The sequence below is a fragment of the Oncorhynchus kisutch genome, linkage group LG27 (assembly GCF_002021735.2).
Source record: "Oncorhynchus kisutch isolate 150728-3 linkage group LG27, Okis_V2, whole genome shotgun sequence".
Lineage (NCBI taxonomy): Eukaryota > Metazoa > Chordata > Actinopteri > Salmoniformes > Salmonidae > Oncorhynchus > Oncorhynchus kisutch.
In genome coordinates this window covers 19,249,980-19,394,158 of record NC_034200.2, presented here as the reverse complement: position 1 = coordinate 19,394,158, position 144,179 = coordinate 19,249,980, and the positions used below count along the sequence as shown (strand labels likewise).

The window sequence follows — 144,179 nt, the reverse complement described above, 5'->3', positions numbered from 1 at the left end:
CGCTCCTCCATAGTGGGGAGAGGGGTGGTCGCTGCTCCTGCTGACTCCATTTCTTCGGTGCGGGCTTCTGTTATGATTAACTAGGAGTGGTGGGTGGAATCAGGCGCAGAGAGCAGGGTTCTGTCGGTGCAACAAAACGATCACGCCAACACACAGGGCGCATATAAGTTGCCAGTCCAAAACAACAGGACAAAATAGACCGGAGAATGAAGACACGAAAATAAATCACACCATCAAACACAGAGTAACAATTAACAAGCCCGCACAAATACCCAGCGGGCCTAGTGCCCTTAAATACCCTACAAACAAACCCTAATACAAAACAGGTGTACCCAATTAACCAATAACCAAAACAAACAGAAAGGGAATCGATGGCAGCTAATAGGCCGGCGACGACGACCGCCGAGCCCCGCCCGAACAGGAAGAGGCACCCTCTTCGGAGAGGTTCGTGACATTTACAGTATAATTTTTGTAACGTTTCTTTGTAGAATTTTCTACACAATTTTAAAGTACATAGTTCTGATGATTTATGTTGAGATTAGATTGATGTAACAACATGTTAGTCAGGTTAAGTCAATGTATTTAAATTGAAGTTGTAGCCTAATTTCAATGTTTACAATGATGGTTGAAATGAGATGAAAACAGTACTGATTGACTACTTTTTTCAATTCCACGTAACAATACGTTGACAAATTACATTGAAACAACATTGATTCAACCAGTGTGTGCCCAGTGGAAAGGCTGTTTGATTGGCTAGCTTCCATCTGTCATAAATCAACAGTATGCTCTGATATCACTAGCAACCTAATGCTGTGCTCATAGTCAGCCGGTTTCTGTCCCCATTGACACCCAATCTAATCAGAGAAAATGCAGCAAGATTTCTAAAGGTTTACAATGAATTCAATGGTATGTGCCCTCAGTAAGACATGTCGCCACAAGTCCATTTCAAACTCTCTCAAAGAAATTAACTTTCACTATTTGTGGAGTAATAAACTGAAGTGTTGTGCAAATTACACTGCACCCTCAGTCATTCAGGGACAAAGAAACTCTCTCAGTAGTCTGCAGCAGTATAGCATCGTGAAAACTGTCACTGTCATACAAAACAGTTTGGCCAATTGCGTTGCAGGTGAGTTAGAATGGCCTAGGAGGATCTAGCATCAGTCCAATCACACCACACTGCTCAACCAATCAGAAAGCTTCTAGCATGCAGAGTGCCGTGTGTGTGTGTGTTGTATGAAAGGGAAAGAGGGATACCTAGTCAGTTGTTGAACTGAATGCATTCAACTGAAATGTGTATTCCGCATTTAACCCATCCCCTCTGAATCAGAGATGTGCGGGGGTCTGCCTTAGTATGTTTAACAGTCTGATGGCCTTGAGGTAGAAGCTGTTTTTCAGTCTCTCTGTCACAGCTTTGATGCACCTGTACTGACCTCGCCTTCTGGATGATAGCGGGGTGAACAGGCAGTGGCTCGGGTGGTTGTTGTCCTTGATGATCTTTTTGGCCTTCCTGTGACATTGGGTGCTGTAGATGTGTTGTGCAGACCACACTACCCTCTGGAGAGCCTTGTGGTTAAGGGCGGTGCAGTTGCCATACCAGGCGGTGATACAGCCCGACAGGATGCTCTCGATTGTGCATCTGTAAAAGTTTGCGAATGATTTAGATAAATTTCTTCAGCCTCCTGAGATTGAAAAGGTGCTGTTCATCACACTGTCTGTGTGGGTGGACCATTTCAATTTGTCTGTGATGTGTATGCCGAGGAACTTAAAACTTTCCAACTTCTCCACTACTGTCGCATCGATGTGGATGGGGGGTGATCCCTCTGCTGTTTCCTGAAGTCCACAATCATCTCCTTTGTTTTGTTGACATTGAGTGAGAGGTTATTCTCCTGACACCACACTCCGAGGGCCCTCACCTCCTTCCTGTAGGCCGTCTCGTCGTTGTTGGTAATCAATCCTACCACTGTGGTGTCATCTGCAAACTTGATGATTAAGTTGGAAGCGTGCATGGCCACGCAGTCATGGGTGAACAGGGAGTATAGGAGAGGGCTGAGAACGCACCCTTGTGGGGCCCCAGTATTGAGGATCAGCGGAGTGTAGATGTTGTTTCCTACCCTCACCACCTGGGGGCGGCCCGTCAAAGTCCATGACCCAGTTGCACAGGACGGGGTCGAGACCCAGGGTCTCGAGCTTAACGACGTGTTTGGAGGGTACTATGGTGTTAAATGTTGAGCTGTAGTCAATGAACAACATTCTTACATAGGTATTCCTCTTGTCCAGATGAGATTGTGCAGTGTGAGGGCGATTGCATCGTCAATGGACCTATTGGAGTGGGTCTAGGTTATCAGGTAGGGTGGAGGTGATATGATCCTTGACTAGCTTCTCAAAGCACTTCATGATGACAGAGGTGAGTGCAACGGGGCGATAGTCATTTAGATCAGTTACCTTAGCTTTCTTGGGAACAGGAATAATGGTGGCCATCTTGAAGCATGTGGGGACAGTAGACTGGGATATGGATTGGTCGAATATGTCCGTAAACACACCAGCCAGCTGGTCTGTGCATGCTCTGAGGACGCGGCTAGATGCCATCTGGTCCGGCGGCCTTGTGAGGATTAAAACGTTTAAATAGGCTTGGTAGCGGGCTTTGGTAGCGGGCCGTGTCAGTGGCACTGTATTGTCCTCAAAGCGAGCAAAGAAGTTGTTTAATTTGTCTGGGAGCAAGACGTTGGTGTCCACGGTGGGGCTGTTTATCTTTTTGTAATCCGTGATTGACTGTAGACCCTGCCACATACGTCATGTGTTTGAGCCGTTGAATTGTGACTCTACTTTGACTGTATACTGATGCTTTGCTTGTTTGATTGCCTTGCGGAGGGAATAGCTTCACTGTTTGTTTGTTTCCAGTCGCCTTGCCATGTTTAAAAGAGGTGGTTTGCGCTTTCAGTTTAGCGTGAACGCTGCCATCAATCCACGGTTTCTGGTTAGGAAACGTTTTAATAGTCTCAGTGGGTACCACATCTCCGATACACTTGCTAATAAACTCGCTCACCGAGGCTATGCGAAACATATCCCAGTCCACGTGATCGAAGCAATCTTGTAGCGTGGAATCCGATTGGTCAGACCAGCATTGGATGGACCTGAGCACAGGCGTTTCCTGTTTAAGTTTTTGCCTGTAGCAGGGGAGCAATAAAATTAAGTCATTATCAGATTTGCCGAATGCAGGACAGGGGAGGGCTTTGGTTGCATCGCGGAAGTTAGAGTAGCAGTGATCCAGAGTGCTACTAAATTGTGTCGCACATTCGATATACTGATAGAATTTAGGAAGAATTGTTCTCAGATTAGCTTTGTTAAAATCCCCAGCTACAATAAATGCAGCCTCACGATGTATGGTTTCCAGTTTATATAGAGTCCAGTGAAGTTCTTTCAGGGCCATTGCAGTATCTGCTTGGGGGGGATATACACGGCTGTGACTATAATCGAAGATAATTCTCTAGAAAGATAATGTGGTCGGCATTTGATTGTAAGTAATTCTAGGTCAGGTGAACAAAAGGACTTGAGTTCCTGTATGTTGTTATGATTACACCACGAGTTGTTAATCATAAGGCATACACCCCCGCCCTTCTTCTTACCAGGGAGGTGTTTGTTTCTGTCGGCACGAAGCATGAAGAAACCAGGTGGCTGTACCGCCTCTGACAACATATCCGGAGTGTGCCTTGTTTCCATGATACAGATAATGTTACAATCTCTGATGTCTCTCTGGAAGGCAACTCGAGCCCTAATATCGTCCACCTTGTTGTCTAGAGATTGGACATTGGCTATTAATATGCTTGGAAGTGGTGGATGATGTGCTCGCCTTCTAAGTCTGACCAATAGGCCACTCCACCTGCCTCTCCTGCGTCAACGCGTTGTTTTGGGTCGGCCTCTGGGATAAGATCCCATGTCCAGGGTGGAGGTCTGAACAAAGGATCAGCTTCGGGAATGACGTATTCCAGGTCGTAATGTTGGTATGTTGACGTTGTTCTTATATCCAATAGTTATTCCCGGCTGTATGTAATAACACTTGAGATTTCCTGGGGTAACAATGTAAAAAATAATACATAAAAAAACGAAATTCTGCATAGTTTTCTAAGGACCTGAAGCAAAGCAACCATCTCTGTCAATGCCGTCTTACTCATCTTACCTACATGTTCATATGTGCATGAGTAATGTATACGAGTGTGTACAGGGTACCTGGTAAGCATCCATGGACACAATAGAGATACAATCTGTTCTCCTCTCACAGGGCAAGAAGCAGTAATTCAGCTCCTCCATGACACAGGCAAATGGACAGCTATGAGATAGTGTACAGTTATACATAGAGGTTCTGACAGACTGGGGAATGTGGCAAATCCCCCTCTATACTTCAAACACCCCTAAACTCACACTGTTTTATCTTTAATAGGATTATAGGCATTCTTTTCCAAGACAGCCCCTAGTCGGCACTTAGTCTACTTCTGCCACATGGTCCCTCTGCAGAATGAATTCCATCCATTCTCTCTTCTGTCTGTCTTTTGCAATTTTTATATCACACCACTCCATCTATATCTAACTTGGTTTGTCTGACTAGCTGTGCATTTGAGTGGAAACAGTGAAGCACTGGATTGAACTGGCATAATGTATGTTACACAACGGCTAGAGAGAGGAGTGTTTTTGCAATGCAATGCAGAGAAATGGGTGGCAGAGCTTCAACACAGCTGATCGATTGCAACGATATGCTGTGTGTCACACTAAATGGCCTAATAAGACTATATGCCATGTATTGTTCTCTTAAACATCATTAACACTATGGTGATAAAGGGCAAAGTCCAGCGGAAATCTGTATTGACAGAATTGATATGTAATTGCATGGTTGACTGACCAAAATCTTGGAACCGGGCTATGCTTGCGGGTATTGTACAAGGTCCCATTTGTAAGACCTAATTCTGTTTTTTCTCTCCATGTTACATAACCAGGATGTTTTTTTCTCTCACTCCTCTCCTCTTTTCCTATTCCCAGTCTATACAAGAACCATCTCCACCAAGCCTGTACATTCCGGTGGTCGTCATAGCAACAGAACAGCAGCGTTCCTCCCCATCCTTTGTCCAAGCGACTCCCTCTCTGCATGGCTCCAGCTTCTCAGGGAAGAGCCTACTGGCATTTTATATGCAAGCTGGGATCCCCTAATTGAGTTTCCAAGAAGGGAGTGTGGGGGGATGGACATTTGAATGGCGGTGACATGGCGGCTGTCCAAACAAAAGCTTGCTTGGTGACACTGTAAACAGAAAGTGTGTATGTAGATCCTATGTGGTTTAAATGCCTAATGCATCCTCCACCCCCTCCCCTGCCTACACACCCCCTTTCTGTAAGAGAGCATAACCAGTGAAAACTGGAAAACCCTTAGACACGCATGCATGAGTTAAGGTTGGAACGATGTGTTACAAGCAATAAAGGCACATTGTTCCTCCCACAATGCAATTTCACCAATAAATGTTGAATAGGAGTTCCACTAAGGAATGTTGATACAGATGTAGCCTTTACTGTATTGCATTGAATGCCTCTATACCTCGATAATGCCTTGATGCTTGCATCTACAGAAATTCACTTCTCATGCTTAGTGGTCCAGACCTAATAGTGGGGTGGCGGATAACTGTAATACTTGATACTTGCAATGTACATGCATGGTTGCCTAGGGGTTAAGAGCGTTTGACCGATCAGTAACCGTAAACGTTGCTGGTTTGAATCCCCAAACCGACTAGGTGAAAAATCTGTTGATGTGCCCTTGAGCAAGGCACTTAACCCTAATTGCAGCTCTTGATAAGAGCGTTTGCTAAGTAAAATGTTTTATTATTCCTCATTAATATACTTGACATAGTGATGCTGAATGTAAAAAAATGGCTCACATACCCCATACATTTTTTATGATATTTTAAAGATTCATAAAGTGAAGGAAGACTTCAAAACATTGCATTTCTAATGGTACTTATTACTTGACAGTCTACTAAAGGCAGCAGTAACACTTTGATTTAAAAACATAGAAGTACAAGACCTGTTTTGGTGCAGGGACTTATTTTTAGAATTTGGGGGAAAAAAATGGCAAGAAAAACATGACAGAGTACATGTCTAAGAAATTTGCCAGGCAACTTTTCTGTACATGTCTAAGAAATTTGCCAGGCATATTTTCTCCATAGTAAGGATATAACCTGCTTTCTACTTTATAATTGGCTGACTTGCTTCTCACTGAGCCAATCAGTAAGCATTGTAACTTTTCTGTTGTAGGAACAGATGGTATGTAGGTAAAAGGTCCTGCAACAAAACTTCCCAGCCCTCCCTTCCCCAGCAGATAGGCAGCAGAGGGAGGACAGGCTGAGTAAATAAATAAATAACATTTTGTTGGTCACATACACATGGTTAGCAGATGTTATTGTGAGTGTAGCGAAATGCTTGTGCTTCTAGTTCCGACAGTGCAGCAATATCCAACAAGTAATATCTAGAATACTATTCATTGACTACAGCTCAGCGTTCAACACCATAGTACCCTCAAAGCTCATCACTAAGCTAAGGATCCTGAGACTAAACACCTCCCTTTGCAACTGGATCCTGGACTTCCTAACGGGCTGCCCCCAGGTGGTGAGGGTAGTTAGCAACACATCTGTCACGCTGATTCTCAACACTGGAGCTCCCCAGGGGTGCGTGCTCAGTCCCCTCCTGTACTCCCTGTTCACCCACGACTGCATGGCCAGGCACGACTCCAACACCATCATTAAGTTTGCAGACAACACAACAGTGGTAGGCCTGATCAACGACAACGACGAGACGGCCTATAGGGAGGAGGTCAGAGACCTGGCCGGGTGGTGCCAGAATAACAACCTATCCCTCAATGTAACTAAGACTAAGGAGATGATTGTGGACTACAGGAAATGGAGAACCGAGCACGCCCCCATTCTCATCGATGGGGCTATAGTGGAGCAGGTTGAGAGCTTCAAGTTTCTTGGTGTCCACATCACCAACAAACTAACATGGTCCAAACACACCAAGACAGTAGTGAAGAGGGGGCGGCAGGGTAGCCTAGTGGTTAGGCTACCCTGCCGCCGGAAGGTTACAAGTTCAAACCCCCGAGCTGACATGATACAAATCTGTCATTCTGCCCCTGAACAGGCAGTTAACCCACTGTTCCTAGGCTGTCATTGAAAATAAGAATTTGTTCTTAACTGACTTGCCTGGTTAAATAACTGTTAAATAAAAAATTTAATAAAGAGGGCACGACAAAGCCTATTCCCCCTCAGGGGCAATTCCCCAGTCTGCATTGGTCCTGAGATCCCCAAAAGGTCCATCCAGGACCTCTACACCAGGTGGTGTCAGAGGAGGGTCCTAAAAATTGCCAAAGACCCCAGCCACCCCAGTCATAGACTGTTCTCTCTACTACCACTATTCGGTACTGGAGTGCCAAGTCTAGGACAAAAAGGCTTCTTAACAGTTTTTACCCCCAAGCCATAAGACTCCTGAACAGGTAATCAAATGGCTACCCGGACTATTTGCATTGTGTGCCCCCCCAACCCCTCTGCTGCTACTCTCTGTTTATCATACATGTATAGTCATTTTAACTACACATTCATGTACATACTACCTCAATTGGTCCGACCAACCAGTGCTCACGCACATTGGCTAACCGGGCTATCTGCATTGTGTCCCGCCTCCCGCCACCCACCACCCGCCAACCCCTCTTTTACGCTACTGCTGCTCTCTGTTCATCATATATGCATAGTCACTTTAACCATATCTACATGTACATACTACCTCAATCAGCCTGACTAACCGGTGTCTGTATGTAGCCTCGCTACTTTAATAGCCTCGACACTGTATATAGCCTCGCTACTTTTATAGCCTCGCTACTGTATATAGTCTGTCTTTTTACTGTTTTATTTCTTTACTCAACTACTGTTTACCTAATACCTTTGCACTATTGGTTAGAGCCTGTAAGTAAGCATTCTATGTAATGAATAGAATAGGAATATATAAGTATAAATATATGGATGAGCAATGTCAGAGCGGCATAGGCTAAGATGCAATAGATAGTATAGAATACAGTATATGAGATGAGTAATGCAAGATATGTAAACATTATTAAAGGGACATTATTAAAGTGACTACTGTTCCATTTATTTCAGTGGCCAATGAGTTCACGTCTGTATGTAGGCAGCAGCCTCTCTGTGCTAGTGATGGCTGTTTAACAGTCTGATGGCCTTGAGATAGAAGCGTTTTTTCAGTCTCTCAGTCCCAGCCTTCTGGATGGTAGCAGGGTGAACAGGCAGTGGCTCAGGTGGTTGTTGTCCTTGATTATCTTTTTGGCCTTCCTGTGACTTCAGGTGTTGTAGGTGTCCTGGAGGCAGGTAGTTTGCCTCCAGTGATGCGTTGTGCAAAACGCAACACCCTCTGGAGAGCCCTGCAGTTGTGCGCGGTGCAGTTGCCGCACCAGGCTGTGATACAGCCCGACAGGATGCTCTAAATTATGCATCTGTAAAAGTTTGTGAGGGTTTTAGGTGACAAGCCAAATTTCTTCAGCCTCCTCTGGTTGAAGAGGTGCTGTTATTTACGTATGTCCTGTGAAGTGTGGATGTTCCTGTACTTCCAGAGGGGTACACTACAAAGAACAATCAATGAATTAGCCAGCTAGCTTTGAACAAAGAACCAGAAATAACTATTGATTTTCTGATTTGTTAAGAAAGCTAAAAATGTAAGTATGTGTTTTGGGTTGTTGAGTCAAGTAGACCATACCCATTTCATGTTATTTCATAATATTTAGGCATGTAAGCTGGTCAACACATTGACCCTGATTTGTAGTATACCCCTTATGGGAAAAAATACCCCCTTGTTCCCTTACAGAGTAAAGAAATAACCTTTCTAACACCTGACGACTCTACATGTTAAATACTGTGACTGACATCTTCCCTGGCTAAAAGACTTGTAAATGTCCCATAAATATCAACATTTCTTGGTTTGGGTCCAGTTTAGCCAAGGGAGGGGACAGTGATGAATCGACAGAAACACAGGATAGACTTCAGGCTGCTGCTGCAAGCTCAGATCACTAGGATCATGTGGCATTTCCCTCAGCATCCATGTGAGAGTTGTGTGTAGCCCCAGAAGGTGCAATCCCGGATCCGGGAGCATAATCATAGCCTCAAGCTCATTACCATAACGTAACGTTAACTATTCATGAAAATCGCAAATGAAATTAAATAAATATATTGGCTCTCAAGCTTAGCTTTTTTTTTGTTAACAACACTGTCATCTCAGATTTTCTAAATATGCTTTTCAACCATAGCAAAACAAGCATTTGTGTTAGAGTATTGATAGATAGCATAGCATTAAGCCTAGCATTCAGCACGCAACATTTTCACAAAAACAAGAAAAGCATTCAAATAAAATAATTTACCTTTGAAGAACTTCGGATGTTTTCAATGAGGAGACTCTCAGTTAGATAGCAAATGTTCAGTTTTTCCAAAAATATTATTTGTGTAGGAGAAATCGCTCCGTTTTGTTCATCACGTTTGGCTAAGAAAAAAAAAACGAAAATTCAGTCATTATAACGCCAAACTTTTTTCCAAATTAACTCCATAATATGGACCGAAACCTGGCAAACGTTGTTTAGAATCAATCTTCAAGGTGTTTTTCACATATCGATTCGATGATATATCATTCGTGGAAGTTTGGTTTCTCCTCTGAACGACATGGAAAAATGCATGCAGCTGGAGATTACGCACCAATTTCGACGGAGGACACCAGGCGGACACCTGGTAAATGTAGTCTCTTATGGTCAATCTTCCAATGATATGCCTACAAATACGTCACAATGCTGCAGACACCTTGGGGAAACGACAGAAAGTGTAGACTCATTCCTGGCGCATTCACAGCCATATAAGGAGACATTGGAACACAGTGCCTTCAAAATCTGGGACATTTCCTGTTTGAAATTTCATCTTGGTTTCGCCTGTAGCATCAGTTCTGTGGCACTCACAGATAATATCTTTGCCGTTTTGGAAACGTCAGAGTGTTTTCTTTCCAAAGCTGTCAATTATATGCATAGTCGAGCCTCTTTTCGTGACAAAATATCTTGTTTAAAACGGGAATGTTTTTCATCCAAAAATGAAATACTGCCCCCAGAGTTTCAAGAGGTTAAATTGATTAACAAACTTTAAAGTGGATGACATGTTAAGAAAATCAGTGGCGCAGTCAAATAAAATAGAGTTGTCAGATCAAATCAAATGTGCATCAGTTACTGTGCGTGAGTTGAATATAGCCTTGCATGGCCTGGGCTTCAGAGGGGAAATTTAACATACTAAAGTTTAACCTCCAGGTCTGCTACCAACCATGACGGAGGACAAGGGTGGTTTACATGAGGACCTCTTAATACAATATATCTAGCCTTATTCTCCTCACATGACCCCAGGCATGCAGGAAATACCCTTACCGCCTCTCAGAGAACCAGTCTTGTGAGGACACCACGTACAACCTATTCCAGCCCTAGCACCAATTAAACACCTCTCAGAAATGATTTGCTGTGAATCCCAAGAATCGCGTACTCATTCAACAATGAAATGTGCCAAAGACATCAGTGCCAACGATGGTAGGCAGCTGCCTGTCACTTGGTGTTTAACTTGTCAGGCTATAAGTACCACACTTTGGGTGTTGAGCAGGAACACGTGTAGAAGGGTCAGAGGTTACATGGGATGTTTTCTAGTCTTGTTTCCAGCCATGGAACTACACTGCTCAAAAAAATAAAGGGAACACTTAAACAACACAATGTAACTCCAAGTCAATCACACTTATGTGAAATCAAACTGTCCACTTAGGAAGCAACACTGATTGACAATAAATTCCACATGCTGTTGTGCAAATGGAATAGACAACAGGTGGAAATTATAGGCAATTAGCAAGACACCCCCAATAAAGGATTGGTTCTGCAGATGGTGACCACAGACCACTTCTCAGTTCCTATGCTTCCTGGCTGATGTTTTGGTCTCTTTTGAATGCTGGCGGTGCTTTCACTCTAGTGGTAGCATGAGATGGAGTCTACAACCCACACAAGTGGCTCAGGTAGTGGAGCTCATCCAGGATGGAACATCAATGCGAGCTGTGGCAAGAAGGTTTGCTGTGTCTGTCAGCGTGGTGTCCAGAGCATGGAGGCGCTACCAGGAGACAGGCCAGTACATCAGGAGACGTGGAGGAGGCCGTAGGAGAGCAACAACCCAGCAGCAGGACCGCTACCTCTGCCTTTGTGCAAGGAGGAGCAGGAGGAGCACTGGCAGAGCCCAGCTAAATGACCTCCAGCAGGCCACAAATGTGCATGTGTCTGCTCAAACGGTCAGAAACAGACTCCATGAGGGTGGTATGAGGGCCCGACGTCCACAGGTGGGGGATGTGCTTACAGCCCAACACCGTGCAGGACGTTTGGCATTTGCCAGAGAACACCAAGATTGGCAAATTCGCCACTGGCGCCCTGTGCTCTTCACAGATGAAAGCAGGTTCACACTGAGCCCATGTGACAGACGTGACAGAGTCTGGAGACGCCGTGGAGAACGTTCTGCTGCCTGCAACATCCTCCAGCATGACCGGTTTGGCGGTGGGTCAGTCATGGTGTGGGGTGGCATTTCTTTGGGGGCCGCACAGCCCTCCATGTGCTCGCCAGAGGTAGCCTGACTGCCATTAGGTACCGAGATCCTCAGACCCCTTGTGAGACCATATGCTGGTGCGGTTGGCCCTGGGTTCCTCCTAATGCAAGACAATGCTACACCTCATGTGGCTGGAGTGTGTCAGCAGTTCCTGCAAGAGGAAGGCATTGATGCTATGGACTGGCCCGCCCGTTCCCCAGACCTGAATCCAATTGAGCACATCTGGGACATCATGTCTCGCTCCATCCACCAATGCCACATTGCACCACAGACTGTCCAGGATTTGGCAGATGCTTTAGTCCAGGTCTGGGAGGAGATCCCTCAGGATCCACCTCATCAGGAGCATGCCCAGGCGTTGTAGGGAGGTCATACAGGCACATGGAGGCCACACACACTACTGAGCCTCATTTTGACTTGTTTTAAGGACATTACATCAAAGTTGGATCAGCCTGTAGTGTGGTTTTCCACTTTAATTTTGAGTGTGACTCCAAATCCAGACCTCCATGGGTTGATAAATGTGATTTCCATTGATAATTTGTGTGATTTTGTTGTCAGCACATTCAACGATGTAAAGAAAAAAGTATTTATGACTCCTTGCTGTCCCCAGTCCATCTGACTGTGCTGCTGCTCCAGTTTCAACTGTTCTGCCTTATTATACGACCATGCTGGTCATTTATGAACATTTGAACATCTTGGCCATGTTCTGTTATAATCTCCACCCGACACAGCCAGAAGAGGACTGGCCACCCCACATAGCCTGGTTCCTCTCTAGGTTTCTTCCTAGGTTTTGGCCACCGTGCTTCTACACCTGCATTGCTTGCTGTTTGGGGTTTTAGGCTGGGTTTCTGTACAGCACTTTGAGATATCAGCTGATGTACGAAGGGCTATATAAATACATTTGATTTGATTTAAGAATATTTCATCCATTCAGATCTAGGATGTGTTATTTTAGTGTTCCCTTTATTTTTTTGAGCAGTGTATAAGCCCTGGTGGGAGAGGCTAAATGTTTTCAAACTCAGCAGTCCTTTCAGTTGTAAATATCTCCTCCTACAGTACATGTAGCTGGAAAACATTCCAACACCCTTGCATGAAAGAGCAACATGCCCAGCTGTATCCCAATACACAACACTATTCACACCATGTTAATTAAGGTTTATAAAAGGTACAGCCTGCATTTAGTTTACACTTATGATCACAGATTAATCTTGATTGAAAATGTATGTCTCCCTTGTGCATGTGCTGGTGAGAAATATTTTAAGTCTAGTCCAGATTCAATTACTGTGATCATGTTCCTAGGCATCAATGCCAGAGAACACCCTGCATTGCTTGTTTAAATGTGTGAATTGCAATACAATCCAGAGACCATCCACCACACAAACCCTTTGACCAGGGGACTTCCAGTTTTGCAGGTTGGCACTCAATGGGAATTATGTACAATGCGATGAATTTCCATCAGCTTGGTTTCATTTCAGGAATGCCTTGATTCTGCTATATCATTACGTTAGTTCTACATGCCAAATGGGCTGTGTTTAGACAGGCAGATTAAATGTGACGAGTCAAAATACAAAATTAGTTGGGGAAGATGTTTTCAGAATTTGACTGCCTGTTTAAATGCAGACATGTTGGCCTTTAGTAAACCGGTTGAGACAAGAAACAAAGTCAGTCGTGGTAAAAATGTACGTTTAAATAAAAACAAAGTTCAGCATATTCAGGTTTTACCAAATCATGTGCCAGAACAAGAAATTAGTTGAGAAAGGATAAAACTCCTTCATGAGTCTCACAGGAACTCCACAAATGGATAAGACAGGATTTGGAGCCACACGTCTGAAGAATGTACCATACAACATGATCCAGTAGTGTAAAATCTGAAAGTTGACATTTAAAAACACTCCCTACATAGTAACATTGAAATAAAGTGGTACAGAGTAAAAAAAAAAAATATCCAGGTCAACGTGCATAAAGTACACAAACTAGCCATAGGTTTTATTAAGACAATTACACATCCTGCCCAGCCATAGTCGTCAGCGTCCACATGTGCTTTAGTTTATTTCAGTTCAACAGACTGCAGGAAACGAGAGAGCAAATGGGGATTTAAAAACAGTTATACTCCCCACTAGAAGACTCAAAAGGGGAAGACAATGCCCTGTCAGCCACCAGCTTTCATTAAATGTTTGTTTTTATGTTAAACAGATTTAATTCCATGTTAAGTTGACCAGCCAACTTTAAGCCATTTAGAAGGTTAGAATAATTTCAGTGAAAAATTACAGCAAATACAGTACTAGTTCGACTTTTCAGCCATTTAGAAAATGGAGAAGGGTGGTGGCGAAGGGGATTCAGTCCAGAGGTGTGGCTCTAGTTAGATCTAGTAGTTCACAGGTTCATCTCCTTCCTCGCTAAGCAAACAGGTGCGGATTATAGCCTCAGTCACGGCGTACGGGTCACAGTTGGCAGATGGGCGGCGGTCCTCGAAGTAGCCTTTCTTCTCCTGGCCCACAGTGCGAGGGATGCGGATGCTGGCACCGCGGTTGGCCACACCGGCAGAGAACTCGTGGATGTTGGAGGTTTCATGGTGGCCGGTAAGGCGACGGGCATTGTCAAGTCCCCCTTTAGGGTCATAGGCACGGATGTGGTAGCTATGCCTCTTCCCCAGCCTTTCAATGGACTCCTCAATGGCCCTGGAGCAGTGAGAAGGCGAGATTAGTTCATCACAGAAAAGCTCACAGGTGGTCAACACCATCTGCTTTACCTTAAGAGCATTCTAATAAGTCTGGGTTTACTCCACATCCAAAAGCATACAGATGGGTGCAATTGAATAATTACGACTACTGATTAAACCTAGTATGAACGCATCTTCATATACTCACTTCAACCCACCCTCTTCCCTCATCTCTTTTGTGCTGAAATTGGTGTGGCATCCAGCGCCGTTCCAGTTTCCAGGGATGGGCTTGGGGTCAAATGAGGCCACCACACCAAAGTCCTCACACACCCGGTGGAGAATGAACCTAGCTGCCCAAAGGTGATCACCCATGCTGATGCCTTCACAAGGGCCAACCTGGAACTCCCACTAGAAAGACAAAAACAGTGTTCACGTACATAAGTCTCATTGCATAGGATCAGCCATTAGACGAGCAAAAAAATAAATGCATACACAAGTAAAATTGTGCTTACCTGTGCAGGCATGACTTCAGCATTGGTTCCACAGATCATGACCCCAGCATACAGGCAGGCTCTGTAGTGGGCTTCCACAATATCTCTACCGTAGGCCTTGTCAGATCCCACTCCACAGTAATAGGGACCTGTACACATAAGGACAGGGTTGGTTCAAGAATAGTTACCGTCACATTCAAAGTAACGCATCCGAGGAAGAAGTTTACATAGTCAGTCAAAGACCACTAAGAACAGTCTTTACCTTGTGGGCCAGGGAAGCCGTTGTTGGGCCAGCCAAATGGGTGTCCATCAGTGCCCAAAATGGTGTACTCTTGCTCCATGCCAAACCAAGGGACCTGGTTCTCAACCATGTCCATAACTTTATTACACGTCAAACGAAGGTTGGTTTCTGTGCAAAGAATTTACCTATATTATACACTGAAGTTAAAATAGATTTAAAAAGCTTAGCTAGACAGATGCACACCAAGATTTAGAAGTTACCTGCAGGTTTGCGGTTGTACTTCAGCACTTCACACAGGACCAGTTTGTTGGGGTCTTTGCGGAAAGGATCTCTGAACATTGCAGAAGGAATCAAATACATATCACTGTTTGAGCCCTCAGACTGGTAGGTGCTAGAGCCATCAAAGTTCCATTCAGGCAGTTCTACAGAATTAAGGCAAAGAAGGAGTTAGTTGTTGAGTGACTTGCATAAACTAGGCAGGCTAGGCTACAAAACACATAAATCCCCTGGAACTTTGTGTCAAATGTCAACCAACAACCATTGTTTACCTTCGATGCACTTGGGCTCCGAATCCAGCGTTCTGGTCTTACAGCGGAGTCCCTCTCCGGTTCCATCGATCCAGACATACATGATTTGGACTTTGTCTCCCTGAGGGAGGTCCATGTACTGCTGTTTGACAGCCTTACTCAGTTCTGCGCTGGAGGACGTAGCCATATTATTTGTTATAAAACACCTAGGGAGATACAAAAACGTCAACAGGTATGATGAGTTTACACTTCAAAGCCGCCACCTCGTTGACCACAATTGGAAGATGTGTTGCATAACAGCTAACTCAGAGACCGGATTGCTCATTGTTCCAGAACTAATCAAAGAATAAATGCGAAGACACATCTTAGGCATTTTCTTTCATTGAAATCCATGGCAAGAGTCAAAACAGATGGTTTTCACCACTTCAAGTAGAGCAAATCTGACAAAAAAAAAAAAAAAATCTGCCATATTGATCACAGTGTGTTAATCAGATGACCATTCCTGGATTGGTAGGCTACAGACCAACATAATCCATGTTACACTAACTAATAAACCCATTTCCCAACAACATTTGATCATCATCCTCCTTTACGACCATCAACGACCTACCTTTGCGTCATTCCCAGAATACCCCCCCCCCACACACACACACACACACACACACACACACACACACCACACACACACACACACACACACACACACACACACACAGGAGTCATGGCGACGCTATTGCATCAGACACTTCCTACATCAATTTACAGCACAATTAACCGAACACTACATTATAGAGAGGAAGTCAATAAATCAGCAAAGACACCACAAACTTCACTAAATCTGACTAAAGACAACCATTTCCAATGAAAGGACAAAGTGTCCCAATTGGAAACAAAACAAAAAGGTGCCTTCTACTTATCTGGAACGCGGAAATAACTAGGCTACAAAAGAATAGGTCAAATAAGGGTAGACAGTTTATCATAAGGAAAGAGGGAGTTAATTACCTGTAAAAACGAGAAAACAGATATAAAAACGAAAGGACTGGCAGGTCCAATGTAATGTTGAAAATTTTCCCGATAGTTGTTCTCTCATTCTCTCGGCTCTAACTCATGTTTCAGTTTAATTTATAACGTGAGAGCTGTAGCTCGGCGTCTATGATTGGTCAGAGAAAAAAACATGTGTGTAATCCAAGGTGATTGATGCACACGAGGCTCGATCATTGGACGGGGTTCGAGACGCAACGCCCTCTTGTATAGTTAAAAAGCATTGCGTGCCATTTTGTGAGACCGCTACAATTTATCAAGTACGGAACCCATTGTATCTAATACCCAATGTATCTAGAAGTAGACTGACTGCCCTTCCTACACCATTACAAAGACCAGAAAGCTTTAACTTTAGGTTACAGTAATAACTAAAATGTCTGTAAATATATGTATATTTAAAGGCAATCGAGATTTAATGGGTACAATTTAAAAAACATAGCACTAAATTCCATCTCAGGGAAAATAAAACGCAGTCAAAAAGCCTCTCATCAGAAAAGATGCGCTGGCTGGCGGTAGCTATATTCCAAACGCCGCCCCGTGTTAAAAAAATGTCTATTGTCTATTGATGTACTCATAAACTAGTCAAGGCCTATATTTTCATACAATTGAATACCAATTACATATTGTTGAACTAGTTATTCCTCTTAGAAAATAATACACTTGATGAAGAACCTTGGTATGTTATAGAAATCATTCACATTAATATTTGTAGGTACACATTTATCGTTCCTGGGAAATTGATCAAATCAGAGTTCCGCACAATGACATACCACAGGATGTTCATTTATGTACAGTATTGTTCGGGAGTAGCCCATATCAGATTCAGATTTAGATTGAGATAAGCTTTATTAGCATGAATGACAAAGCCACCGTTGCTAAAGTGACATGAGATAATGACAACAAATACAGTAAAAATGATTATAATTATTATAATAAATAATAATAATGATGGGGATTAGAGAAAAGGTACAATATATAATGGTATATATCACAGGAGGCTGGTGAAGGGAGAACAGCTCATAATAATGGCTGGAACAGAGCGAACGGAATGGCATCAAACACATGGAAACCAAGTGTTTGATTTTGTTAATATCCTTCCCTAATTAAGGTGCCACCCGCCTCCTGTGGTATACAGTATATCATATATGATATAACATATCCTGTTCACTCTAGAGTAGCAGGACAAGCTACATAATATTCTTTGGCATTGAGGTATTGGTTTTCCATGAGAAGAGAGAGAGTGGAAGGTGAGTACAAAGTGTGAGTTAGTGTCAAGACAAGACATTCCAATGTTACCCAACAATGATACATTTGGAACTTTTGACATCTATGACATCACTTCAAGAATGCAAGACTTTAAAAAAAATTGCCTGTTGTCATCTATATATAGACAACTACATCATTTTACCAGAACGCCATTGATCAGACAAAAGGGATGTCTTTTGGAAGTTTAAGATGCGAGGGTACACAACTCAAATGACACCAAGGACAGGTAGGGTGGCTATGACTGATGTATGGTTTTACTCTATGCATGCTCATTTGGATCAGAAACAACATTTTAATTTCAAATTCAAGTTCATAATTTATGAACATTTTATTAATTAAGAAAACAGACTTTTGTCTATGGTCTATTTCTAGGAGGACAATGTGATAAAGCGCTTGCAGACTTTTTCAAGGATGACGTTTTTGTGGATTTCTTCAATACATTTCTGAATTTGCCAGTATGTACGGATTTCTTGTTAATCATAACTTTTGTAGATCCTTTATATCTTGGATACACTAATTTCTGTAATATTTATCTTGGCGTAGGTGTTTGGTCAGACTCCGTTATGTGTTCTATCCGAAAACAAGTGGTACCTTTGTCCTGAAATTCCACGCATCCAGGTAAACAAGCCATATTAGAAAAGTGAATGAATTATTCACACTAATTTTGGTACACAAAACAATCAAATCTTCAACAAGATTACCACATTCAAGCTGATAAGTCAAATTGCTACTGACTAGCTTGTCATTCATTGCCATTGTAGGATGTGAGAAGAGGCGGATTCCTTGTATGGCTGAGCGTGCATCGGTTCGTTTACTTCAAACAGACAGAGCTGTATAACTACTATTCCTTGTGTACAGAGTTCCTGCAGTTTTCGTCATGCCAAGCTAAAGGTCAAGACTTAAATACATCAAACAGCAATTTCAGTGTTTGAAGTAGATCGGTTGAACGGATTGTTGTGCAAGAGTGTGCTTTTTTTTCTGGTTAAGAGAATGTTAGGCATAATCAATACAGGGATGATGGAGGTAAATACTCTTTAATATTCGTTTCCATCCAGAGAAAGACTATACAGCGGTCAATAAAGCATTAGACAATGGTACACCCCGTAATAGTAGGCCAGGCTGTATTAAGTATTAGCAAACCATTTGAAGCATTGAGATAATATATAGGCATAGACCAAAGGTATTGATGAGAGCATGTGTTGTGACCAGTGTGTATATGAGAGGGAGGGAGAAGGGAGGGCCAGGATGCTATGTAATTCTGTTCTATTCTAGTCTTCTCATCTGTCCATTGTGCTATTCCCTTCTCAGAGGTGCTGAAGTGGACATTTGCAGACCAGTGGCTGCTGAAGAGATGCCTGGGCAGTGTGAGAGGGATGAGGCGCTTCTGTTCTTTTGTCAAAGGCACTCGTGGTATGTCTTTTTATTGTCTCTGAGATTATTTAAGAAACTACTTAAATATATTTTATGGCTTTGAAAATTAGAATTTTAATTTCATAATACTCCGGAGATAGAAAGTTACTGAAATGTAAGTTATGTAATCAGTGGTCCTTGTTTGTTTCAACCACAAAGTGTGGCATTTGGTTTTGTGTGAGTTGTAGACTGCATTTTGCAGTAGCAAGTTGACTTTGAAAAGGTTAAAGAGGAAACTTGAGTTCCAGGATCTGGTAAAAGTAAACATTTTAATACAGAGCTTTCAGGGTACAGCTAAGACCAATAGTATGATGGTAAAGCATGGCTAAAAGGTAAATGGCGCAAATTAAAATTCTTCTTCTGAGTCTCAAGATTATATAGTCATTCTGAGTTATGTATATGCATCAGTACATATGTTGACTGATATGAAACTGTTACAACCAACTTTCAGTTGAACAATGAGAACAGTGAGACATTTGCTACTTTGGGTACAGAGCGAGAGATGTTCAGACAGTTTAAGATTGGATTGTCATGAGTTAACCCTCTCAGAATTCTGTTTCCTGTGTGATCTGAGGCACAGATAAAGCTGAAAAACAACCTGTATACTTTAGAGTGTACCATTTTAAGTGACCAATTAATCAGGTTATTCATATTATTGTAAGAAAATATGTGTGAGGATATGACATCTGGGTCGTCGTCGAGCTTGGTTATCTGGGTTGGCCCCAAAATCCCCCCTACAATCGATTAGTCTCCGACCTCAACGAATGTTACTCCTCCATCCTCAGTGTGTGTGTGTGTGTGTGCGCGTGCGTGCGTGCGTCTTGTACCTGAAGGAGAGGAGTTGGTGACGTTCTTTGTGAAAGTGGAGCGTCTCCTGCAGATACACTGGCAGCAGGATGGGAGCCAGAGGAACCGCTACCAGGCCCTGCTTACTGTCATCAAAGCTGTCCACCTCACTGAGGGCTCCAGCATCATGACCACCTGTCGCATCCCCTCTGGTAACACAGGAGAACCTTTGTTCAAAATATCACCCTATTCCCTTTACTGTATATGACTTTTGACCAGAGCCCTATGAGCACTTGCAAAAGTAGAACACAAAAGGGATTAGGGTGCCATTTGGGACACATAGGGGTTAGCCTACAGTTTATGTACAGTTAAAGTCAGAAGTTGATATGCACCTTAGCCAAATACATTTAAATGCAGTTTTTCACAATTCCAGACATTTAATCCTAGTAAAAATTCCCTGACTTAAGTCAGTTAGGATCAACACTTTATTTTAAGAATGTGAAATGTCAGAATAATATAATTATTTATTTCAGGTTTTATTTCTTTCATCACATTCCCAGTGGGTCAGAAGTTTACATGCACTCAATTAGTATTTGGTAGCATTGCCTTTAAACTGTTTCACTTGGGTCAAACGTTTTGGGTAGCCTTCCACAAGCTTCCACCAATAAGTTGGGTGAATTTTGGCCCATTCCTCCTGACAGAGCTGGTGTAACTGAGTAAGGTTTGTAGGCCTCCTTGCTCACACACAATTTTTTCAGTTCTGCCCACAAATGTTCTATAGGATTGAGGTCAGGGCTTTCTGATGGCCACTCCAATACCTTGACTTTGTTTTCCTTATGCCAATTTGCCAGAACTTTGGAAGTATGCTTGGGGTCATTGTCCATTTGGAAGACCCATTTGCGACCAAGCTTTAACTCACTCCACTGACTGAGGTCTTGAGATGTTGCTTCAATATATCCACAATTTTCCTACCTCATGATGCCATCTATTTTGTGAAGTCCACCAGTCCCTCCTGCAGCAAAGCACCCCCGCAACATGATTCTGCCATCCCCCGTGCTTCACGGTTGGGATGGTGTTCTTCAGCTTGCAAGCCTCCCCCTTTTTCCTCCAACATAAAGATGGTCATTATGGCCAAACAGTTTCATTTTTGTTTCATCGGGTCAGAGGACATTTCTCCAAAATGTACGATCTTTGTTCCCATGTGCAGTTGCAAACCGTAGTCTGGCTTTTTTATGACGGTTTTGGAGCAGTGGCTTCTTCCTTGCTGAGCGGCCTTTCAGGTTATGTCAATATAGGACTTGTTTAACTGTGGATATAGATACTTTTGTACCTGTTTCCTTCAGCATCTTCACAAGGTCCTTTGCTGTTGTTCTGGGATTGATTTGCACTTTTCACACTTTTCACACTTCATCTCTAGGAGACAGAACGAGTCTTCTTCCTGAGCGGTATGACAGCTGTGTGGTCCCCTGGTGTTTATACTATTGTTTGTACAGATAAATGTGGTACCTTCAGGCGTTTGGAAATTGCTCCCAAGAATGAACCAGACTTGTGGAGGTCTACATTCTTTTCTGATTGATTTCTTTTGATTTTCCCATGATGTCAAGCAAAGAAACACTGAGTTGGAAGGTAGGCCTTGAAATACAGTCACAGGTGCACATGCAATTCAAATGGACTCAAATGATGTCAATTAGCCTATCAGAAGCTTCTAAAGCCATGACATAATTTTCTGGAATTTTCCACGCTGTTTAAAGGCACAGTCAACTTTGTGTATGTAAACTTCTGACCCACTGGAATTGTGATACAGTGAATTAAGTGAAATAATCTGTCTGTAAACAATTGTTGGAAAATGACTTGTGTCATGCACAAAGTAGATGTCCTAACCGACTTGCCAAAACTATAGTTTGTTAACAAGAAATTTTTGGAGTGGTTGAATAAAGCGTTTTAATGACTCCAAACTAAGTGTATGTAAACTTCCGACTTCAGCTGTATATAGCACTTTGTGACATATTGTTGTTAAATGGACTGAATACATACAAATTGATTGATACAACACTGCTACATATGTATGCCGATATTATAGTAGGCTTATGGAATGTATACCAACAAAGTAAACATGGATACTATACTGTACATAGTTTATGTAAGCACCATTATGTCATGCCATGTCACCATGTGTACCACCATGACACACTGTTAACCACCATGTTACCTCTTTTGACACCATGGTTCTCCTCAGAGGGTTTGTTGAAGATCTTCTCAGGGAGTGAACCTGGTGGGATGGATCAGATTCTGTATGAGATGAGGTCCAAAGCCTTATGCCGTCTTCAGTCCTACTGGCTGCCCCAGTATCTCTGCTCCTGTAAGTTCTCCATCACCAAACTGAAAGAGTGTGCCTCCATCCTCAAAGAGTACGAGGACATTGCCTCTAACCTCACCCTGGTAGATATCCCGGCTCTGCTTGACCCACTGGGGTGGAGTCTGGGCTCGCCACCATCAGAGGGCCCTACAGTGACCCGGACCTACTGCTCCAAAGTCAGGAAGAGGCTGCTGTGGAGGGCCCATCAGAGGCCTGGGACAGGACTTAGGGTTGGGGCAGCAGGGATGCCCGATGGGCCGGCCATGCAGCAGTGGTTGCCCATGGCCGGGGACGGAGACCAGGGAGAGTGTACCAATATTGTGCACCTCATGAGCAGGCATGGGGAGGAGATTGTGGTCAGTGGGGACAAGACACATGGGGGCAATGGCAAAAGGGAGGGCAGAAGCAAGAGAGGAGGAAGTGGGAGCTCAAAGAGAAGTACCAGTACTCCACTCCTCAGAAAGGTGAGCTCTGCTAGTCTTGGGCCCAGAACTGGCCCCCTCCCTGTCGTGCCCATACTCCCCTCCAAGAGCCTGTCCAATCTGGACAGCAGCAGCACTGACCCCATGATCCCCCCTCATGCCTGTATGGAGACCCCCATCTGCCACCTTCCCTCCATCACCACCACCCCTGTCACCTCTACTCCCGATCCTCCTTCCAGACCGGTCTGGGGAACACCACACTACGATGAGCACCTCTCCCTGGCCCTGTCCGCTGATGCTCTTGCTGGGGGTCCCTATGAGAATTTCCTGAGGGTCAGTGGCCAGAGGGTCATGCTGCACCACCTGGGACTGTGGCAGGAGCTGGATGGCTTCCTCAACCTCCTGCTCAAGATGGAGGATGGCCCCTCCAAGGCTCTGAGACAGGTGCTGGCTAGAAAGATCATGGCTGTGTACTTGAGTGATGCGTGGCAGTGTGTTAGTCGCCCTGAGGGTGAGTGGTGCACCACCTACCTGACCAAATCCACCGTCTGCCACCTCATAAACCTCCTCCCCTCTGGCAATGTGATGCCCTGGATCTACACGGCCAAGCAGGAACTATGCCAGGTGGGTGTTAAACCTTTTTTGACTGCAGTATGTGGTGGACATCAAATTGAGAACATGGAAAGTCGATGTATTATTTATACTTCTTCTCACTCCTTGATTACAAAGTCATGTATTCAGTGTCAGTACAAAGTTTTCCCTCTTTCCATTCGAGCAGATTCTGGGTCCCACCTATAATGCATTTCTGGATGAAGAAGACAAAGTCATTCTCTTCTATCTGGTAACCAACTAATTTCTAATCTGATTATTAGGATAGTGGAACTGTAGTTTTACTCCTCGCTCCATCGTTTTCTCTCTCAGTTCACTCAGAATGAGGTCAAGGGGAAAGTGAGTCGTAGAGCTACAGCGCCCTCCAGTGCTCCCACTGCGCCAGAGCAGCAGGTGAGGAGGATGAGGGAGGCTCTGGCTCTCTGTCAGGCCTGCGCTGAGCCTCTCACTGAGGAGACCTGGGCCCTGCTGCCCCTAGAGGACGTCAGGACAGGAGGCTCTGTTCACCTGCACTACAGAAAGACCAGTAAGAACTAACTGGTTGTAGAACAAGTACTGAACTTTACGGACAAGAGTTGTCCTCCTCTCACCATTTGGTGTAAAATAGAGGCATGTCTTTTTCTCCTCACGTCTCAGATCTTTATGACCTTCCGTTTGAAACCCTGGCTGAGAAGTACCCCAAGGTGGCTGTGGAGGCAATCAGTAAAACTCACAGACTCTACTATGACTGGAAGCCAGTACAAGGTATGATACAAATTACATTCAAACTTTTCCTATCAGCTTCAATGATTAATAAGTCAATGAAACATAACAATAAAATGTGTCCTTCAGAGGAGACAAAGAAGCCAGTGGTGACATCCAGTCCTAAGAAGTCATTCCACCTGATGAAGGACAAGGACCACAGCTTTGCCGAAAAACCCTCCATGAGACCAAGGTTTTTAGAGGAGGTGATGAGAAGTCCCACCAACCTGGACTTCTTCAAGCGTTACCTGAGGGCCTATGATGCTCACGGAGCTCTGAACTTCTACCACGAGGTGGACAAACTGCGGCACGTCGACAGCCTCCTCCAGAAGACCAAGATCAACAGCATCGTGTCCCGCTTCCTCAGACGAGCAGACGCTAGTAACCACACTGAATAGATTATAATATAATAATTTGTCCTCTGAGAAGGAAACTATTTCCCTGCCTTATAGGTTCATGAATAATCACATTGACTTTGTTTCAGATTTGCAGTAGGCAATATTATGTCACTATAGGCATCACACTTGCGCTCAACTTAAATCAACGCCACACTCTCCTGTACAGTATGTGCGCTGGAGTTAGCCTAGTTATGATATGCGCATACCGCAGTAGTTAGCCTACTCGTTTTAAACATGTGTAGCCAGCTTGGTCTACTAGATTAGATGTAACAAAGTAAATGTAAATCCGTGACACACAAATTAGTATGTTATGTTATGTTTGGTATGGTTACATGGTATGGTTATGTTATGTTTGGTATGGTTACATGGTATGGTTATGTTATGTTTGGTATGGTTACATGGTATGGTTATGTTATGTTTGGTATGGTTACATGGTATGGTTATGTTATGTTTGGTATGGTTACATGGTATGGTTATGTTATGTTTGGTATGGTATGGTTACATGGTATGGTTATGTTATGTTTGGTATGGTTACATGGTATGGTTATGTTATGTTTGGTATGGTTACATGGTATGGTTATGTTATGTTATGTTTGGTATGGTTACATGGTATGGTTATGTTATGTTATGTTTGGTATGGTTACATGATATGGTTATGTTATGTTTGGTGTGGTTACATGGTATGGTTATGTTATGTTTGGTGTGGTTACATGGTATGGTTATGTTATGTTTGGTGTGGTTACATGGTATGGTTATGTTATGTTTGGTGTGGTTACATGATATGGTTATGTTATGTTTGGTATGGTTACATGGTATGGTTATGTTATGTTTGGAATGGTTAAATGGTATGGTTATGTTATGTTTGGTGTGGTTACATGGTATGGTTATGTTATGTTTGGTGTGGTTACATGGTATGGTTATGTTATGTTTGGTATGGTTACATGGTATGGTTATGTTATGTTTGGTATGGTTACATGGTATGGTTATGTTATGTTTGGTATGGTATGGTTACATGGTATGGTTATGTTTGGTATGGTTACATGGTATGGTTATGTTATGTTATGTTTGGTATGGTTACATGGTATGGTTATGTTATGTTATGTTTGGTATGGTTACATGGTATGGTTATGTTATGTTTGGTATGGTATGGTTACATGGTATGGTTATGTTATGTTTGGTGTGGTTACATGGTATGGTTATGTTATGTTTGGTGTGGTTACATGGTATGGTTATGTTATGTTTGGTGTGGTTACATGGTATGGTTATGTTATGTTTGGAATGGTTAAATGGTATGGTTATGTTATGTTTGGTGTGGTTACATGGTATGGTTATGTTATGTTTGGTGTGGTTACATGGTATGGTTATGTTATGTTTGGTGTGGTTACATGGTATGGTTATGTTATGTTTGGTATGGTTACATGGTATGGTTATGTTTGGTATGGTTACATGGTATGGTTATGTTTGGTATGGTTACATGGTATGGTTATGTTATGTTATGTTTGGTATGGTTACATGGTATGGTTATGTTATGTTATGTTTGGTATGGTTACATGATATGGTTATGTTATGTTTGGTATGGTTACATGGTATGGTTATGTTATGTTTGGTATGGTTATGTTATGTTTGGTATGGTTACATGGTATGGTTATGTTATGTTTGGTGTGGTTACATGGTATGGTTATGTTATGTTTGGTATGGTTACATGGTATGGTTATGTTTGGTATGGTTACATGGTATGGTTATGTTATGTTATGTTATGTTTGGTATGGTTACATGGTATGGTTATGTTATGTTTGGTATGGTTACATGGTATGGTTATGTTATGTTATGTTTGGTGTGGTTACATGATATGGTTATGTTATGTTTGGTATGGTTACATGATATGGTTATGTTATGTTTGGTGTGGTTACATGATATGGTTATGTTATGTTTGGTATGGTTACATGGTATGGTTATGTTATGTTTGGTATGGTTACATGGTATGGTTATGTTATGTTTGGTGTGGTTACATGGTATGGTTATGTTATGTTTGGTATGGTTACATGGTATGGTTATGTTATGTTTGGTATGGTTACATGGTATGGTTATGTTATGTTATGTTTGGTATGGTTACATGATATGGTTATGTTATGTTTGGTATGGTTACATGATATGGTTATGTTATGTTTGGTATGGTTACATGATATGGTTATGTTATGTTTGGTATGGTTACATGATATGGTTATGTTATGTTTGGTGTGGTTACATGATATGGTTATGTTATGTTTGGTATGGTTACATGGTATGGTTATGTTATGTTTGGTGTGGTTACATGATATGGTTATGTTATGTTTGGTATGGTTACATGGTATGGTTATGTTATGTTTGGTATGGTTACATGGTATGGTTATGTTATGTTTGGTGTGGTTACATGATATGGTTATGTTATGTTTGGTATGGTTACATGGTATGGTTATGTTATGTTTGGTGTGGTTACACGGTATGGTTATGTTATGTTTGGTGTGGTTACATGGTATGGTTATGTTATGTTTGGTATGGTTACATGGTATGGTTATGTTATGTTTGGTATGGTTACATAAGACAGAAGGTTACTTAATGCAAAAACCAAGGTTGCGTGTTCGAATCTCATCACAGACAATTTTACCATTTTAGGTCATTAGAAATTTTGCAACTACTTTTTAGCCACTTTGCAACAACTTAGCATGTTAGCTAACCCTTGCTTAACCATTTAACCTAACTCCTAACCTTAACCCTAGCTAGCGTAAGCCACTAGGAAATTGGAATTTGTGACGTATATACAAGTTTAGCAAATTCGTAACATATTGTACGAATTGCAATTAGTAAAATATACTAATTGGAGTGTCCAGCATTTATGTTTACTATGTTACGCCTTCCCCTAAGTCCAGGTTAGCATAGCCTACAACTGCTCAATACTCTTCATTGCCAACAACAGTTAACCTACTGTTTTTAAACAAGTGTAGCCAACAACAGCTAAATACTCTTCATTGCCAACCAGTTTTCCAGTTATCTTTGTAGCTCCAGTGAAATGATTTTCTTTCAGTTTGTGCATTTATTTTTGTGTTTGTCACGTGGTTGTTGCTGCTTCACTGAGCTCCACTCGTACACATCCTCTCTGCGTACACCCTCATTTGATTCAGAAGCATGCAACACCTTTTCCCAAGGGCTCTGTCATTTTGTCAATTTATTATTTGTTTAATGAGATCTCTCATATTAAAAATGTATACAGGTTAGATTGAAAAAGGCCTGTGAATATGATGTGGTGTTATGATAGTCTACTTCTGCACATTTGTGTCGTCTTCAGCTTGTAAATTAGGTTTCAACCAGTTAATTTGTTATGTGCAGCACCCCTGCTTGTTGATGTAATGGTTTTGCACAGGGATTGGGCTCAAGGTATTTCTACCGGGCTTTACCAGTGATCTGTATGCTCTGAAGGGGAGAATAGCTGCATGTGGTTAGGCTGCATTTTGTCTTGACAGTGCCCATAGCCTGTTTCCTACCAACCAAATCCTAATTTAGTAGGCCTATATTGATTTTGTAAGGGGAAAGCATATGACTGTCCACATTGTTTGTTTTTGTAGGCTAAGTGCTTGTGCATATTTCTGGGGACATTATTATGTAGATCTACCTCTGCTACCACTTCTACCATTTTGTTAATAAAACCCACACGTTTTGCACCTTATCCTTTGCCTCCTGTCTGCCTACTAGCTGATGGGACTAAAGTCAAACGTCTTTCATCTTTAGCCATGATAGCCGTTTATAACAGGCTGCTATTTAGCCATAGCCTAAGAAGCAGATTTTCGACTAACCCTTACTTGACAGTACTTTCGTAATTCTCGGCTTGGAAGTCCCCGGTGTCTTTCATGAACTCCTAGTCAAGAATGAAGAAAGTAAGCCCTACTGCCTATATATCACAAATCTGCTGCTCACGGCTAAATAGCAGCCTTTTATCAACTGCTATCACAGCTAATGAAGAAAGCCTTTTAATGCCATCAGCTGCCTGCCTACAGAGACCCAGTCCCAAGGTCAGCCAGAGGGCGCTATTATTTCTGCCGTCGTTTGACCTCTAATAGCACCCTCAGGTGGCCCTTGCGGCTGCTTGAGACCGTAAATCACGTCTGCCTTTCCACACACTAAACCCAGCATATTATTAACAAACATAATTTAAATCCCCCGTCTGTCTGTCATTGTAGAGGATTATCTTCAGTGCAGCGCCAACCTCATCTCTCAGATCCCCAAGATGAGATATGTTTCTCCAGACATCATTTTTGCAGCTCAGGATCTGGTTATCAAATCTCTGGAGGCAACCTGGTACTGAACCTTGATAAGTGATCCCAACTTATTTATTACAGCAGTTGATTATATTATATGATGAGTCCATTTTAAATACCTCTTCTTATTAATACTACTCAACACATGTATGTCTGGGAATGTTTGCTATCTTTAGACACTATCTGCAGTGTGCAGGACACCTGCCTTTTACAATGTGTAGTTGGATCATAACATGTCCATAAAACATGCATATTTTCCAACAGATGTTTTACTGCATGGCTTCAAAGCATTAAGGTTTAATGGACACAGATGTTATTTTGTTGGACAACATTGTGGTGTGCTCTTTTGTACAAAGTAAAAATGTTCTATAATTTATTATCTATGGTGCAGCAGCAGTGTAGCAAAACAGTAGGATGTTTTCTACAACAATGTTTTTCTAAACTATTACTCCAAATATGGATTAATCTAGAATGTACCACCAAAAAGATATAAATAATTTTTTTGTTCTTGTTGTATTTATTGTGGACCTTATACTTCTGCAGGTTCAAAAAGTACCAAGAGACCTTTCCTCCTTGTACCAATGTTACTGACACCAGCACAAGAACCATCGTCCTTACAGACAAACTAGTGAGTGGTCACCTCTTTACAATTGCCGAATACCGACAGAGAGTTAGATGAACCTGTGTCAGCTGGGACATATGTTCAAATTTAGAATCTACTACTGAATTCCTAATGTGGCACGTATCGTCTATATTTCTACGGTTAACTATTCTGTTATCACAAAATTCGTTCCTCCTTTTCTTATAGAAACATGTGTGGAGCGTCTTCTCCGGGTTCATCAAAAGCATCTGTAAATTCCGACATGCCATGAAGGACAATCTGACCAGAAGCAAGTTTGAGGGCTACCTCAGACACAACTGGCAAGACTTCTCTCTTCGTAAGTTCCCCTGTTTAGCTCTACCATTCCAGTACTTTACCTGTGATGTAGCTGATGTTATTTGGGCTAGACTCTGGGTGTCTTTCAACAGCATTTTATCATCCGTCGCCCACGTAACGTTAGTAACATGGTGATGGTGTTCTGACACTCTAACGACAAGGAGGGTCTCTCTCCCTCCTAACATTGGATCACAGTGGATAAACGAGTGCATCAGGGGCCATGCACAAACTCTACGCATTTCCTCCTGTAGGGCTTGTCGTTGGTTCTTTGGGGGGGGGGGGGGTTCTGTTGTCTCCGGGCATGTCATATTATTCTGTACGTAAATCAGAGACACTCCATTTAGTATATGTTTCGTATGGTATGTATTCATTTGTGGATGTCCATCACCCAATTCGTATTATATGTTACAAATTCTAGCTAGGTAGCTAATGTTAGCTTGCTCGCTAACTTCAGCTAGGCTAGGGGTGAGGGTTAAGTGTTAGTGGGAGGGTTACCTAAAAGGGTAAGGTTAGAGGAGGGTTAGCTAGCACGCAGAGTAGATACAAAGTAGGTGAAAAGTAGCACATCAGATCAAATTGTCCGTGATGAGATTCAAACTCGGAACCTTTGGGTTGTTAGACATTCGCGTTAACGTTAAATGCTCACCCCAACCAACCACCCTCGTTTCGTTTATTGCCTTAAGTAAATATCTATCTTAAGTAACAATACCAAATGTAACATAGCATACTAAGTGGAGTTCGGAAAAATAAAAAATTACGAAATAAATACCCTACCATTAACACTATACTCACTAATTTCAAAATGATATACAATACAATTAACCCTACTCCACTAATGAAATATATTTTTTCCTACCTCATGCCATCACCCTGAAAGGATGGGACATCACCACATCCAGTAACTCTTCTGCTGTCAAGTCTCGCACACCCAAATACCTCTGCAGCTGCCACCACAACCTCAATTTTCTGAGACTTCCGATCCATCCCTGCAGTACAATTGATAACCATTGCTATAAATGCTAAAAATCAAATTTTACTGAAACTGAATTCACTTTTTGGCCTATCCCTCTGTACCGGTAAATCTCTACTACTCTCACCACTCCTCCCCCTTAACCCACCATCCACTACTTTCTTCGCTGCCTCAGCATATGACAACTTCTGCACTACTCTAACCCTGGAAACCTCAACCTGCCTCTCTAGCACGGGACATTTCTGATCCCCAGCTCTATGGGCACACCTACAATTAACACATTCTACTACTTTCCCCAATACTACACTTTCTTTTGTCTCATGCCCTTCAGCACATTTCTCACACATTGGACCCTGCCTCCTACACAGTGCTGCCACATGCCCATAAGCTTGACACCTGTAACACCGTAATGTATTCGGTACATACACTGCTACGGGATAACTTATATATCCTATATCCTTCACTTTGTCAGGCAAACACTCAACTTCAAAACTCAAGAGAACAGACAATGACTCTTCTGTTTCCCCACTCTCGCCACCCTGTCTGCGTCGCTTCAAACGACGAGCATCACATACACCGGGAATCTTTGCCCTCAGCTGGTCAACGTTTATATCTACTGCTACCCCAGTTATCACTTCCTTCATTGGTGCCCTGTTCTGGAGAACAAAACAATTCACTTTTCTTGCCCCCATTCGTTTTACTTAGAGCGCATTCTTCCTCTGCCCAGACATGCTCCATGGAAGGATTGTGTGCATTTAAATGGTGTGCATTTTAACTCTATTCTATGGTTGTTCTATTGTGGGCATTTTTTATGTTTCCACGGGAACTTTTTTGTTCAGGGTAGTTCATTCTCCACTTTGAAAGTGTAGATTCTTCCCTGCTCATGGCTTTAGCTTCGGCTAAGCGCATTGCGTTTTCCCACGAATGATCCGTGACTCTTTACGTACTCAGCTAGCTATCCCCTTCTAGCTTCTCCCTTTTTCCCAAACTTATTTGGACCGCGACACCACCATGAAACAAAAATAAATAAATGATGTAATCAATGGCCATTGTTACAATTTTTTATTGGGGCTATGGCAGTCTATAACAGATCAGCCTGAGTACTTAAACTTTTTTTTTTTTCTCGTGCTACTCCGTTTTCAAATCAGGTGACCCCACATGGGTTCATGATGCCTAGTTAAATAAAGACTAAATAAAAAATAAAAACATTTTTAAAAAACACTGTGCTAGTGCAGTGGCGTCATGCCTATAAGGGGCACAGGGGCACGTGCCCCCTCAGATTTGTCCTGTTCATTTTTATGTATTTATTTCTGTAATACTACTAGCCACATTTTTATGAAGTTGGCTTTAGCTAGCCCAGATACAGTAGGTTCCCAATCTCCCAACCTCATAACTAGCTACCAAGAAGATATTTCAGGCTATCAATCAAGTTAGAGTAGATAGTTAGCTTGTCTATCTTAGCTGGCATGCCTGCTGGCAAGGTTGGTAGACTTTAGAAAAGCAAGCAATACCTAAATGTACTGAAAATGACTCGCATTCCTTTCATTTCTTTTACCCAGATTTTAGCAGATATGCGGAGAAGCATATTTAGTTTCTTAAAAAACAAACAGCGGTCAGGAGGTTACAGACAGTTCAAGAGATATGGTTAGATATACTTTTTATTTATTTTTTACATAGGATTAAGCATAATGATTATGGCTATAGATTGCAGGAAAAAGCTGTTTCAGGTGTTTAAAAAATTCTAACTTCTCCAACTTACTCGCCCCCCTCCGGACAACCTACTAGCCATCCTCACGCATTTTGTACTCCCTCAGATTATTGGGCTGCATGACGCTCCTGCGCTAGTGTGACCATTTTCTTTTGTCTGTCCAGTCCGTGGGAAAGCTTTTTTAGCAACATCTCTTCCACAGGAGGATGGAGGCTATCTCGCTGGCATATAGCAGCAAGAAGCAGGAGTTTTCTAGTGGTATACGGTGTAGTGGGCGTCATTTAAGGGATTGACTGTTAGTGATATCTGTGCGGAGGTGAGCTGGGCATTACCCCACACTTTGGTGAGATTTTCTAGCTTGGATGCCACTATTTACTCTGCAGTTGACAGTTAGCTCTCAAGAACCCAGTTTACAACTGCCCCCCATTGGGTTCTCAGACGATGGTACTGGTTCCTTCAGGATACAGTAGTTATTCATTCATAACTTTACGTTTCTCAGGGTACATGCCATCAATGGAGAGTCGGCAAATTGAATCCGTTGACCTGTCCTCGGAGGAGGTAGACTCGTCCCACTTGAAGAGGCGAGTCATCAACCACAAACTGATAACAGTGGAGTTCCTTGTTAACGATCTGTCGTTCTACCTGGAGACAGAGAGGTGACTTTTGATTAATCTATTATAACTTCCTAAACTGAATATTGAGAGCATTTGTGATTTAGTTACTGGATGGGATGTATTTCTGGTTTGCCTACTCGCCTGAAATGCATCATTAATAACGGACGAAGGAACTATATTTGTGTGTTTGCTGTGGTGCTGTATTAGTTTCAGGAACATGGCAGACTCTGGCACTATGATGGCGTCTGCGGGCATGTATGGGGAGAATGACAATGCTCTGCTACACCAGAAAGCAGAGATGATCATCAAGCTCTTTCTCAAGTCAGAGATATCTCCCAAACTGAGGGTATGGTTTCTAAGTAACTCATCCACTGACTGTATCTCACCCCGGACCTCCCACGGGAACAGTCTTAACATATTAGAGCTGAGTGATAACATGTGTGAGATATTAAGCTTGCTCTTTACATTACAATTCAAGGTGGCTGATATTAAATTCAAAACTCATGAGAACACAGACTCCAGTTGGATATTTTTATGATTTTGTCATTTTAAATACTTTATCTATCTCATGATTCTGATCTACTGGTATCTGATAGTGTGTCCTCATTGTCTTATTTTACAGGTTAACATAGCAGAAACTGCCAGGGATTCCATCCAGCAGGCCTTTGCCATGGGCAAGGTGGACCGAGGGCTCTTCCATGAAGCCATCATGGCTGTCTTCCCTAACCTCATCTTCTGCTGGAAAAAGTGAGTGCGTGGGCAACACCTCATCCCAAGTGTGCCCAGCACCTTCTAAAACTCTCCCAACCTTTTGCCCAGAGGACTGATAAATTATGACTAAAGCCAAAAGTCTTTCCTTACCAAGGGATCTTGTACTATCCGATGATGACCCTGCTTGCCTTGCAGATTCTGTAGCCAAAAGGTGAAAAAAGGTATAGTCGGAGATAATTCTAAGAAAGACGACTCCACCGAGCTTCATGACTACCTCCATCCCTTCAACTCTGACTGGTACCGGAAGGTACAAACTACCATGTCCATGATGGGTGAGTCCTGAGGGATGTTATTTCAACACGGTTCTTCATATAAAATGATGAACCCTTATAGAGCTAGGCTTATGTAAAGCAGTGGAAAATATGCAATAGAAAGTATGCAGTGGTGTGTGTTTTTTTTTTCAAAGTTCACTGAGATGTTCCTCTATCTCTGTCCACAGACGATTACACCACCCTTAGGTTTACTGTGCATGATGGTCTCAATCTGGTCCTCCCTCAAACCAGACTAGAATGTAAGAAACTTCGTCAGCCCATAATTGTGTAATACTGTGGGTTATTTTTTGCATTGTGATGGGCGGTTCTAGCCTTTTGAGGGTTTATTTCCTGCTATTCTATTCATTATGCCATGAGGCAGAGATACATTTCATCCGTTTTAAAACAAATTTCCTGCAATTCTACACATTTTTCCATGACTTATACCATGTTCACTATATCTGAGTGAGAGTGACTAACAAAAGCAATGGGGGCCCCCTGGAGGTCAGGGCCCCTGGGTACGTGCCCTGCGTGCCCTGTCGGTATTCGGCCATGGTTACTACAAGTTTAGATAACTGGCTAGACTAACTTACCAATCCAGTTTTTTTTAGCTGACATGGCTAATTGAGTGACTGTCAGTGGCTGACAAAATAAGAGAAAAACTGCTCATACACAACTAAATTTCAAACTTGCATATTCTACTATTCTAACTCTCAACATTAAGTTGAGACCCCTACTGAGTTCCAAAAAACTTTGTGTTTTTTTAAATGTATTTATACATTTTTGGGGTTGTGCGCTCCCTAGCGGCCGGGGGCGCTAAGCGACCGCTAATGCTTGGAGCCGGCCTTAAGTGTCATACAATACACTGACCTGTCTGTGATGTTTATTCTGTAGTGTGTGCCAGTGTTCTCAGCCCTGCCAAGAGCTCCATGGCTAGGCGGAGATCTGTCTCTACGCCTGCCTCCTCCGAGTAAGTTCTAAGTTCCCAACCAACTGTCATAAGGCAGTGTTGACCCATGCTGTTTACAGTTCAGTTGTCTCTCTGGGTTTTTATTGTCTGAAGTACTTACCTGTACTTACTGTGCACCTCTAATAAATTCTCTTAGATTTCCACAACTGGAGGTGTCCAACCAACGCAGAAGGTCTATTGGTCCCTTTCTCAGGTAAGCCTATTAATGCACCTCATAGACCTTAGTGGTACATATATATTACAGTATTGCAATAACTAAGAACTAACTTTTTTTAAATGTTTATGTCGTTGTAGTCCTCAAACGTCTCTGCCTCATTCTGACCTTACCCACTCATCTTCGGGATCCTTGCTCTCAAAAATCAAGGAGGACTAGTCTTATCTTTTGATAATACAAATAAAGACCATATATTTTCAATGTAAAAGTTGCATCAAGTGTATTTCCTTCAAATGGATAGTCAGGACAAGTCAGCACAAACAGCCACAGCCACAGATGTGAATGTGGAAAGCCTTTTTTAAACATGTCTGATCATTCACCAGAAGGGGGAACCACTGACCAATACGGAACACTGCTAGCAGCTCTATTATGGTGATGACATAGATTACTTGCCATATAGATTTGTAGCATGTTATGAAAAAGTCTCAAAATTGTTTTGGTAGTAATGCCTCCCATTCCATTTAGGAAGAAAATACATCAACTTTAGTCAAACGTTTTTGGCTGACTGTGTGTTGTCTCATCCATGACAATAATCGCCCTACGAGCTCAGTCCTCTTTGTCCCAGGAGATCCAGAGGTTTGTCTGAGGCTACGATGAGTAGGGACAAAGCATTAAGAGAGGTTCACTTTCCATACAGGTCTTTCATCCATGACACTCACCCTTCCCCCAACCTCACCAACTGCAAAGACTAGGTCCTCTCCTTCCTCTCAAAACACCTATCCCCTCTCTTCTATCAACCCTCCATCCCCCTCTCTCTACCTCTACCACCTCAACCCCCATTGTCCCGTGTCTCTCACATATCATTGTCTCGCAGTCCTCAGGACCTGTCTAACCCCAGGATAGGAGTCCACCTTAAAAACGTACAAGGCTTACAATGTGTCTCTTAGCTTTAAATGTCCTATGCATTATATCACTATGCCAATGACCCAAAGTCTTCTCCTGTGACATGTCACCACTAGAGCCGTAAAGCTAAAGGAGTCTTTTGGGATTCTGCTTCCTTAAACACTTTATTTGGATCATCAATAACCAAAGACTACATACATTAATTAATATGGCATCATTAAATACTATAAATTGTACTTCATTCAGTGCCGTAATTCAGATCACAAAGTAGAAGATTTTCAGCATAACATTTTGTTTTATATTGTGGTACACTCAATATAAAACATATCATTTGTATGGTACATACTCGGAACTGAGTTTTAAGATGTGAGTTTTGAATGAAGACACTGAGATTGATTTCCCATGATGCTTTGCCCTCCTCTTCTATGTCAATAATGGAGCCGCTGACGGAGAAAGAGACTCAGTGCTATAGGCATCATGGGTTTTTATTTAATCCAGCTTTGCTCTTCTTTGGGATAATAACTTTGTTGCTTCATTCCCGGGCCTTGCCTGTCAGCTTGACATAGCAATATCTCCCAACTGCACTGTTTCATAGTCAGTTTCATTTATTTCAAAACACCATTTCACACCCTGCTGGCTTTCGCTAGGTATTATACAGCGTTTGGGGAGAGGGCTGTAGATTGAATCGTGACAGAGACTGTGTCTCTTCCTGTGAAAAAATAAGTAAATGTTGTAAATGGCAGACTATATCAAATGTTTTTTTTTCCCCCCATAATGTTTGGGGTGTTTTCTGTTCTAGTCTCTTATATCCTTGTTGGTTGTCAAGACTTGATCAAATATTTCTTGTTCAAAAGGCATTGCCCCTCATTTTGTCTGCCGTTATTGTTGGATTTTAGCATACACTGTACATTTTGGTGATCTCCAAAGCAGTAGAAACCAATAAACACAATGTTTGTTTTTGAATCTCAAGCTTGTGATATTTGTTTATTTAAAAAAAAAAAAAAATGTAACCACTGAAGCTAAAATCAGAAGGGCTGATGTTTGTGGATTGGATTACTTTTTATTATTTATAATATTAGAAATGCACAGTTAACGAGACATTTATTTGATTAAGATTTTAAATCCAGTTTCTTAATCCTCTCTGGTGTGTCCATTTCCCTTTTAATGTTGTCTGATATTAGTCCTTCAATAAAAACCCAGCCACTGGCCAAAGTCAAATGATATACTGACATATTCTGCATCTCCCAGTGCCTTAGTGAGTAGCGAGACTAATGTCCTCTAAGCATGACTGTGATTAGGGAGTTTTGGAAAGGGACTGCTAGAGTTTTGGAGTTGCTTTGGCTAGGGACACAGCTGTTGTCCTCTTGGACACACAAACATGACATGGTTAAAGAGATGACATACTGTAATAAAAGTTAGCAATCAAACTTCTCAATGGAAGGTTTTGTAAATGTTTATTCTTTGTGAGTGTTTGTTCTGTTTCCACAAAGCACATCACCAAACCAAACCTCTTACAACCATACCAACCCTGAAATAAATATTCTCCACCAAACGCTTTGGCCCTAGTTCCAACATTAATAACATCCCCATCTCAGCAGAGATACCGACTGTAGCATACTGGAACTACCGCCTTAGCTTGGTTGCATTGAACAATTGCCAGGCAAAACCATTCTGACAACAGACAGGTATAGGTTTTATTGTCTGTGAAATATTGATTTATACTTCATATCCTGTCTGTTTATGTTTTGATCATCTTCTGGCGCGACCCTCCAGTTCCTCCAGGGGCCCCCTTATGGAACGAGCTGCCCAGGGCCGGGTGTGCCAGGCCAGCCGGTGGTCCTGCCTGTGGGTGGGTGGGTCTGCTGGGTCTGGTTCAGTCCCTCCTGCTGCTGCTGACATATCTGCTATGTTTATTAAGAGGATGACAAGTCTATCAGACCCCATAAGCAGGCTCTTATGCGCAGGAGTTCCTTTGTTACTTTGCGGGGAGGGTGTCATCAATCTTGCTGCCAACGCTACTCTCCTGAGCTGTTGATAGCAAACCAAGATTCCCTTCCTTTCTGCCTGGCCTCTTCCGCCTTTCCTTTCCTCGCCTCACAGGCTGGAGTCAGGCATAGAGAGCAGGATCAGAGAGATAGGAACGTCTTTCCCAGCATTGAGAGCGCCTCAATCTGATGGGGGGAGCGACGGAGCTCCATCCACCACAGGTGGATAGGCTAGGTCTTGGAGTATGGGAAAATGTAATGAAAATATGTTGACAGGTGGTGCTTTGGTTTGAAAAAGAGGGACAGCCAGAGCTGTGACTGAACACATACATCTCTCTGTGTGTTTCACACACACGCAAATGCACACACACATTCAAGTACGTATCCACACACAGACCCATGCAAACACACATTTCCAGGCGATGGGACACAAATGTGTTGTGTACCATGTATGCTTCACAATACCTTTTAAAAACCTGTATTCCAGTATTTACATTTGGTCTTAATATGTAATGACATCTCGTCGTCCCACACCCATCATGTAGCTAGTGGATCCTTAATTCCCCCTAACATTGCCACATGGGGTTGCTGTAGATTTATGTACTGTAACGGTAGTGTCTCCCATCCTCTACAGGACTCCCTGTACTGAGCCTGAGACAGACTCACTGTGTGTAACAGAGATGGACTATGATTTATGGACTCCCCACTCCAGGATTGGCTGAGGTCACTGACTCCATAAATGTATTTGATGAGTCTGTTATTTTAATCTTTCTTTAGTGAGGGGATGTTGGGCCACTGCCCAATCAATACTCAGGGCTATAGTACTGCCAAGATCTCTTATGATTACTTTTCATTGTTAAATATTTTAAAGTCAGGCTGAAATGGTAAAGAGAGATGAGAGAGTATAGGAGGAGAAAGAGAAGGTTAAACTGAAATTGTGGCTGTCTCTTCCTTGTTCGGCCCATAGAAATGGAAAAACTATTCTATAGAATTACTAATCTATTTCTACAGAACAGCCTCACAGACTAGATTTCCATTTTATTCTCAAATCGAGGCCAAGCTGTTTCATTCACAAGTCAACAATAGGCAATAACAGGGGAGGTGTGAGGCTGGGCTGCCTTTGTGTGCAAACTGTGCATACAACGCCAAGAATATCAAGTCAATCTCTCACATTAACGTTGGTAATTTGTTTGCTTACGGTTTCCCAGACACTGCATAATTGGCTAGGAGATATTGTTAGTTCAGGTGTTCCATGTAATTGAATTTTGTAATGACAATCCAGTGAATAAAATGGCTAAAGGATTATTAAAAGGAAGAATCGTGTATCTGAGGTTTCTTAGAAAGGGACCAATCAAACCTCTCCAGATTTGTGGATTCATTTCTATCTTCAATCAATGTGTAATTTAGATGCAATTATAGTCGCCTAATTGTCTGGCTAATGTATTTTACATAATCATGTGGAATATAATTATTTTTTTGTAAAGTCCATAGTGGAATTGGTCTATTTGTGGGAGTCCACTTTAATTGATGGTAGTTCGTATTCCCCATGGGTTTTCATTTTGATTATCACCGTGCTTAGTTGATGTTAGAGGAGCATAGTTTATTAAAAGCAAAAAAAATTAATCGCCTGTCATATTTCAAATGTTAGAGGTGGTGTTCAATTATAATTTTGTCCCTGTGCAAATGATTTCACTTGCTAGAATTGTCAGGGTTATACAACTGGCATTGTACTTCAACTAATACAGATTTGTACCCTTTCATTTTCAAATGAGCCGTTGATTGCCTAGGTTTATTGTTCATTTTCCACGACTACTAATATGGCCTCCATATGTGAGAGTGTACTTCTGTGACTGTGTATGTCCCTCTTCATGTGCACATGTGTAAATAATAAGTGTACTGCATCCAGCTGGACAGAAGTGTTGACAGAGCCAGATTATATGTCTGATAGTAGTTGGGGGGAAAATCCTTGACTTGAGTTTGATTCAGCTGCCCAGTGCTGACCTGCTGCCTGGGCCCAATCAGTCACCTTGTCCTCCCTTTGACTTCTCACCCCCTGATCCTTCTCTCCGGCCCCAGAGGACCAAGAGAAAACAACCAGAGAGCAGCTCGCCTATCAACATCTCTAGCCTTCTCCTAATCACCTTCCAACTACTAAAACGCTTTAGTCACTTCCAAACTCCCCGTCTCCTCTCTGCTAGGAATTCAATTGGATGTGGAGAGGATTTGATATCTCAAGGCCGTAGGTCAGTGAACAATCGATGGGGGGACAAAAACAAATCACATGCTGTGAGGTAATGCTTTATATGCTTTCTTTATGCTGGATTTAGGACCTCCTATGCATCATGTCTTCAACATCCGTCTTTTCAAATTGTATGATTGTGTATTTGCCTACAGCTGAACTCTTTGGGATAAGCCCTATCTGTTTTTCTTGACATTTTTTAGACAGTGTGAGTAGCGCCTAACAACAATCACAGACAGAGATGTTCCAATGAAGTGACAGAGAGGCAGAGTTCTATTTGCCACAACTGACATCTTCATCCTATCACTTTCCTTGTTTCTGCACCTTTGTGAATGCTGGCATCTGTGGTGTTTCCATGTGGATACGCTGCAGTGGACTGGGAATTCGCAGCATTCAGACAAGGCCACAGCAGCTTGGGTAGGTGGAGAGGAGTGCTGTGCAGGCAGGAGAGAGTGAGAGGGAGAAAGAGAGGGGAAAGAGGGAGAGGGAGAGAGGAGATGAAGAGGGAGAGGGAAAGAGGGGGAGAGAGAGAGATGTCTCTCCAAGACTGAACAAAACCAATACCTCCTTTGTGTTTTCGGTATTGCATGAATAAAGAGTGAAAAAGAGACAGCTAGTGAATAAAAGAACAACACGAGTCTGGAAAGACTATTGTAGCACTACAGTATACCCACTGAATAACAAAAACACAAATAGGAAAGGGAGAGAAAAAATAAATTAAAAGGCCATGCAGCTACCAACCCATCAAACACATACCCTCGATAAATTCCAAAATATTTCTGCTCTCTCAGCTAGCTTACTCAATTTAATTAATTCCCCACAGTTTCAATTACATTTGAATATGATTTATACCAGCAAGTATACAAAGAATAGGCGAAAAAAAACAGCCTTGATAAATTCTAATTCCAAGTCAAGTCTTGCCATGCATTTTTCCCTTGTACATTTTGTGATTGCTAAAAATGCAATACATAAAGTGTTCTCTCCTAGTATTAAGATAATTAGAGAATTTGTGAAATGTGATATTCTGAACCCCTGTAACTCTCTGCTGAATTAATTAGGCCATGTGACAAGCCATATTAATTTAATAGGATCCTGACATTGATATAACGCTTAGTATCATGTACAATGAATTACCTTATGCTTTGCTCTCATCCGATACACAATGTACTGTATGCGCCTTATCTGTATGTTAGTTATGATCAGTGCACATTGCATGCTTCTTTTTCTTGTCCTCAAAGGGTCATATCCCCCGCTCTGTTGGACATTTTGTAGTAGAGAAGAACTTGAGGTCCTGGTACACCCGCTAGCCTATCAGTTCACAGCGTGTTAGCTTTCTCTGAGGGGGAGAAACGGCTGGTTCAAGACGACGACACCAGAGATTCTCCTTCTTCACGTCACACATCCATATGGATCAGTATCTAATTATCAACGTCCCCGCTTGCTATTTCTGCTCTAATTAGACAGTTAGACAAATGTGAAATAGATACATTTGTAGATACACTATAATTATCTTGGATTTTTACGATTTGCAAGACGTGAACTTCACATAATGGTTTTGATCTAACCTCTTGGTCATTGCTAACTCAAATACATCCACTGGATCATTTAAAGGCCAGGTGCAGTCGAAAACGTGATTTCCTGTGTTTGATATATACACTACCGGTCAAATGTTTTTGAACACCTACTCATTCATGGGTTTTTCTTTATTTTTACTATTTTCTACATTGTAGAATAATAGTGAAGACATCAAAACTATAACACATACGGAATCATGTAGTAACCAAAAAAGTGTTAAACAAACATATTGGAGATTCTTCAAAGTATCCACCCTTAGCCTTCACAGCTTTGCACACTCTTGGCATTCTCAGCAAAGCTGTCATCAAGGGAAAGGATGGCCACATAGAAGAATCTCAAATATAAAATATAATTGGATTTGTTTAACAGTTTTTTGGTTACTACGTGATTCCATGTGTCATTTCATAGTTTTGATTTCTTCACTATTATTCTACATGGTAGAAAATAGTAAAAAAATAAAGAAAAACCCTTGAATGAGTAGGTGTTCTAAAGGTTTCGACCGGTAGTGTACGTTTAAAAAAAGAAGTTGTGAACATTTTGATAACGCCCTTTTAGTGTAAGAGTTGTTTGAAAAGACTGCTTGACATTTCAGGCTGTTTTGGTGGGATGGAATTTTGGACCCCCTGGTGACATCATCAGGCAGTAAATTGGTTAATAGACCCATTTGAAAGACAGTTCCAAACTTCTCTGCCAATAACAGCTCATTTTCAGTTTTCCCTCCCCACTCAGACCACTCCCAGACAGTCCAAGCAAAATTCTTGCTTGAAAAATTTCTCTTTAATAAGAAACTATTTTTGTTCATTTTTAAACATTTTAATTGAAAACAATAACAGTAACGGTATTATATGTTACCCAGAAATGATTTGATATTGAGATAAAAACAATGTTTATTTAAAAAATAAAAAACATTTGTAGTTACTATCTTATCTCATCGCTACAACTCCCGTACGGGCTCGGGAGAGACGAAGGTCATGCGTCCTCCGAAACACAACCCAACCAAGCCGCACTGCTTCTTAACACAGCGCGCATCCAACCCGGAAGCCAGCTGCACCAATGTGTCGGAGGAAACACTGTGCACCTGGCGACCTGGTTAGCGTGCACTGTGCCCGGCCCGCCACAGGAGTCGCTGGTGTGCGACGAGACAAGGATATCCCTACCGGCCAAACCCTCCCTAACCCGGACGACGCTAAACCAAATGTGCGTCGCCCCACGGACCTCCCGGTCGCGGCCGGCTGCGACAGAGCCTGGGCGTGAAACCAGAGTCTCTGGTGGCACAGTGCCCTAGACCACTGCGCCACCCGGGAGGCCCCAATGTTTATTTTCTATGAGATAAGATCCCGGTATGCATTATTCCGTCTGTATCCAGCATGTGTTGTACTGTAAGGGATGGTACTGTAAAGACTCAGTTGAGACATCAATTCAGTCAGTGTTATACCTAGAATTACATATAGAACAATGAACAGCGATTTATAGGATCTCTGTTGTGCCAAACAATTAGGCAACAGAGCACCGCTTCTTAAAGGGTTCTTCAGTGCAGGTTTGTAAATCAAACACATCAGTATCAAGCATCAAATAGCCTTTTTGTGTATTACATCTCAACATCCTAAATGATGACATGGTTATCTTGTTGGTAATTGAAGGACAGTGGTTATGTCCTTGAGGGAATAACTTTAGGTGTCATTTGCTCCCTACGAATTCCAATGTCTTCAGTTATTTTCATTTGTATAGACAGAGTATGTTTGTACTGGGCTCAGATGGTAAACTCAGGCTGGTTTACAGAGCCTGTTGTGTTGCCAGCAACCCACAGTTTCTGACCCTGTCCTCTTTTGTCCTTACTGGTGCTGTGCTCAGTTTTTCTCCATCTCCAAGGCAACCACCAGTGCATGCCATTGTGTTGGTGTTAGTTTGTCCACTGCTAAGGTGTTGCCTTCGTGTTTGATCACCCCCAGCGCAGCTTTGTCTTTGAGGCCCCATCTTAGCCTCTAAAGCCTTTTAATTACACTGTTTGCCATTAATTCATAGGGCTCTGGTTAAAAGTAAGGCACTATATAGGGTGGGTGGGGGTCAGATGGGGAGAGAGCAGTGCCTGCCTACGGTGCTTGTTTGCTTTGTGACTCTGTTCGATGTATTCCTGTCCGTGGGACAGCCAATTGGGAACATTTTGGAGACGTATGGTCAAACAGAAGCCACAGCAACAGAAAAGCTTTGGGAACCTCTCTGCATCTGCATTGCCCATTTCCCACAGTCTACCAGCATGCCATACAGTACGTTCTGTGCCCAAGCTAAAGTACTGCCCTCCCAACCGTTACCCACATACTGTATCAAAGGGTCCTTTCACTCAGCAGGCAGTGGGCACAGTGACATTTTGCCTAGTGCTGAATAGAAAGCATTTGGAATACATTTTGTAGGTGATTACACTGCATGACAACAGTGTGAAAACATACACTATATACATAAGTATGTGGACACCCCTTCAACTTAGTGGATTCAGCTTTTTCAGCCACACCCGTTGCTGAAAGGTGTATAAAATCGAGCATACAGCCATGCAATCTCCAAAGACAAATATTGGCAGTAGAATGGCCTGACAGAAGAGCTCAGTGACTTTCGAAATGGCACCGTCATAGGATGCCACCTTTCCAAATAGACAGTTCGTCAGATTTCTGCCCTGCTAGAGCTGCCCCGGTCAACTGTAAGTGCTGTTTATTGTGAACTGGAGATGTCTAGGAGCAACAGCGGCTCAGTTGCGAAGTGGTAGGCCACACAAGCTCCCAGAACGGGACCACTGAGTGCTGAAGCACGTAGCGACACTCACTACCAAGTTCCAAACTGCCACGGGAAGCAACTTCAGCACAAGGACGAATCTGGGTTTGGCAGATGCCAGGAGAACGCTACCTGCCCCAATGCATAGTGTCAACTGTAAAGTTTGGTGGAGGAGGAATACGTTTCTGGTGCTGTTTTTCATGGTTTAGGCTTGGTCCCTTAGTTCCAGTGAAGGGGAATCTTAACGCTGCAGCATACATTGACATTCTAGACGATTCTGTGATTCCAACTTTGTGGCAACAGTTTGGGGAAGGCCTTTTACTGTTTCAGCATGACAATGCCCCCGTGCACAAAGTAAGGTCTATATGGAAATAGTTTGCAGAGATCAGTGTGGAAGAACTTGTTTGGCTTGCACAGAGCCCTGACCACAACCGCATCGAACACCTTTGGGATAAATTGGAACGCCTACCAGGCCTAATTGCCCAACATCAGTGCCCGACTTCACTAATGCTCTTGTGGCTGAATGGAAGCAAGTCCCCGCATTAATGTTCCAACATCTAGTTGAACGCTTTATCAGAAGAGTGGAGGCTGTTATAGCAGCAAAGGGGGGACCAACTCCATATTAACGCCTATGATTTTGGAATGAGATGTTCAAAGAGCAAGTGTCCACAAAATCTGTACAACTGAATTAAGTTATTCATTGAATAAAAAGAAAACCATTAAAAATAAGTATTTCATATTATCGGATTATTTGTGACACTTTCCTTCAAATGACAACAAAATGTCAACATTTTAATTAAGCAATTTACTTCCCATAAGAAATAGCTATTTGTTTTTATCTGTGTCAGTGGTAAACACTATAGGCCTGTATTGTGAATGTAGATAAATGTAATTGTAATGATTTAAGATTATTTTCAATTGTTTGATTGACAGTGCCAGATCAAAGTATTCCTGTCATGTAGCTCTACACGTTTTCCGTCAGAAATAATGGATAATGCTTCTCCTCCATTATATGCTTTTACCATTTTCCTGCAAAGAAATGCGAATCTAATTCTTGCTGAGAAAAGCCATGTATTGTAGTTTAGGGGGACGATGGTGCATGGATTTAACAATCAATAATACTGAAAGCCCTTTAAAATAGCAAGAAATCATATCTGAGGCTAATGTGCCACAAATTCTCATCTAAGACCCGGTGTTCTAACCTTCTTAGCGCAGCCCCTTGAGGAAATGGGAGATATGATTAGGAATTCGTTAGCAGGCTTCTATTTTTATGCTGATGACACACTTTCTCCTCCCGGGCTCCCGATGTTGCTGGCTCTTGACTTTCTCACCGTCTTTCTAAAACTAGATCAGCTCTTTACCACCATGTTGAAACGTGACATGAAGTTCACTGACTCACAAGTACACAGAGGTGCAGAGTGATACCAGTAGAACTGAGGAAATGGAGAAGGGAGAAGAAAAAAAAGGCACTTTCTTTCATCTAGTCTGGTCACACATGTTGACTTCATAAGAAACAGCTACAAACCACATACAGATATAATTTAGATTTGACTCTTTATAGTCCTGTGTGTGGCTTGATTAGCCCTTTTGATTTGACTCTTTATAGTCCTGTGTGTGGCTTGATTAGCCCTATTGATTTGACTCTTTATAGTCCTGTGTGTGGCTTGATTAGCCCTATTGATTTGACTCCTTGTAGTCCTGTGTGAGGCTTGATTATCTCTATTGATTTGACTCCTTGTAGTCCTGTGTGTGGCTTGATTATCTCTATTGATTTGACTCTTTATAGTCCTGTGTGTGGCTTGATTAGCCCTATTGATTTGACTCTTTATAGTCCTGTGTGTGGCTTGATTAGCTCTATTGATAAATGACACGAAGGATACACAAAACCAAAAAACACAGAGCAGAATCGAAGTCACGGCCTACCCAATCAGGCTGGTTTAAAATATATAAAAAATTGAAATAAATTATTTGTTTTATTGTCTCCTGGCTAATTAGACATTTAGAAAATGCAGTAGGAAGATCATGGGATCTAATTGGCTATATCTCAATCATATGGCCAATCGCAAGCGGATAGCCTACAGTTGGGAAAGCCGCAATATTTCTAAATCCAATTGCAGTATAATTATTTAAGCGTGAAGTGTAGTGCAGCTGATTTTTTTTTTTCTAGGCCTAGTCTACACAAGGACTAATCTCTTGGCACTATCGGAGAGTGTCGGCCATATCCTCTGTGAGTGCACATATTCAATGTCTTTATTATTGGGTGAGTCGGTGCCACTGGAAAGTTTAGGACAGTAATTTCCTCCTCCAGTCAAGATGGACGTCATAAGGTACAACGCGCCTCCCCTTTGTGCAGGCCTAGATTAGATGGTTACATTCAAAACGAGGTCGTTTTTATTGATCTCAGTTTGTCAGTGTCAGTGAAGTAGCCTAAGCCCACACTGTCATTTTTGTAGTAGCCTATCAAAGAGTCTGATAATGTCTCCGACACATTTCTACGACACTTTACATAATGTGTTCATAAAAAATATAGATTCTAGATGAAGCTGAGCTAATCCCTCAAACATGAACCTCACACGCCGCCTATGAAGTTGTGTATTTCATTGTTTGTTTACTGTCGGACTCGGACAGACGGCCTGTTTTGTCAGCGGTGTTGTTGTAAGCGGTTGTAACTTGTGTAGTTGCGCTGCCTATTTAGCACCTAATAAGGCCTAATAACGGGCTTGTTTTCCAAGGGGAATTTGTGTTGTTTTTTGGTCACATTTATCATGTGTTATATGTTACATGATCCAATGTGATTGAAACAAATTTTCACTTAAATATGTTGAGGTATTTCTGCTGTGTTTCTGCTGAAAGATGTTGGCCCAGTCACTTTTATTTAGGTCCAGCCACACGGCAATATCTGCCTGCACCACTGACACAGAGCTAAACAGTTTTGTTGATATTCAGCATGTTTGTATTGTGTGTATGTCCCATCATGTTTGGAGCAGATTACAGTGTATCTGTCCACAGCCCCTCCTCCCCTGGCTCTGTCTTCTCTGTGGTTCAGGTATTGTGTCCTGGCCAGGCAGGCAAACATACCCTTTTCACACTATCAGACCAAACTGTACTGTGCTGGCTTGGTTATTTTCCTTTCACAGCACAGTTCCATTCCAGCACAGTTCCAGCAACTATGGTGGTTGCGTAACCAGGCCGGCACAATACAGTTAGACTCTGCTTGGTTCGGCTGAGTAGTGTGAAAAAGGTAACTGGCTTGCCTTGCAGCCCATAGGCCCTGGGTGCTGAGGGAACAGACAGATAGTCACTAGCTGGCCGCAGCATTTGTTTCCCATTGAAAAGGATTACAGATCCTGACGGCCATGATTAATCACCCAGCGGCAGACATCTGAATACGAACCGGGAAAGGTTCAACTTTTTAATTCATCCCACACGCAATCTATTGAAACCAGCTGTTGGCGGCTCTCCTCTCTCCCTCTCCTAATTTACCTCTCTCTTTTCTTCTCAGTGACCACCACCTTCCACCATCTTTCTCTCCTCATCCATGCCTCACATAATTATCTAGGGAAGACTGCTTGTTGCAATTGTGTTGGTTTTGGACATCATTTGGGGCTCTTTTTTTGTTCGAGATGGGTTTCTTTCTTCCTTTGTGAGAATAGATAATTGACTTTTTTGTTGAGGCGTTTTGGGATCACTGTTCTGTCAGCAATGAATGACCTTTATGGAGCTCTGTGCATCATATTGTTTTGTGTGTGTGTGTGTGTGTGTGTGTGTGTGTGTGTGTGTGTGTGTGTGTGTGTGTGTGTGTGTGTGTGTGTGTGTGTGTGTGTGTGTGTGTGTGTGTGTGTGCGTGTGCGTGTGTGCGCGTGCGTGTGCGTGCACAATCCTACCTAGGAAAATACAGTCCTCCTCAGTACCAGGTGTGAAGACATTAGAGTCAAATAACCTTTGAAAAACCCATTTTCTTGTGAAACAATTATTCATATTTAGGGGTCATTATCCTGTAGGTACCTTTATGTTAGAGGCAGAGGTGCCACCATACTTATAACCAGCAGCCATATAATCAGGGGAGTCATATTAAGAGTCAGCAGGTTATATGGTACAGCCTGAAATCCCAGGAGCCAAATGAACAGGGACAGCTACACTGCTTAATGCAACGTAGCCTAGCAACAGATACCGTGATGGCTGTTGGAAACATACTCTCATATTTATGTTTACATGAGAGAATGATTTGTCTGTCAGCCTGATGGTTCCTAATGTTCTTCTCCCAGGAGCATTCTCTCTGCAGCGAACGCTGGCTGACACTCACCCTTAAGGACAGCCTGTCCCTTCCTCCCTTCCCAAAAGTCATGAATAGTTAATGTTTTAATACTGCAAGTATGCAAATAATGGAAATGGCATTTGATGTGGAGCAGGGTGGTTTGAAATGCACTGAAAACAAGTGCATTGAGAATGTATGTGAAACCGTAAGAAATTGAGAACTTACTGTGTCCAAGACAAGGCCTGTTGACTGGATCAATAAGTAAGCTCTATAAATATAATATGTAGGAGCAAGGAGAGAAGGGCGTTCTACAAAGAGCCCTATTCTTCATACCTGGGAATTTGGTGTCATCATGTCATGCCCATATTGGCATTATATTATTGTCTTAACACAAGCCGTGAACTATCTCTACTTTTATTAATAACGTTTTATTCTGGTTCGGTCACGTGCTGAGGAAAAACTCCTGGTCCTGTACTGTATCGATAACATCGTGGGCCTGTTTCCCGGTTTTGCATTGAACATGCTTTTTACGTAGTCTATAGGCTTAAACGTGTCCAGAAAAGTGACCCATACAGTAGCCTATATGTACTGTATATGACTTAACTGATCTCCTCCCTCTCTTCACTGTATGCAGAGGTCCTCTAGGGACACACAAAGCCTACATCAACTCAATTAACTGGGCACAGCCTGAGTATTACCATCAGAGATTAGATTTCAGTGTGCGTTGTTTACCGGAGAAGAGTGGTTCGTAGAATAATATCTTTACAATTTGTGTTAGCAAGTGATGATGTTATCGTAGCGCAGAACAATAAAGATAGACCTACTCCTGCTTTAAAATAAAACATTTTATTATTATCTTCTTTTATTTCTTCTTTGTTTGTACAAGTTTGCTCAGTCTGTGTATTGAAGGAAATGTTATTTCTGTATGTGAAGTATGCCTGTCTGATTTTTGTCAAATGCCACAAACAATAAGACTTGCGCCTGCGTCTGGCTAAGTGATAATGTCTGTAGAGGCTTGAAGAAGTAGAAAGTCAACCTTTTGTCGTAGTAGGGTTTATACCTACATTCCTCTACTGTACACTGGGGAAAGTTGTGATCTTGTCTCCATGGTTACATAAGTGCTTTTGAACTGGTGGGAACCAGATCATGTGGCTGATGGACTTTTCAAATCAAACTTTTTTTTATATAGCACATTTGTTACACTGAAAGGATTTCAAAGTGCTTAACAAATAAAATAACAAAAGGAGAGAAAGATAAGAACAATACGTTTTCTAAATTTGATTAATTTAAATCATAAAACAATAATAAAAACAACTGTGGACATGAGAGACTAATAAATAAAACATTATACAGTACCAGTCAAAGGTTTGAACACACCTACTCATTCAAGGGTTTTTCTTTATTTTTACTATTTTCAACGTTGTAGAATAGTCGTGAAGACATAAAAACTATGAAGTAACACATATGGAATCATGTAGTAACCAAAAAAGTGTCAAACAAATCAACATGTATTTTATATTTAAGATTGCCTTGATGACTGCTTTGCACACTCTTGGCATTCTCTCAACCAGCTTCCCCTGGAATGCTTTTCCAACAATCTTGAAGGAGTTCCCACATATGGTGAGCACTTGTTGGCTGCTTTTCCTTCATTCTGCCGTGCAACTCATCCCAAACCATGTCAATTGGGTTGAGGTCTGGTGATTGTGGAGGCCAGGTCGTCTGATGCAGCACTCCATCACTCTCCTTCTTGGTCAAATAGCCCTTACAAGGCCTGGAGGTGTGTTGGGTCATTGTCCTGTTGAAAATCAAATGATAATCCCACTAAGCACCATCACACCTCTTCCTTCATGCTTCACAGTGGGAACCACACGGATATCATCTGTTCACCTACTCTGCGTCTCTCACAAAGACACAGCGGTTGGAGCCAAAATTCTCAAATTTGGACTCATCCGACCAAAGGACAGATTTCCACCGCTCTAATGTCCATTGCTCGTGTTTATTGCCCCAATCAAGTCTATTCTTCTTATTGGTGTCCTTTAGTAGTGGTTTCTTTGCAGCAATTCGACCATGAAGGCCTGATTCACGCGGTCTCCTCTGAACAGTTGATGTTGAGATGTGTCTGTTACTTGAACTCTGAGCATTTATTTGGGCTGCAATTTAAGGTGCAGTTAACGCTAATGAATTTATCCTCTGCAGCAGGGGAAACTCTGGGTCTTCCTTTCCTGTGGCGGTCCTCATTAGAGCCAGTTTCATCATAGCGCTTGATGGTTTTTGCGACTTCAATTGAAGAAACTTTCAAAGTTCTTGAAATGTTCCATATTGATCTTCATGTCTTAAAGTAATGATGGGCTGTCATTTCTCTTTGCTTATTTGAGCTGTTCTTGCATAATATGGACTTGATATTTTACCAAATAGGGCTATCTTCTGTATACCAACCCTACCTTGCCACAACACAACTGATTGGCTCAAACATATTAAGAAGGAAAGAAATTCCACAAATTAACTTTTAACAAGGCACACCTGTTACTTGAAATGTATTCCAGGTGACTACCCCATGAAACCTGCTGTGGGATTTCCAAGAGTGGGAAAAGCTGTCATCAAGGCAAAGGGTGGCTACTTTGAAGAATCTCAAATATAAAATGTATTTTGATTTGTTTTAGACTTTTTTGGTTACTATGAGATTCCATATGTGTTATTTCATAGTTTTGATTTCTTCACTATTATTCTACAATGTAGAAAATAGTAAAAATAAAGAAAAACCCCTGAATGAGGAGGTGTGTCCAAACTTTGACTGGTACTGTATATAGAATGGAATAAAAATAATCAAATAGATAGTATGATTAAAAAAAGCACCCTAAGTAAAAGCACGGCTAAAAAGTTGTGTCTTAAGATTTTTCTTAAAAATGGCTACAGTTTCTGAGGCCCTCAGATCCTCCTGCAGGCTGTTCCAATGGCCAGCACCATTGTGGCTGAAAGCAGCCTCAGCAAACATTTTGGTTCTGACCTTTAGAACAACCAAAATACCAGTGCCAGAGCATCTGAGGAACAGCTGAGAGCACATATATTCAAAGCATATCAGACATGTATTTGGGAGCAAGGCCATGTGGTGCTTTAAAGATCAATAAAGTGATTTTAAAATCAATTCTGAAACTAACAGGTAAACAATGCAGGAACTTTAAAATAGGTGTTATGTGAGCGTTACATGGACTTCTACATGTCACTTCCTCTTTTTATTTTCCTGACCACTGCTGCTCCTGACCACTGTTGATGTGTGGATGATTTTCTGGTGCTTTACAGCAGCTGAAGCATCACCCAGGTGGGTGCTACACTGTCGGTAATGGAGGATCCGCTACCTACGGAGGTGTGGATACTATGGAGGATCTGTGAACGTCAGTCAAGGCGATGGGCCCTGATGAAGAGCTTCTGGCTTGTCTGGCAGGCTGTCTTTCTCCCTCGCTGTACTGTATCATTGATGCGCCCTCCGCTAACACCATACTGACTTTTCCAAAGTGCCTCAACACCATTAGTTTTCCATCTTTCATTTCTTGTTCATTGAAGAATGATGTATTTTGTTAACAAGAGGACCATAATTTAAATACATTTCTAAACTTTTTTTACGTTTTCCTAAATGGTTTTTAAACATATTGTATCCACATGTGTAGTTGTATTGTGTTTTTAAACTAATTCAAATACATCATTTCATAAAGAAGCATACTGCACTTGACTTGTTGTTGAATTTAGGATTGGCAGAATGACAAGGTGTCATCTCATCCAATGAAAGTCATACAAAACTGTCAGTCTGTCGTTACGAAACAACAGAGTGCATGAATGCAGCTTTGACTACATGCTAATGGCTTCCCCTAACGGTCGATCATTGCTGTGTTGTTAGCCACATGCTAATGTGTTTATATTATATGAGAGCTCCTCAATGGCATGCTGTTAGCTTTATGCTAATGAAGTTAAAAAAGCGTTAATCACTGCTGCGCTGTTTGCCACATGCTCGTCTATTGCTACATCATCACGGCGATGTGTTCCAGAGGTTAGCAAAACACTGGCGTAACACATGATCGCTCTTTATGAGTCTGGGGCCAGGAAGAGAGAGAGGGCCCTCAGACGACGCTAAAAAGACGCTAATGACAAGCCATTCAACGCAATCCAATTATGCAAAAGGAGCCTAAACAATTCCATCATCCCCTAAATTAGATTGTCCTAATGAGATGAAGGCACCAATTAATCCTGAATTAATTTCTACAGCTCATTTTCCCCCAGAAAATACTCTAAAATGCAAATACAAACCAGAGAAGAGACGGATAGGTGTCCTTCTGCATGGGGTTTTGGAGCAGTTTCAGATCATTTGTTGTGTTTTGGGTTTAATTGAGCTTAGCACAGAGGTGCATCAAAAAGGAAGAAAGATAACATAAGGAAGGGTGATGGACATTTAAATTGATTTCAGTGGGTTCAGTTTGAGGAAAGGGTTACGGGTGTCTGGGAAAATATCCTCAACATACTAACTGATTCTGACCAACTCAGGAGAGTGAGAAGAGCATCAGAAGAGTCCACAAAGGTATGTCTGGCTGTGCCCTAGTCAGAATTAAAAAACAAAGCAATTAAGAATTTTGTTCATTATCATCCTCACATTCAAAATTGTTTGCCTGCCAGCTGTCTAGAGTTGTGATAATTGAGTGATTTGACACATTTTTACAACAGCTTTCTCGAAACAGACTCCCCATCACCAGTGAGCTCTTATTTACAGAAAGGCACAATTTAGAAAGCTGTGATTCACATAGTTGGTTTTTAAGACATTTACTCAAATCTGCCATTCACTGTTTCAGTTTGAGTCTAGCTGGTGGAGGGAGAGACTTTTTGCACTTTCATGTATTGTAACATAACTTTTTTAATTGCCTACTGTTTGAATCTTTCTTTTTAATTTAACAGTCTAACAGTGATGTCAGAAATAGAAGGACTCTCCGTAACCAGGCCCTGCTCACAACAGAACCGCTGGTGCACATAAGCTAATTATACAAGAAATCAAGTATTGAAAGGTGACCGCATGCATATTGATTGCAGAGCCAAGCACTGCCAGGTTCTAAATCACCAAACACTAATGAATCATTTTCCTGTTGGGATAACTACATTTTATTTTATTTTGTTTGACACCATACCTGGCTGTACATACACCGATGATGTTTCATAGTGACAACTAAGCATCTAAACAGCTGAACTTAGTCCTGATGTTCCTGTTTGTGTTTGTTTGGACTGTTCTTGGAATCCAGAACCAAATCTCGCGCCAGACTAGTTTTGACGTACCATATGTATATTTTGTGACAATGTCATTTTCATTACATGTATGGTTTGTATACACTATAATGGTTGCTTACAGTAGTGTTCTCTCCACAGGTTTTGTAGTCTAGATGCCTTCTTGTTCACTTTCAGCCTCTGGAATAAGAGAGAAAAGACTAAACCAATGGATTGTGACACAGAGAAAAGATATCTGAAATAAGAGCCACTCTCCTCCACCTCCTACCTACCTCAACCCCCTCTTCTCCCCCTCTTCCCCTCTCTCTCCCACCCTCCCTGTCTTCCACTCTCTCTCTGTGTGCGTTGTGCAGTAGTTATTTTTCGTCTCGGCGAGGCTGGGCAGTAAATACCATGCTCCTCAGACCACGGACCTGATGTGACCCTGCAACCTCCGTGTCTCCAACGCCTCTCACAAGGTTCCTGGTTCCAAGGCCTTTCTGATGCACCGATGCTATGGCTGCAGCGCGGCCCAGGCCTGTAATTCACCCTGCTGCTAAATCGCCTGCCAGCAGCTATTGATTTTTGTTTCCCCAACCTCCAGTAGAGAGGGAAAGAAAAGATTAAAAACACTTTGTCAGTTTGGTGGGGAATAAAAATTCTGTGCAAGGGGATACCTAGGAGGCCAAGAGGTCAGGGCTGAGGCACTGTATGTCTTTATGGCTTTAACTGTTTCCTCACCAAATACATCTAAAATCTCTCTCTCTCTCTCTCTCTCTCTCTCTCTCTCTCTCTCTCTCTCTCTCTCTCTCTCTCTCTCTGTTCTGTCTCTGTGATTCCCTGCTTAGTGCAGAGAAAATACTGCAGTGGTGGAGAAGGGATGAAGGTATGGGGCTCGTTACGTAACACCACCCCTGTTCTTGGTAATCTAGCTTCTGCTTTATGAGGGAGCCTTATGGTTAGGAGTCAGCAGCACCCAACACTTCTGTCTTATCCCTGCCAGTTAGGAAGGACTAGTTACTAACTTTTAGCTGCTAAAGCTAGGTTATTTATCATCCAATCTGATTACATAGTAGCTTGACTTCAAACTGAGAAGAATAGCTAGTCTGGGTATGCTAATTAAGGCTATATAAGCTGCACTTTCCCCCATCCTACACAATTACAACAAAAACTCTATTCAGAGTATGAAGTAGCAGCCTACCTGTTGGCTCTTGGCCCGTCATTTTAATTCCATCCTCCATTGAGCTCCTAACTTGCTTGCCATTGCACCCATAGAGCCAGAACCTATCGCTGCTTTGATGATTGGCCAACAACAACAACAAGCTACACAGACGTACCTATCTCGTGAAAAGCCTGAGCATAAAGGAGACAATTTTCTATCTTTCTCGGGGCCAAACAGTTATAATAACACATACCGGAGACCCGTGACAATCAAATCAGATCTGAGCCGGATCTGAAGGTACACTACAGAATTTTGGACCCAACCCACCCACTCGGATCCTAGGTCGGCACTGGATAATCAGGTTCGGCTGGACCCATGAAGACCTCTATGTCTGAGTATTTTCAATCTAAGTGCACAAAGCAACACCTTATATAAACAGCCTCAGTAACAAAATACTGTCTGTGGGCTGGGTAAAGTGTACATGGTCAAGTTAGAATATCCTTCTAAAGAGAACTTCAAGGAACTGCTCATGACTGACGTCCATCCTATTGCATCGTACTGCATGTCTGTCTGTACCATGATTAGAACAGACTTTTTGGCCAAACACTTTTTTACAGATTAATATTCCTTTACCATTACTGTATCTCATCAGCCTATAGAAATCAGCCTGCTTGTGTCGTGTTGCTTGCTTAACTGCCAACAGATAGAATGCTTGGAGGGAAAGTAATCCTAAAAGAACTGGTTGCCTGTTCCAAGGCAGATCACTGCATATTCACTTATTAACATAAGCCTCTGAGCTTGCAGATTAGTCATGTCTCCAAAGTGGACTCTCTTACCGTGTCCCGCTGGTTTTTGTTTGCGTGTGTGCTTTTGTGTGCACCCTTTTGTACAATGAATGTGTGTGTGTGTGTGTGTGTGTGTGTGTGTGTGTGTGTGTGTGTGTGTGTGTGTGTGTGTGTGTGTGTGTGTGTGTGTGTGTGTGTGTGTGTGTGTGTGTGTGTGTGTGTGTGCAGCTAGGTGGTACGTGCTCATCCATGCCTAGACACATGGCTTTGTCTTGTCCTGGCACCATGCTCGGCTCACCAGATGTTCCCCTGTTTTATCATGGTCCTCCAGCGCTACATGTTTCAGGGGACAGTTGTGCTGTGTTAAGAGCATCCCGCTGGCTGCTCATATACAACCTGCGCTTTTTCTTTTCATTGTAGTCTTGCTTTGTAGAAAAAGAAATTGCTATCGCCAACAATTCATAAGAGACTTCATTTTTTTGTCATTTTATAATGTGGACCCATAGAGCAGTTTACATGTGTTTATTAAAAAATATATTTTATGGAATAATAGTAATTGACAATGTCATGATAAAAATAGGTTAAATAAATATATCTGACTATTCCTGTTTTAATCAGCCTACCTGTCATGTGAGGCCTGCCTACAGTATCTCGTCCTATAGTATTCTTTATTTGATGTGATCTTTCTGGGTGCAACGACAGGGTACAACGGGTTACCTACCACATTATTGTGGTAGCATTTTTTACTGTGCTTTGGTCCTCACTGGTTAAACGATCACAGGTGGACCTTGTATAGATTAGTATTGGCATGATAAAGGGGAAGGATACACACACAGACAGACACACACATGCTAAGCAGCTGAGATACACCCAGGTGGAATTGGAACAAGCTGTCCCCCCTTGTCCACCCTGCTAGTCACCCACCCATCACACACACCCACTCACAAAAACATGAAGTAAATCTGTCAAATAAGGCACCACTTGTTATGAAGGGGAAGATTCAGATGTATTCATTCAAAAATGAAGCATGCCCATTGACAGAGGGACAGCTCTTCTCCATCTGTCATTGTTGAAGCCACACACGTCTGAATCCGGCGTTCATTTGTCTTGTCGTCCCTGACAGTCAGATTTTCCCAGCGCACTCCCACCCAGGGATTTTTTTGGAGGGAGGCAGACATGAAAAAAAGGAAAACAATCTCGTGACAAGGAGAGGAGTTGTCTTTTTATGAATGCAAATTCATTTGTGAAAATTCAAGGAGCAGCTAGTGGGCTCATCAGTCTCCCTCTCCCCAGCAGGCAAAATGAAAGCACAGAGCTCTATGAGGTTGGGGTGCTTACAGCCTTACAGCTAAAGAGCCTATAGCTAATGTAAACAGGCATGGAAGTCTGGTGGCTGGTTGGCTGACAATTACTGTGTATATATCACTGGTGTCTGCTTCTCTGGACTGTTTCACAAAATGATAATAATCCCTTTCTACTTTTAACATGGGAAGTAAAGGGCCATGACTGGCTTTGTATATGGCATTAGCAGCCATATAACATTGCCATATCCGGTATTCTGTATTTTGCTTCTCTTGTACCGGAGGAGAGGGTCAATGCAGTTTAGACCCTATGCAAGGCTGAGTCAACTCCTGCCCTCTAATCTTCTAATCTATCTGAGGCTTGATTCAAATGTCATTCCTGCCCATCGTGACCTATTATCAATGACCGTGTGTGTTTAGTCTTTATCAAAAACAATACAACAAAAACAGGAAAAAGCAACAACAGACACAATGAAATGAAAGAATAAATAAAAGCGAACAGAAGTTGCCATTCAATAGGTACACACTAATACATAGAGTGGGGATTATGTTTTGTTAACAAGATATTAGGTAATCAAGTCTTTCTGGTTTGTGAATGATATCCATTTCTTCCAGTTACGTTCAAATTCAGGTTTTTGGAGTCTTTAGGCATATGTCAAGCTTTCCATATTAAAATTGTATTGGATTATACTTTTTCTTTCTTCCTATTTTGGAACATCTACTTTATAGCAGTTCCTGGTAATGGCTTTTCTTCTTGCAGCAAGGAGAGCGTTTATCAGGAATCTGCCACTGCCCCTCACATTCTCTGGAACATTACCAAGGCACATTACAGGGCCATTTCTTGGGATTTCATATCCTAGGACATCTTTTAACAACCGAACATACGTTATCCCAAAACAGTGACATCTTCTGACGTTTCAAAAAAACATGGGTGTGTTTGACATCTACATGGCCACACAGCCGCCAGGATCTGCTGTTGTACGCCTAGCTTTTGACTTTTCATTCTAGGAGTCATAAAAAGAAAAAATGGTCATATTTTTCCAACAAAACTCTCTCCATGTTCTTGAGTTTGTAGAAGTATGTTGAGTACTGCATATACATTGTCACAGTCTTCCTCCATATTCAGTTTCTTTTCCCCATTATAATATAAAGAGTTAAGTCTTGTCTAGAGGCTATCAGGCTATGACAGAGTGAAGAGATTGTCGTGGACATTTTCTCTTAATATGCATTTCGTTTCACATGGGTAGTCATTGGTATTGAAGAAGGTTCTGTAATTTTGAACTATTTTTCAAAATAGTCCCTTAGCTCTAAGTATCTTAAGAAATCTTGTTTTTTCATACCATATTTATCCTTTAAATTCTGAAAACTTAAGACTGCTACTTCCTCTACAATGGTACAAAATGCTGTCATGCCTCTCTTAGCCCATTCCCTACATGCTTTATCATAGATATCTGGTTAAAATGTTGGATCAAACACAAACCATTTCAACATTCCTATTTCTTCTTCCTTCTGGTGTTGTTTCACCATCTGAAACCAGAGGTCTAATGTAAATAATGATATAGGGTTAAGTATTCCTGTTAATGTGGCTTTATCCCCAGCTACAGTACAGACTGGATTGGGTGACCTTGAACTGCAGCCTCAATATCTTTCCATGTAGCACTGGATTGTGAGTCCCACCAACACTCTAGTGGCCTAAATTGTGCAGCTAAGTAATATTCCCTAAGATTTTTTATTAACTAGGCAAGTCGGTTAAGAACAAATTGTTATTTACAATGACTGCCTACCCCGGACGAAGCTGGGCCAATTGTTCACCACCCTATGGGACTCCCAGTCACGACCGGATGTGATACAGCCTGGATTCAAACCAGGATCTGTAGTGACGCCTCTTGCACTGAGATGCAGTGCCTTAGACCACTGCGCCACTCCGATGGATGGTAGTGCCATCCCCCGTTTGTCTTTAGGTAACTGTAGAGTTGAATATCTAATCCTTGGTTTCCTGCCATTCCAAATTAACCATGATATTGACTTGTCCAACAGATTGAATTGTTTCAGGGGGACCTCAACTGGTAGAGAATAGTGGAACTGGAATAGGTAAAGCAATCTGGGGAGGATATTAATTTGAACACTCTCTGTTTTAGAGCTGAAATCTAAAGGGAGAATGGACCATCTCTGTATATCTTTATGAATATGTAGAATAATTGGTTTATGTATATATAGCTTTGAAATATCCTGTGTTAGGTTTACCCCTAGATACACTATATATACAAAAGTATGTGAACACCCTTTCAAATTCGTGGTTTTAGCTACTTCAACCACACCGATTGCTGACAGGTGTATAAAATCGAGCACATAGCAATGCAATCTCCATAGACATTGGCAGTAAAATTGCTTTACTGAAAAGCTCTTTGACTTTCAACGTGGCACCATCATAGCCACCTTTCCAACAAGTCAGTTCATCAAATTTCTGCCATGCTAGAGCTGCCCCGGTCAACTGTAACTGCTGTTATTGTGAAGTGGAAACATCTAGGAGCAACAAAGGCTCCTAGATGGTAGGCCACACAAGCTCACAGAACGGGACCCCGAGTGCTGAAGCGCATCTTTCTTTGGTTGCAACACTCATTACTGAGTTCCAAACTGCCTCTGGAAGCAACATCACCACAATAACTGTTCGTCGGGAGCTTCATGAAATGGGTTTCCATGGCCAAGCAGCCACATACAAGCCTAAGATCACCATGCGCAATGCCAAGCGTCGGCTGGAGTGGTGTAAAGCTCGCCGCCATTGGACTCTGGAGCAGTGGAAACGCATTCTCTGGTGTGATGAATCACGCTTCACCATCTGGCAGTCTGACGGACTAATCTGGGTTTGGCGTATGCCAGGAGAACTCTACCTGCCCCAATGCATAGTGCCAACTGTACAGTTTGGTGGAGGATAAATAATGGTCTGTGGTTGTTTTTCATGGTTCGGGCTAGGCCCCTTAGTTCCAGTGAAGGGAAATCTTAATGCTACAAAAATATTGTCATTCTAAACAATTCTGTGCTTTCAACTTTGTGGCAATAGTTTGGGGAAGGCCCTTTACTGTTTCACCATGACAGTGCCCCCATGCACAAAGTAAGGTCAATACAGAAATGGTTTGTCGGTGTGGAAGAACTTGACTGGCCTGCAAGAAACCCTGACCTCAACTCCATCAAACGCCTTAGGGATGATTTGGAATGCCGACTGCGAGCGAAGCTTAATCGGCCAACATCAGTGCCCAACCTCACTACTGCTCTTGTGGCTGAATGGAAGCAAGTCCCTGCAGCAATGTTCCAACATCTAGTGGAAAGCCTTCGCAGAAGAGTGGAGGATGTTTTAGCAGCAAAGGGGGGAACAACTCCATATTAATGGACATGATTTTGAAATGAGATGTTCGATGAGAATACTTTTGGTCATGTAGTATATTTAACCTTTTTGTAATTCCATTTGAAAACTTAGAATTAAAGCTTAGAATTTGTGTCTTGTGTACATTAAGGTGTGGCTGTGTTCTTCATTGCTGGGTCGGTGGGTAGTTTCAAACTGAGCCCAGGTCTCTCTCTTTCTCTCTCCCTCTATGGGCCCCACTTTATTCATGCCTGAGGAATGCTGGAAGCTGCAAACAACATATTTTTTCATCAATGTTACTTCCTGAAGAGATGTATTGTTATGTACTTTACAGTCATGGCTTTCTACATAATCCTGCTTATAACTTGTCTAGTACTGTCCTGACCTGCAGTTCTGTGCAATGAGTTGTTTGACCGTGGTAATGTTAGGTGGGTATATGTAGAGTAAGCATCCATTTGGTTGTGTAGCTCAAAATCATAGGGATTTTGTTCAGGATGATTCAATACCAACCAACTATCAGAATCTTTATGGTCTTTTTTCCCGAACATAATCACATTATTTGGCTGGAGATGATTTTGTATACTAATAGTACATTAAACTAGATCCTATTACTGTTGGGAATATAGAACTGCTTGAATATGAAGAAAAGAAAGTTGTATTACAAAAACAACTCTCCCCAGTTATGTAGGAAGGAAATATCTAATATTTATAAGAATGTTATTTTCAGTGAGCTTCATTTGCAATTCTAATCAAATCCGGCTGAATATTTTTGGCGAGCTTATGAACGCTGCAGCAGCACATTAGGTTTTAATAGCGGGGAATGCGCAATGTCAGTAAAAAAATAATTACGGCTCCACTGCTGTTTTCCTGAATTTGTAAGTAGGGTAGTGCCACAAACAAGGTCTTGTTTATTCAGTTCCTGTTTTAAGATCATTGTTACAGTATACTGTATGTGGATAAGATGCTTTTCAGAGAGATATGTATTGTAGCTAACTAACTCTACAACTGGCCTATAGCTCCAGTCATTCTGTCTGATTTATTCTGAAAACATTGAAGTTATTATCTTTAGAAAATGTATCCTACTGACTTACTTAAAACATACATTTTTAACCTTTGTTTATCCAGGAAGTGCCATTGATGTCAGGAGACCTCTTTTACGAAGGAGACCCGGAAATGATACACATAACTGAAAGGCATTATTTTCTGTTGTACATTAGTAAATACTGAGAATAGACCCTTCAATAAGCACTACCCCTCTAAATTACTGTTGCAACCTCAGACAACATTTTCCCAGGAAGCCCAATTCCCCCTTCTAACCACTGCCAAAATCCCCTCACATTGATCTCAAATGGTGTTTTTAATACACAATGAAATGAAACACAGAAAACCCTTTCCTAATCAGGAAACCATCAGGTATACTGTGGTGGACTCATTACAATTGCTTCATGGTACCTGGTAAAACTATGTTTGTAGTGTGGCTAACCACGGAATGGCTCTGAATTCACTGTCAGCATGCAGTCAAAGCTACAACCACTTTTGGAGCAAACTAGTGCCCTCAAATCCTACCCTGATGTTGACAGCAGATGGGAGTTGTATTAATAACATGAATAACTTTGCTAGCTAATATACATTTTGAGAAAACAAGTTATATTAAGATGCTAGCTAGATAGCTAGCATTGGCAACGTTTGGTGGTCAATAAGACTAGGAGCTAGCTAACCAGCTGAGCTATCAAATAATATAACAAAAGTATAATTTCGGATTTGAAAAATACTCCAACAGGCTCTGTATTTCAATAATCACAGTAGCAATCACAGTAGCAAGTACCCCTGGTGCACTGTTCAATTATTTAGCCATTTAAACAATGTATTTTCTGAAGAAAACTCTGTTTTTCCCATGGTCTCACTGACTTTCATGTGTTTCAAACTGAGCTTGACAGAGGTGTTGGCCTCAATGACATCTGCTATCAATTGGAGGCTTTGAATGTTTGCATCAATAGTCTGGGTCAATTGAGAATTCCGATTAAGTGATAATGCCCTCAATGCCCTTTGGAGGATATATTGGCACAGGTTTGTAGAGGGCCGGCAAACCGTGCCAATATATCCTCCAAACACCGACTTTGAGGGGATTATCACTTACCAACATATTTAAATAATGATTGACATATTTTCATTAAAAACATTATTTTGATTATTTTGAGTTTATTCATACTATTTAATCCTTTAATTTAATCCACAATATATAGTCCTGAAACAAATCTAGGGTTGCTACCCAAGCCGGCTGGTAGTTTGTTCTATTGGTTCAGTTGCCAGAGACGTGACCTAGTCGTTCAGTCTTTTTGTTCTGTATCTACGTGATGCGACCCAGTTGTTTATTCTAAATGTTCCATTGCCATACTGGCTGGCAACATTCTTATCCCTTGCTTGCTAGCTTGCCAACTACAGCTAACTTAGTCACATCAAACAGCACAGACAGGATAACAACAGTAGATGCATTTGTTTAAGTTGTTTTCTAGTGACATTTATTTGGATACATCCATAACAATGAGCTAATGAGGCACAATTTCACCTGGCATAGAAAATGTGCTCACTCCTCAGGACACTGTTGTTCAGAGGAGCTAGCCAACAACACAGCGAACACAATAACTTCAAACTCAAGCTGGAAAGACTGCAAACTAGCTTTTTGTCAATTGACATTTCTTTGTGGATATCCATAAAAATGATGCCAGCTGATTCATAATTTTGACTGCTATTGTAGCTATTATTATTTTACTGCTTCTCTTCATGACTTTGTTACTTTTATTCTTATTCATATTTTTTTTAACGGCATTGTTGGTTAGGAGCTTGTAGGTAAGCATTTCACTGTAAGGAACCTGTTGTATTCAGCGCATGTGTCACGTTCGTTATAAAGATCGGACCAAGGCGCAGCATGAGTAAAGTTCCACATGTTTTTAATAAAACCGAAACTCAGCAAAACAAAACAAACAAGCACAAATGAAACGTGAAGCTATATGAATAGTGCAGACAGGCAACTAAACATAGAACAAGATCCCACAAACACCAAAGGGAAATGGCTACATTAATATGATCCCCAATCAGAGACAACGATAAACAGCTGTCTCTGATTGGGAACCATATCAGGCCAACATAGAATTACAAAACTCCTAGACCTACAAAACCCTAGTCAATACAAAAACCCTTGACAATACAAAACTAGCGTACCCACCCTAGTCACACCCTGACCTAACCAAAAAAGAAAACAGAGATATCTCAGGTCAGGGCGTGACAGTACTCCCCCCCTCCCCTAAAGGTGAGGACTCCCGGCTGCAAACCTGAACCTATATGGGAGGGTCCGGGTGGGGGACCGTCGCTGGAGGTTCCGGACTGTGGACCGTCGTTGAAGGTTCCGGACTGTGGACCCTCGTTGGAAATTCCGGACTATGGCCCGTCGTTGGAGGTTCCGGACTGTGGCCCGTCGTTGGAGGTTCCGGACTGTGGACCCTCGTTGGAAGTTCCGGACTATGTCCCGTCGTTGGAGGTTCCGGACTGTGGCACGTCGTTGGAGGTTCCGGACTGTGGACTGTCGGTGGAGGTTCCGGACTGTGGCACGTCGTTGGTGGTTCCAGACTGTGGACTGTCGGTGGAGGTTCCGGACTGTGGACTGTCGGTGGAGGTTCCGGACTGTGGCATGTCGTTGGAGGTTCCAGACTGTGGCACGTCGTTGGAGGTTCCGGACTGTGGACTGTCGGTGGAGGTTCCGGACTGTGGCACGTCGTTGGAGGTTCCGGACTGTGGCCCGTCGTTGGAGGTTCCGGACTGTGGCACGTCGTTGGAGGTTCCGGACTGTGGACTGTCGGTGGAGGTTCCGGACTGTGGGCCGTCGTTGGAGGTGCCGGACTGTGGACCATCGTTGGAGGTTCCGGACTGTGGACGCTCATTGGAGGTTCCGGACTATGACCCGTCGTTGGAGGTTCCGGACTGTGGCCCATCGTTGGAGGTTCCGGACTGTGGCCCATCATTGGAGTTTCCGGACTGTGGCCCGTTGCCGGAAGCTCTGGACTGGGAACTGTCGCCAGAAACTCTGGACTGGGAACTGTCGCCGGAAACTCTGGACTGGGAACTGTCACCGGAAACTCTAGACTGGGAACTGTCGCCGGAAACTCTGGACTGGGAACTGTCGCCGGAAACTCTGGACTGGGAACTGTCGCCGGAAGCTCTGGACTGGGAACTGTCGCCGGAAGCTCTGGACTGGGAACTGTCGTCGGAAGCTCTGGACTGGGAACTGTCGCCGGAAGCTCTGGACTGTGGCGGTGCACTGGAGACCTGATGCTTGGTGCCGGCGCTGGTGGTACGGGACGCACTGGGCTTTGCAGACGCACTGGAGACACAGTACACAGAGCCGGCGCAGGATATCCTGGTCCAAGGATGTGTACTGGAGACCAGGAGCGCTGAGACGGCACCATCCGTCCTGGCTGGATGCCCATTCTAGCCCGGCAAATGCGAGGAGCTGGAATAGAGTGCACCGGGCTATGAATGCGAACTGGAGACACCGTGCGCATCACTGCGTAACAAGGTGTCTGACCAGTCACACGCTCCCCACGGTAAGCATGGGGAGTTGGCTCAGGTCTAACCCCTGACTCTGCCAATCTCCCCATGTGCCACCCCCCAAAAAGGAGCTGCGTCTTCCGTGCTAGCCGTGTCCCCTCGTATCATCGCCGTTCCTCCTGCGCTATCTCCACCTGCTTCCATGGCAGGGACTTGTCCCCTGCCATTACCTCCTCCCAGGTCCAGGATGTCCTCCACTCATCTTTCTCCCGAGCCCAGGATGTCCACTCCTCCTGAACACGCTGCTTGGTCTTTTTGTGGTGGGATCTTCTGTCACGTTCGTTATAAAGATCGGACCAAGGTGCAGCGTGAGTAGAGTTCCACATGTTTTTAATAAAACCGAAACTCAGCAAGACAAAACAAAAAAAACGAAACGTGAAGCTATACGAATAGTGCAGACAGGCAATGAAACATAGAACAAGATCCCACAAACACCAAAAGGGAAATGGCTACCTAAATATGATCCCCAATCAGAGACAACGATAAACAGCTGTCTCTGATTGGGAACCATATCAGGCAACATAGAATTACAAAAACCCGTAGACCTACAAAACCCTAGACATACAAAAACCCTAGACAATACAAAAACCCTAGATAATACAAAACTAGCATACCCACCCTGGTCACACCCTGACCTAACAAAAATATAAAGAAAACAGAGATATCTCAGGTCAGGGTGTGACAGCATGTGACTAATAACATTTGATTTGATTTGATTTGATTTTGACTAGCTGAGACATTCTGCCTGCCTCTCTGTCGTCCTGACTCTATTACTATTGGACAGTTGGAGATCGAATTTGAATATTGAAACAATCTTGCAAATGTCGGAGAGACAGACGGCAATACAAATCTCTGCTGTTGAAAACTAAATGTTAGTATAAAAGAAATGTGAGATAATGTCAAGATGCTTTTTGTAGTGAAGATCAAGTTTATAACTTCTCTGCCTCTGCTGATGAGACAGTGGATTCTGCAATCAGATGGAAAAGAGTAAAAAGGCATTTTAACATCATAGATTTAGCCGGTGGTAATTTGTGGAATAGACACCGGCTGGAATGCGCTTTTAACCAATCAGCATTCAGGTTTAGAACCACCCGTTGTATAAATTTGAGTGGAACCTGTGAGTGACTGAGTGACATACGTGGTTCACCATTATGGGATCAAATTCCATTTAAATTGAAAGGCTATTATGCACAATATTACACAATAGATTTATACAACACTATTACTCCACCTCAAGGCTCTTTAGGAAGAGATTACAAAGGTGCGTTATGTTCATATGGCTGAAATCCATCACAGTTTTGTTCACATAAAGGGGCATATGTGTAAAGAGAGGGCAAACTCCTGAGTGTAGTGTCAGGGTGCAAGGTTAGAGCATGAGTCTAAACTGGGTGTGTGGTCCTGCAGTATAGAGACCAGACCCACACACACACGCACACACACACACACACACACACACACATATATATATATATATATACACACACACACACACCACTTCCCCCTGCCCCCTGGGACAATTACTGCCTCACCTTCTATTCAGGACTTAATGAGAAAACGGACTGATCGATTTAACTCCAGCCATAACACGAGAGGAGGCCAGTACGGTGATAGCATGGATCAATTGTGCTGCTGTGAGGTATCCAAGACATCTAAAACACCAGCAACCTGTGTTAAAACAAATACTGTTTCCAAGATTATAACCATGTTCTTTCAGTAGTCTTTATAACATGGTAATAACATCATAACAGCTCAGTCTATATCTGTATAGACTTAAATAAATAGTTTTGTAGCGAATATCTGTAGACAACTCATCAACGTTAAAGCCAAATCTACGTTAAAGACAAAGGTCTCTCAATGCAATATTTTACAGACTACTACCTAAAACAGCTAGACCGTGATTGACCAATACACATTCAAGTGGGTGTGGTCTGGCACATACATTCATATAAATCAGTCAAAGATGTTTCTATCGTAACATGGTACACATGTTGCAAATACTGTCAAGACTTAACATATACAAGAACATTCATATTAACCTAACAGTGGCGCTATAATGGGAACATGTTCATATCTCTCGATCTGTTTGACTCAGAGTGATGACATTTGGTACACATGCTCATGGATAAGAGTCTAGCTAACCCACGCGATATCTCAGACTCCACTTGCCCGAATTTGACAAAACTTGGGTGAATGATATGTGGTGCCATAGAGATCTGTTGTTTACAAAATTGCACTGTTTGGCCCATGGGGGGCGCTGTATAATTTGTGGGGGGAGACATATTTACAGTTGCCTTGTTTTAATAAGCAATAGCCAGGTGAATCTGTACTGAAAGAAGACAATTCATTTATTTCAGATGGGGTGCCTGTTCCTTGTGACGTCAGGTACAGAGCTTTGGTGCCAAGCCCAATTATTTATTACATATTCAGTCTCTATCCATCATTGTATTGCCACCACGTCCAGACCACTGAGCTGTTAAAGAAGGTCCAGACCCAGTGTTAACATTCACATTTTATGTTTATTGCCGCGTCCCGAAAAATATGATTGACTTTTCTTGAGGAGACGGAGGTGGGACTTATGCCCCCTTCTTCTCCAATCGTGGCTCAGGGGGCGGAGGCTTTTATTGCATACTCTGGTTGTGTGTCAGTTGCTACAGACATACGCGAAACAATAACAATTGGTGTTACTTTCACTAACCCTCTGAGAGAGTGACTGTTACATGTTCCGTCCATCAAGCTTTTAAGGAAATTGGGAAAGGCATATAACGTGCTCTGTGCACGTCAGGTTTGACACGATTTGAAACCCTTTAAAGTTGAATCTACTTTTTTTTCTACAGTAGCTGTGCAGGAGTGGCAAGAGCCTAAAGCAGCTATTCATATCAGATTTCAACCAAACCAGCTGGGAGAGAGAGAGCGGAGAGAGCGAGTGTCTGTCATTATCTTTCCCTTTCCGATCCAGGAAAGCTTAGGGAGAGAGAAAATAGAGGGAGAGAGAGAGGGTGAGAGAGGAGGAGAGAGAGGGATCCAAAGGAATTTCTAAGGATATTTCTTCTGTTGCCGTGAAAAAAAAGTGTTGGTCAGTTGGGGGCGAGGCGAAGAGCGCGGTCAAGGATGGACGAGCAGCCTCGGTTGATGCACTCCCACGGCGTGGGAATGGCCCGACACCCCGGCATGGCGCAAAATATGCAGGATGGCACAGGAGGGACGGACGGAGATGGAAGAAAGCAGGACATTGGAGACATATTACAGCAAATAATGACAATCACAGACCAAAGCCTGGACGAAGCGCAGGCCAGGTACGGTGGCATAGAAAATTATATTATTTTCAAAGTAATACCAAAATAGCATATTTATGAATTAAGAAATAACTACGGTAGGCCTACGTTGTAATAATGTGATTTGCATTCATGCTATCCAACGAAAACAATTACGCCCACCCGAACGCAACAACTGCTCGTAGGGGATAAAGTGTGTAACGTTAATCTACCTTCAACCGACCAGTTTTTATTTTGTGAAAGTTAACTTTTAAATTAACAGTGTCATCAAAATGTTAAATAAAATAAAAAATGTATGACGATATTAAACTACTGCAACTACAACTGAGCGGGGTGCATCCTCTTCCCAATTTCCAATCGCCTTGTATCTTGTTACATATGAGATTACACAGTAATTCTCTGCTGTGTTACATGTTGGGGATGCATTCCTTTTGGTTACTTTGTTTCTTTTTAGCCAACGGCAATAAAGGTTATCACAGCACCGGTGCTGCGCCTCGAAATTGAGACAACGATCACATCTATTCGTGTTCCTGTGCAAGAATAGATTATATAGGATAGATTGGATCATATTCATTATTGACATTCCATCGTGATGTAACATTGAAATGACCCGTGCTATTCATGTTAATTCATTTTAGCGGTTATAGATTAAGTGTAGTGGGACGACAAGTGTTCCAAGTGTGGTTTGTTGAGACAATGGGGAAACTATAAAAGTACATTTTTACACCAAAGGGTTTTCTCTATTAAAGAATAAGACTATGCTGTTCTTTAGTTTAGATCACTGTGATTGAAGGGTTGTTCAAGACTACATTCAGAATAATATGCATTGTTAATATCAACAGCAAGGATGAGCTTTATTCTTCCTTATCAAATTGACAGTGATCAAACAAGTCTCCTCATTTTAGATATGATACAATTCCATGCAGAACGCTTTTGCAACTAATGCTATTTCCTCGTCTTATTGAATTTGGTTGTAAAGTTGTGTGTGTTTCCCCTTTTTTCTTCCTCTAGGAAACATGCACTGAACTGTCACAGGATGAAACCGGCTCTCTTCAACGTCTTGTGTGATATAAAAGAGAAAACAGGTAAGGTGAAATTCTACCACATTGAAAGAATGACTTGTAATCAATCTTTTTTTCCTCAAACCTTTTTTCTTATGTGGCATTTTTATGAAGTTATTATGGGCCAAAACGACTTATAGCCCACATTATTATTTATAACAACCATATTTTGAACATTATAATATTTATATTATATTTCTAAACATACTGTATGTGTTCAGGGAGTTAACCCATATTCGTAACAATATGGTTCTACAATGCAACATGGTGCTTTGTGGCATCCTACTGTATCTACGTGTATTACCACACATCCAAACATTACCACACAACCAAACAACCTTATGTGTGTCAGTCAGTGAGCCAAAAGCAGACACACACATTCGGATCAGACACCAGAGAAGAAAGGTCTTTACTGTACGACCAAGGGGGTGTCACTGAGACATGTATTAGGGCTGTGCTAATTCACTTCGTTCTGTGTCATCATATTTTTCCTTGCCAAGTGTGATGCTGTTTGTTTGTGACACGCTGTGAGTGTTTCTACATGCTGATGCTGGCCAGAGAGATTTTCTCAGTTTGGGTTTGAAGCGAGGGTCAAAGTCATGTATAAGAATCTGTGAAATATAGGCACTTAACACCATATTAAAAAGAAGAAGCACTTGTCTCTGTTTATAGAAGAAAGTATGTGACTATTCTTGGAAAAAGTCCAAGTTCTAGCCTACTAAAGAGATATGTAGAAAATGGAAGTCAAACCGCAATCTAATACATACCTCAGAAGACATATCTCTGAAGACATATCTCAGAAGACATATCTCAGAAGACATATCTCTGAAGACATATCTCTGAAGACATATCTCAGAACATGACTTTTAACGGAATACTCTTTTGAAATTGTTAGAGGATGTTATCACTCACTCTGACTTTAAAGTGGAAAAATGTTTCCAGCGACTATCATGACTGTCTGTAGCCGGCCAAAGAAATAAGAAAACGAATCGATTCAGTAAAGGAGGCCATGTTATCGTCTTCCTAATTTGCCTCTAAAGGTTCATTTACGAACATTTCATTACTGTGAGTCACTCTGGTACAGTGCTTCAAAAAAAGACGGGTTCTTAGCAGCGAACCCTGTGTGGTTTTCATTTTAGAAAAAAGGAGGGAGAAGAAATTAAGTCCCGTTTGTGAGAAGCCAGTGAGGTTTGGCCCCGGCCCCCTTCCTTCTCAGAGGAGTATGCTTAGAGTAGGGAGAGAGTTATGCCTGCTTTTTTTCAAACTGCCTGGCGTCGTTCTGGGTTCAACCAGAGTTCGTTTCCAAAATGAAGAAGAACAAAGTAACTTGGACCTTTTCATGCCCCCCCCCTGCTTTTCTTCTCTTCCCACCGTTCCTGGCAGGAACATAGGGGATTCTGACTATAATGGCTCTCTTTGCCTGCTTACTCTCTCCGTCTTAATTTAGAGGTAACAAATGCTGTTGAAGGTAACGTTTCAACATAGATTTGCCATGTTGTTTTTGTAGGTTTCTACTCCTATCTCTTGAGTGGATTTAGTTCTGCTAATGTTTTGGCCTCTATCCAGTATTAGCTTCCTTTGACAGGGTTTCAGTTGGGTGGGCTGAATTCAATGTACTTGGCCCCTCAAGATAAAAGCACCATGGGGGAATCCCTTTTGAAGAGTTTACTGGTTCGCACACGCAAACTCACCCATGCACGCAAGCACACAATGTCCATTGAGGTGTTGTTGTTACTCAAGCGCTGCATGCCTTGTGTTGCTGGGGGAAGCCATACTAAATTCTCAGTATTCTGTTGTTACATTTTATCCGGATGCTTTGTCACGTTATAGTCATCAAGTCCAAGCTATGAGCTGTGCTTCACTCTATAAATGTAGATGTGTTATCAGCGTCAACATAAGCATGTGGCAAATGTATTTTAGTGCAAAAAATAAAATGTTATTGGTCGAGAACCCAGTTTAGCAGATGTTATAGCGGGTGAAGCGGACTGCTTGTATTACAAGCTCCTAACAGTGCAGTAAAATGTCAAACATGTACGCGAATAATAAATCATCAAAAAACTAAAAACGAGAAATCAAGAATGTCAGGATGAATCCAACGCTGTGTTAGTAATCCGAATGCAATCTTTGCATGTACACCAAAAAGATATACTGAGAATGATGTGTACAGCCGTAGATATTTTACAGAGAGCTGTGTCAAGAGTCCTGTATATAAATATGCAGTGTGTATAAACAGTGTAAAAAAAGAGGTATATTCGAATGAGCTTTTTGAGAATACAGTGTATCAATGCACAGTGTCAAAAACAGTATAAAAGAAACAGGAAGTGTCCAGGGTTTAATGTCTCTTATATACAGGGCCTTCAGAAAGTTTTCATACCCCTTGACTTCTTACACATTTCATTGTGTTACAGTCAGAAATCCAAAGTCATTCTTTTCTCATCCATCTACACACAATACTCCATAATGATAAAGTGAAAATCTGTATTTAGAATTTTTTGCAAATGTGTTGAAAATTAAATACAGACATATCTCATTTACATAAGTATCCACACCTCTGATTCAATACATGTTAGAATCCCCTTTGGCAGCGATTACAGCTGTGAGTCTTTCGGGGTAAGTCTCTAAGAGCTTTGCACACCTGGATTGTACAATATTTCCACACTATTCAAGCTCTGTCAAGTTGGTTGTTGATCATTGCTAGACAGCCATTTTCAAGTCTTGCCATAGATTTTAAAGCCGATTTAAGTCAATACTGTAACTAGGCCACTCAGGAAAATTCAATGTCACCTGGAAAGCAACTCCAGTGTATATTTGGCCATGTGTTTTAGGTTATTGTCCCGCTGAAAGGTGAGTTTGTCTCCCAGATTGAACCAGGTTTTCCTCTAGGATTTTGCCTGTGCTTAGCTCTATTCTGTTTCTTTTTACCCCCAAAAAACTCCCTACTCATTGCAGATGACAAGCATACTCATAACATGATGCAGCCCCCACCGTGCTTGAAAATATGAAGATTAGTACTCAGTGATGTTTTGTGTTGGATTTGCCCCAACATAACGCTTTGTATTAAGGACATAAAGTTAATTTCTTTGCAAAATCTTTTGCATTTTTACTATTGTGCCTTATTTTATTTTTTATTCTGTATAGGCTTCCTTCTTTTCACTCTGTCAATTAGGTTATTCTGGATTAACTACAGTACCACAGCCATTAAACTCTGTAACTGTTTAAAGTCACCATTGGCCTCATGAAATCCCAGAGCGGTTTCGGCAACTGAGTTAGGAAGGACATATCTTTGTAGTGACTGGGTGTATTGATACACCATCCGAAGTGTAATTATTAACTTTACCATGCTCAAAGGGATTTTCAATGTCTGCTTTTTTATTTTTACCCATTTACCAACATGGTTGGGTCGGCTACTTTTTAAATGTAATCTGTTACAGTTACTGGTTACCTGTCCAAAATTGTAATCACTAACGTAACTTTTTGATTACCCAGTATTTCCTTCCCCTTAAGAGACATGAGGGGAAAGAAAATGTTACCAATTTAATATCTATTGCAGGATAAATCAATGTTAAAGTTTACATAGCTGGCCATATATGGATGTTACATTTTACTCTATGGGCTGGTTGTGTGGGCTTTTTCAAATCCACCGCTTTCTACTACATATAATAATACAATTTAAATTATATCTTTACATTAAAATCTAATTCTATCATAATTCCAGTCATTCCAATAAATGTTATACCCCTTAATCTTCAAGAATAGGACTTGGAAATATGGAAGTATAGATTAGTCAAATTGTTTTACCTGAGCATAACCCCAAAACTAAGGACTTATTGGCCAGCCCTACTCTGTTGTTTATGATTTTATTGTCATGGAGGACTGATTGGGCTCATTGATTCGAGTTGAAAAATAAATGTCACGCTCATGGAACTGCATGCTTTGAGCACTACTGAAAAGTGCTATTTACATGTGGAAAATGAATTCAATATGCTGCATTTACTATAGGCCTATTGTTTACCTTTTAGTTGGTGACACTTTGATATCTTGATAATATGCAGATGTTTAATGGGAAAATCCACAGATGAAACAATAACAACACGGTCGCCTCACCTCTGTTTTGGTAAAAAGCTGAGGTATGGGCCTGGAGAAATGTAACCACTCAGATTAATAATATTCAGGGCTATGGATGCATGGACTGTCCATCCATGATATGAATTTGTTTTAACCATGTTATGAGGCTATACAGTGCTTGTTTACAATTTCAATGTGTACAAACATAGGAGAAAACAAGCTTATATTTTGGGTTCTCATGGAGTGTAACAGTTGAACTACGCCCATGAGGCATTTATAAGTTATATTCTTCAAGAATCAATGGATATGTATACAGTTGAAGTCAGAAGTTTACATACACCTTCGCCAAATACATTCCTGACATTTAATCTTAGTAAAAATGCCCTGTCTTAGGTCAGTTACGATCACCACTTTATTTAATGAATGTGAAATGTCAGAATAATAGTAGAGATAATGATATATTTCAGCTTTTATTTATTTCATCACATTCCCAGTGGGTCAGAAGTTTACATACACTCAATTAGTATTTAGTAGCATTGCCTTTAAATTGTTTAACTTGGGTCAAACGTTTCGGGTAACCTTCCACAAGCTTCCCACAATAAGTTGGGTGAATTTTGTCCCATTCCTCCTAACAGAGCTAAGGAACTGAGTCGGGTATGTAGTAGGCCTCCTTGCTCGCACATGCTTTTTCAGTTCTGCCCACACATTTTCTATTGCATTGAGGTCAGGGCTTTGTGATGGCCACTCCAATGCCTTGACTTTGTTGTCCTTAAGCCATTTTGCCATTTTGCTTGGGGTCATTGTCCATTTGGAAGACACATTTGCGACCAAGCTTTAACTTCCTGACTGATGTCTTGAGATGTGGCTTCAATATATCCACATAATTTTCATCCTTCATGATGCCATCTATTTTGTGAAGTGCACCAGTCCCTCCTGCAGAAAAGCACCCCCACAACATGATGCTGCCACCCCCCGTTCTTCACGGTTGGGATGGTGTTCTTCGGCTTGCAAGCCTCCCCATTTTTCCTCTCAACATAATGGTGGTCATTATGGCCAAAAACAGTTCTATTTTGTTTTCATCAGACCAGAGGACATTTCTCCAAAAAGTATGATCTTTGTCCCCATGTGCAGTTGCAAATCGTAGTCTGGCTTTTTTTATGGCGGTTTTGGAGCAGTGGCTTCTTCCTCGCTGAGCGGCCTTTCAGGTTATGTCGATATAGGACTCTTTTTACTGTTGCTATAGATACTTTTGTACTGGTGTCCTCCTTCACAAGGTCCTTTGCTGTTGTTCTGGGATTGATTCGCACCAAGGTACGTTCATCTCTAGGAGACAGAATGTGTCTCCTTCTTGAGCGGTATGACGGCTAAGTGGTCCCATGGTGGTTATACTTGTGTATTATTGTTTGTACAGATGAATGTGGTACCTTCTTGCAGTTGAACCAGACTTGTGGAGGTCTACAATTTTTTTCTGGAGTCCTTGCCGATTTCTTTTGATTTTCCCATGATGTCAAGCAAAGAGGCACTGAGTTTGAAGGTAGGCCTTGAAAGACATCCACAGGTACACCTCCAATTGACTCAAATGATGTAATTTAGCCTATCAGAAGCTTCTAAAGCCATGACATCATTTGCTGGAATTTTCCAAGCTGTTTAAAGACACAGTCAACTTAGTGTATGTAAACTTCTGACCCACTGGAATTGTGATACAGTGAATTATAAATGAAATAATCTCTGTAAACAATTGTTGGAAAATGACTTGTGTCATGCATAAAGTAGATGTCCTAACCGACTTGCCAAAACTATAGTCTGTTAACAAGAAATGTGTGGAATTGTTGAAAACGAGTTTTAATGACTCCAACCTAAGTGTATGTAAACTTCCGACTTCAACTGTATGTATAATTTAGATGTTCAAAAATGGATGTAGCATCTACAGATTGCCCCTTTAAGTTTATCTAAAGTGTGCGAGTTTGAGACTGTGTCCTTTAGGCCTATGGATAAAAAAAATTATCAGCATGAATGAGATTGAGCAATAATAGCCCCACTTTTATTCTGTAGGCTGGGATCCACACTATGCAGCTGTTGCAAGTATGCATTTGTCACTGCATTTTTCACACAAAAACAATGATTGATAGGCAGCTTAAAACTTCTTGAATTCAACCATTATTGGGTTTAAATACACGTTTAGATTTGTGAACAGCCATTCACAACAACCACAATCCGTAAGGCGCAAATAGCTAAATGAGAGAGCAGCAGTGTGACTCACATCAATGCGCTATGTTGATATCAAGAATAAGTGGTATCCTTATTGCCGTGGACTACACCACCGCTGTCATCCTTACCTCCAAGCGTTTATTTAAGTTGGATCATCTTTGGATGCCGACAGCAGTCGCACCATTGGAAGACATAGCTTGAACTGTAGACTACAAAATCCTCTTCCTGCTCTTTTCCCGCAATAGTGGTCTCTGACTTGTGGTCAGACTCGCTCTGGTGGAACAAACTTAAACTTGAACCTTTTTTCAATGCTGATTTGAATGTTATTGAGAAAACAGAGAAGTGTCAATAATGTTTTTTCCGCAAACATCCTTTCTGAATTTAAAAGTAATCCTCGAAGTAATCATCTAGTTTTTCAAAAGTATCTGTAATCTGATTACAATATTTTTTGCTGGTAACGTAACAGATTACAGTTACCGGTTTAATACGTTACTCCCCAGCCCTGTTTACCAATAGGTGCCAATCTTTGCGAGGCATTGGAAATCTTCCCTGGTCTTTGTGGTTGAATCTGTGTTTGAAATTCAATGCTAGACTGAAGGACCTACAAGGACCCCTATTGTATGGGTGGGGTACATAGATAAGGTAGTCATTCAAAAATCATGTTAATCACTATGATTGCACACAGATTGAGTCCATGCCATTTATTATGTGACTTGTTAAGCACATTTTTACTCCTGAACTTATTTAGACTTGCCATAACAACGGGGTTGATTTAATTTGTTAAACTTTCTAAAAACATAATTCTACTTTGACATTATGGGTTATTGTATGTAGGCCAGTGACACAAAATCAGAATTTAATCCATTTTCAATTCTGGCTGTAACACAACAAAATGTGGAAAAAGTTAAGGGGTGTGAATACTTTCTGAATGCACTCAACATGGGACAGCATCGTTGGCTGTGTGTGCGTGCGTGCGGGTGGGCGTGTGTGCGTGCGTGCGGGTGGGCGTGTGTGCGTGTGAGTGAGTATGGACGTATGCGTGTCTGAGTGTATATGTGAGTACAGAAGTGTGTGTGTGAGCTTGTGTGAGTGAGTATTTTTGTCTCTTACTACAAGAGATGGTGCGATGGCTGTTCAACAGTATGATAGCCTGGAGATAGAAACTGTTTTTCAATCTTTCGGTCCTGGCTTTGATGCACCTGTACCGTCTCTGTCTGCTAGATGATAGCAGAGTGAACAGAGCGTGGCTTGGGTGGCTGAGGTCCTTGATGATGTTCTTGGCCTTCCTTTGACATTGTGTGCTGTAAATGTGCTGGAGGGCAGGCAGCGTGCCCCCTGTGATGCGTTGGGTTGACCGCACAACTGCCTGGAGGGCCATTTGGTTGAGGGCGGTGTAATTGCTTTCCAAGGCGGGGATGCAGCCCGACAAAAGGCTCTCAATGGTGCATCTGTAAAAGTTTGTGAGGATCTTAGGGGCCATGCCAAATTTCTTCAGCTACATGAGGTTGTTGAGACGCTGTTGTGCACCTTGTCTCCTGTAGTCCACAATTAGCTCCTTTGTTTTTATACATTGAGGGAGAGGTTATTTTCCTGGCATCAATCCGCCAGGGTCCTCACCTCCTCCCTGTAGGCTTACTAGTTGTTGTTGGTAATCAGGCCTATTACTATCGTGTCGTCAGGAAACTTGGTGATTGAGTTGGAGTCGTGCATAACTACGCAGTTATGGGTGAACAGGGGATGCAGGAGGGGGCTGAGCACACACCTACTGGTTGAGGAGCAGTGTGGCGGAGGTGCTGTTGCCTACCCTCACCACCTTGGGTTGGCCCATCAGGAAGTCCAGGACCCAGTTGCACAAGGAGGGGTTCAGACCCAGGGCCCTGAGCTTAGTGATGGGCTTAGAGGACACTATGGTGTTGAAAGCAGAGCTGTATTTGGTGAACAGCTTTCTTAAATAGCTATTCCTCTTGCCCAGGTGGGATAGGGCAGTGTGCAGTGCAACAGTGTTTGCGTTGGTCGTGGATCTGTTTGGGCGGTATACAAATTGTAGTTTGGATGAGATTTATAGAATACAAAGACCTAAAATCACATGGTATCATACCATTCCTTCTTTCTATGTATCTTGTTGCTGTTCATCTTGTGGGCATAGATCATTTTCCCCCTGTGAAGAGCAGACAGAAGCCCAGAAATCCACTGCAGCAACAGCAAAAAATGACTCAAACCTTCACCATGACATTTACAGCCAAATGTGCTGAGAGCAGAGTGTGCAAAAAGAGAACAAGCCCGTAATTTGTCAGGTCTTTTTATATTATTTTATAAAGACTCAGCCTCTCATCAGTTTTACATTGTTGCAGCCAGAGTCTCTGGAGGATTGCAAAGGAGAGACTATTAAATCGGCAGGCAGCCTGGTTTATGCGACTGTTGTGTCCCCTTCTGTGACAGCACTAAGAGGTTCATAGATATGGCAATGTAGGTTGGCTTTCCTTTTATAGATCTGATTTAATGTTTAAAGGAAAAGTTATGTTTTTAAAGGTAAAATCACCTGGGCATACTGTATCATGTGCCTATTGGTGTGTGTGTGTGTGTGTGTGTGTGTGTGTGTGTGTGTGTGTGTGTGTGTGTGTGCGTTCACACACATACTTGTAAAACAGTAAGATAGACGTGCTGGAGGCATAAAATGAGAGCGCACACAAATGTGCACACAGACGAACACACGCACACACACACACACACACACACACACACACACACACACACACACGTGTGTGTGTGTGTCTGTGTGCACATTTGTGTGCGCTCTCATTTTTTGCCTCCAACACGTCTATCTTACTGTTTTACAGAGGATTACCATAGATGAACTACAACTTTTCTCATTAGAAATACTTTGTGGTATAGAGTACATATAATTGTCCAGTATTTTTTGTCTGGTTTCCCTCAGTGTCTCCAGCAATTTCAGGAAAGCGTGTCTTTAGTTGTAAAATTAATGTAAGTGCTTAGCACTGTGTTTCATTTGCCATACATCCTGTGTATGTGTGTGTGTGTGTGTGTGTGTGTGTGTGTGTGTGTGTGTGTGTGTGTGTGTGTGTGTGTGTGTGTGCGTGTGCGTGTGCGTGTGCGTGTGTGTTTGTGTGTGTGTGTGTGTGTGTGAGTGTGTGTGTTTTTTTTTGCATGTGAAAGAGTGAGAGTGTGTGTCTGTGTGGAACCATTACGGATAGTGGAGCTGGCACGTACAGGTTGACAGAGCAAGAAAAGCCAGACACCAAGTCAACGTTTCTAGGTGTCAGATTACAGGCCAGAGCTCTCTCTCTCTCTCTCTCTCTGTCTCTCTCTCTCTCTCTCTCTTACAAAAACACTTTCAATCTCTCTCTCTCTCTTTCTCTCACTGTTCACCAGGCCAGTGTATGTCGACAGCCACTCATTACTCCAGACTCAGGTCAAATGGATAGCTCCTGCATGTCAAATATGATCAGATGTAGACTATATTATACCACTGGTAGTTGTCAGACCTAAGGACCTGGTGAACTCAGTGACCCATGTCATCAAGCTACTAATTTTCACATACTAGATAATAGAAATGCTGTGATGTTGAGCATATTGCAGCATTGCAGATCGTACCTGTGATCGAAGTTGAAGTCTGGTGTGGTTCTTATATACTGTAGCACACATCTGGAGAACACTGGTATCCTTTCATTAGAATAGAGCAAACCTGCACATATTTTCTTTGACAAATTTGCTTTGATGGCTATGTTTTTGCTAGTTAATGATTTAGTGGTGGACTTGGAGTACATTTAGTGATAATGGAATGTCAGATAACTATTCAGTTGGTTTTATAGCCCAGTAAGCGAGTAAACACATCACTTACATCAGTATTGTGAATGATGGTCTGCTTATTTTAGCCATGGAGAGAGACTGGACTGGACACTAGTGTTGTGTTGTTGCTGCTGCTGTTTTTCAGTATTTAATTGACATGGTTGTCCATGATGAGTTCAGAGGTTAGTTTTCAGTCTTTTTTGATAGATTGAGTCATTTGTCTCCGATGTGCCATGTTCTGTCCTGAAACTAATGGCTATGTCCTTGGTTTCCCCACCGTGTAAGCAGGCAGACAGTATATCTAGCCTGGCCGGTTGGAAGTGCAGAAGCAGCATTTTATTCTAGCCAGGATTTTAGTTCCCATAGAAATACGAGTGACCGCGACTATCTCTGTTCTTTCATAAATAACAACGTTTCCCAAACGTCTCTGAAGTTTCTCAATTGATTAGTAGTTTTAACAAACCTCATGACACTGCTTCCTAGAAATGTAAATGGTCGATAATTGGCCGCGCTGATTCTCCTGACAACTTTCATAAAATGTTCTACAGAAATAGCCTAGACCCCTTTACAGGTGGGAAAATGAGTACAATGTCTTTCCCATCTGGGTCCTTCCTGAAGAATATTCTCTTCCTATCTACATTGTAGCACTGTGCAAACAGACAGACACACTTCAGAATCACTTCAGTTGTTCATAAACCGACAAGACATGCCCAGTGTTTCTCCTGTTCCCTATTTTCCCATCATATGAACCCACACTTGCAATTAGGACAGCTTCTAAATTATGCAAATGGTGAGTGTGGTAATTGAGACATGCTAATCATGTTTAAAGAGGCTAATTACACCCTGTATATCTGAGGTGGGAGTTGTTAATTTGCTATGATAACAGGTCTGGCTGTTGGAATGGTCATATGGTGGAATAGTGTGCGTGTTCGCGTGCTCGTTCATGTGTGTTTGTGTGTGTGTGTGTGTGCATGCGTGCATTGGTTCCCCAAATGTCCCCACAAGCATAGTAAAACAAGGAAAAGTCTCCCTCTTGGGGACATTTCACACATCCCCATGAGAGAAATGTCCATATGAAAGTTTTAGGTTTAGGATTAGGATTAGATTTTGATTTAGGAGTTAGGAGTTAGGAGTTAGGGTTAGGCTTTGAGTTAGAGTTAGGGGTTAGGGAACATATACTTTTGAATGGAAATTATACTGAACAAAAATACAAACGCAACATGAAAGTTATGGTCCCATATTTCGTGAGCTGAAATAAAAGATCACAGACATTTTTTCATTAGCACAAAAGCTTATTTCTCTTAAATTTTGTGAACAAATTTGTTTACAACCCTATTAGTGAGCTTTTCTCTTTGCCAAGATAATCCATCCACCTGACAGGTGTGACATATCAAGAAACTGATTAAACAGCATGATCATTACACAGGTCCACCATGTGCTGGGGATAAGGCCACTCTAAAATGTGCAGTTTTGTCAAACAACACAATGCCACAGATGTCTCAAGTTTTGAGGGAGCGAGCAATTGGCATGCTGACTGTAGGAATGTCCACCAGAGCTGTTGCCAGAGAAGTTCATGTTAATTTCTCTACCATAAGCCGCCTCCAATGTTGTTTAAGACATTTACGTCCAACCAGCCTCACAACCGCAGACCACGTGTAACCATGCCAGCCCAGGACCTCCACATCTGGCTTCTTCACCTGCGGGATTGTCTGAGACCAGCCACCCAGAAACTGAGGAGTATTTCTGTCTGTAATAAAGCCCTTTTGTGGGGCAAAAACATATTCTGATTGGGTGGGCCTATGCCCTCCCAGGCCCACCCGTGGCTGTGTCTGTGCCCAGTCATGTGAAATCCATAGATTAGGGCCTAATTTATTTATTTCAATTGACTGATTTCCTTATATGATCTGTAACTCTGTAAAATTGTGGAAATTGTTGCATGTTGGGTTTATATTTTTGTTCTGTATAATTTTAGTTCCCCACAAGGATAGAAGAACATTAAGGGTTGTTGTGTGTGTGTGCGTGTGCGTGTGCGTGTGCGTGTGCGTGTGCGTGTGCGTGTGCGTGTGTGTGTGTGTGTGTGTGTGTGTGTGTGTGTGTGATCGTGTGTGGGAGGTAGTGTGTACTGTACCTCCGCTGGGTCATCAACCAGTACGAGTAATTTCCCTTTGGGAGGAATATTTTTCAGTATCGATTCCTCAGGTGAATGTAAGTGTGCATAAATCACCTAGATATTGGGAGTATTTCATAAAGCTAAAGGTGAAGTGGTTCCAATTGATCTTGCCTCTTGAAATACTCCATTATCTCTGCATCTACATGTAGCCTACTGTTCAGAATAATTGTTTTTGCCCGTGCTAGAGACACATATATTGGTCCAATAGTACATTACTAATAAAGGTCCAGTCCACTAATAAAATAAATAAATGTATTATATACGTGTGTATATATATATATATATATATATATATATTTTTTTTTTATTATTTTTTTTTTTTTATGAATTCAGATTTTTCAGAGGGTGCTGCAGCACCCTCAGCTCCCCTACTTCCTGCGGCAATTGGGAGAGAGCGTGAGAGACCGAGATTTCATTGCACTTATTCAACAAAAAGTATGAATGTATTGTATTTCTATTTACAGTCTATGTTTACTGCACTCCTCTCAATTTGGTTATCTGATACAGCAGTATCGTATCGGCCATTCTGCAAACGCGGCTTTTATAAAAGGCTTTGTTCTTACTTGTCTGACATATATCATATTCAGATCCATTACGGTAAGAATGCCTTCCCACTTATCTGACACTAAATTGCTTTATAGAGGAAATTTGTTCCACAGCACAGTGGAGTTTTCTGTTTTATCTGATGTTTGTTTCGAGTGCAGTTTTCAGTCCTAGAAAACAAATAACGACATAATTGCAGTGGAGAGCCTCCTCGACTATTGTTCTTTTTTTGGGAGCAATGTGTAGTGGTTTTCTTACGGTAGATGTAATGTTCCTTCAAGCTTGTCTGAACATCCCATCCGCTTTATTTCTCGATGAAAAGAGGTTCAAATCACACTCAGTTTCTGCGATAACGTGGAGTTAATATGTGGAATGAAAATGTCATCGGTAGTAGGTGTAGTGTCACTACACAGTAACTAATAGTCGTGAGCGATTAGTGCTTTTTGAGGTCAGTTCGATTTCGGTTTGATTATTAAAAAATAATAAAGTTTTCGATTTGGTTTTCGATTATTTTTGGGGGACATTAAATGCATTATATGGGTTGAATGCTGTAACAACAAGAATAAAACAATTAATTAAAGTCCCATGATGGTAGTAATTGCCCATTACTGCTTATATCTTATTAACAATCATTTATTCACATTTCTTTACTTTAATAAAATATTTCAGTTGATGTTTATATTACACTTACAACTTTATTATTCTCATCTCTATAGAGTTGCTGTCTGACAAAACCACTATTTTAGTAGTTCTTCAAAGTAAATAAGGCATACCTTTATGACTGCTGAATACTAGCTATCACTCAATTAGATCATGTATTTTCAGGTAGAGATACCTCACGAAGCAGCTGCTCTCTATCCCTCTCGATTGGTGCATCATTCTGTCCATTCTCTCTGTCTCTGTGTCTGCACCGATGAGACAAGTAGGCGCACAGTGAATTATGGTCTTTGTAGTTAATTACCACATTTTCTGCTCTAAACTATGTAGAATATTGGCCTGTTGGAAACTACAATTCCCTACTACATTGCACAGTTCGGGCTTGATCTGATTTAACTCTAGAGAAACTGCACATTGCGCTCACAGAAAAAAACAGAACGAAATAAAATTCAAATAATTGGTCAGTAAATTAGTTGTTGAGGGTGAATGAGGGTTCTTATTCACAGCTGTGGAACAAGTCCGTTTTTATGATTTGTTTCTGTAGTTTGTAGGCTACTAAAATGTAGTAATGTAGGCCTCTGTACTGTACCACCATGCATTTCAACCTGAAATGTTACTTATCATTCAGATTTTTCTTCAATATCTTGGTTGGTTGCCATTTAAACACCCTGGGACTTGATATCGTTTAATTCAAGGGTCTTGGATCATGGTTCTCTCGCGCCCCGCTGCTCACATTTGACGAGTGCGTCAGCCAGCAGCATGCTGTATAAAGAAACCCCCTTGGCTGCGGTGAACAGTCAAACATGAAATGGCGAGAGGCCCTTCCCTGCCCAACTTAGTAAAAATGACACAAATTAATACACGCTACTTAAACCAGACCAAGATTAATGGTTGCCTTTCGCTGCGATTTAGGAGCACTGTCAGTCGCTGCTCACTGCCCAGACGGAATCAACACCAATCGATGTTGCTGCTCCCTCTCCGGCTCTACTCTCACTGGAGCTGGTTAGGATGGTAACATGACTGCAGTAAATGTGCGTGCACACACAAATGCACACACAGACATACATATATATATATACACACACACACACACACACACACACACACACACACACACACACACACACACACACACACACACACACACACACACACACACACACACACACACACACACACACACACTGTATTATCTCACACACACACAAATCCCAGTGCACAGAACATGAAATAGCTATACTATGAAGAAGGATGTAAAAGTGTTAAATCAATGTTTGTGTCTGCGTATGCATCATATTTTTCTTATGTACTGTAGTGCGGTGTTCACCACAGATGAAAGCTAGGCAGTGTATTCTATATTATTAACCGGTTGCTACATATCAGATGGAGAAGAGCAGTGATTGGATGTTTCAGTTACTCATAGTAATGCCTTGGTGTAGTGACTCATGCAGTGCAGATAGCACCATTTATTTTAATCAGGACAGGGTGTTAGATGAGTGTTGATATGTCTCCCTCATCGCAGAGTAGTTTTCCATTTAAATGCTGTCAGGTGTTCACACATACAGGTGCGCGTGCCATGCACACACACACATCAAATCCCCAAATCAAATCAAATGTTATTTGCCACATGAACCGAATTCAACAGACCTTACAGTGAAATGCTTACTTACAAGACCTTAACCCGTTTTAAGAAAGTATTTACTAAGTAAACTGAAGTCAACAATAAATATATACAAATGCAAATGAAAAAAATAAGGAAGAAAATAAGGAAATAGCAAAAAATGAATAATTAAAGAGCAACAATAAAATAATAGTAGTGAGGGGGGTACAGGTACAGAGTCGGGGGCACAGGTTATGTGCGGAGGCACAGGTTAGTCGAGGTAATTGAGGTAATATGTACATGTAGGTAGAGGTAAAGTGACTAGATTATAAACAGAGAGTAGCAGCAGTGTAAAGGAGGGGTCTGGGGATCCCTTTGATTAGCTGTTCAGAAGTCTAATGGCTTGGGGGTAGAAGCTGTTGAGAAGCCTTTTGGACCTCGACTTGGCGCTCCGGTACCGCTTGCCGTGTGGTAGTAGAAGGAACAGTCTATGACTAGGGTGGCTGGAGTCTTTGGCAATTTTTAGGGCCTCTACACATACGAACACGCACACACATACACACAAATACAAACTTACACACAGAGATACATGCGCACACACTGGTGGAGACTCCGAGGAGGAGGAAGGGGAGGACCATCCTACTCAGGGAATTTTCTGTTTTTCTATATAAACAACTATACTAAATATATTACAGTTTTTTTCGATTGCTAAACGACAGTGGGCACAACTGGAGTCACATGTGCAAAACTCTAACTACAGTCTGCACTACCAACAGTCACCGGAGCTAAACAGTTCACATCACCTGCAAAACTCATTCCAAGCAACACAACTCTTAACACATGGCTCAAAACACGCTCAGTGCAGCCAAACACTATGCACAACCCTCACTGAGATAACACACACTGTCACTCAGAACACACTGAGAGTAAAAACACTATGCACAACCCTCACTGAGATAACACACACTGTCACTCAGAACACACTGAGAGTAAAAACACTATGCACAACCCTCACTGAGATAACACACACTGTCACTCAGAACACACTGAGAGTAAAAACACTATGCACAACCCTCACTGAGATAACACACACTGTCACTCAGAACACACTGAGAGTAAAAACACTATGCACAACCCTCACTGAGATAACACACACTGTCACTCAGAACACACTGAGAGTAAAAACACTATGCACAACCCTCACTGAGATAACACACACTGTCACTCAGAACACACTGAGAGTAAAAACACTAGCATCAAACACCAATACAGAAAATACTAACTTTTCATCTTTACAGTTTGAACAAAGTAATATTTTCTTCAAAGAAAAGAGTGACATTCTTTCACATGATTTATTAAATTTTTTAGAACATAACAATTCTTTAAGGTAAATGAAAATTATCAGTTTGCTTCAATAGTCTGTAGTAATTTACGGAATTACAGTAATGAGAAAAAAAAGGTAGAAACTAAAAGTACATACTGTAATTCAAACAAATAATTGAGGGGCTAATCCTGCCTCTCTCTAGCATCAGGCGACAGGTTTTCTTCAACATCACATCTAATGTTTTCTCTTGCCATGCACCTGGGGAAGAACCTTCTGGAGTACCTTATCCATCCCTGGCAGTCCTCTGGACTCGTGTCCTCTCATCCGGCACGCATGGCTTCCAAAAGAGACATTTGGTCATGTGGGTGGTGACCAAACACTTTCCACCTCCAGGCAGAGAAAAACTCCTCTATTGGGTTGAGGAAGGGTGAATATGCAGGCAGGTACAAAACCATAAATCTGTGATGTGCTGCAAACCAATCTGTGACAGCTGCAGAGTGGTGAAAAGCAACGTTATCGCAAACTATGACAAAAACTTCGGGGTTTCTTACTGGCTCCCCCTGTTCTGCTGGCACTAGCTGAGCATAGAGCTGTTCTAGGAAAGCTATAAGCCTTTCTGTGTTGTATGGGCCAATGAGTGGTGTGTTGAGAAGCAAACCATCATTGGCCATTGCAGCACACATGGTGATATTTCCCCCCCTTTGGCCTGGAACCTCCACAGTGGCCCTTTGACCTATAACATTCCTTCCTCTGCGCCGTGTTTTGGCAAGGTTAAATCCAGCTTCATCGATAAATACAAATGAATGTGGTCTTTCCAGTGCTTCCACCTCCATTACTCTCTGAAAAACAGTAAGTGCACAGTTTTACTGTAGAAATGCTAGTGTTTTTTTTTTACTGTAAATATTTTGTATAGCTGTGTACGTAACCTCAGACGTCTTACCTGGACATATTGGTATCTTTGCTCTTTTACCCGTTCACTGTTTCTCTCGAACGGTACAGTGTATAACTGTTTCATTGTAACTTGGTGTTTCTTTAGGACTCGAGCAATAGTTGTTGTGCTGACGGAATTAACATTTTCAAATATATCATTATCAGCCAGCACTCTATCTTGAATCTCCCACAGTTTTATTGCATTGTTGACAACAACCATGTCAACAATAGCATTTTCCTGCGCATCTGAAAATATTTTTCCTCTTCCCCCTGTTGGGGGCAGCCTTTGGGTCCTGTTGTAAAAATATATTTTACAGTCAAACTTACTGTAATATACATCTGTGTAAATATTCTATAATTGCAATACAAAATAGATTCCTGTAATGTTTTCATTTAATGTAAGGATGTAACTCTCACCTGTTTGCATGATGGAAAATTCGCATTACAGATGCCACTGTGGATCTTTGCAGATTGGGTTGCACCCTCAACCCTGCCTCTCTCAATGAGAGACCATGGTTCACGACATGGTCTATAAGTGTAGCCCTTATTTCATCTGAAATAACAGCTCTTTGTCTTCTTTGTCTTCCTCCACGCATCCGCCCTCTCCCTGCCACCCTTCTCCCTCCACGAACCCATCTTCCTTGTTCCATTTCCAAAATGAGTCTTTCTGAGCTCTACCTATATATACTGTAATATGTGTGTGTGTTCACTAACAAGTCTAAAACAAGACACCTGCTTAGCCTTTCAGCTGAAATTGCAATCAGCAGTGTTTGAAAGGCACAAGGCTGAAATCTATTCCGTTTTGAATGTGTGGTTCACAGTTTTGACAGCAGTGTGTTAGCATTTGAACAAAGTGCTGTAAATCCACAGTGTTGTGCAGGTTGTGGTTAAAGTCATGGGATAAGTGTGTAGAGTTTTGAAAACTGTGTTCAAGCAATGAAAAACGAACTAGAGTTTGGTCCACATGAACTGCTGCTGTGCAGACTGTAGTTAGAGTTTTGCACATGTGACTCCAGTTGTGTCCACTGTCGTTTAGCAATCGAAAAAAACTGTAATGTCGCAAAATAACTGACTAAAACATTACTGTTTTGTAATGATGGTCTACAGTAGTTTTAACAGCACTCTCTCGGTTACCATCATGGTGCAGTGATATAAAGTACTTAAGTAAAAACACTTTAAAGTACTATTTAAGTACTTTTTACTTTTACTCCACTACATACCTAAAGAATATTATGTACGTTATACTCCAAACATTTTTCCCTGACACTCAAAAGTACTCGTTATGCTTAGCAGGACAGGAAAATGGTCCAATTCACGCACTTATCAAGACAACATCCCTGGTCGTCTACTGCCTCTGATCTGGAGGACTCACTAAACACATGCTTCATTTGTAAATTATGTCTGAGTGTTGGAGTGTGCCCCTGGCTATCTGAAAAAAAGAAAAGAAATGGTACCGTCTGGTTTGCTTAATATAAGGAATTTGAAATTATTTATACTTATACTTTTGATACTTAAGTATATTTAAAACTACTTTTAGACTTTTACTCAAATAGTATTTTACTGGGTGACTTTCACTTTTACTTGAGTCACTTTCTATTAATGTATCTTTACTTTTACTCAAGTATGACAATTGGGCACTTTTCCCACCACTGCCATGGTGTAGCCGGAGGACAGCTAATTTACATCCTCCTCTGGTTACATTGACTTCAATACAAAACCTAGGAGGCTCATGGTTTTCACCCCCTTCCATAGACTTACACAGTAATTATGGTGACTTCCGGAGGATATCCTCCAACCTATCAAAGCTCGTGCAGCATGAACTGACATATTGTCCACTCAATCAAAGGATCACTGAAAGCATAAACTGTAGCTAGCTCGCACTGCAGTGCATAAAATGTTGTGAGTAGTTGATTCAAAAAGAGAGCAAGACAATAGTTGAACAGTTTTGAACAAATGTATTTCTTAAAAATTAAGGAGAAGCAGCAGAGAGAGGTGGAGCGAGAGAGAGCTATCTATATATCGTTGCATTTTTTTTCACTTACTTAGCTAGCTAATCCAGCTAGCTAATTTAGCCCACTCAAACACCTGGCTAAAACAGAGAGGAATGCTATTTATGTTAGCTAGCTGGCTAAGACGATCCAACACTGGAACTCTTCCAAGTCAAGGTAAGCTTTCGGTTTTATTAATTTATTGGCAATGCAGCCCGCCGGTGTAACTGTTAAACTGATTGCTGTACACTGTACTGCGAGATTTAAGCGGGTTTACTAATGTGTTTGTTCTTCTGTGTTAGCTAATATGTAGGCTGTGTAGCGGATAGCGGTTAAGGTATGAATGTTTTGTTTGGAAAGGTTTTTTTCGCCTAGTTACCGACAGCTGTTGTGTTGTGCACTGAAGTCCACAAGCGAAGGGAAAAGGTGAGTCCAACTGTTTGGACTAATGATTACACCCTAGATCAGCTAGATGCAGGCAAGAGTGTGTAAGGTGGTGTTGAACGTGTCACGATCTGTCACCTTGATTATTCCAATTTGTCTCTCGACCTGTGCGCACCTACGTTATAATCTTTCATTGGTAGACTAGGTTATAGCAACATCATGATGGGTACAGGGAAAATTCAAGTATCATGTAGTAGACTAAACCTATTGATGTTATATTGAGCTGTGTGAATGGAATATGAATGACAGTCATCCAATATGGTCTAATAGAAATAAGGCCATGTTCATTAAAAAAAAAGTCCTTCCTAATCTTAAACAGCACCGACCGCAACTAGCACACACATGCACACACATACAGGCACGCATGCACACACACACACACACACACACACACACTCACACACATGTTCAGGTGGATTGAGAGTGGGGGAGAGGTTGCCGTGGGTAACGCATAACGACGAGGGAGTCTCTGTGAGCTATTCTAATTCATGTTAATAAACCTCGCCGTTGCTGTGAGAGACAAAAGGCCCACAGATGAGTCTCTGTCACCCCACCACCTTCAGCAGGAGGATAGGAACATACAAAGAATAATGTAGTGAGAGAGAGAAAGAAAGAGAGAGAGAGTCTGGAAGGTAGGTGAAAAGAGAGAGAGATGATATATTTAGTATCCATTCTGAATCATTTGGGGTCTGCAGAATCAAACCGCCTCACATCCACAATCCCCGGTGTGTGTGTGTGTCTCTGTACTCATGTTTATGTGTGTGTGTGTGTGTGTGTATAGCTGTTGAATTGAAATAAGCTCAGCTCCCAGTCTCTTGTGATAGCTAGCTAGCTGGTGAGTCTGTGGGGGCGTGGGTGAGGTGGGGGAGGAAGTAGAGCTGTGGTTTTGGATCACTTCCCAGGGCGGACAAGAGTGACATCCCAGGTTGTGTTTAGCACTGCGGGGTGAGAGCAGCAGTGTTAGCACAGGTCAGCACTTGGCTTGGCTCCTTGACTACAGATCATAGTAAAGGCCATCTCTGGGAGCCAGATAGTAGGGGTCCTCAGAAGTCCCCTTAAAATACCCAGGGAGGGTTCTTCAAAGTGGAATGGAAACCCAATGACCTGAATTTGAAGAGTGTCCTGTGACGTAGACTTTATAGTAAGAAAACCGTTTCAGATGGTGGATCAGGAGGACAAATTATATTTGGTGTAGTTTAAGTGTGTTGTGTGTTATACCAATTTCCAGAGTTCCGTTGTTAGAATGAATGATATGAATGTATAATCTGATATGTTTCGGGAGGGCAGGTAGCCTAGTGGTTAGAGCGTTGGACTAGTAACTGAAAGGTTGCACAATCGAATCCCCGAGCTGACAAGGTTAAAACTGTCATTCTGCCCCTGAACAAGGCAGTTAACCCACTGTTCCTAGGCTGTCGTTGAAAATAAGAATTTGTTCTTAAACTGACTTGCCAAGTTAAATAAAGGTACAATTTAAAAAATGGTGGTGTATGTGATATGCACCAAGCCATACCTGTTGACCATGACAACGACCTATAGGATGAAAGGGATAAAATACACTTTGGATCATGCAGCTTATTCTCACTATGATTCTCCCCAGCTGTACTCCATATACTGTGCTGTTGGCTTCCCCGTCCCTGCTGTCTACCAGCTTGCCTTTGGCAGTGTTAGTTCTGGACAGTTAACTCCCACTGATATGATGTTAATTGCTGTCATTTTCCTTTTTTAGCTTGAGCATAATCAGCAAATTATAGACTTCTCGAACAGTATTATTAAACCACTTCCCCATCACATGTACCCCTTACCCTTGGAGCACAGTTGGGAAAGGCACAGGTGGCAGGTTTATGTGTGTGTATGTCATGTACTATTTGAGGAGGGGGCAAGATCCTGCATTGCATAACAAAATGGAAAGTGAGTCGAGAGGCATGTGTTGCGAATTTAACGAGACTTCACATGACTATGTCCCCGTCAAGTGTTAAGCTGACATTTTGCAGGTCCTGTTTCTCTAGCTGACTCTCCGTATACGTTTCAATGTCGATGATTGATCATCCCGTGTTGTTCTTCATTTGCCCGCGTGTCATTTCTCCTTGGTTTCCTTTCCTCTCTCGTCGTCACTGCGCTGCTCCGTGGTAAACACGGCTGTTTTATGACACAGGGACGTAAATAGATGCTGTGATCATATTGACGGCTTGCTAACTCCTGCACACACACCACGGTGACTAGGAAGTAAATTTAGACATTAAGGGAATGTCCATTAATTTAAACCATATGAAAGTGAGCACCATCCATTAAAAGAGATTCCATTTTATTTTGATGGGTGTAGCCAACACTCATCAAAAGACATTTGGGAGGCTCGAATGTAGCCATAAAGATTTTGACATACAAGTAGAGTTGTCCTGTAGCACAAAATGATAATGCATTTTCCAGACCTCTAGCTTTTCAAATGTCAACACTAATTTCGAAAGTTATTGTGGACAATAATGTGTCACTGTTGATCTGAAGATAACTCTTCTATTGTGATATTTGACTTTTGCCCTTTTCAGACGCGCTCCTAACCCCTAGTATTATAGGAGATGGCCTTGGACAACATGTCTAGCAGTCTCCTCCCACAAATACATAAAGACCCTTTATGTCTCCGTGACTTCCTTTTATAGAGCGTTTCCCTTCTCTCCTTCCTTCTCTCCACCAATTCCATCCTATTGATATTGGGAGAGCCTCTGCGGGATAAAGGAAGGGGCCTAAGAGCTCTGTGGATAGTTTAACCTTGATAAAACAGTTGTTTCAGTGAGCCTGATTTTCTTCCATCCGTCTTCATCCGACAAGGCCCTGCTGAAGTATGCAAATGAAGCCAGCAGAGGGGAGCGCCGTGTGCGGTTAAATGGGGCGTTGCGAATGTGCGGTGTACCGCGCCGCTGGGGTGATACTACTTACTGTCCAAATTTACTATGTCTTCTGTGAACGAACTGAACCCCCCCCCCCCCCCCCCTTTCTATTCCTTGACGGCTCCACATCCAGAATATACAGCCCCTGGGTAGATATAGGGCCTCTCATAAAACATTACTACCATGTAAAGAATTTTACACTTCCCACGTACTTGTTCATGTTATAGCTTTTTAATGTTTTGTGCGCTGACATTTGTGTTTATGTGTGTGAGAGAATACAGAATATGTGTGTGTGTGCATACGTGTGTGTGTGTGTGTGTGTGCGCGTGTGTGCGCGCGTGTGTGTGTGTGCGCATGTGTGTGCGTGCGTTTGTGCGCGCGCGCGCGTGTGTGCGTGTGTGTGTTTGTGTGTGTGTGCATACGTGTGTGTGTGTGTGTGCGCGTGTGTGCGCGCGTGTGTGTGTGTGCGCATGTGTGTGCGTGCGTTTGTGCGCGCGCGTGTGTGTGTTTGTGTGTGTGTGTGTGTGCGCACGCGCGCGCGTGTGTGTGCGTGTTCAGTTTGGTCTGTTTTATTGAGCCATTTCAGGAATATGTCTATTTATACAGTTAATTGGGGAGTATGGGAGTGTAATAATAATGTTTATGATAATAACTGTTGATGTTTTAAAACTAAATGCAGTACAATGAGCTTCTGGACACCATTAAAAACACATAAAACATACTAAATATGACCAATCAATCATGTTTAATGATTTATGGTTGTTTGATATATATTTGCTTGTACTGTTAGGTTTTACAACCACTGGAAGTGAGGAAATATTCGGTTGACGTTGAATTCATTCGGAGCATCATTAGAGCGTTTCCCTTCTCTCCTTCCTTCTCTCCACCAATTCCATCCTATTGATATTGGGAGAGCCTCTGCGGGATAAAGGAAGGGGCCTAAGAGCTCTGTGGATAGTTTAACCTTGATAAAACAGTTGTTTCAGTGAGCAAGCAATAGACAGACATGGGTTTTCTCTTTTTTTTCCTGGTCTTCTGAAAATGCTACATAGTTATATATATATTTTTCATTGAACCTTTATTTAAAGGTTCAATGAAAGAACAAATTCTTATTTACAATGACGGCCTACTGATTGTGCGCTGCCCTATAGGACTCCCAATCACAGCCGGATGTGATACAGCCTGGATTTGAACCAGGGACTGTAGTGACTGAGATGCAGTGCCTTGGACCACTGCGCCACTCGCCAGCTTTTAATATGTTTCATTTATTTGTTTTAGTGTCATCTGCCTAATAAGTTTTGTAAGTGTTTTGTTTGTGTGTTTGATATCACTCATGTATGCTCACATGGCAGCATTGTGATTGATTTCCTCTCTCACTCTTGATCTTGATTTGATTTGATTTTGTTCTCCGCTTTACAACTCATTTCAGAAAGTAGGCCAGCGGAGAGTTCTGGAACACAAACCACACATCTAGTCTTGCCTCCATCACTCCAGCCACCACACATATAAAGCTGTCAATCAACCACACTACCGCCTGGCCCTGTTATGGCTTGCTGGTTGTGTGGGTGGGTCCTCAGGGTGATGGATGGCTCCCAGAGCCTATCAGGTGGCACAGAGCATCCATCTCTGTCTGGAGCCTGTTAAACAAGCTTGGGAAAGCAGCCATGTAGTTCTAACCACCATTGGCCTCCACTAAAAAAAACCATTAACATTAATGAAGGATGGCTTTAAAAGTTCACTAGTAATAGGCTGGAATTACATTTATGAGTCAGACGGATGGCTGGAGAGACGTTGTGATTAATGGTTGTGGTGGATGGATGGGAAAGAGGCATTTAACCCCCTGAAACATCGATTTGAAGGGAACACCTGCTCTTTCCATGACATAGACTGACCAGCTGAATCCAGGTGAAAACTATGATTGCTTATTGATGTTACTTGGTAAATCCACTTCAATCAATGTAGATGAATGGGAGGAGATGGGTTAAAGAAGGATTTTTAAGCCTTGAGACAATTGAGACATGGATTGTGTATGTGTGCCATTCAGAGGGTGAATGGGCAAGACGAAAGAGTGCACCGGTTTGAGTGTGTCAAAAACTACAAGGCTGCTGTGTTTTTCCACGCTCAACAGTCCACCACACAAAGGACATCCAGCCACATGACACAACTGTGCGAAGTATTGGAGTCAACATGGACCAGCATCCCTGTGAAACGCTTTCGACACCTTGTAGTCCAGGACTACACGAATTGAGGCTGTTCTGAGGGCAAAGCGGGGTACAACTCGAATAGTTCCTAATGTTTTGTACACTCAGTGTAGATTGAACACGCTTTCTCATCATTATGCCTCTTTCAGTCCTTTTCCTTCTGTCATCAAGCTGTAAAATATTTCCACCATCTCCTCAGTGGCTCAATGGGGAAACAAGAAAGTGTATGATGTTTTAGATAACCCTGTTATTTTAATAGTCATATTCACTTTTTCTTAGTTGCTGCGGCAGGTAACTGCTCAGGCCCTGGTGGTGAAAATACCAAGGCTATTTCAATACACTCCAGCTGCCACTTTACCTGGCTGACAGGTCCTTTTTAGATAGGTGACGTGAGGCTGCCGTTGACACGCGACTCCTCTCAGTGGTCTTGGAGGCCGTAGATTACTGGAGCCGCGTAGGGTAATTAAACACTCAAAAGGTCTGATTGCACAAGCAACACAAGCAACACAAGCAACGCAAGCAACACAAGCAACTTGATTCTGCGTTTCAGCAGTGCAGTTCACCATCGTATAGCCTACTGCAGGAAAGTGCTCGGGTTGTCATAGTGCATTACGACTGGCAAAGGCAGAGTGGTCTTCTTTCACACTGCAACCTACTCAGAATTAGCATTTTAAAGGGACATTCAGAAATATATTTGTACTGAGCAAACGGTGGTCTGTTATATCACGTAGTCGTAAAGAATAGTATCAAGACCATGAACCCTGTCTCGTTCTATCTCTCTTCCCTCTCTTTCTCTTACTATCTCTCTCTCTCTCTTCCCTCTCTTTCTCTTACTATCTCTCTCTCTCTCTTCCCTCTCTTTCTCTTACTAACTCTCTCTCCTCCCTCTCTCTCTCTGCTCGCCTCCTCTCTGCTAACCTCTGATGCCATTAGCATTGGATGAGGGGAGAGGCTTCTAGTCTTAATGAATTCTGATGTGTCCTCCCATTCCCCCACCTAGATAACCCGACCCTCTCCGATGCTCAGGGTGTCAAATTAGAACAGCCGGGGAAGGAGAGAGCAAGGAGATGGGGATGGAGCGTCTCCTCTCTAATCCAGGCCTCTGAATCACCTTCAAATCACCTAATGGAACATGAAATTCATAAAGAATACCTACAGAGCTACAGTAAAACTGATTTCATTACCATTCACGCGGCCAAGTCATAATGTTCCTTCCATTTTAGGGGGGGGGGTCACTGAGCAAATTTTCGGACTGCTGAGCGGAGACTTCAACTTTGTGAACATTCTGTGCAGCTTCCGGTGCGAGTTTACTGTGAACACTGAGGCTGTACCTGCTTTAAGTTCCAGTTATAACAGTGGCCAAGTAGGCTACTGTGGCTATTTGATCATCATAATGTAGGACTATCAGAGTGGACTTCCATCATAACATCTTCACATGGAAATAGGTATTGAAATAGCCATTCTATGATACAGCCTACAGTAGCAGTCAATGTGTGGTGTTCAATGTAGGCCTACATGTAGGGCTTGAAATGCCACTTGACCTTCAGGCAAGTAGGTGACTGAAATTGTTGTTGTTTTGTGTTGTAGGAAGTAAGAAACCACATTATACAATTTTAATTACATATTATTCCCATACCATTATTGTTACAGAAAATACGACACAAATCGATGGTACCCTCTACCTACTTAGTGGCTGCTTACTGTAAAACTTAATGAGTAGCCCAGGCATTTATTAACTTAATGAGTAGCCCAGGCATTTAAAACTTAATGAGTAGCCCAGGCATTTATTTCCTCAAATCTCTGAACACAATAGGCGCTCATTAGAGACAGGCTTCTATTTGAGCCAGGCATCTATTTCCTTAATACACACCGATTTTGCTAATTTGCATAGTTTATTGTTTAAACCCAGCATACACTTCCAGCATTTTAATACATTTCTTCATTTTTGGCACTAATGTGTTATCATTTACACACTGTGTCACATTTCTTTTGCCTTAAAAATGTGTGTTTTTTCGGCAGTTACTTTCACCACTAGAAGGTGATCAGCCGATTTCTAAATCAAATCAAATCCAATTGTATTGGTCACATACACGTGTTTAGCAGATGTTATTGCGGGTGTAGCGAAATGCTTGTGCTTCTAGCTCCGACAGTACAATACTATCTAACAAGTAATATCTAGCAGATTCACAACATTTCCTGGCACCACACTCCCAGAGCCATCACCTACTCCCTGTAGGCTGTTTCATCACTGTTGGTAATCAAACCTACTACTGTTGTGTCATCTGAAAACTTGATGATTGAGTTGGAGGCGTGCTTGGCCACGCAGTCATGGGTGAACAGGGAGTACAGGAGGGGGCTGAGCACATACCCTTGTTGGGGCCCCAGTGTTGAGGATCAGCGAATCGGAGGTGTTGTTTTCCGACTTTCACCACCTGGGGGCGACCCGTCAGGGAGCCCAGGACCCAGTTGCACATGGCGGGGTTCAGACCCAGGGCCTCGAGCTTGATGATGAGCTTGGAGGGTACTATGGTGTTGAATGCTGAGCTATAGTCAATGAACATCCTTCTTACATAGGTATGCCTCTTGTCCAGATGGGACAGGGCAGTGTGCAGTGTTATGGCGATTGCGTCGTCTGTGGATCTATTGGGGCGGTAAGCAAATTGAAGTGGGTCTAGGTTGGTAGGTAAGGTGGAGGTGATATGATCCTTGACTAGTCTCTCAAAACACGATGACAGAGGTGAGTGATAGTCATTTAGTTAATTTACCTTTGCTTTCGTAGGTACAGGGACAATGGTGGCCATCTTGAAGCATGTGGGGACAACAGACTAGGATAGGGAGAGATTGAATATATCTGTAAACACACCAGCCAGCTGGTCTGCGCATGCTCCGAGGATGGCGCTAGGGATACCATCTGGGCCGGCAGCCTTGCGAGTGTTAACACGCTTAAATGTCCTACTTACTTCGGCCACGGAGAAGGAGAGCCCTTGCTCCTTGATAGCGGGCTGCGTCGGTGGCACTGTATTATCTTCAAAGCGAGTGAAGAAGAGGTTCAGCCTGTGCGGAAGCAAGAGGTCGGTATCCGCGATGTAGCTGGTTTTCCTTTTATGATCCGTGATTGTCTGTAGACCCTGTCGCATACGTCTCGTGTCTGAGCCGTTGAACTGGAACTTAACTTTGTCCCTATACCAACATTTAGCCTGCTTGATTGCTTTGCAGAGGGAATAACTACACTGTTTACATTCTTCCATATTCCCAGGCTTCTTGCCCTGGTTAAATACGGTGGTTTGTGCTTTCCGTTATGTGCGAATTCTCACATCTATCCATGGTTTCTGGTGGTGGAAGGTTTTAATAGGCACAGTGGGTACAACATCTCATATGAACTTCCTGATAAACTCATTCACCGTATCAGTATATGTGTCGATATTATTTTCTGAAGCTACTCTGAACATGTTCCAGTCCGCGTGATTAAAACAATCTTGAAGTGTGGATTCCAATTGGTCAGACCAGCGTTGAATAGTCCTCACCACGTGTGCTTCCTGTTTGAGTTTCTGCCTATAGGAGGGGAGGAGCAAGATGGATTCGTGGTCCGATTTGGAGGGCGGGGACGGCCTTATATGCATTCTGGAAGGTAGTATAACAATGGTTGAGAGTTTTAGCAGTGCGAGTACAACAATCAATATGTTGATAGAATTTTCCTCAAATTTGCTTTGTTAAAATCCCCAGCTATAGTAAATGCAGCCTCAGGATATGTGGTTTCCAGTTTGCATAAAGTCTAGTGAAGTTCTTTGAGGGCTGTCGTGGTATCCGCATTGGGGGGATACCACGACAGTGGCTATTATTGATGAAAATTCTCTCGGTCGGCATTTGATTGTGAGATATTCTAGGTCAGGTGAACAGAAGGACTTGCGTTGCTGTATGTTATCACAGTTACACCATAAGTTGTTAATCATAAAACATATACCTCCACCCTACTGCTACCCAGAGAGATGTTTGTTCTTGTCAGCATGCTGTACTGAGAACCCAACTGGCTTTACAGAGTCAGACAGTATATCGAGAGAGAGCCATGTTTCGGTGAAGCTGAGTATGTTACAATCCCCGGTGTCTCTCTGAAAAGCAAATCTCGCCTTGAGCTCATCTATTTTATTATCCAGAGTTTGGACGTTAGCGAGTAAAACACTCGGGAGTGGGTGGTGTGCACGCTTCCTATTTTGGACCAGAAGACAGCCTCGAGTACCTTTCCTCCACCGGCATTGTTCTGGGTCAGCCTCTGGAATAAGTTGCTCTGGGGAGAGCAAACAAAGGATCCGCTCCAGGGAGGTCGTAATCCTGGTCGTAATGCTGGAAATTCTGGTGAGTAACCGCCGCTATAATATCCAATAGTTCTTCCCGGCTGTATGTAATGACACAAAACAATTCCTGAGCTAATAACGTAAAAAATAGTACATAAACAACAAAATACTGCAGAGTTCCTTAAGAGCTAGTCGCAATGCTGCCATCTCCGTTGGCCATCAGACGTTAGCCGTCTGTAATCCTAAAGCTGTTGACTGTTTTTATGCTTGCCAGTTAGCTAGCAGTTCTCAGCTGTTAACAGCCAATGGCTAGCAGTTCTCATCTGTTAGCAGCCAATGGCTAGCAGTTCTCAGCTGTTAGCAGGCAATGGCTAGCAGTTCCTACTGTCGAAATACTGATGATTACCATAATTAGAGTCATTACAGAATTATTTAATGTAACAAATCAAACATTAAACCCTGCAATCAATTCATGGTAATTCATTTCGACCCGGCGTTTATTTGAAACAGGTGTTTATTTGCTGAAATCTGCACCATTGCCAGGCTATTTAAAGGGACAGGCAGCTATTTGAGACTTGGCGTTTAATTGGAGTTTTACGTTATTCAGGTCTGTCTCAAAATACAACACTGCCCCTTTACGACATTAAAAAAGTTATTTACCTGACTCGCTTTACAAAGATGGCTAGAAATCTACATACTTTTTGCTGTTGTAGGAAGAAATCAATCCCCCATTGTTGACCAGAAATGATCTATAACTGGGCTAATAACTCACTAACTAACAAAGAATATTAACAAATGTGCACATGCGGCTACACGCGAGTTAAGATCTGAAAGCAAACGCAACTACTCGTTAGCGCTCATTCCTGTCAATGCAATAAAATCCAACTCCGATTCGCTCTGCTTAATCAAAATCACAGACTAAGTCTTGCATAGTTAGATTTGTTTTGGTTGAAATGGGCTAATATTAAGTTGATTCGATTACCATTTCCACCTTAGAGGGAAGTTGATAGTGTAAACTAACAGGTGTTTTTCTGCGTGGCAGTCCTGGGGGAGCTGCACAGCTTAGTATACCTACTACTGTACAAGTACAGTCAAAGGCCAAAAGTTTTGAGATTGACACAAATATTACATTTCACAAAGTTTGCTGCTTCAGTGTCTTTAACTTCTTGCGTCGAGCCATCCCGGATCCGGGATCGTGAATACAGCCTCAAGCTCATTACCATAACGCAACGTTAACTATTCATGAAAATCGCAAATGAAATGAAATTAATATGCTAGCTCTCAAGCTTAGCCTTTTGTTAACAACACTGTCATCTTAGATTTTCAAAATATGCTTCTCAACCATAGCAAAGCAAGCATTTGTGTAACAGCTAGCGCACCTAGCGTAGCATTTAGCGTTAGCATTAGCAGGCAACATTTTCACAAAAACCAGAAAATCATTCAAATAAAATCATTACCTTTGAAGAACTTCAGATGTTTTCAATGAGGAGACTCTCAGTTAGATAGCAAATGCTCAGTTTTTCCTGAAAGATTATTTGTTTAGGAGAAATCGCTCCGTTTGGTGCGTCACGTTTAGCTACGAAAAAAACCTGTATCCAGGAGTGTAATCATCCCCGCAGCTCATTAGCATAACACAACATTAACTATTCATGAAACTCGCAAATGGAATGAAATTAATATGCTAGCTCTCAAGCTTAGCCTTTTGTTAACAACACTGTCATCTCAGATTTTCAAAATATGCTTCTCAACCATTGCAAAATAAGCATTTGTGTAACAGCTAGCGGGGCTAGCGTAGCATTTAGCGTTAGCATCAGCAGACAACATTTTCACAAAAACCAGAAAATCATTCAAATAAAATCATTACCTTTGAAGAACTTCAGATGTTTTCAATGAGGAGACTCTCAGTTAGATAGCAAATGCTCCGTTTTTCCTGAAAGATGATTTGTTTAGGAGAAATTGCTCCGTTTGGTGCGTCACGTTTGGCTACAAAAAAAACGAAAATTCAGTCTTCAAAACGCCAAACTTTTTTCCAAATTAACTCCATAATATCGACTGAAACATGGTAAACGTTGTTTAGAATCAATCCTCAAGGTGTTTTTCATATATCTCTTCATGATATATCGTTCGTTGAAAGCCTTCTCTCTCCTCTCAATCACTGGATGACTGCGTGCAGCTTGTAGATTACGCACCAATTTAGACAAAGGACACCGGGCGGACCCCTGGAAAATGTAGTTTCTTATGGCCAATCTTCCAATGATATGCCTACAAATACGTCACAATGCTGCAGACATCTTGGAGAAACGATAGGAAGGGCAGGCTCATTCCCGGCGCATTCACAGCCATATAAGGAGACAATAGAAAACAGAGCTCCTGGTTGAAGTATCATCTTGGTTTCGCCTGTAGCATGAGTTCTGTGGCACTCACAGATAATATCTTTGCAGTTTTGGAAACCTTAGAGTGTTTTCTTTCCAAAGCTGCCAATTATATGCATAGTCGAGCATCTTTTCGTGACAAAATATTGCGCTTAAAACGGGCACGTTTTTTTATCCATAAATTAAAAGAGCGCCCCCTATATCCAAGAAATTAAATATTTTTGTCAGATGTTACTATGGAATACTGAAGTATAATTACAAGCATTTCATAAGTGTCAAAGCTTTAATTGACAATTACATGAAGTTGATGCAAAGAATCAATATTTGCAGTGTTAACCCTTCTTTTTCAAGACCTCTGCAATCCGCCATGGCATGCTGTTAGATTCTGGGCCACATCCTGACTGATGGCAGCCCATTCTTGCGTATTCAATGCTTGGAGTTTGTCAGAATTTGTGGGGTTTTGTTTGTCCACCCGCCTCTTGAGGATTGACCACAAGTTCTCAATGGGATTAAGGTCTGGGGAGTTTCCTGACCATGGACCCAAAATATCGATGTTTTTTTCCCCGAGCCACTTAGTTATCACTTTTGCTTTATGGCAAGGTGCTCCATCATGCTGGAAAAGGCATTGTTCGTCACCAAACTGTTCCTGGATGGTTGGGAGAAGTTGCTCTCGGAGGATGTGTTGGTATCATTCTTTATTCATGGCTGTGTTCTTAGGCAAAATTGTAAGTGAGCCCACTCCCTTGGCTGAGAAGCAACCCCACACATGAATGGTCTCAGGATGCTTTACTGTTGGCATGACACAAGACTGATGGTAGCGCTCACCTTCTCTTCTCCGGACAAGCTTTTTTCCGGATGCCCCAAACAATCGGAAAGGGGATTCATCAGAGAAAATTACTTTACCCCAGTCCTCACCAGTCCAATCCCTGTACCTTTTGCAGAATATCAGTCTGTCTCTGATGTTTTTCCTGGAGAGAAGTGGATTCTTTGCTGCCCTTCGTGACACCAGGCCATCCTCCAAAAGTCTTCGTCTCACTGTGTGTTCAGATGCACTCACACCTGCCTGCTGCCATTCCTGAGCAAGCTCTGTACTGGTGGTGCCCTGATCCCGCAGCTGAATCAACTTTAGGAGACGGTCCTGGCACTTGCTGGACTTTCTTGGGCGCTCTGAAGCCTTCTTCACAACAATTTAACTGCTCTCCTTGAAGTTCTTGATGATCCGATAAATGGTTGATTGAGGTGCAATCTTACTGGCAGCAATATCCTTGCCTGTGAAGCCCTTTTTGTGCAAAGCAATGATGACGGCACGTGTTTCCTTGCAGGTAACCATGGTTGACAGAGGAAGAACAATGATTCCAAGCACCACCCTTCTTTTGAAGCTTCCAGTCTGTTATTCGAACTCAATCAGCATGACAGAGTGATCTCCAGCCTTGTCCTCGTCAACACTTGCACCTGTGTTAACGAGAGAATCACTGACATGATGTCAGCTGGTCCTTTTGTGGCAGGGCGGAAATGCAGTGAAAATGTTTTTCGGGGCTTCAGTTCATTTTCATGGCAAAGGGGGACTTTGCAATTAATCTGATCACTTTTCATAACATTCTGGAGGATATGCAAATTGCCATCATACAAACTGAGGCAGCAAACTTTTTGAAAAGTAAATTTTATAGTCATGGTATCACTATTATCTCCTGAAACTAGAAAGCTAGCATACTTGACTAGCCTAACCAACACTGATCACAGTATTATATTTTATTTTACCAGGCAAGTCAGTTAAGAACAAATTCTTATTTTCAGTGATAGCCTAGGAACAGTGGGTTAACTGCCTGTTCAGGGGCAGAACAACAGATTTGTACTTTGTCAGGTTGGGGGTTTGAACTTGCAACCTTCTCGTTGCTAGTCCACCGCTCTAACCACTAGGCTACCCTGCCGCCCCATATATGGGTTACCTGATGTTGTTATTTAGTTCATTCCTGATTCAAACAGAGGTGTGTGATCCAGCGTACCGTCCGATGCTTACACACTCTTCCTGAGCACTGTGTTTAGTTTTCCTTGGCAGGCTCAGGCCACAGCTCATTAGACTAAGAGAATCCGCCGCCTTAATTAATGATATGTAAATATCCTTTTGAATTGGCTGCATTTGCATATTAACAGAGATTTCTGGAATCAGTGGCGTAATATATTTTAATTAGGGATTCATTAAATAGAATGGGAATTTCATTTCGCCTGGCAGGTTATGTTAGGTGTGAAGCGCACGTCTCGCCCAGTGTCTGACTGTTGAACCAAGCTATACCAAAACATGAAGGAAGCACCTCTCTCTTTTGCTCACTCTCTCCCTCTCTCGCTGCACACATACACACACACACGTACACACACACACACACACACACTCCTGGAGCCGCCAAGGCCTTCCCAGGGGGTCTCCACATAACAGCATGCTAGCTTTGGGGGGGGGGGGGGTCTAGTGTGTAGTGTGTGTTGTTGGGGGTGTCCCTGATTGGCTTAATTTCATCTCCTCTGTTCCTTTTTTCTAGAGTAAAGGGAATGACTCTCAGACACGGAACACTAGTTGTGTTGGCAATTATGTTAATGGCTTGCCATTAGGCCATGATTCTGTATGAGCAATTGGGGAGAGAGGGCACGTTTTCACAGACCAAGTCAATGCCAGTGCTGCGGCTGCTTGATACCTTTCCAGTAGACTCATTTCCATAAACCTACAGCCCTAGTGTACCTGGCCAAGCGTGGGGATCTTTGGTCTTTTCTTTGTTGTGAATAAAATCAGTCTTGTCATAAACACAAACTCATTTGTCATGAAATTGTGCAAAACTCTTATTTATATTCATAGCCAATGTTCATATCTTTTTAGGGTTGCATTACGAGAGCTTTTACGACATAGATAGCTAGATGAAGAAATTAGCCAACTGCGGGTTTATTGTTTCAAATAGGAGTTGTGGAATAGACATGGAGTAATAAGTCCTATGTTAGTGCTGGCTAGAATCAAAGCAGGAGCAGAAACACAAGGGAAAGAGAGATCCTTTGGCATTTCTGATGTGTAGTCAGCAGCGTGCTGACGTTATTGATCCAGGACCTCTGGATTCATTATGAGAGCTGCTGGTGGAACTGCCCCCACCCCACCCACCCACCCTCCACCTCACCACATCTTTATTTATGATGCTTCCTCCTCTCCTCTCTGTGTGGCTCAGCCTCTCCTCTTGTATTCTCCATGCATTATTCTTTTATAAAACTAAATTACAGCCACCTTATCAGGTGTTTTTTGTGCGTGGATAAGACCTGTCCTTTTTGGCCCTGCCGAGGGATGGGGGAGTTATTTTAGGTCTGGAGGGGGTGGAGGAGAAAGGGAGGGGTGGAGCGGGTGGAAGGGAGAGAGTATAAAGTGCCCCTGTCAACCCTGCCGCACTGTCTGTGAGATGGACTCTCTCTCATCCCCCTCCCTCTCTCTCTCTCTCTCTCTCTCTCTCTCTCTCTCATCCTTAATGAGAATCCCTCTCTAATTGTGTGAGCGGGTGGATGTGTGGTGTGCGGGCAGCGGTGCGGTGTGCGGACGGGGGTGAGGGAGGCCGGGGGGGTTAGATTGTGATACTGGCTACGTGACCGCTATGCTGATAAAGGCAGGGGATCAATAATTTAGGCCCTGACCTTAATGGTAGTGTTAAAAAGCTCATCTGTCTGGAGTCTGGAGACTCAGGCCCTTAAAGGTGCGGCGCAGAATAAATTGAGGCTGGGGAGCTAGCTGGGGCCATAGGTAGGTGGAGGAGTGGGGGATGGTGGGAGCACAGAGGATAGACAACAGAGGAGGAGAGCGGTATGAGCGTCTTTCAACAGTGGCTCAGTCTATGAAAGGGGGGATCATAGATTTAGAATGATCTACTACATCCACATACATTGTTCCAAACATTCATCTTCTTAGTGTTTTAAATGAATGCTGTCATAGGCTTTTTGTCTGGTGGTGTTGGAGGTAATCTGTTCCATGAAAAATCCTTCCCTTCATTTTATACAGTGATGCTTTAGAATACTTCACCCAGTCAGAGATACCGGTACTGAACAAAGAGAGAGAGCTGTAACGAGTGGCTTTAATCTGGTTCTGGAGCTTGTTTTCTTCTCTGAGCCTTAAGGCCATACACATTGAGAATTCGGACATGCATCGATTTGATTCGGGGACATTAATGTCAAGGCCCCATGCGTCTCTCTCTCTCTCTCTCTCTCTCTCTCTCTCTCTCTCTCTCTCTCTCTCTCTCTCTGTGTCTCTCTCTCTCTCTCTCCCTCTCTCTCTCTCTCTCTCTCTCTCTCTCTCTCTCTCTCTCTCTCTCTCTCTGTCTCTCTCTCTCTCTCTCTCTCTCTCTCTCTCTCTCTCTGTCTCTCTCCCTCTCTCTCTCTATCTGTCTCTCTCCCTCTCTGTCTCTCTCTCTCACTCTGTCTCTCTCTCTCTCTCTGTCTCTCTCTCTCTCTGGATCCTCAAGCCCAGGCGGACAAGGCTTTCATTCCCCTGATGGCAGGATGGAACCATCTCAACCCCCCCCCCCACCTCCTCCCCTCCCTCTCCCTTTCTCTACTCCCCCTTAGGGGATGATATATTAGATATAACCAATTCAATTTTATGCAGCCAGGACAGATGCCCTGGGGACATAAACACACACATTTTTAATACACTCCTCACCAGGAAGCCCAATGCAGAGGGAGCCTGGCGGAGCCTGCTGCCCGCTCGCGGCTGCTCAGGGTCTCCTCTCACACACTCAATTATTAATGTAACGGCCGTAGCGACTTAAATAATAAAGACAACCTCCCTCCCTGCAAAGGAATGGGACAAGGACAAGTCACGGAAGGAGGTAGCTTTGCCAAAATCATATGCGGTAATATGAGGCAGAAAATAAACAGGGGGACTTCAGTGTTGGTGAATACTGTATCCACCCAAAACTAATATGATAAAAGGATGATCAAGTATTAGAATGGATGTAAAAATACTGGTGTCATTCTGGCTGATGCAATATGATTAAATGTAACATTTATGTGAATGCGAAACCCCTTTTCGCCTTTTGAAATTGCCAAAGTTCACTCGGGATTTACTCGTCAACCAATTACCATGCAAGTCAGGCCCGAATCCGGTGTAGGCGTAGTTGAAATACTGCCTGCTATTTTGAAAAGGCTGATATACCCAGTGTTCGGGATTTCTGTCACTTCCAGGGTCACTCAGAGGAAGTTCAGTACTCTGGTTTTGACGTGATGAATTGTGACATTATCTTTTACTTGGTTTCATTAGATTCACTGGAGATTGAACACTCTGGCTCTCCTTACCTACTAAGCCTGGCTGGTCTGGGGCCTGCTCTGCCCTGCGCTGCTCGGCTAGGATGAGAAATCAACTGGCCCCGGGGCAAATATATTTCCTGCTCCCATCCCGAGCTCGTTTCTTGGTTTCATGTCTGTTTTAACGTGTAATTAATTATTCAAATTCATTTTGAAACACAAGTCAAATTTGGAGTGGCTCATTCAAAGGCACATGCAATTTTTTCTGTTAATGGCAAGTAAGCTCCGCTATTAGATTGAAAAATAGGCTCATTGTGTCTGTTGACTTCGTGGCGGGCTGCAATGAAGGATGGCGACAAACTGAAGTGCTTAAATTGGCGAATTGAAATGAATGCCCCCTCAAAGCCAATACTGCTGACGATACATTTAAGCTAATACTCCGGGAACGAAAAACGAATGGAAAGATTGTATTTCACCAAAATCCATTTTGCCTCAGAACACAAATCACAGAGGGGGAAAAAACAAAATGTCGTACAACATCGTGTTCCTTTTCTAACTTGTGGAATGTCATGGTGTAGATCATTCTTCATCTTTACAATCTTTTTCATTCTTTACAATCTGTTTTCAGTTGTTTCTGTCTCCTGTCCTAGCCGTTCATTGCATTTATGGTCATTTCATACTTTAATGCTACATATTTAATGTTCACATGTCCCTTTCCACCTCTGGTGCTACTGGCATGTTAAGACATGTGCAGAGGCCATGCATCAAGGCACATCATTTATTTACACCATTTATTTGTATTTTATTCATGTTAGTTTTGAATTGAATAATTGAATGTGGTGAAATGTTTCTTTCTTCACCTGTAAGTGCCCTCCAGTGTGTGACACATTGTAACACTTAAAAGTGTCCTGTCACAAGCCTCGCGATGGATGCTGTTGTTGTTGTCAGTGAAGGTTGATAAATATATTGATTTGAATTACCCTGCATTTGCGCTAAAGGCCAGGACAGAGACAGACAGAGCCATTGTAAGAGGCTATAAGAGTATCTTTTTGTTCCTTTTCCCTTACAATTTACTGCCAACGGCTGAGAGTGGTATTTCTTTTCCTCAGTCTCTGCTCTGGTATCCCAGAGTTGGCAGAGTGATTTTGTAGAATAGAAACATTATAGACTGTTACTGTCAAAGTGTTAAATGTGATGTATATAGCTGGGGGTTCAGAGGGAGGAGGAGCAGGTGGAGGGGATGAGGAGGAGGGGGAGGTAAGGAGGTGAGCAATGGCACCGCCAGGCAGCCGTGACTGCAGCAGCAAGGTGCTCCTGAGAAAGCAAAGCGAGAGAGAGATGGAGAAAGGAAGAGAGATGATGTAGAGAAGAGAGAGAGCATAGAGAGACGAGGTAGAGAAGAGAAATGGAGGGAGGGAGGGAGGGAGGGAGGGAGGGAGGGAGGGAGGGAGGGAGGGAGGGAGGGAGGGAGGGAGGGAGGGAGGGAGGGAGGGAGGGAGGGAGGGAGGGAGGGAGGGAGGGGAAACAGAGACAAGGTAGAGAAGAGAAATAACAAAGAGAGAGGTAGAGGGAGAGGGGGATGTGAGGGATGGCAGGGTAATGTGGCGAGAGGTAATGGTTTCTCTCAGCCCACTGGAACAGAGGGGAGATCATTAGCCACCGTCACCATCCCTGTGCTGTGCCTTGACGCCATTTACCCCCCTCACCTCACCATAGGCCCCCATCAGGGTGGGGAGACAGGGAGATAGACACACAGTGTTTGTGTGGAGGGACAGGGAGTGGGAGACACAGTGCTTGTGTGGTGAAACAGGGAGAGGGGGAGACAAACGATGTCAGTGTGTTTCTGTGGTGCTAGCCCACCGTAGCAGAAGCAAATTGGCAGAGTGCCGCTCCAAGGAGGCGATAGTGATCTGATGAGTAGCTCATCGTAGTATGCTCCCTCATAAGGATGGATAGCCCACATACTTTGTTTCAGTACACTCTTAGATAAAAAGGGTTCCAATAAGGTTATTCGGCTGTCCCCATAGGAGAACCCTTTTTGGTATAAAAGGTTCTTCATGGTACACAAAAGGGTTCTTCAAAGGGTTCTCCTATGGGGACAGCCGAAGAACCCTTTTAGGTGTTAGGTGTTTCTAAGCGTGTAGGACTCCCACATAGACAGGCAGACACAAATACCTATTGACTTCACCGCACTCTCTTTTGTAGGATTCAACAGTTAATTTGGCTCCTCCCCCAAAAATGTTAACCAGGTATTAGTGAGGATAATTCTCTGTTCCCTATCGACGTATTACTGGCAATACACACGGTGCAACGTGATGCTGTTGAATTTACATTGAGTCCCAGGAAAAAGGCAGACTATAAAAGCTTGTAGACGTATTTTCATTATTAATAGCCTATTGGAGGAGAGATGCACTCTTGCTCTTGCTCGCTGAATGCAAAATAAGCTACAGCATCGGTATGTGAGTAATCGAATACTCGAACGGACGTCAAAGCCCAATCTTGAACCAGAGATCACATTTTTTTCAAATACTGTAAAACTATTTGGTGGGATGTGCTTTGTGGCTGCCCGAATGGGCAAGTGAAATTTGTGTTGTGTGACAAAACTGCACATTTTAGAGTGGCCTGTTATTGTCCCCTGCACACTGTGCACCTGTGTAATAATCATGCTGTTTAATCAGTTTCTTCATATGCCACACCTGTCAGGTGGATGGATTATTTTCTCAAAGGAGAAATGCTCACTAACAGGGACGTAAACACATTTGTGCCCAACATTTGAGAGAGAAAATGTTTTTCTGCTTATGGAACATTTCTGGGATCTTTTATTTCAGCTCATGAAACATGGACCGTAACATTTACATGTTGCATATATATTTCTGTTCAGTGTAAATCAAATGTCTGTATATTGAAAAGAGGACCGATTTTGTTTGTAACACTTTAAAAAAATGTTAACTCGCCAAATTGAGGCCCATTTCAAATGTTCCCTCTTGTAGAATAACGGTTCCAGGCACAAGATGCTCGTCACTTCGCACTGGCAACTTTTTTATTTTGGACAAAATCTTCTGTTCTGTTTTATTATATAACATAATGTTGTTGTTTTTTACTATAAAATAGATCTTGACTGCGATAAAGGCTCTGGAAAAAGAGCGTCTTATCTGCTAAATTAAAAAACGAGGCTATGCCATTGCACAGCCATAGGCTTCGACAAGCAAGCGCCACTGCTGAGGTTACTCTTTGAAGATTGTGTTCCACAACATAATGTAACCAGTTGCTATTATGGTTTCAATAAATTCATCTTAAATGTCACTTCCTTTTTTATTAACCGAATGTACAAATATTAGGAACATCTGCTCATCATGACATACAAACAAAATAGACTGACCAGGTGAATCCAGGTGAAAGCTATGATCCCTTATTGATGTAACCTGTTAGATCCACTTCAATCAGTGTAGATGAAGGGGAGGAGACAGGTTATAAAGAAGGATTTTTAAGCCTTGAGACAATTGAGGAATGGATTGTGTGTGTGCCATTCAGAGGTTGAATGGGTAGGATAGAATATTTTAGTGCCTTTGAAGTGCACTGGTTTGAGTGTGTCAAAAACTGCAAGGCTGCTGGGTTTTTCATTCTCAACTGTTTTCTTTGTGTATCAAGAATGGTCCACCACCCAAAGGACATCCAGCCAACTTGACACAACTGTGGGAAGAATTGGAGTCAACATGGGACAGCATCCCTGTGGAACGCTTTCGACACCTCGTAGTCCATGCCCCGTCGAATTGAGGGTGTTGTGAGCCCAAAGAGGGGTGCAACTCAATATTAGGAAGGTGTTACTAATGCCTTGTACACTCAGTGTATATGGGGCAATTTAGCAATTAGGATTTGTTATCTGTAATGGTTATGATAAATTAGCCATTGTTGCATTCTGTTGGCATATAAATAAATGTGGACATATTTTTTTCCCAGTGCGGGCGTTGTGTTTTAAATGTACATTTTTATTAAAGTGCTCGAGTACTCAAAAAAAAAAATCAAGCGAGTACTCGGACAATCCAAAATGGTCAAATGCCCATCCCTACTACAGCATGCGGGGAAATGAGAAGACCGTACTTTCCTGTAGTAAGCCTATCTTTAACACTGATAGGCTACATCCTGACAAAATACACCATATGACTGGCCTGCTAATGTACCTTTCTGGACCTTCTAAACTGTCAAGAATACAGTTGAAGTCGGAAGTTTACATACACCTTAGCCAAATACATTTAAACTCAGTTTTTCACAATTCCTGACATTTAGTTGTTTTTTTAAAGTAAAAATTCCCTGTTTTAGGTCAGTTAAGATCACCACATTATTTTAAGAATGTGGAATGTCAGAATAATAGCAGAGAGAATGATTTATTTCAGCTTTTATTACTTTCATCACATTCCCAGTGGGTCAGAAGTTTACATACACAGTATTTGGTAGCATTGCCTTTAAATTGTTTAACTTGGGTCAAACGTTTCTGGTTTTTGGCCCATTCCTCCCGACAGAGCTGGTGTAACTGAGTCAGGTTCGTAGGCCTCCTTGCTCGCACACGCCTTTTCAATTCTGCCCACAAATTTTCTATAGGACTGAGGTCAGGGCTTTGTGACGGCCAAACTGATCCAAATGGTTACATAATATTTAGCTAATGAATGGCCTAATATCTACCTTATATTTTCCTTCTGACTTTGGCTTCACATCACATCATTACTTTGGCTTCACATCAGCTCTTCCAGCTGTGCACAATAGGCTATAGCCTACGCAAGCTTCTCCACAATAGGCTATAGCCTACGCAAGCCTCTCCACAATGGGCTATAGCCTACGCAAGCCTCTCCACAATGGGCTATAGCCTACACAGGCCTGTCCACAATAGGCTATAGCCTACGCAAGCCTCTCCACAATAGGCTATAGCCTACGCAAGCCTCTCCACAATAGGCTATAGCCTACGCAAGCCTCTCCACAATGGGCTATAGCCTACACAGGCCTGTCCACAATAGGCTATAGCCTACGCAAGCCTCTCCACAATAGGCTATAGCCTACGCAAGCCTCTCCACAATAGGCTATAGCCTACGCAAGCCTCTCCACAATAGGCTATAGCCTACGCAGGCCTCTCCACAATAGGCTATAGCCTACATAGGCCTCTCCACAATAGGCTATAGCCTACGCAAGCCTCTCCACAATAGGCTATAGCCTACGCAGGCCTCTCCACAATAGGCTATAGCCTACGCAAGCCTCTCCACAATAGGCTATAGCCTACATAGGCCTCTCCACAATAGGCTATAGCCTACGCAAGCCTCTCCACAATAGGCTATAGCCTACGCAGGCCTCTCCACAATAGGCTATAGCCTACGCAGGCCTCTCCACAATAGGCTATAGCCTACGCAAGCCTCTCCACAATAGGCTATAGCCTACGCAGGCCTCTCCACAATAGGCTATAGCCTACGCAGGCCTCTCCACAATAGGCCCTTCCTCTTCTTGTGAAATGAAAGGCAAAGATATAGGCTCTTGCTAATTGCTGAATGTAAAACAGGCCGACAGCATAGGCCACTTTAACTGTCGGGGAAAGTTGAGGAGAGAAAGTACATTGGTGTGATCACTTTTGGCTGGTTATGATAACATTGTTGCGCTGATGCCTTGCAAACAGGACAGGCAGAGAGATGAGCACAGTGCAAAAGAAGACCCAAAAGGAATTGACAACCATTAGAAAAACTGAAATCACTTGCAAACCACTTGACTCCATCACTTCCGTTGTTTGCTTTGTGCCCATAGCAACATCAGACAATGAGGTGGATAGACATTGTGACATTGTCCTATATCTAAGATTACGGGAGTTTGGGAAACTGCAGTACTAAAGCAGGTGATTGTCATATCATAGCATCTCTGTTTTTTTTTCATATTTATTTTCTATCCACTCAGTTATAGAGGTTAAAGGGTTAAAGACAACAGCTGTTTTACAGATCCTCCACGTCTTATTCAAGACTTAGTCATACTGTGGACAGGGAAAAAAGCTGGTGAGAAATATGATCGCACCAATAAACCAGACCAATTATTCCCCATTGACAACCTTCAAAACCACTTTTTTTATGGCAGATTTATCCAAGTTAAACTTTATTGCACCAGTGGAAGGGGACACTGTCATTTTTGCATAGCTTGTCCAAGCCGTCACGATTTTATGTGATTGCAGTTATTGCACCTCTGTGACATTTTCTACTTTATTGAACGAGACTCCAAAATATGGTCGGTAGTATATATAAAGTGAGGGAAAGGGATGAGTGTCCCAGTCCCAGGAAGTTGAGACCTGACTGAAACGGACTGTGAAGTTGGTTGATGTGGCTGTCTGCTGTTCAGATCTAATAAACTCCTTCATGAATTGGGAGTGCTGAACACAGGGTGTTGTGGTATAATACTTATTTTGGGCATTAGAGAATATATCCTACCTAAAAAATATCCACCTTTCTCTCACGTTGTGTGTGTGTGTGCGCGTTCGTGTGCACGAGAGAGAGGGGTACTGGCCTTGCTTTGTGTGTAATTAAATGGGGGTGTCTGTCAGGGCGACTGGGTCTTTGTGTGCACCCATATGTTTGGGTGCTGATACAGGGAGGGTTATTCTGTTTGGAAGCCTGATAACAGCCCGTTTATAACCTTGGCACAGACCAAGCCCTAATCTGGCAGGAGCACATCCCCCCCCCCCCCAACTCCCCTCATCCCTCTCCATTAGCACCACACATAGGCACCCCAAATTCTCACAGAAAAGAACATTGGCGACTCTGTCACAAAGAGGAGATGGGCTTGACCCAAATAGACACAGCTACTTCACCCTCTACACCCCGTCTGTAAAGATGAATCGATGTTCCATATATTTATGTACAGCAGCGGAGGCTGCTGAGGGGACGACGGCTCATAGTAATAGCTGAAATGGAGTGTGTTGGCTGGAATGAAGTGAATGGAATGATATCAAACACATGAAAACCCCTCCCAAAAAGATGTTACCATTCCATTCACTCCATTCCAACCATTATTATAATCCGTCCTCCCGTCAGCAGCCTCCACTGATGTCCATCAGGTCCAAAATGATTGGCACCCTTGATAAAAACACACAAAAGAAGACTATAAAATAAATAATTAAAATGCTGAGCTATATTGTATGCGCAAACATTTAGAAAATTATATTATTTTACACTAATAATTGCTCAGAGAAAGAGGTTTTGTTTACCTTTCAACACCTTGCCTTGTGAGTATAATGGAGCTTTTTTCAAAAATGTTTTATTAGATTGGAGAACACATTGGGAGGGATCTTGAACCATTCCTTTACACAGAATCTTTCCAGATCCTTGACATTCTTCGTCTGTGCTTATGAACTGCCCTCTTCAATTCCAACCACAGGGTTTCAATGGGGTTCAAGTCCCGAGACTGAGATGGCCATTGCAAAATGTGGATTTGTGGTCAATGAACCATTTCTTTGTGAATGTTGACGTGTGCTTGTGGTTATTGTCTTGCTGGAAGATCCACTTGCGGCCAAGTTTCAGCCTCCTGGCAGAGGCAACCAGGTTTTTATCTGACATCAATTATGTTTTGTTTCATGATAAAAACCATTTAAAGGTGTAGTGTACCCTTTCCCCTTCCTTTTCTAAACTGAACTTGGCAGTCATTGTGGCCTTACAGTTGTATTTCTGCTCTCCTGTCTGTCTGTTCAGTTTACAGTTACAACTCTCATTATTGCTTTCTGCTATTGACTGGGAGCTTTCCTTGCACATCGTTTTTTTCCCATTAATGTATACTATGTCTTTTGTTATGTTTCTGTTTTTCTTCACTTACTATCTCTCTGACTGACATGTTCCTGCTTTTGTTCCTTTTCCATATTGCCATAGTAATTGTTTTAGTTTGATTTAATGGGCCGTGCTTTTAATTCTGCTGTTGCCAAGGTTTTGTGCGTGGATGTGTTTTAAAGTGATTTCCATGTGTCTTGAGAAGCTTCATTTGAGATTGTGTTTTCTTCACTGGGAGAATTGAAATTGATCTGTTGTTATGATAGTTTGAACATAATTCATGTTTTACCTTAATTGTACAAGGCAGAAAAGCACCAACAATAGTTCTGTACAATAGTATTTTAAGATACTGTACTTTCAAGACACAGTACGACTGGTGGTTTAGTGATGGATTGTGCAACCAACACTGTAGACATTTTAATTTTGATAGCATGGTGTCACGTGTGCTACCTCTCCGGCCTCTAGGCCATCAGGCTGTCACCATCGTCACGCACCTCATGACACTCACCTGGACTCCATCACCTCCTTGATTACCTTCCCTATATACTGTATGTTAGTCCCTTTGGTTCTTTCCCCAGGCGCTAGTATTTCTGTTTCAGCTTCATGGCTGTGCGTTGTTCCTGTTTCTTGTTTTGGATTCTTGCTTCCCGACTCTCAGAGCACATCGTTACACATGCAGGGTCAGTCCTTGCATCCATAGCTCTGTCTATTAACCTGAGATCCACAGATGATGCAATCTCTATTGCACTCCACACTGCCCTTGCCTTTTACCACCTGGACAAAAGGAACACCTATGTGAGAATTGACTACAGCTCAGCATTCAACACCATAGTACCCTCAAAGCTCATCACCAAGCTAAGGATCCTGGGACTAAACACCTCCCCCTGCAACTGGATCCTGGACTTCCTGACAGGCCGCCCCCAGGTGGTGAGGGTAGGTAGCAACACATCTGCCATGCTGATCCTCAACACTGGAGCTCCCCAGGGGTGCGTGCTCAGTCCCCTCCTGTACTCCCTGTTCACCCACGACTGCATGGCCAGGCACGACTCCAACACCATCATTAAGTTTGCTGACGACACAACAGTAGTAGGCCTGATCACCGACAATGACGAGACAGCCTATAGGGAGGAGGTCAGAGACCTGACCGGGTGGTGCCAGAATAACAACCTATCCCTCAACGTAACCAAGACTAAGGAGATGATTGTGGACTACAGGAAAAGGAGCACTGAGCACGTCCCCATTCTCATCGACGGGGCTGTAGTGGAGCAGGTTGAGAGCTTCAAATTCCTTGGTGTCCACATCAACAACAAACTAGATTGGTCCAAACACACCAAGACAGTCGTGAAGAGGGCACGACAAAGCCTATTCCCCCTCAGGAAACTAAAAAGATTTGGCATGGGTCCTGAGATCCTCAAAAGATTCTACAGCTGCAACATCGAGAGCATCCTGACCAGTTGCATCACTGCCTGGTACGGCAATTGCTCGGCCTCCGACCGCAAGGCACTTCAGAGGGAAGCTGCCTGCCATCCAGGACCTCTACAGCAAGCGGTGTCAGAGGAAGGCCCTAAAAAGTGTCACATTTTTAGGGCCTTCTAGGACAAAAAGGCTTCTCAACAGTTTTTACCCCCAAGCCATAAGACTCCTGAACAGGTAATCAAATGTCTACCCGGACTATCTGCATTGTGTCCCACCACCCGCCAACCCCTCTTTTTACGCTTCTGCTACTCTCTGTTCATCATATATGCATAGTCACTTTAACGATACCTACATGTACATACTACCTCAATAAGCCTGACTAACAGGTGTCTGTATATAGCCTTGCTACTCTTTTTTCAAATGTCTTTCTACTGTTGTTTTATTTCTTTACTTACCTACACACACACACATACCTTTTTTTGGCACCATTGGTTAGAGCCTGTCAGTCAGCATTTCACTGTAAGGTTTACACCTGTTGTATTCGGTGTACATGACAAATAAACTTTGATTTGAGAGTGGTTACATTTCTCCAGGCCCATACCTCAGCTTTTTATCAAAACAGAGGTGGGGCGACTGTGTTGTTATTGTTTCATCTGTGGATTTTCCCATTAAACATCTGCATATTATCAAGATATCAAAGTGTCACCAACTAAAAGGTAAACAATAGGCCTATAGTAAATGCAGCATATTGAATTCATTTTCCACATGTAAATAGCACTTATCAGTAGTGCTCAAAGCATGCAGTTCCATGAGTGTGACATTTATTTTTCAACTCGAATCAATGAGCCCAATCAGTCCTCCATGACAACAAAATCATAAACAACAGAGTAGGGCTGGCTAATAAGTCCTTAGTTTTGGGGTCATGCTCAGGTAAAACAATTTGGCTAATCTATACTTCCATATTTCCAAGTCCTATTCTTGAAGATCAAGGGGTATAACATTTATTGGAATGACTGTATTTCTGATAGAATTTGGTTTTAATGTAAATATATAATTTAAATTGTATTATTATATGTAGTAGAAAGCGGTGGGTTAGAAGAAACCAACATTACCAACCCATAAAGTAAAATGTACCATCCATATATGTGTCACGATTGTCGTGGTAATCATACTCGGATCAAGGCGCAGTGTACATAGCGTTCCACGTGTTTAAGAAATTGAAACTCACAAAAACAATAAAGAGCAACGAAACTTGACGTTCTGTAGAGCTCACAGGCATCAACAAGATCCCACAAAACCCAGTGGGGAAATGGCTGCCTAAATATGATCCCTAATCAGAGACAACGATAAACAGCTGCCTGCCTCTGATTGGGAACCATACCAGGCCAACATAGAAATAAATGCACTAGATCACCCACCCTAGTCACAATATGGCCAGCTATGTAAAGCAGGGCCGGAGTCGGTACTCTTTCTGTAGTCATTGTCACAGCGAGTTGGGAAGGCAACACAAACAGACTTGGGACCAGGCTAGTGTTGACCTGTGTATATTATTGCGAGATAAGAGAGTTTTTACAGGGCCAGTTCCTCCTTAGTTGTCTAATGTGCAGAAATAACAGGCCCTTCTCTGTATGGTGTTACTTTAGTTTGTTGATTTCTCCGGGGCTAGCTGTACTGTCGGTGTGAGACTTGAACTTTCCCTGACAGTTAAAGACAAATATTTGGACTATTCTTCTCAAAAGGGATGATTTGCTTTTGGTGCAAAAATGACGGTTGACTTGATCTGTCTCTCATGCAAATGATGTCTAGCACTGCATTTTATATCTCTGTTTTGCATGAACACTTTTTGCCCCCGTTAGGCTATACCCTCACCATGGCTGTAGGCTAATCCTATGACCCCCCCCCCCCCCACACACACACATACTGATGATTGACAGCAGGGGCTCCCTGTGACCCACTATTCTTGCATCAATTCAACCCCCCCCCAAAGGCCTGTGGCTACGATTAATGACTAGCTGGGTCCGCTACGTTGGTGGTAGTTTTGGGAAGGGTGTGGGGTGTGTGAGGGGCCTGTGCCCCATGCCACTGTCTGCTATAGACTGAGACACTCACTATGTGGGGCCTGCAGGCATATCCAGTATCCACCGCCCAGCTTCAACAGCACTGATCTCTCCAGTCCTTAGGAGCCCCCTCTCACCCTCTCCCTCTCTCTCTTCCCTCTGTGGATGATGATCCATGCAGCTAATTACTGTGATTGGGTAGATTGCTAATTCTGCTAATGGTGGTAGACTAATGCAGAAAAAGAAATGAAGGGTCAGGGGGTAGTGCACGTTGGGTTGTGTCAAATTTCTCCTTTATGTAATGTAAACGGACTGAAAGTAGTTTTAAGGTGTAAGATAGACAGACAACACTCTGAAGGAAGGAGAGTATTGTACATTATGATATGGTTTCCTCTTTTCTCCTGGTTTAAATGCCGGTCTCAGTGTGTGGAGCATAGCCTCCTGTAATCCAGTGTGATGGCTCACATTGTTTTACTGCACAGGCAGTGTTTTTTTACAGCAGGACTCAGTCGCAACAACAGTAACCCTCCTGGGAATCTCAGGCAGCTAGTGACAGCCTGCAAACAAATCGCACACTCTGCAGAAATCTGCTGCGTTTCTTTTTCTCCCGACTGACTTCAGCCTTGATGGGATTGGAGACTCCCTGATAAATGCAATGAGGCAATTTTTCCACCCAGAGCAGCTATAGTGCTCAAGATTTACAATATTAATGGTCATCACACTCTATCACTCTATACACTGTAGTGTTCAGGTTTAGGGAGTCTGAATCTAAACAGGAGTCAGAGAGCTTACAGTCATGGTATCACAACTTCAGGCATTCATTGAAGCTTCCTTTCCTCTTGTTCTTTGCTTTCTGTGGATCTGCTAAATACTTGTTACCAACCAAGCTGCATTGTGAAATAAAATGAAACAACGGTTAGTGGGAAATCTCTGTTCTCGCATCCCCTTACGTCACATTCATGTCTCACGTGTTCTAATGGCAAGGCAGAATGTGAACAGTGTGGCAATAATGTGGTTGTTTACGAGTGGCCATATGGTGGATGTCCTCTGCCTGCTAGCTGCAGGGAGATTTTCCCCCCCGGAGATCAGCTGATGTTGTTCTGTAATGAATCTGTTTCCCACCAACAAACCCTCTACTCATCCTTGTCTTGTCCCAGGATCTCCCACACAGGGGTGTAAACACCCCCTAAACTACAGAGGGAGCTGTGGAACGTCCCAGGTAGGTCTAACCAAATGCTGTCAGATGGAGTCAGCGTCTCCCCTTTGCCAAAAATAAACCTGCCCGCCCTGGCTTGTACAGCCTAGTTCCCTGCCTGCCTCCAGATGTGGCTTAATTTACTGCGACTTGGCTAATTACTGTAATTAAGGATTAATTACTGTTAATTACCTCGCATAAACTCATCACCAGTCAAAGAGCGGAGTCTTATGAAACGTGCCATACACACGAACACACACCACAGGGACCCCAGAAGGAGCATGTTGTTGGCCTCTCGTTGGATGCCGGATCAGTGTGTTGCGGAGAGGCCCCGTGTAGAGCCACAGTAGGGGCACAATAAAGGGCAGGACTCCAGCTACTCATGGACAGTCACCTCTGAGCTCCATGCGGTTCTAACTGCTATCCATCGCTTCACCAACTCCTGGAGCACTGCGTCTGTCTCTGGTGGCTGCTGCCATTTGCTGCATGACTTTCAGGCTAACAAGTCCTTGCCGAAAGTTAGGGAAACCATTCAGGGCATATTTTTTTAAGGCCTTGAGGTTTTCGTGACCTCACCAGGATAACACTCCTGGCACTACGTTACTAGTTCAGAACACCCACCCATCTTTTTTTATCTAATGAGGGAACCCCAAAACATTTCCCCATTTCCATGCTGACAGCCAGTAGGCTGTCAGTCAGTGTGTTGGTTATAATTAGTTAGAGCCTGGATGGGTAGATGGTAAACGCCGGAGGCAGCATTTTTAATGAAAGGTAATGAACGTACCCCCAACTGATTCCACCCTCAGGAATGGAGATTAAGTCACAATGACCCGGTCCCTTTGCTACATCAGTGTCACACAGACGAACACACACACACACAATTAACAACATTAAAAGAAAATTGACTCCTCGGGTCAGTGTTATTTGATTGATGAGATCTAGTGTTGGGAGGGATGTTGATAATTAAATGTGATTTAAATATGTATGGTCTTCCCCAAATGAATCATCCCTACACCATGTTACAGAACAGGTCAAATATATGACATTTCAACACAGGTCAACACAAAAACATAGAAAAATAACAGGTAAACAATCACTGTAGTAATTCACCAGCTTCATGACTCACTGCACTCAAGAGCACAGCTGTTTTCATCTCTCTGAGATGAGAGACCATGAGTAAACTAAGCATTTTTAACTTGTTTTTACTAATAGCCCAGCTAGCACATTTGGTTCCTTGGAAAATGTGGTAACACCCATTGGTTCTGGAAATTAAGCCTTATGTTTCCTGACCGGTGAAACTGAATTAAATCTACCAGACACTGTATTACTTGTTGTGCTGTATGTGATCAGAAGATGTTCCCACCAAAAGTGAGCCTGTCTAGGGTATACAGTGCATTCAGAAAGTATTCAGACCCCTTGACTTTTTCCACATTTTGTTATGTTACTGCCTTATTCTAAATGGATTAAATTGTTTATTTCCCTCATCAATCTACACACAATAACCCATAATGACAAAGCAAAAACAGGTTTTTAGAAATGTTAGCAAATGTACGCCTTTGGCAGCATTTACAGCCTCGAGTCTTCTTGGGTATGACGCTACAAGCTTGGCACACCTGTATTTGGGGAGATTCTCCCATTTTCCTCTGCAGATCCTCTCAAGCTCTGTCAGGTTGGATGGGGAGCGTCACTGCACAGCTATTTTCAGATCTTTCCAGAAATGTTTGATCGGGTTCAAGTCCTGGCTCTGGCTGAGCCACTCAAGGACATTCAGAGACTTGTCCCGAAGCCACTCCTGCATTGTCTTGGTTATGTGGTTAGGGTTGTTGTCCTGTTGGAAGGTGAACCTTTGTCCTCAGTCTGAGGTCCCGAGCGCTCTGGAGCAGGTTTTCATCTCTCCAGAGATGTTTGATCGGGTTCAAGTCCAGTCTGGTTGGGCCACTCAAGGACATTCAGAGACTTGTCCCGAAGCCACTCCTGCATTGTTTTTTGATGTGTGCTTAGGGTTGTTGTCCTGTTAGAAGGTGAGCCTTCGCTCCCAGTCTGAGGTCCCGAGAATTTCGGTGAAGCACTACCATCCTTCACCGTCCTTCTGGAAGGTACTTCCTTTTCCACAGTGGAACTCTGGAGCTCTGTCAGAGTGACAATTGGGTTCTTGGTCACCTCCCTGACCAAGGCCCTCTTCCCCGATTGCTCAGTTTGGCCAGGGGACCAGCTCTAGGAAAAGTCTTGGTGGTTCCAAAATTCTTACATTTAACAATGATGGAGGCCACTGTGTTCTTGGGGACCTTCAGTGCTGCAGAAAGTTTTTGCTACCCTTCCCCAGATCTGTGCCTCGACACAATTCTCTCTCGAACCTCTAAGGAATATTCCTTCGACCTCATGGCTTGGTTTTTGCTTTGACATGCACTATCAACTGTGGGACCTTTATATAGACAGGTGTGTGCCTTTACAAATCATGTCCAATCATTTGAATTTACCACAGGTGTACTCCAATCAAGTTTTAGAAACATCTCAAAGATGATCAATGGAAACAGGATGCACCTGAGCTCAATTTCAAGTCTCATATCAAAGGGTCTGAATACTTATGTAAATAAGGTATTTCTGTTTATAATATTTTATCAATTTGCAAAAATGTCTAAAAACCTGTTTTCAATTTGTCATGATATGGTATTGTGTGTAGATTGATGGGGATTTAAAAAAAAATCAATTTTACAATAGGGATGTAACATAACAATATGTGGAAAAAGGGAAGGGCTCTGAATACTTTCCGAATGCACTTTATAATACTTCATATAGAGGCTTTTAACTCTCTCATAGTTAGCTGACTATACAGCTCCCTGCTCAACAACACTCGCAACTTATCAAGAAGAGGATATTCAGCCATCATGATTTCCATTGACGCCCCGGGGCGATTAAAACTGCATGAATCCGAGCATGGGTTTGATTAGATCAAGACGATATATTTTAAGACACCTTAAGAAAGGACAGACGATTGCTTGGGGGCTAATGTATTGCCTATTTTGAATAATACATTATTTTAATGGAGAGGCCTTTAACTGTGGGGGGGTGGAGGGGTCTGAATGGTCTTTCCTCCTCTGGCGGGAGGGAGGCGTTTGGCTGCTGCTGCCTCGTTATCGGGACCGGCCCCTCAAGACTCAGTCTGGCCTGCTTAAGCCTCAGATGACCGGCACCATCATTACCGTTATTAGGAGTAAATTTAGGGGAAAGTTTCGCTGAAAAACACCCACCAAGTTGGTGCCTTGTGTGGACCTTGTCTTGCCCTGCTCCCCTTGCTCTGCGCTGCCATGCCTCATCTGGCCTCTTTCACTGCATCTAACTGCATGAGGAACCATCGGTCGGTCGATCAGTCACCAGTGTGGAGGAGGGGGAGAGGAGGGGAGGGAGCGGCCACCAAATCCGCCTAATGTGACGCCTGTCAGCTCGTCTCCCACCAGCTGTCACTTCCCAAATGCACTGGGGTTCATTTTTTTAATTGACACCTCCTCGCTTTCATATTCCATTTTTATTTTTCGACTTTCCTCTCTCCCTCCCTCCATAAATCCATCCCTCTCCACTTTTTCCCCCAACCTTCCTTCTTCCTCCTCTCTCTCTCTTTCTTGTTCCCTTATTTTTTTATTGTCCTTGTCGTCTGCCCGGCCTCTGTCAGCTATAACACTCTAGGTTCGGCCCGCTTTCAAACATGACTCTGGAGATGGCTGATAAAGCATAAAGCAAGTGTTTTAGAGGGTCTTTATGGCTTTGCCCTTGTGTACTGGAGTTGTTCTAGTCCCCATTATCTGGTGATGGAGTGGACATTTTGGGCCAAGGAGACTTTCCCGTGAACACAGTGGGGAGTAAACATTTCTAAGGACAAAACTGCTTAATGATTTAAAATAAAGAACATATCATGCTTGTAGACTGACTCTAATAGACACTGTGCTACCCATGCCAGTAGATACCCATACATGTAATAAATATTGCGCTGCTTAGCATCAGTAGCTTATGCTTCTATCAGATGAACCACTCAGAAATTAATATAATTTATTGTTTCTGTGCTGACAGATTCCTCATACCATGATACCAACACATGCAGAGCAGTGGATGAGTTTAATGCCTTGAGCGATGATTCCATATTAATGGGCATATACAGTGAAACAGAGGTGAATTTCCCTCTAAGGTCTAGGGATATTGTTGATCATTTGTTTTAGTTGTTTGTGATACTCACCATGTCCATTGTAAATCATCAAACTGCTTCTTCAGGATTTCAGGTTGTTGTTTTTTTCTGTCCCAGAATGCCATGTGGCAGGGATGAATGGTAGTGATGTTCCATTAGCATGTTGCTGTCGCAACCACTCCCGCTGACTGTGGCCCAAATACAGACACACACACACACACACAGAGAGACAGGCCCACACAGACAGGCACTGCGCTCCTGTGTCAGGAACACAGCTGATTTATGAATCGCTGAAACCCTGGATGACGTGTGCCCACAGAATCAATACAAACCCTGCGTATATGCCTGGCACTGTGACTTCATCCAGACCAAGGCAGAGGAAGCACATACACACGGATATGTGCACGCACGCACACACCCACACTCACACACAGACATACAGTACATACACACACACATACAGACATACGCACACACACACATACACACAGAACTGCAGAGGAGTGTATTGCGTTACTGTATCGACGTGAAATGGAACCGGTCCAGCGTTGGTTGCTAGCTGCCAGTCAGAGGCGAGGAGGGTAAACCTTCATCATGGCTGTCAGGGAAATCACTGCTGCCTTGTTTGGCCGTACATCTTCCTAATTGTGACAGAATACTTCAACATCATTAATTAAACATGCTTTCATTTAAAAGCGCTCACTGGGAGCCGGGGCTGGGGGCTGAGAGAGAGGTAGTCTGCCAATATGCAGAGAGGGCTGTTTTAAGGATTTGTTTTTTCTGTGTGTTTGTATGGGTGGCTGTGTGGTAGGTTTGTGTTTGTGTTCAGACTTGTGCTTTGCAAACATCTTACACCCCAATAAGACAGAAACGTTAGGACTATGAGCTGTCATTTGAACGAAAACAAAACAATAGTCTTAATTCAGAGAGAGAGAGAGAGATATTAAACAGGTTGAATTAAACATGAGTACAGAGGGAGGGAGATTGTGAGTCCTCTCACTGTTCAATTAAAGCCTGTCTGTAACGGTCAAGATTAAATGATGGCAGTCTTTTTATAGAAACACACTGTTAGTCTGAAATAAGACCCACTGCAAACCAACCATGTTCCTCCACGCACAGATGGTCTGAGAATACTGGCCTGAGAGACCTATCAATGAGTTGGACCAATGGGAAACAACACCATTCTAACAAGGTTTTCATTTGATGTTGTGGAAAGCCATTTATTTCAAATCAAATCAAATTGTTTTAGTTACATGCGCCGAATACAATAGATGTGGACCTTACAGTGAAATGCTTGCTTACGAGCCCCGAACCAACAGTGCAGTTTAAAAAAAATATGGATAAGAATAAGAAATAAAAGTAACAAGTAATTAAAGAGCAGCAGTAAAATAACAATAGCGAGACTACATACACGGTACAAGTCAATCTCCGGGGGCACCGGTTAGTTGAGTTAATATGTACATGTAGGTAGAGTTATTAAAGTGACTATGCATAGATGACAAAAGAGAGTAGCAGGGGGGAGGGGGGGGGGGGGGTCAGTAGACTTGCCCCTTCAGGAGTTTCAATACCTTTGGAACACGAAGACGTTTTAAAACCTAACAAAGAAGGGCCCCAATAGGCCTATATATTGCTTACTATCATTAATGTGTATCTGGAAATTGGTTTACTGTTGCAGTATTTCCAGATATCGCTATTACTATTGTTGCTACAATTCAAATCAAATCCAATTTTCTTATTCACACGCGCCGAATACAACAGGTATTACAGTGAACCTTACAGTGAAATGCTTACTTACAAGATTCTAACCAACAATGCAGTTTAAAAATATTAATAATAATATGAAATAAAAGTAACAAGTAGTTAAATAGCAGTAGTAAAGTAACAATAGTAAGACTATATACAGGGGGTACCGGTACAGAGTCGATATGTGGGGGCACCGGTTAGTTGAGGTAATTGAGGTAGTATGTAGGTAGAGTTATTAAAGTGACTATGCATAGATAATAACAGAGAGCAGCATAGGGGAAGGGGGGGGGGCAATGCAAATAGCCTGGGTAGCCATTTGATTAGATGTTCAGGAGTCTAATGGCTTGGGAGTAGAAGCTGTTTAGATGCCTCTTGGACCTAGACTTGGCGCTCCGGTACCGCTTGAGGTGCGGTAGCAGAGAGAACAGTCTATGTCTAGGGTGGCTGGAGTCTTTGACCATTTTTAGGGTCTTCCTCTGACACCGCCTGGTATAGAGGTCCTGGTATAGAGGTCCCAGTGATGTACTGGGCTGAGCAGTTGCCATACCTGGCAGTGATGCAACCAGTCAGGATACTCTCGATAGTGCAGCTGTAGAATGTTTTGAGGATCTGAGGACCCATGCCAAATCTTTTCAGTCTCCTGAAGGGGAATAGGTTTTGTTGTGCCCTCTTTATGACTGTCTTGGTGTGTTTGGACCATTCTAGTTTGTTGGTGATGTGGACACCAAGGAACTTGAAGCTCTCAACCAGCTCCACTGCAGCCCCATCGATGAGAATGGGGGTCTGCTTTGTCCTCTTTTTTCTGTAGTCCACAATCATCTCCGTTGTCTTGTTCATGTTGAGGGAGAGGTTGTTGTCCTGGCACCACACGGCCAGGTCTCTGACCTCCTCCCTATAGGCTGTCTCGTCGTTGTCGGTGATCAGGCCTACCACTGTTGTGTCATCAGCAAACTTAATGATGGTGTTGGAATCGTGCCTGTCTGTGCAGTCATGAGTGAACATGGAGTTCAGGAGGGGACTGAACACGCACCCCTGAGGGGCTCCTGTGTTGAGGGTGAGCTTGGCGGATGTGTTGTTGTCTACCCTCACTCTCTGGGGGCGGCCCGTCAGGAAGTCCAGGATCCAGTTGCAGAGGGAGGTGTTTAGTCCCAGGGACCTTAGCTTCTTGATGGGCTTTGAGGACACTATGGTGTTGAACGCTGAGCTGTAGTCAATGAATGACATTCTCACATAGGTGTTCCTTTTGTCCAGATGGGAAAGGGCAGTGTGGAGTGCAATAGAGATTGCATCATCTGTGGATCTGTTGGGGCGGTATGCAAATTGGAGTGGGGCTTGGGTTTCTAGGATAATGGTGTTGATGTGAGCCATGACCAGCCTTTCAAAGCACTTCAGGGATACAGACTTGAGTGCTACGGGTCGGTAGTCATTTAGGCAGGTTACCTTAGTATTCTTGGGCACAGGCACTATGATGGTCTGCTTGAAACATGTTTGTATTACAGAATCGGACAGGGAGAGGTTGAACATGTCAGTGAAGACACTTGCCAGTTGGTCAACGCATGCTCGCACTACACTTCCTGGTCGGCTGCAGAACAGCTGGTGCTCTCATGCATGTTTCAGTGTTATTTGCCTTGAAGCATGCATATAAGTAGTTTTGCTCATCTGGTAGGCTTGTGTCACTGGGCAGCTCTCAGCTGTGCTTCCCTTTGTAGTCTGTAATGGTTTGCAAGCCCTGCCACATCCGACGAGCGTCAGAGCCGGTGTAGTACGATTTGATCTTAGTCTTGTATTGATGCTTTGCCTGTTTAATGGTTCATTGGAGGGCATAACGGGATTTCTTATAGAGGTCGACCGATTTAATCGGCATGGCCGATTAATTAGGGCTGATTTAAAGTTTTCATAACAATCGGTAATCTGTATTTTTGGATGCCGATTACGGCCTATTACATTGCATTCCACAAGGAAAATGCGTGGCAGGCTGACCACGTGCTCCGCGAGTGCAGCAAGGAGCCAAGGTAAGTTGCTAGCTAGCATTAAACTTATGTTATAAGAAACAATCAATCTTCACATAATCACTAGTTAGCTACACATGGTTGATGATATTACTAGGTTAACTAGCTTGTCCTGCTTTGCATATAATCAATAAGGTGCCTGTTAATTTGTCATTGAATCACAGCCTACTTCGCCAAACAAGGGATGATTTAACAAAAGCGCATTTGCGAAAAAAGCACAATGTACCTAACCATTAACATCAATGCCTTTCTTAAAATCAATACACAGAAGTATATATTTTTAAACCTGCGTATTTAGTTAAAATAAATTAATGTTAGTAGGCAATATTACCTAGGGAAATTGTGTTACTTCTCTTGCGTTCATTGCACGCGGAGTCAGGGTATATGCAACAGTTTGGGCCGCCTGGCTCATTGCGAACTAATTTGCCATTATTATAACATAACATTGAAGGTTGTGCAATGTATCAGCAATATTTTGACTTAGGGTTGCCGCCAGTTCGATAAAATACGGAACGATACCGTATTTCACTGAAAGAATAGAGGTTTTGTTTTCGAAATTATAGTTTCCGGATTTGACCATATTAATGACCAACGGCTTGTATTTCTGTGGTTGTTATATTATAATTAAGTCTATGATTTGATAGAGCAGTCTCACTGAGCGGTGGTAGGCGGCAGCAGGCTCGTAAATATTATTTCAAACTTTACTGTGTTTGCCAGCAGCTCTTAGCAATGCTTGCTTCACAGCTCTGTTTATGACTTCAAGCCTATCAACTGCTGAGATTAGGCTGGCAATACTAAAGTGCCTATTAGTACATCCATAAGTCAAAGGTATATGAAATACAAATGGTATAGTTAGAAATAGTCGACACGTGATAATTCCTATAATAACTACAACCTAAAACTTCTTAACTGGAAAAATTGAAGAACTGGGAATATTGAACCACCAGCTTCATATGTTCTCATGTTCTAAGTAAGGAACTTAAACGTTAGCTTTTTTTACATGGCACATATTGCACTTTTACTTTCTTCTCCAATATTGTGTTTTTGTATTATTTAAACCAAATTGAGCATGTTTCATTATTTATTTACGACTAAATAGATTTGATTTATGTATTATATTAAGTTAAAATAAAAGTGTTCATTGTTCATTCAGTATTGTTGTAATTGTCATTATTACAAATATATGTATAAAAATCGGGCAATTAATTGGTATTGGCTTTTTTTGGTTCTCCAATAATCAGTATCGGTATCTGCGTTGAAAAATCATGATCAGTCGACCTCTAATTTCTTATAAGCTTCCGGGTTAGAGTCCCGCTCCTTGAACCCGACAGCTCTAGCCTTTAGCTCAGTGCGGATGTTGCCTGTTATCCATGGCTTCTGGTTGGGGTATGTACGTATGGTCACTATGGGGACGATGTCATCGATGCACTTATTGATGAAGCCAATGACTGATGTGGTGTACTCTTCAATGCCATCGGAGGAATCGCGGAACCTATTCCAGTCTGTGCTAGCAAAACAGTCCTGTAGCTTAGCATCTGCTTCATCTGACCATGGTTCATCTGACCATTATTGATCTCGTCACTGGTGCTTCCTGCTTTAATTTTAGCTTGTAAGCAAGAATCAGGAGGATATCATTATGGTCATCTTGCCAAATGGAGGGTGAGGGAGAGCCTTGTATGCATCTCTGTGTGTGGAGTAAAGGTGGTCCAGAGTTTTTTCCCCTCTGGTTGCACATTTAACATGCTGATAGAAATTTGGTAAAACAGATTTAAGTTTCCCTGCATTAAAGTCCCAGGCTACTAGAAGCGCTGCCTCTGGGTGAGCGTTTTCTTGTTTGCTTATGGCGAAATACAGCTCATTCAATGCTGTCTTAGTGCCAGCCTCAGTCTGTGGTGGTTACGAAAAGCTTCGAAAAAAACTCTCTAGGTAGATAGTGTGGTCTAAAGCTTATCATGAGATACTCTACCTCAGGCGAGCAATAGCTCGTGAATTCGTTAGATATCGTGCACCAGCTGTTATTTACAAAAATACATAGTCCGCCGCTCCGTGTCTTACCAGACGCCACTGCTATTTTTTATAACCAGCAAGCTGTATGTTGATAGTGTCGTCGTCACGACTCCGTGAAGCATACGATATTACAGTTTGGAAAGTCCCATTGTTAGTTTAATCTTCCGCGTAGGTCATCTTTTTTATTCTCCGAAGATTGCACGTTTGCTAGCAGAATGGAAGGAAGTGGCGGTTAATTTGATCGCCTTCGAATTCTTAGAAGGCAGCCCTCCCTCTGGCCCCTTTTTCTCCGCCTCCTCTTCATGCAAGTCACGGGGATCTGGGCCTGTTCCCGAGAAAGCAGTCTATCATTCACGTCGGGCTCATCGGACTCGTTAAAGGAAAAAAAGGATTCTGCCAGTCCTTGGTGAGTATTCGCAGTCCTGATGTCCAGAAGTTATTTTCGATCATAAGCGACGGTAGCAGCAACACTATGTGGAAAATAAGTTACAAACAATGCAAATGAACTAACAAAAACACAATCGGTTGGTGACACGTAAAACGTCAGCCTTCTTCTCCGGCGCCATTTTCTTATTTTATTTATGGTGTAGCATTATGAATCTGCCTCCTATTGCCAGATAGTTATGATAATGTAACGTTTTAGGGTGACAGAGTTCACTGATGCTGGACTGGCATTAAGGCCTTTAATCAATTTCATTGTCCTTACTGAACAGGAATAAATAAAGCTGATTGCTATGGTTTGAGTTATTATGTCACAGCACAGTGAATTGTATGATTATTTTTATTAATTGTGTTTATTTAATCCATTTCATGCTTTTAGTCTTGTACTGGAAGATACGGGGAATTAAAAAATCAGTTTGGTCCATTAGGTTTCCTCTCCAGTCGGAAGTAGCCTACATGTTGTTGTCAGAAGAACCCCGCAGTATTCTAGTCAAGTTGTCCTACTGGACTGTGTGGAATAGCAAGGCGATATTGTTGTTCTCTATATCTCGTCTCAGTCTTTTAAATTCAGAGGGGACACAGAGGTTAGAGATAGTGACTGTGACTGGAGAGACAGTGTCTGAGAGTTGGTCTGTTGGGAGGGTTCTACGGCTGAGGAATGAGAGATGAGTTAGGAGTTGACTGACTGAGGTGGAAATGATGTGTAGCTTTAGGGCTTTTTAAGTTTTGAAGGAATGCAGGCAGGAGAAATATTGACAGAAGTCAACGCCTGCAACACACACGCACACACACGCACGCACACACACACACACACACATACACACACACACACACACACACACACACACACACACACACACACACACACACACACACACACACACACACACACACACACACACACACACACACACACACACACACACACACACACACACACACACAAACTCACTCTCCTTTCTGAACCCCTGACCTTTCCAGTCGTCTGATAGCCATTGACATTTGCCTCCTGAGTCTGCATGCTCGGATGGTGGAGCTGATTGGGGTGAGGGAGGGGGAGGAGGAGGGGAGAGGGTTCATGGGAGAGACCGGTTCTCCCTGACGGCCTAGGAATCCATCTTGACGTCTCTCTCACTGGAGAGGTCAGCAGGCAGGCAGCTCATCCCATGGACAAAGCCACAGACCAGAGCATAGCAACATACTGAAACCTGTGCCAGACGGACAGTCTACTCCAGCACATCTCTCTCTCAGCAAGCCACTGTCATTTACCGAGATTCTGTCAAATTGTCACTCTTAGCAATTGTAAATACTGCATGTTTACAGGGAATGATTTAGCCCATATAGTTGGCTAGTATACAGATGAATCGATGCAGGACACTCTGTCCTGATAGTGTAGTGTATGCTGCCTGTCTTTGTTGGTAAAGATGGTGGATGAAATGAACAGGCTACACCTGGTTGTTTTCACCACCTCTGTGAGGAGACAGAAAGCTCTGCTCCTTTACTTAGGGAGCCTTCTAGTGGCAGACAGAGGGAGAGCAGGGTGGTCCACAACACAAAGCCCTGGTCCAGTACCATAGTGAAACACAGCCCCGGTCCAGTACCATAGTGAAACACAGCCTGGTCCAGTACCATAGTAAAACAGCCCTGGTCCAGTACCATAGTGAAACACAGCCCTGTTGGTCCAGTACCATAGTGAAACACAGCCCTGTTGGTGCAGTACCATAGTGAAACAGCCCTGGTCCAGTATCATAATGAAACACAGCCTGGTCCAGTACCATAGTGAAACACAGCCCTGTTGACCAGTACCATAGTGAAACAGCCCTGTTGGTCCAGTACCATAGTGAAACACAGCCCTGGTCCAGTACCATAGTGAAACAGCCCTGTTGGTCCAGTACCATAGTGAAACACAGCCCTGGTCCAGTACCATATTGAAACACAGCCCTGTTGGTCCAATACCATAGTGAAACACAGCCTGGTCCAGTACCATAGTGAAACAGAGCCCTGTTGGTCCAGTACCATAGTGAAACACAGCCCTAGTCCAGTACCATAGTGAAACACCGCCCTGTTAGTCCAGTACCATAGTGAAACACAGCCTGGTCCAGTACCATAGTGAAACAGAGCCCTGTTGGTCCAGTACCATAGTGAAACACAGCCTGGTCCAGTACCATAGTGAAACAGAGCCCTGTTGGTCCAGTACCATAGTGAAACAACCCTGATCCAGTACCATAGTGAAACAGCACTGTTGGTCCAGTACCATAGTGAAACACAGCCCTGGTCCAGTACCATAGTGAAACAGCCCTGGTCCAGTACCATAGTGAAACACAGCCCTAGTCCAGTACCATCGTGAAACACAGCCCTGTTGGTCCAGTACCATAGTGAAACACAGCCTGGTCCAGTACCATAGTGAAATACAGCTCTATTGGTCCAGTACCATAGTGAAACACAGCCCTATTGGTCCAGTACCATATTGAAACACAGCCCTGTTGGTCCAGTACCATAGTGAAACACAGCCTGGTCTAGTACCATAGTGAAACACAGCTTGGTCCAGTATCATAGTGAAACAGCCCTGGTCCAGTACCATAGTGAAACAGCCCTGGTCCAGTACCGTAGTGAAACACAGCCTAGTCCAGTACTATAGTGAAACAGCCCTGGTCCAGTACCATAGTGAAACAGCCCTGGTCCAGTACCGTAGTGAAACACAGCCTAGTCCAGTACCATAGTGAAACAGCCCTGTTGGTCCAGTACCATAGTGAAACAGCCCTGGTCAAGTACCATAGTGAAACAGAGCCCGGGTCCAGTACCATAGTGAAACACAGCCTGGTCCAGTACCATAGTGAAACAGCCCTGTTGGTCCAGTACCATAGTGAAACAGCCCTGGTCCAGTACCATAGTGAAACAGCCCTGTTGGTCCAATATCATAGTGAAACAGCCCTGTTGGTCCAGTACCATAGTGAAACAGCCCTGTTTGTCCAGGACCGTAGTGAAGCACAGTCACATAAAGTAAACAGTCACAAGTTAACATTTTTGTAGGTGTGGGGGTGGGTATATAAATGTGTATCTGTGTGCATTGGGGGGTATGTGCCAAGAAACATCCTTCTGCACTCTGTGGTACTGGCTGGAGGGGGGAGGTAGCAGAAAGCTCAGTGTCTGTGGGGGTGTGAGGGGTGAGGCCAAGGTTCAAACTAGGGCCACTTCACCCATCACTGTGACTGGACACCCCAAACTGTGTGAACACGGACAGCAGTGGGCCAGTAGCCAGAAGGTCCAGTCGCCTAAATATGTCTGACAAATGTCTGACAACTACCTTGTTAGCACCGTTTCTTCAGCCATAGGGAGTCCTTGAATTTTGCTGTTTTCTAGCGTTACTCAAAATCTAGCTTAGTATTTATTTATTAAAGCCGCAATATGTAACTTTTTGGGCAACTCGACCAAATGCAGGTAGAAATGTGATATATAGATCTGTCATTCTCATTGAAAGCAGGTCTAAGAAGCTGTAGATCTGTTCTATGTGCCCTATTTCTATTTCTACTTTTGGTTTTGTACACCAGCTTCAAACAGCTGAAAATACAATATTTTGGTTTAAGGAAAATATATTTTGCGGCGGTTTAGATGGTACATTGATTCTCTACACTAAACTGAAATTAGGCAAACTATTTTAGAATTTTAGCCACCAGAAAATGGCGGAGCGATTTCTGCATAGTGCATCTTTAAGTTAAAAAACAATTATCATGATGTGACTGTGATGCATAAATAAGACTAAGGCAACATCTTAGCTTTTTCTCTTTATCCGGTGTTGATACATTGTTTTTGTCCCTTATCACTGAGATGATCTATATTGATATTACACCATTTTAACCCGTTAGGTTATGAATGATGATATTATTAGTTTGCTGACCGGGAAGATTCAAATATTTTTATGACACAATGTTATTGTTTTAGCCACTGAGTAAATATCGTAATCTGCTCTCCTGGAGTGCAAAGGAAAATGAACTCTCATGGAAGTCTGTGTTAATTATTTACATGAAATGATATTCAAAATCAATGAGATGATAGTTTTATTATCTTGGGTGCTGCCAGGCTCACTAACATCCAGGTTTTTATGGCACAGTCATGGGCTATTAAAGATATGGTCATATTTCACACAGAACAGGTTGAAGACTATAGTAAGAAGAAAATAGAGTAGTAGACTGCATTCTCACCGTTGGTGACTGGTACACTCACTCCACTTCTCACCCAAACACTGTTCATTCATATTAACTGGGCCTCTTTTCTTTGCAGTGCTGATCATCGGACTTTGCAATGAATCAGCGTTGTGTTCGTTTTTACATCACTAGAGAAGTTTCTTACTAACTATTGTCTCTACAGTGCTCAGTATCCGTGGCACCCAGGAGGACGATGCTCCAGATGCCCAGCTCATGCGATTGGACAACATGCTGCTGGCGGAGGGCGTGTCCGGACCAGAGAAAGGGGGCGGGTCTGCAGCAGCAGCAGCAGCGGCCGCAGCAGCGGGAGGAGGGGTGGGCCAGGACAACTCAACAGAACACTCAGACTACCGGGCCAAGCTGACTCAGATCCGCGGGATCTACCACACAGAGCTGGAGAAGTATGAACAGGTGAGGACAAACCACGCCCCTCGTAAACGCTCTTTCCTTTCCCATAAGCCCTCTCTGCTCCAAGAAGACCCTCACAACCCCTCTTACTTCCTATAGGTAACCCCTTTCGGCCTAAGCTCCCCCCTACTCTGATTTCTGCCATCTCACTACATAACTGTCCTCTCTCCCTTCCAATAGACGACCCCACTGCAATCTCACTACACTCAGACTGCACACAACCACGCTTTCAGAAATCCCTTTTCAGCTGGCAATCATTTTATCAGTCACACACAAGTCCTATGCCAAGAGAGCATCCCGTCCTTCCCATTGATGTCAAATATATTACCGCCTGTCATCATCTCAAAGCAGGCCCGTCATCACTTCCTGTCACAGTGTTACATTTGCACCTGAGAATACTCATGTCACCGCTACGTGTACTACTGCAACTGAGTGTACGGGCGGAACGGCTGTTTGCTATGAACTGAGTCTCGTTTCAACTGACACGACCCTGGTGCTGACAATCAACAGACTCCCCTGTCCCCAAACGCAGCAGACACTTCCCAGTGACTGATTCTGACAGAGAAAGAGAATGAGAGAGACACTGAGTGAAAAGACAGAGAGGGAAGTGGAGCGAGAGAGAGACAGGAAGACAGTTCAAACCTGCTGAACTTGAACAGGAATGAAAGCCTCCTGTCATTTTAGACGTCTTCACTTGTCACTTTCTTCCTCACGATTGAAGAAAAGGTCTCCTCAATAGACAAAGACATTCTCACTGTTTGTCTACCCCATCCACTGCTGTTGTTTCTGCCACAGCACTGCAATACATTACTGCCACATTACTGTACATCGATAGTATTACTACCACTACTTATGATACTGGTAATACTAACAATGCTAGCAGTGTCTTACTTCTCTACTGTATCCAAGTGCGTGCGATTGCTATCTGCCTCATATGAGTGTGTCTGTCTTTAGGCATGTAACGAGTTTACCACCCATGTGATGAACCTGCTGAGGGAGCAGAGTCGCACACGGCCCATCTCACCCAAAGAGATCGAGCGTATGGTGGGCATCATCCACCGCAAGTTCAGCTCCATCCAGATGCAGCTCAAACAGAGCACCTGCGAGGCCGTCATGATCCTACGCTCACGCTTCCTCGACGCCAGGTCTGTGTGGGACTGTGTGTGTGTGTGTGTGTGACGTGTCTGTGTGTGTCTCTCTCTGCGTGTGTCTGCTGATAAAAAATAAATAAAAAACAGAGTGTATCCTGGGTCGCTCTACACCAAAGACAACAGATTTTTGTAGAGTGCGATGATGGAGACAATGTAGTCCAGTCCTCTCTAATATACTGTAATGAAGGAAATGACCTGTAATTGTGATATTTAATATATTTCTCTCTGTCTCTCTATCTCTGCAGACGAAAGAGAAGAAACTTCAACAAGCAGGCAACAGAGATCCTAAATGAATATTTCTACTCCCACCTGTCCAACCCCTACCCCAGTGAGGAGGCCAAGGAAGAGCTGGGCAAGAAGTGCTCCATCACAGTGTCACAGGTACACTATGCCGCCACATAGTCTTCTTTCTTGACCCACATAAACCTATTAGCTACCTAGCTAGCATGGCCATTTTGTTCGACAATTGCATTCACACTGCTATGTCACAGGAAGTCCGCTAGAAGAGACTGCATCCAAAATGGCACCCTATTCCCTACATAGTGCACTGCTTTTGACCAGAGCTCGTGTCACTCTCAATGGGAATCTGGTTTCTTGACAATCTGGTTTCTTGAAAGATGTGTTTCTACATAATACCTTGCTCAAACAATCGTTGTAATAAACTTTAGTTTAATTTCTTGTCATGTAATATGTACTTTATGTTACAGGTATCGAACTGGTTTGGAAACAAGAGGATCCGATACAAGAAAAACATTGGCAAGTTCCAAGAGGAAGCCAACATGTACGCCGCGAAGACAGCTGTCAGTGCAACCAATGTATCAGCCCATGGCAGCCAGGCCAACTCCCCCTCCACCCCCAACTCTGCAGGTCAGTATCAATACCAGCCATAACGGATGTGACCAGTAGGGTACCAAGTCAGTTCTGTTAATGTTAGTTTGGCTGCATAGTATACCCTACTGAACAATGCTAGATCATATAGAGTGCTGAAGCATTATATAAGCTACATTGAAAGGTATCCACACTACAGTAGTATGGACAATTCAATTCAGAAATATGACACAGTTGAGCAGAGAGGTGTAGAGCACTGATTAGAAAACCTGGCTTTACCCAACCCTGGGCCCCAACTCAAGAATCCAGTCTCGGCTCTGTTCCTTTTCAATAACAAAATACTGTCTGCACCCCCCCCCACCCCTCCTTCCTAAACTGGCCCAATAACCTGTGGCCTGGTCCCTCTCTCTCTGGGGTTTGTCGGGTGAACACAGTAGACATATTGAACTCTTGGAGTCTTGGTTAGAGAAATAACTATCCTGTGGCATCCCAGCCTAGTCCTTTGTCATCATGTTGACTCTTCAGCTGTGTTGGGCTATGGTCTAGTCTTGTGTTTTTTCTGCCTTGAAATCAAGTTAGGCTGCGTTCTCCTTTAACATCTGGGGAGTTTGGCTCCATTAAAGGACAAAGAGGATTCTTTCAGTTCTTCCTGCTGATCGTTTAGCACTTCCTTAATGAGCCAACCGGTCCGGTAGCAAGGAACTTAAACTGCAAGACAATCCATCTATTCTGCATTTGTTTCACCCCGGTTTTAACCCCTAACCTCAATATTCTTGATAATATGATTATCATCATAATTACCACAGAAGTAGTAGTTGGTATAGTTGTATTAGTACAGTATATTATGCTGAGAACATCCCTTGCCAGTACATTTCCATAGGTACATATAGTCAGTGTAGATGGTGATTGGTCACTGATGTCGTTCCCTGTTCACAACACCACATTTGGCTTTCAACCCTCTCCCACTAACCCACCTGACTGCACTTTTTCGGGTTGCATGATCGTGTTAACTCCTCTTTCCTCTCTTCTCTTTCCACCGTCCTTCCCCACTTCTCTCTCGTTCTCTCTTTCACTGTCTGTCCTTCCAGGTTCTGCTGGCTCTTTTAACATGTCAAACTCCGGAGACTTGTTCATGAGTGTGCAGGCTCTGAATGGGGACTCATACCAGGGGGCTGGGGTAGGGGCCAACGTTCAGTCCCAGGTAGGATCCTCGCAGAAACTAGTACGTAACCCATGAATTATTGGTACACTAGTTGTCATGTAGATAGGAACCCAGCTAGTAGTCGTACAGTGGCCAATTTGTGGCCCGTTGAAGGCAAAGTCAACCAACCACGGCGGACAGCCATATAAGGTCTTATATTATAAGACTGAATTTCCCTGCTCAGTGGTTCAGGCACTGTCCGGCCTAGAAATGTTCCATTGAAATCATCAAAAGCCCAGAGCAGAGTCACTTGACCTAGTCCGTGAGACAGAGGTTATACGTGGCCTTTAGCCATAGCACTAATATGGCGGCCATTGTCAGGCTCATGAATGAATAGACGACTGCAGACAGTTTTGGAAACAATACAAGACTCGTCAACACTCCTGACAACAGTTGTCTTAGCCACTGGTGCACAACAGTCCTCTGACCTTGCCCTGTTGGACAACTATGGCCAGCACAGAGTTTCTGAGTGTTGGGATTGGGAGGGAGTCTTACTCACAATAGGTTGGGTGGGAGGATTACCACCCGTGGTGACATTCTCATTTAATTCAACCCCCTCTAGCCCCCCAGCCCTATCCCTCCATCCGTCCCTCCTTTCTTTTTAAATCAACTCTCCAAATCCTCAGGTGTTTCATAAATATGCATAGGATTAACCCCCTAAGGTGGATAAGAGGTCTCCTGGGTTGATACTTCATTGAAAAACAATGTCCTTGTCAAAAGGTAATTTGGCTGCGCACTTCAAAATGTCTTCCCAGACGCTGAGGAGTGAAGATGAATTTTGAGTCGTAGAAGCAATTGGAAATAGTCAATTAGTTGCAGTTTTGTTCCTCTTTGAATTTTAACCAGATATTCATATAAGTTCCCTCGTGATGGTGTTTGTGGTCATTTGTCTTTGTTCATTTGTGATATCTTTTGTGTTGAACCTGACCATTCTAAACCGATGCTGTAACCTTTCCCAGGATACCCTTTTGCTCTCTGACCTTATGCATGAAGATCTTTGTCATGTCTAGCTTTTGTCTGTCTGACCCACACATTTCTCTCTCTCTCTCCGTGTGTGTGTGTGTGTGTGTTCCAGGTGGATACTCTTCGCCATGTTATCAGCCAGACAGGAGGATACAGTGACAGTCTCGCCGCCAGCCAGATGTACAGTCCACAGGGCATCAACGTAAGAACACCACCACCAAAAAACAACAACAACCGTCTGTCATTTCATCACAATATTGCCTTTCTATTCTTACTTTGGTCTCTTTGAAAGAAAAATAAGCTAACTATTTCTATACTATACTTCTGTAGCTATTCTTCTTTTGTTTCCGATGCAATACCTTTATTAGGTTTCAGTTTGTCCCTTTGCCCAATTATTTCAAAGCCAACGGGTGTGGGATGCCACTTAGTTAGCAGTGGCCTGTTGGTGGCTGGGCTGTTGTCCAGGCAACGGCCCCTGTGCCGGTCATGCCCCGGGCGCCAGGCAACAAGGCAGGAGTCAGACAGAGCGAGAAGCCGGTCGGCTGGACGTACGGACACGCTTAGAGCTGGTCTGTCTGGTGACATTAGTGTTAGCGAGGCACCTGCAGCCGACAGGAGCAAGGCCACAGGTGTCCCCCTGTCTGTCCAACACTCAGCTCACATGGCACCAAATGAAAAGAAGCACAGACCTCATTTGGGATCAAAATAAAAAAAATAAAAAATTGCCCTGGAGTACAAGCTCCAGTCCAATTTATTTACCACCCTAAAATAACTCGACAAGCTGATGTTAAGAACAGCACGTTCTGAAAGGGGTATTGTGTCAGGGCAGGGCTGGGAACACTGGAGGGGGTGGGTGTAGTGTTAAGATCTACAGTGACAGGCTGTGTTGTAGAGAGGGGAATCAATAAGACAGTCACAGCAGGCTGAGAGGGGGTCTGGGCCAGCAGTCTGAGCGCATTGGTCGCATCATTCGTCCAACAACTACAATGACGCCGACAGCAGCACGCCCTGTAATATCCTAGACAAGATGCCAAAAAATGATGTAGTGGTGGAAGGAAGACGTTCTCCATTCAACCCCTCCATTAGCTTCCTCAGTAAACTATGTTAGAACTAAGCTAAATGAGGGCTGATGAAAATGGCCGATGATAAGAGCACGGTCGGTTGCGGTATGTTAGTCAATGGATGCATAGAAGGTAGTTTCTGGGAGGCAGCCTTTGGCCAAACAGTACGGGCATTCACATTTGCAGCTCATCAGTCTTAAACACACATCTGTCTGTACAGATATTGGGACCTTCTGCCCCATACCTCAAAATCTGAGCCAATTATTTTTTAAAGTATTCGAACATCAACTTGCAGTGAATAAATAGGCCTAATAAATAGGCCCATGCCAAATCCAAACACTGAAAAGATTATGTCATTCTAAAACACTTCTTCTTTTCAATTGTAGAAATCATGTTATTATTTTTTCTGTAGAAGCTTTCGATCCTGGATGGATCTTTTTCATTGTGCAGCGAAACAATTTCCACTCATTCTGAGGTTTCTAATGACTGAGCTGAGGCAGGAAGCAACGTTCACATGGCAGACCTCTCCTCTTCTATCATTGAACAGTAATTACGGCTGTGAAATAGGCGGAGGGTGTCACCAAAGCTGAAGATTTTAAACGTTTTCTTTTCTCTCCCCTCGGTTCAAATGTGATGAAAGACTGGCTCTATGTGAAATAACAGGTTTTGAAAATAAGAGGGTGCCAAAGCCCATCTCCAACAGCTTTCACCGATGGCATGGAAATTGCCGTTAATGTCCCAAATGCTCTTTAGCCTACCTATCTTCTGGGAATTGAAATTGCCTCCTATTTTACAAACCCATTATATTTTCATCCCAGTAGCGGATGTGATAATTTGATATAATTGATTCTCCCATCAATCCTCTTGGAGGTTGTGTGCTGTCTATATGTTTTCAATAACATGTCTCTTTATTGTCTGTACATGAGGCCATTTTGAGACAGATGGGAGATGGAGTCTTATATTGTAGTGCCTTGATAGAGTAATTGTACTTGTAATATATTTGGAAGATGCATAATCCCGCAGAGTGCAAAAGGGTGTTTGTCAGTTCAAGAGTTTCATGTTAGCTACAGATATAGCTCAAATAATACACACTATGTGAAATTATTCCTGTATCTATGAGGAAATGTGTCCTGAGGCATACAACAAATTGTCTCACAATTTTATCTCTAGAAATGTGATTGATTTATTTTTGCTCCACAGACAAATGGTGGATGGCAGGATGCTCCGACCCCCTCGTCAGTGACCTCGCCCATAGAAGGACCTGGAAGTGTCCACTCGGATACCTCCAACTGATTATTTGACCCTCCACACACACCATCACCACAACCCAACGATGAACTGGCAGAGCCAATCACAGTCCTAAACATAGCGGCATACTACACAGTGTCCTGTAGATTTCAGGGGTGCTGTGAAAACCATAACTATAGCAACCTTTCCTCAGCTACAGTACTACGGGACATTTGAGATGCATACATACAGTAATAGGAATTTCAAAGCAAAAATCTAAACGATACAAAAATTCTTAATACAAATGTTTGTACAGATTTCACAGGATATTCAGAGGGCTGGATTGCTTACTTACCTGTGATGGGTTTACTCATATTGATGATATTAAGTGATAAAATAAATTTAGACAACCAAACCTGTATACTTCAATTCAAATGCTTAATTCTACCTCTCAGCGACTAAAAAGTAAACAAATATGAAAGAGCATTATTTGTTTTCTAAAACATGAACTTTGTCATTGTAAGGAAGAAGCACTTCGCCATTCTTTGTTTTGCGGTCCCTCCTCACTGGGCACATACTGGTTGAATCAACATTGTTTCCACATCATTTCAAGGAAATTACGTTGAACCAATGTGGAACCGACGTTGAACTAACATCTGTGCCCAGTGGGTCGCCTATTCGATGGTACGCCATATAGGCTTTTAATGTTGCTCCCCTGTTTACAGTGTGTGCTTGATGAACTGTGTTCGCTTTACCCTCTCCCACAGGGAAATAACCAAGAAGACTTAGAACTTGATTTACTAAATGTTTTTGTATTAGTTTCTCCGTAGAGGACTTTTAGGGAAAGCAGGTCAGCCTAGTGAACTCTGAGGACCCTTCACCCTGACTAGCAGGTCTTCAATCTGGGTGGAAGGCATTAGAAAAGGAAAACATGCTGGTACGAGAATGCTCATTGGCGAATCTAAAGGATTTAATGGAAATTGAATATACATTGTAGATGTGTGTCTTCCTGATTTATAAACTTCTGCCCCATGACCCCTTTGATAAGAACGCAGGAGATCTGTGGGCCCACAAGCACTCATAGGGCTCTGTTCTGATATCCATACTAGCGTGCCACTTAGTCTTGCTAACACCAGGCTCTCGACGTCACAGCACGTGGGTCGCTTGTCAGCCAGGCTACGCACCACTTAGAATGCATGCCCAATACATGCTTCATTCTAAGTATGCTAGTGTGGATATTGGGAAAAAGCTACAGAGTATGTGCTGTTGATTGTCTGAGGGCCTGAGGAAAGCCTTCCTTTTTAACAACCACCTCATTGAGTATCAGTGTCTCATCAGAGGTAAACGTGTGAAGTTACAGTTATGTCATGTGTAAAAGGAGAAAAAAAGGAAATAAACACCTGTCATCAACAACCCAGACGAGTTTGAATCACATCATTCATTCCAGTGAGAATAAACTAAACAAAAGAACACATCGTCTCAATCTGAAAGTCATTTGGAATCACTTCCTGTGTCTGATTGTTTTGGAGCCTATGGGGGCCAATAAGAGCAGACATTTCCTCGTTCGCTGTCTCACTTCAAATTCATTCGGTTTTTTAGTCGCCAAATGCTACTGTTAACCAAAACTCTTATATTTGTTGATCTATTGGTTTTTTTAGAGGTCGTAACCCATCTAGCTACATTCACTCATATACTTATATATTAGATTTCTCACTTTACCTTTTGCCAACTGTCCCAATTCTGGTGCAGCAATCCTAACTGAGGGAAAATGAAATCGATAACCATCTGAACAATGCTGCCTAATCGAAAAGCCATTGTAGAAGAAAACCTTTCTGGAGAAAATCTCTGTCAATGATCTGTGTAGTAAACAGTTTGTTTTTGAGTACATGGAATCAGATTGTAGTTAAACAGGGAAGTCGTTACGTTAATATGGTTCAGTTACTCCTAGCTCCGCTGATGCAGGTAACACCAGGACTGAACTTACAGTAGCCGTGATGCGCAGGTCATGAGATGCTTTTTTACCCCGTGACATAGCTCAGAAGATACATTGTTTTCCTGTGATTCAGTGTTCATTGTTCAGCCACTGTTCCAAGGCACTCTCCTGCAATGGAACTATATTGTTCTTTATACCCAGAGTTGATTTCTGTTTCTCTTCTTTTTTTTTGCCATTTGAATTTCTATTACAAAATGTTACAGTATATGGCAGCATTCTTTCTTTCGCCGTATCAAGAATGTCACCTGTGTCCTTGCTGTTCCCTTCTTAAATTGACTTCTATCAGTCCTCAGAATTCATGAGCATTTTGAATGTTGTGCCAAAAGGTCTGTAATGTCCATAGCAAAACTAGAGATGTGAAAATTCCTTCAGACAAACAAAGATGTTTGGACATTTGATATACTTGTCCTTATGTTGTGTGGACTATAGTTATTCTTTAGTATTTGGTTATTTACTTTTTATAGTGTGCTATTGTATTTCATGGTTCCCATTTTATTGTCAATTAGCTCTCTCCTGATGTGATTCTGTGAACATTGCCACATTGTACTTGACTTTCTTTGTGGAACCATCATTTCTACAGTTTCAACATTAAACTTATTATACTACTATATAATACATCAAGACAAAACAATGGCATTTTATTATTGAATATTTGTGCGAGAAAACAAGAATAATATACTGATATTTGCCAGTTTTGCAAAATGTTATAGTTTTTTTTTAATGTGATATGGATTTTAATGCACCAATTGTAAATTCAGCTTCCCAAACAATGTACTAACAAGTTCAAAAAAGCTCACTTGCCATGTCCCCTCTAATTAATTGATTTGTTGTGCCAAAGTAGAAGTATGCATAATTTATTCATTTTGGAATAACTCTCAATAAAACTGTCTGTAACTCCCGTATTAACTACAAGTGAATCTCAACTACTTGATACTCTACAGGGACCCTGAGCTCTACAACCCATTTGCTCCGGATCCAGATTTAGAAATAAGTATGCTTGTTTGCCAATAAATGCAATATGATAACACACTCCATATAAAATAGTTTTTTTTGTTTTGATAGCTGAAAGGAGAGGTTCATATATATATATATATATAATGCATGTAATTTGTTCTTTAATAAAATACTGCTGTGTTTTTGAATAATTTGTCACACATTTACATATATGTTTCAGATAGTATTCTGGTTCACTTGGTCTTGTCAAAGTTATGAAATAACATGCCAGGATTACGGATATCAGAAAAATATTTTGTATTCTATTTGTAACATTCTAACGCTTATTTATAGTCAAACATGTATCTAATCATCGTTCAGGCATTTTCATTACTAGTTGATGTGAAGGCCTGCAGCATGCTTTGTTATATGACCTTAGGAGTCACATCTGACAACGAGGGCATTGTGAAGGGTTTTGGCTCGAACAGTTTATATGCATGTGAGCATAACCCTTAGGTTATGGAAATGTTGAAGCCCTGGAGTGTTTTGTTACGCCAAACATGAAGGACGTTCAATTTCAGTGTTTTCCAAGAGCTTTTGTGCCAGTCAAATCCTCACACGGTTTAGACAACCAATGGTCCGGTTCCCCTTTGCCACATGTTATCTGACATTTCCACAGCTCCTTCCGTAGAAATAAACTGGGCCGCCCACAGTACAAAGCGTCAGGCAGGATGTGTTCTTCAGAGAGCTTCCCTGGTAAAGGTCATATGAGCTGTAGCCAGGCGATGGACATCAGAGAGTCACACAGACGGAAGATGACCATTGTCATCCAAAGCAGTGATATTTCACAGTTTATCTGAATTGGCCAATGTGGGCAATTTGA

The 144,179-nt window shown here is 42.6% G+C and overlaps 2 protein-coding genes across 4 annotated transcripts; one reads left to right on the top strand and one right to left on the bottom strand.

Annotated features, from left to right (window-relative positions):
* Nucleotides 1–13,341: 13,341 nt before the first annotated feature.
* On the bottom strand, nucleotides 13,342–17,051 carry LOC109872039 (glutamine synthetase). Its single transcript, XM_020463123.2, has 7 exons — nucleotides 16,596–17,051; nucleotides 15,615–15,799; nucleotides 15,327–15,488; nucleotides 15,088–15,234; nucleotides 14,847–14,974; nucleotides 14,543–14,742; nucleotides 13,342–14,353 (listed from the first exon to the last, which is right to left on the bottom strand). Exons 2-7 carry the CDS (start codon nucleotides 15,778–15,780, stop codon nucleotides 14,041–14,043), a joined length of 1,116 nt encoding a protein of 371 aa, XP_020318712.1. The 5' UTR covers nucleotides 15,781–15,799; nucleotides 16,596–17,051; the 3' UTR covers nucleotides 13,342–14,040.
* A 51,020-nt stretch (nucleotides 17,052–68,071) lies between these two features.
* Nucleotides 68,072–143,265, top strand: LOC109871867 (pre-B-cell leukemia transcription factor 1). 3 transcript variants are annotated; one of them, XM_020462876.2, is made up of 9 exons: nucleotides 68,074–68,739; nucleotides 69,730–69,803; nucleotides 133,695–133,942; nucleotides 134,894–135,084; nucleotides 135,336–135,471; nucleotides 135,798–135,957; nucleotides 137,007–137,119; nucleotides 138,195–138,284; nucleotides 140,344–143,265. In XM_020462876.2, exons 1-9 carry the CDS (start codon nucleotides 68,555–68,557, stop codon nucleotides 140,434–140,436), a joined length of 1,290 nt encoding a protein of 429 aa, XP_020318465.1. In that variant the 5' UTR covers nucleotides 68,074–68,554; the 3' UTR covers nucleotides 140,437–143,265. The 3 variants fall into 3 exon arrangements, with proteins under 3 accessions (XP_020318466.1, XP_020318465.1, XP_020318463.1); XM_020462874.2 differs by having other exon boundaries at nucleotides 68,091–68,739; nucleotides 137,007–137,140; XM_020462877.2 differs by lacking the exon at nucleotides 137,007–137,119 and having other exon boundaries at nucleotides 68,072–68,739.
* The last annotated feature ends 914 nt before the right edge of the window (nucleotides 143,266–144,179 follow it).

Coding starts and splice junctions, on each gene's coding strand:
- LOC109872039 (XM_020463123.2), bottom strand. CDS start 15,780: ATGGCTACGTCCTCCAGCGCAGAACTGAGTAAGGCTGTCAAACAGCAG. Junction 15,235..15,326: donor GTACAACCGCAAACCTGCAG/GTAACTTCTAAA, acceptor TTCTTTGCACAG/AAACCAACCTTCGTTTGACG. Junction 14,975..15,087: donor CGGCTTCCCTGGCCCACAAG/GTAAAGACTGTT, acceptor TTATGTGTACAG/GTCCCTATTACTGTGGAGTG.
- LOC109871867 (XM_020462874.2), top strand. CDS start 68,555: ATGGACGAGCAGCCTCGGTTGATGCACTCCCACGGCGTGGGAATGGCC. Junction 135,085..135,335: donor TCACGCTTCCTCGACGCCAG/GTCTGTGTGGGA, acceptor CTATCTCTGCAG/ACGAAAGAGAAGAAACTTCA. Junction 138,285..140,343: donor ACAGTCCACAGGGCATCAAC/GTAAGAACACCA, acceptor TTTGCTCCACAG/ACAAATGGTGGATGGCAGGA.